Source organism: Stegodyphus dumicola, chromosome 9, assembly GCF_044657685.1.
Source record: "Stegodyphus dumicola isolate Sdum_Otavi_A_Nest chromosome 9, ASM4465768v1".
Lineage (NCBI taxonomy): Eukaryota > Metazoa > Arthropoda > Arachnida > Araneae > Eresidae > Stegodyphus > Stegodyphus dumicola.
The window spans coordinates 183,502,123-183,612,441 of NC_140776.1; the positions used below are offsets into that span (position 1 = coordinate 183,502,123).

A 110,319-nucleotide genomic window follows, 5' to 3' on the forward strand; every position below is an offset into this window, starting at 1 on the left:
AACATTAATATACCTCGTAAAATTAAACATGAAATATGTTTTTATTTTTCTTTTAGAAACAATCTGACAAAACTACGTATATCGCAGAACTAAGTTAACTCTGGCATTTAAAAAAATCATGATGATAAAGATTTTTAGTCAATATTTACAGTTGCGTTATAAATGCTAAAGAAGCTCAATAACTATCCGCGGGAGGGATATTTAAAAATAAGTTACAAAAATTCTTGTTTAATAATATTAACGAATATGCAGTTTCAAAATAAAGCGTGCTGGTAGTTTTTAATGCAGCCTACTGAAATGAAACCAATGCTATTTGTCTTTGAAATGAAAAATGCTGTTTGTTTTGAATACAGACGTAGCAATAATTTTCACACATAATCTTATTCCTTGATAACTTAATTCTTAGGCCAAACATTCTTTTCCATTACATATCATCAATATACAGCAAAGAAATGCATAAACAAAACAAACAGCTGATAATCTCCAAAAGACAGATTTTGTCAGTGAAGGGAAATAAGCTCAGATCTCTAACGGATATATTCACAATTTTTTATATGTGATAATGTGTGCTTTTTATATGTGATAATATATCTTCTTTTTCATGTCTGAGAAAAATTCCTTAAACTTATTAAATCCAGTGTTCGTAAAATATTATTTCAATGTATCCCAGTTTAGCAAGATGAATTAAGAGATTAATAGCATAAAATAATAAATTTTGTTTATTCATATGCAGAATTTATATTTTTTATATTCTCATGAGCATGCAAACATTAATTTGATGAATTGCAATTTATACTTTTGTCTGTAAGTACAAATTTTAATAATAGCTGATAGTTTTAAATTAAAGGAAGAATAGAGAATGCTAACGGAAAATCTCTTCTCATTCGCAGTTTAACCATTTATCTTTCGCTTGTTGCCATTTAGGTACAAAAATATCTACTGTGAACAAAAACCACGTGACTTCCTTGCACGGTCTATTAAATTATATACAATTTTTTCTGCACTTCATTTAAACTTATTTCCTCAAACTTCATTAGAGATATATTTCTCAATTCGCAGCAAGGAAAATACGTAAAAAAATCAAAACATCTTCATTAAAAATTGTAAAATACAGAAAATCCTAAAACACCAAATACAGTTGATAACAGTTAAAAAAAAAATTTTATAATTAAAATTAGAGCTCCTACACAAAAACAAGCAATTTGGCCAAGGGACAGGAAGACAAAACTTTCGGTGCTCAGAATCGAAAGTTCTTTTGCTCCCACTAGGTAAAAAGACACTGAGGTTGGCACACCAACTGGCTTATTTCACTATTTTACTAAGAGTTTGAAATGTAAACAAATGGTGTTGGACCTAAAAAACTGAGCTCAAGGAGCCGGGTACAGAGTGGGAATATCTACATATCTATATATATTGTTACGAAATGGACAGGCGCTTTAAGATAGCTTCCCCGCAAAGCAGTTTTAGGGTTGCCATCAAATGGCAAGGGAAGGCAAAGTTGCCACATTTGGAGAGAAATCGCCAATTTGGCGACATTTGGCGATATACCATGGACGGTTGGAGAACCTTCTGGAACGAATTCTTACCGGTTTAGCCCAGAATGTTCCCGAACACAAGCCGAAAGCTACATAAACCCTGCTGGTCCGCAATCAGTTGGTGTGTCTCTCATCGAGTGTGTGTGTGCCTCGTCTAAAGAGCTGATAGTCAGTCATTGAGCGAATGTCTCGAAGTCTAACGCCAAAGTAGTCGTCGAGTGCATCGAGAGAGTCTTTTAGTGCATCTCAAATTAGTGTATCGTCGAGTTTCGTCATAGACTGTGCTGAGTCGAGAGCTATACTTTTCCGTATCGTCGAGTGCATCGTGGGGAGAGTCTCGAGAGTACGTGGAGTTCCGAGAACAACCAAGTAGAGTTGGAACTGTATTTTAGTGCTTTGCGGTGAAGCTGTCTCCACCGTTATTGCCTGACAGTGTGAAAGCTGTGTCGCTGTTTGTTCCAGCGTATTTATAGTAGATCTTCGACGACTGTAAAAAGTGATTTTGGAGCTGTCCTGAGACTATTGGTAAATAAAGTGTGTTTCGATACTTTATAAAGTGTCGTCGTTATTCACTCCAAATCTACGAACCCCGTACGAACGTGAAAGAATAAAATAACGTAACAATATCTATATCTATGTATATCTATCTTTTACCTTTGCCTATATGAACACGAATTGAGTAACTGAAGAGTTAGGTTTGGGGGCAACTTCCCCTGGATAAGTCTGTCTCCTGCCTGCTCAACACTTATGCAATTTTTAGGAATAATAAATTTATTTTTTTTGGAATAATATATTTTTTCATGGTTTAGATAAGTGCAATTAATTTACATATGCTCTTAGAATTTAAATGATTATGTAAATTAGTTCGCAGCAATTATAATTATTTTTATTTTTATTTCTTTGAAACTAAAATTTCTTGATAAAATTTAAAATTTTAATTTTATATTTGTTTATCCGAATAGAGAATATTTGTATATCTTTATCTATTTATCTCTATATATATTTAGTGCTGCGATTTCTATGAGAAAGAGAGGTGCTCAGTTAAAGTTTATAGAGTTCCATATGCAAAATTTCAATGCTATTCGTTTTTGTTATGCAAGATATATGCTTACGTACATGTATAAACTTCATGAAAAAAAATCTCTTCTGAATTCATCTTAATTCATTTTACAATCCGTTTTGGAGAAAAGTGTTCTTTATTCTGTCCGTAAGTACAGATGTCACGCAAAAACAGGGTTCAAATGGATGAGAAAGTGGTCAAAATGGATATTTTCCTTGAAATATGACATCCGAAGTTTTTCGTTATTACATTACTTCCGTTACTTAGTACCAGGAAGTAAAAAATATCTCTAAATTAGTCGTACTTAGTTTTCATATTTTTCAATGACAACGCAATTATTTCTGTTCCTTCTTCGTGGAATTTTTAAAAAAACTTGCTGTGGCAAAAAATTTCAACATGCGCTTTTGATTTGTGTTAAGTATTTTGAATTGAAGAATTCTCAATGAAATATTGAACTGAATAAACATTCCTGGACTACAAACCAGTCCTCTTAGGGTGCTCTCTTTCAAAACTGGGGATGAAACTGAGCAAAGTCGCACTGTCAACTGCCTGCTGTCCAAGGTTTTTGCCAACGACAGGTTCAATCTTGCCTGTTTTTTGCGATAAGTATCCTAGGCTTGATGCGATGTCAGACAAGCGAGATTAGTCATAACAACAACATTCATACGTACAGACATCACAAAAAATTCCCTTCTGATCGCATTTTAAATCCATTTTACAATTTGGAAAAAAGAGATCTTTATTCTGGCCGTACTTATAGGTGTCTTATAGGTTACGTATAGATGTCTCTTATACGTGCACTTATAGGTTATGAGCTTTAGGTTTAATTTTCAAACATCAAGCACTGATGTAAATCTGAAATGATAACAAAGTTTTCTCAAATAGTCGCATAAGATTCGTTAGTGTTCCGAATATCATTTTAGATTTATTGAAGCTAACTTAGAAACGAAGCTTATTACCATGAAATTCAGACATTTAACTTAAATTGCATTTATCAATGGTAGCTCCGGAGCTTTATGCAGTAAGTGAGGGCTTTATCTGCAAACCAGACTAACAAAATTTACTTTCACTGACCGAATTTTAAAATTGTATGTATATTTGCCAATTTTTAATCACATTGGAGTGATTATCTTATTCCCTCAAAGAATATTTAATATTAATATTATACAAAATAGACTAGAAGAGAAACACGCTAATGTGACAATCAAAATCTTGGGCTAATCTTTGTAATATGGTAACAGGTAGTTTGGCGACATTTTGGTAAGGCGATAAAGGTTAGTAGCTAGGACTTTAGCAATAATCTGAGAAGTACATTCCATCTTGTATCTTGTGTGAAACAGTGTTGCTTAATATTTGGATCCCATGGTCCTCTCTAAAGTAAATTCCAAATTTTTATTGCATGTATGTGATCATCCAAAAAGAGTTGCTTGAATGGTGTATGAGTGTAGGATAAGCGATAAGCAACGGAGGACGTGGGCACTGTCCCTTTACCAAAAGGTTAATCGGTATAGCACCACGTCCACCTATATCTAGAGCCTAAAGAGGAATCACAAGACGCCACGCGCCGGGCGCCCAAACCCAGAGCCAAATTCAACCCGGGGGCAGTCCAACAGACCAAATGCCCACGAAAGACAGTCTCAACAACCGCCCAGGCCCCACATTTATTAAATAAAATAACAAAAGCATGCAGGGCCAAAAAGGGCGAGTTTGTACAATAAGCAAAAATTTTACAAAGGTGTAATACACACAAACATAGAATATACATAAGCTAAAGTACAGTCTGATGTTGGGCAGCCCAATAATATACAATGAATAAAATATAGACAGTAGAATTAGACTTAAGGACAATATAACATAAAAATAGAGAACATAGTGAAATAATGAATGTAAATGATTACCGCAATACACAGAGGATATACCAAAAGAAGTAAAAATAAAAGAATACAATGTAACAGAATGCAATAGCGGTACAATACACTTGATCACGTGGTATTGTGGGAAAAACATGCAATAAGGCTAATTATACGATTATGAGGAATAAAAATAACATATTTAGCCTGCATAAAAGTTAACGAATATAAGATGAGTGTAGGATTAATTGCAGATAAGTATGAGTGTCCAACATGTGGGAATGAAATGAGATTGTGTGAAAGGAAGGATATTACAGATAAGTTTGAATGGCGGTGCAAGAAATCTGGTAAAAATGGACTTTCCGGAAAATTCCGATCGTGATGTTAGCTCATAAGCACTTAGAAACAATTTCGCACGTAATCTTCGTCATGATTAAGCACTTTTGTTCCATAAAAGTTCTAGCATAAGCATAATTCGGCTAGCAGATTGTTGGAAAAAATGTTGAGTAAAAAAAAACATGCCTTTACTTCGTGAAAACAAAATGGCGTCCAAAAAAAAAAAAAAAAACTCGCAGATTGCTGTAGCAGGGTTGGTCGCCAAATTGTCGCCAAAAAATTGCCAAGGTACCATAATCCGAAGATTCACCAAATCTTGAAATAATAATATTTATTACTCCCAGATATATTTCTAAATATTAACTTAATAAATTGTGTGGGGTCAGGGACGAAGATACAAGTTGGCCTCCCAAAGGTGTAGACGTCATCCGCTGCTGTCATACATGACACTTGAACAGAGTTAACTCTTATGGTTAAGGTATTTCTCCCGCCTTCCTAGTGTACCTTCGTGGTGTAGTGGTTCTGCACGCTGGGCCGGTATTCCAGAGGTCCGTGGTTCGATTCCAGGCGAAGTCGTTGCTAATTTTTCAATTTCAATAATCTCTTGCTTCCAAGAATGCCTAATGTCTCTACAAAATATCTAGGATCTGTAAAATTCCAAGAGAAAAAAGACTGAGAATGCAAATCCTTCTTGAAAGCGAATCACATTTAATACTTAATGCTAATTTCTTTTAACATTTCATTTTCTAAACAACGTATACTTCCTCCCTTCCAAAAAAATACAAGCTTGACTGTCATCCAAAGAATCCGAACTGCGTCATAAACTGCGTATCACCTGTGAATCAAAAAAGAACTCTCTGTACCCCCCACACTCGAAGTCTGCCTGGAAGAGGAACCACATCAGGCAGCTTTTGATACGAAGAATAACCCACTGGAACATCTTGAGGAAGAGAAAAATCGGCCAACAGTTCTAAATTTAAACGTTCGCATTCGGAAACACAAGACGACCTTGCGTGGCGGACCACGTGACCTGGACGAAAATGGGTGTTCCTGTGGGAAGACTTTTCTTACGCTCCGTGCCTTCCCGTCTCCCCCTGCGATTCGGAACCGAGTTTGGATTCGCAAACTCGGTCGCAATCGTTAGTTTATCGTCTCTGCCTGGTTTGTGTCTTTGTCCCACACGGAAGACGTTCTAAGCATCCAAAATGGTGAGCTACTGTTTTACGTTTCTTGAAGAATTTTTCAATATAGGTCGCACAGTTTTAGCCATATTTCTAACGAAAATACGCGTTTCATGATATATGAAAGACCAAACGTACAACAAAACGTTTGTAATTAACGAAATTTGCGAAGAAAATTATAAAAAGAATTCATTTAAATTTTATTTTTGCCCAAGTAGGATATTCAAAAGCAAAAAATGGAGAATCATCAGTCCATTTTTTTTTTTTTTCGAATGAAAATATCAATTAGCAGTTAAATTACTCGTTAATGAAAATTAAGGTTAAATTGTATATGAACATTCTAAGTCAGTTTGGGTTGTTTATTTTATTATTAAATGATAAAAATCTTGCTTGTTATTTTTCTTTACTTTTGAAGTTATTTAACGTTATTGTGACGACTAAGCTGTTGGAACGAAATATTAGACAGAAATGCTAATCATTTATATATATATATATATATATACAAGAAGAACAGGCGCAAGGGGATTTTATAATTGCTTGGATACTCCCTGACAGAAAAAGCAATTGTACAAGGTAATTGCCCCTAGCAACTGTACCCAGTTGAACGATTCCAAATGGAGGCAAATTATAATTTACATCATTTTTAAATCAAAAGTCACTGCAAAGACTCTTACGCGTTTTAGATCAAGAAAATTCACCTGTGCCGTCGCCGGGATTCGAAGCATGGATTTTTCAATCACCATTTACACTACAAGAACACGCACGATAGAGGGAAATAATTCCTTACAACATTACTCAAATCTTATGTAGTCTTTCTATTTAAAAATTTAAAATTAAAATTTCTTAGGGTCTTTTAATTTTTTGAAACGTGAAATAAAACTGCAAAATTTTGAATAAACTAATTATTTATATATTTGTTTCGTAATGTAATAACATTGGTAGCAGTTTAATTTATTAATTCGTTATCTAGCAAAATGGAATTGCTAACCTTTTGTCCTTCTACAACAAAGGACATATCTTAATTGCAAGTCGTAAAACACTTTCCGATCTGTAAATAATTTTTATTTTTCAAATATTTGGAGAAAATTAAAACAAATTATGTACTTTCTTTTCATTAAATAGTAATGTAAAAATAAATATCGGCCTTTTAAAGAAAATCTGTCTTTTACAAAATTTTCTTAAGCATGTATTTATAATTAATCTTATAATAACTTTATAATCAATCATATATTTATAATTAATACTTAATTTTACTCCTTAATACTTAATACTTAATAATACTCCTTTAATTGCGTAATTATCTATTTCACCTGTTCGAATAGCTAGACATTAAGTTATACCTTTTTGAATTGATCAAAGATGTATTAACTGAAAGAAGTTATATTTTCGCTCTTCGCATTTTTACAGCCGTCTTGAAATTTTCAACTAATTTGTATTTTATATTTTACATTATATTATATGTATAATTTCTTGATTTCGTACTTCTTAAGAAAAATTAATTTTTAAGTCGCTTAAATGCATTTAAAAATAGTTTATTTATTAATCGAAACTATTTGAACTCGTTTGTAACCTAAGCCAACCAATGGCCGAGCGGCAAAATCGCTGAACATTGGTAGTTCAGCAATTCCTGGGTTCGATTCCGGGAGAACAGGCTGGCAGCATGGGCGTTTTTATGGCTGTCCTATGTGTAACGTATATCCGAGCCGGTTTCCCTTACAAAGTCCTCCACGAAGGCATCCCTCTCGTTAAGAAGTGAAGACTATTCTTTACAATCAGTCTACCAAATTAATATGGAAAATATTTATGTATTTCCTTTTTAGAACTTTATAAAAATTACTTTAAGTTACAGAAAAACACTTTTTTTGTTTTAAAACAGACAAGGTATAAATATTAGCTGCCAGGAAACATACAGCACTTGAGAATATGAGTAAAGATTTGTATGTTATTCACAGGTTATTCTATGTTATTCAGATAGACATTTGTTTTGCTGTAATATAACTTGATAAAAAATATTCTCCCAAGGAAATAAAATTAAAAAATACTAATTCTAAACTTTAAAACATTTCAAATAATAATGCTCAGATACTTTTAAAAAACATATAAAATCCCTGTTCTTATGCTGATTACTTTTGAAAAACATATAAAATCCCTGTTCTTATGTTGATTCACAGGCAATAATTTTTAAAATTGTTTCCTGGAGATTTACTTAATAACAGCAAGGTAAAACAAATGGGAAAAATCACAAGATTAGTAACTATTTATAAAAAATTTTATTATTTTTAAATTCGTCAGTTTTATAAATATATATGTACGTAGTTTCTTTTAATTATACGTATTAACACAACAGTTTCACATGCATAATTATGTTGATCACATTTTTTACAGTTTGTACTATTTACCTTTTCCTGGAGCACTAAAAGTAAAATACATCATGCAAATAACACATTTATGTGATTTTTTTTTCAATTTGTCTTAAAAAAGAACTTTAGTTTTTAAATAAGGCAAACTCAAACTGCCTTATATCATTTCAAAACTGCCTTATAACTAAATTTAGGAACAGATATATGAAAAGAAATAGCTTATTGAAATGTGCATGTTAAAAAATGCAGAATGCTTTGCACTAAGCTTAAAATACTTTAGAAAATAGTTTAAGAAATATATATTCTTTATCATATTTATTCCTTTATTTTATAACTCATAATATAAATAATTATATATAAAGGAATATAACTCATATTCCTTTATTTTATAACTTTCATAAACTGCATATGAGAACTCCAAATATGAATGCATTTCTTTAAAACTCACTTAGAGAATTTCATAACACTGAAATGTATGTCAGTTCAATGATTTAAGTGCATTATTCATTTCCAAAATAAATACATTTCATAAATGTCTTATTAAAAAAACCTTTCTGCTTTTAATTACATTTCATGTAAATTAAAATATCTTTTCTATTCTTCTAGGTTGAGGAACTTAGCAAAGAACAAGTTGAAAGTAAGCATTGACTATCACAACTAATTTTCAAACCTTTTCTATGTTGCGCAATTTAATTAACAATCTTTAATTATGAAATTCATGCATTTAAGAAATACTTCAAGACTTATTCTAAAGGGAAAAAACACGTGTTTTCTCGTCTCCTGTAGAATTAATTCCTTTCAGTAAATGTTTTAATAGGCTACAAAATGAATTTACTTAAAAAGTGCCTTTTTTTCACTTTTCTTTGGCTGTTTCGTAATTTTTTATAAGTTTTATTATTTGAACGATAATTATTAGATAAATACTATAATTTTCTTAATTCAATAACAGTATGTAAAAGGATATTGCTCATGTTAACTAACATTTTAACGTTATTTTTTATTTCAAACGATAAAACTACAAATATGAATTCGAAAAGTCATCATTATTTTTTATAAATGAGGTACATATTCAAATAATTAGTTCCTGAATGAATAAATGATAAATATGTGTGATTACTTTAAACATTAATTTTTTTGCAATGTCTGTGACAGAAACGTAAGTTTAATTTTGATCCTCAAGATAAACACAATTAAACACTAGCGGGAAAATTATAAGCATTAGGAAAAACCTCAAGATACAGAATTAAATTTATCCATTAAAGAAAAACTTTATTCATTTAAAAAACTTTTAAATCAAAAGATATATGCTTCATTCCTCTCAATTAAATTAGTATAGTAAAATACTGCACTATGCTATTCATTTTTTCTCGTGTAAATATTTTCTTTAATTCTTTCTCTAATTTATTCTTTTCATTACTATCTTTCTTTTATCCATATAAAATTTAGAATTACATCACAATATTATTTAATTAAGTTTAAGTGTATGTGTAAATTGATTATTATATTTCTTTTTGGCCCACCTAAGAAAGATATACTCTGGTTCTCCTCATTTACTGTTTCTTTAGAAGTTTCCATTAGTAGTCTAAAATACATCAAAATAATCCAACTTTTAAACTCCTTTTTCATCTGTATAATACTTCTTTCAATAATGCACCAATTCCGATATCTTTATCTTGGAACACGTTGGAGATATTATTAACCCAAAGTGGAAATTTGCACAGAAGGGCTGTTTGGCATTTTGCGTCGTCCACTATAAAGCGGCCCACCAGCGGCCGAGCGGTAAAGTCGCTGAACACTGGTAGTTCGGTCCGAGGTTCGAATCCCGCAAAAGGGCTGGCTGCATGGGCGTTTTCGTGGTTTTCCCCATGTGTGACGTGTATACGAGCCAGTTTCCCTTAGAAAGTCCTCCACGAAGGCATCCCTCCTCTTAGGCAGATAGCCCTCGAGGCTTTGCCATGATCACACGCACCACACCACCACTATAAAGCGGCGTTTCACTTTTCAAATTGTTGCCGCCAAATATTAGAGCCCTGCATTATATTTAAAGAAATTAAATAATGAAGAATCTGCATGTATGTATGTTTCTCGCACTGTGAAAAAATAACAGTATCTAGAAACATCCAATTTTGAATAACGTAATTCTTCCCTCGAATATGGGCATCTGGAAGCCCAAATTTTGAATTTGTTTTATTATCTATTTCTTATTTTCTAAACCTTTAACGAATTTTTGATTAACAAACTCAACGATTTCAAAGCGAGCAATGGCAAAACGGCATGGGGGAGAGGGAATAATTTTTATCTTCAGCGCGCGAGACTGTGTGTCGAAAATTTTAAAGATATGCTGCTTTTAAATTATTTTGTGATATTACTGTTGAATTGAATTTTATGGTTAAGTACGAAGAACATGATATTTAATGTTTAAAAAAAGCTTCTTTGGGTGTAATATAAAATCTGAAAGCTTTCAAATTTTCTTATATGTTTTAAATCACTAGGTAACTTTTTTAATTCCGAAATTTTTAATTTTTTTTACGTTTTTCAAGAGCCGTTTTAGTTATCTTTTTCCAAATGCAAAGATAAAAAAGTGGAAAAAATATGTAATAAATATTCGATTATTATTACAATACAGCAAATCTGAAAATCTAATAATTTATACTGCTTATTTTGACTTTATTTATTTATTTTTGCATCTAAATTTATTTTAATTTAATATTTTACTGTAGGGGTCTACAATATTAAAGTTTAAGTAAGATGATAATTGGCAAACCAAAATTTTGTATAATGAATAGGAAGAATTTGACCATTTTTACCATTTGGAAGAATATTATTTAACAATAGGTTTAGTGTCCTGAGAAAGGTATTTGACAGCAGTACACAAAAAATAATAAATGATTCAAATTTCAGATTTTTTTCCCTCCCACAGATACTCTTTTGGCTGAAATCCAAACTGAAATTTTCGTCACATTTTTATTTGCAAAACCAGACGAAAAATATGGCACAATACCATAAGTTCACTGACCTGATATTCTTCTGCAAAAAATAATCTAATTTTACATTATTATGTGATTTTTTAAGATGGCTTGCAAAACTTTTTTTTTTTTTTTAGTCCAAAGGGGCTTTGTCCCTGAAGGACTATTGTTTTCGTTTTGCGATTTTGCGTCGGACTCCTATAAACGTCGGTTCACTTTTCAAACTGTTGCCACAAAATGTTAGAGTCCCGCATTATATTTGAAGAAATTAAATAATGAAAAATCTGCATAAATGATTGTCTATTTCTCGCATTGTGATAAAACAATGGTACATAGAGCCATCGAATTTTGAATGACGAAATCCTACTGCGAATATGGGCATCTGAAATCCCAAATTTGGAATTTGTTTTATTATAGATTTTATATTTTGTAAAACTTTAACGAATTTTTGATTTACAAACTCAATGCTTTAAAAGCGAGAAATAGCAACGTTATATAGAAAAAAATTACTTTTATCTCCAGCTCGCGAGACTGTGTATATCGGAAATTCTAAAGATATGCTTAATTTAACATTATTTTCTGATATTGCTCTTGAACTGAATTTTATGGTTTAAGTGCAAAGAACATGATATTTAATAAACAAAGGTAACACTCAAAACGTTAAAAAAACGCCCCTTTGGACGTCATTTAAAATCTGAAACACTTCAGATTTTTTTTTTTTTTCTTTTTTTGTCTTTTTATTACTCACGTTTTGTGTGTTAAATTTATTAATGAAATATCATATTCTTCCCACTTACGCCAGATATGTGCCACTTACGCCATGTATTAAACTCAGGATCCATTTTCGGTGGAAGGATATTTATTAAATAAGAAAGAAGAATAGCGAATTATGTTCAGTAATTGTTTCTTTCTCAGTCAAAATTCCAAAATTTTTATTAGAAAATTTTACTGGAAATATTAAGTAAAAATAAATAATATAGTCGTCAGCAATGATTGCAAAATTATAAAATTTAGGTATTGTGTTTAGTTTTAATTAATACTGTTGCGTGCGTACGGGTTCGTTATGAAATGAATGCACAAGTCCGATGAAAAATGAATAAAAAAAAATTTATTATTATCACAACAAAAATGCTTAAATTTTCTCAAATTATCATGCAGTATTACAATATCTCACAGTAGTTATCTTTTAACTACTCAAATGTCCAATAGAACGCAATTAAAAACAGCTAAAGAACGCTAATCCGCGAATTCGCTACAATCAACAAGAGCAGTTTTCTAAACAACAACAAACTAAGCAACTACTACAAACTGAGATGTTTTCCTCCTTTTATAAGATTTTAAAATCACGCGCTAGAATTTTCCAGTACTTTCTCGAAATCAAAAAGAGATATTTATTTATTTAATGCACGCGCTCTTGTAATTTCAATTTTACGGCTTAGCTTTCTTTTAATATTCGTCACGCGCTGCACTGCGCGAGAAATAAAATCATTTAATTTGTAATTGAACTAACATTAGCTTTTTAAATACCAAATTCGTAACACTGCCCCCTTCCCAAGGACTGCACGTCCCGGGCAGTACAATCCCTGGACAGGAAGCTAAACTTACAACTGTGGCATAAATGCATTAATAAGCATTACATTACAATAATAAACAACATGAACAATAAATGCAATACATAAAACAAATCAAATACACATTTAAAAACAAAATGGACCATGGTCTTATACTATTTACAATTATTTACATTATGTACTATGGCCATAGTAATGAGCTAACCTGTCGTAATGAACGACTTTAGGTTTAGAGTTCGAAGACTTACGAATCCGAACCACGACGTCATTCAGCCTGTTTAGGACTGTGTACGGCCCATCCCAAGGTGACTGTAATTTCGGACAAAGTCCTTTCCGTCGAGTCGGATTCCACAACCACACCTTGTCTCCTTCGTGGAATTGATGTTCAGTAGCTCTTGTGTCGTATCGGGTCTTCATCTTCTCCGTCGCCAAGTTGACTCGCTCTCGTGCAAAATTGTGCATCACTTCAAACCGGGCCTGGAGATCTTGAATATATTCCTCAGACGATGAAGGAGCATCCGGAGGGCGGCCAAACAATAGATCACAAGGCAGACGAAGGTCACGACCGAAGAGCATCTGTGATGGAGAATAGCCGGTAGTCTCGTGGACAGCACTGCGATAAGCCAGTAAAAAGAGTGGTAATTTCTTGTCCCAGTCCTGTTGGTTTCTGGAAACCACTAATGAGAGGTTATTAAGGATGGTTCGATTGAACCTCTCTACCATGCCGTCCGACTGGGGATGCAATGGCGTCGTTTGAGTTTTGTCAATGCCAAGTAGTTTGCATAGTTCTTTGATTACTGCCGAGGCAAAATTCCTTCCCTGATCGGAATGTAACTGAAGAGGCACTCCGAACCTGGAAATCCAGTGCTGTATCATTACCTCAGATACTGTGACTGCCTCTTGATCAGGAATAGGATAAGCTTCAGGCCACTTGGTGAAGTAATCAATGACAACGAGTATGTATTTGTTGCCATCAGCAGTTCGTGGCAGAGGTCCCAGGATGTCAAAGGCGATACGTTCAAAAGGCGCACCTACGTTGTAACGTTGCAGTCTGCCTCGGCTGCGTTTCCTCGGTCCTTTCCGACCTGCACAGGCATCGCAAGATCGGCACCACTTTTGCACGTCATTCTTTGCATTATTCCAGTAAAAGCGCTCACGAACTCTCTGTAAGGTCTTCATAACTTCATAATTCCAAAGTGACCTCCTGTAGGGCTGTTATGTAGTTCTTTGAGGACATCAGGAATCCGGGATCTTGGAAGTATCAGTTGCCATCGGAACGTCTTCCCATCATCCGACTCGAATTTCCGGTATAAGACGCCGTTTCGAATGTGAAGTGAATCCCAGAGTGCCCAGTATTATTTTGTTGTAGGACTACAGATAGAAATGTCCTGCCATGTAGGTTTTCTGTTTGATGACTCTATTAAATCAAGTATGGGTTTAATGTCGCGGTCTTCCAGCTGGTCTTTCCTGACTTCATCATCACTCCACGGGTCTCGATCAGCCGATGTTGATGTTGTAATTTGTCTTGCGACCGGAGTCAGCAGTTCGTATTTCGCTTCCACCCTGGAACAATATCGGCAGCTTTCTTGGCAAGGTCTTCTAGACAGGGCGTCGGCGTTTCCGTGTGATGATCCCTTACGATGACGGATAGTGATGTCATATTCTTGGAGTCTCTGTATCCACCTGGCTATTTGACCCTCAGGATTTTTGAAATTTAAAAGCCAGGCCAATGAGGCATGGTCCGTGCGGAGGAGGAATTTTCTCCCGTATAGATAATGATGGAAATGTTCTACAGCTTTGACTATGGCGAGCAACTCTTTCCTTGTGACACAGTAATTCCTCTCCGGTTTAGACAGGCACTTGCTCCAGTAAGCTACTACACGTTCTTGGCCGTCTATTTCTTGGGACAAAACAGCACCGACACTTTCATTGCTCGCGTCGGTGTCGAGAATAAATGGTCTGTCGAGCTGAGGATACGTCAGGATTGGAGCAGATGTTAAAGCTTCCTTTAAGTTGTTAAATGCATCCTCGCATTCCTTTGTCCACAAGAATCTTTGCTTGCTCTCTGTCAGCTTGTGAAGTGGTCTTGCGATGGAAGAAAAGTTCTTCACGAATCTCCTATAGTAGGTGCAAAGCCCTAGGAAGCTTCTCAGCTGATGGACATTTTCGGGACGCGTCCAGGATTTAACCGCTGATACCTTTTCAGGATCCGTGCGCACACCTTCTGCAGAGATGACATGTCCCAGGTAAGTCACTTCCTTTCGAAACAATTTGCATTTAGCGGGAGTCAGCTTCAGATTGGCCTCTTTCAGTTTCTGAAGCACCTTTCTAAGATTTTCTAGATGCTCTTCAAAACTCTTTCCGACGATGATGATATCGTCCAGGTATATCAGACAGGCTTCGTAGGAAAGGCCTTTCAAAACAGTCTCCATAAGACGTTCGAATGTTGCCGGCGCATTACACAGTCCAAACGGCATCACTTTGAACTGCCAAAGTCCTTGTCCCGTAGTAAATGCCGTCTTTTCTCGGTCTTCAGGATGGATTTCTACCTGCCAATACCCACTCTTTAAATCAATTGTTGAGAACCACTTGCTTCCGGAAAGAGTGTCTAGAATGTCATCAATTCTAGGAAGAGGGTAACTGTCTTTCTTCGTAACCTCATTCAACCGGCGATAGTCAACGCAAAATCTTGTTGAGCCGTCTTTCTTTCTGACGAGAACGATGGGAGATGCCCATGGACTCGCTGAAGGCTCGATGACATCGCCTTCTTCCATATCTTTTAACAGTGTTCGCACCTCTTCCTGTTTAGCAAACGGTAGACGTCTTGGATATTGCTTGATTGGGGGATGATCGCCAGTATCTATTCTATGTTGTGTCAAACTAGTTCGACCCACGTCAGAAGACGAGCGGGAGAAAACAACTTGAAGATCTTTAATGACGCGATCGGCAGCATTTTTCTCTTTATCGTTTAATTGTGCATTCTGCAATAACTCCGATGTAATGCTCTCTGAGGACACGGATTCTGGGATGTTACTCTTTCTTTCAACGCTGGTTACTGGAGTACATGTTGCAACCACTTCACCTTTCTTAATAACTCTCGACTTTTCAGTTACATTGGCGACTCTCACCGGGATAACCGTTCTGGATAGGTCGACGAGTGTTGAGGCTACTAGTACTCCTTTTGGGATATTACAGTTATTGGGATATTCTATGATGCCGTAGCGGAAATTTCTATTTTCGGCTATGGATCCAGGAAGTAAAATTTCTGTTCTTGCCGGTATTGTGATATAGTCTTGTGCTATGATTTTATGGACAGATTTAACTTCTTCATCATTAACGAGAAATAACGCTATGTCCTCAGATGTAGAATGCAATTCGTTATTTTTAAAATCCAAGTAAAAATTGTATTTCCTTAGAAAGTCCAATCCGAGTATGCAAGAATCAGTGATCTCTGCTACATATGCCGTGTGATGGTAAGCGGCACTTCCAAACGTGATGTTAACATTTACTTTTCCGTCGATGTCGATCTTCTCACCGGACACAGTCTGGAGGGTAACGCAGGGCGGCGTCCAGATAAGTTTGTTTCCTAGTTGTTGAGCCAAATCTTTTCGGATGATGGTGACGTTGGCTCCTGTATCTATAGTCATATTGCACGGAACTCCATTAATATGTCCTATTATGAAAAGTCCATTACTGCCGCCTCTCACTGCAGAAATCTGAAGCGCTTTAAACGGGGGCTTTTCATTATCTGGCAACCTCCGCCCCGCGAGATGGCCACTAATTAGTTTCCCTGCTGCTTGTTAGAAGCGGTCTTAACATCAGTACCCTGGGGTGTTTTGCAGTTTCGTCGTATGTGTCCTTCAGCACCGCAGTTCCAGCACTTAACGGTCGGTTTCTTCTCACCAATATTCCGTCTCAAGGCGTTCAGTTGTCTAGTTAAATCGTCAAGTCGAGCGGTGACTTGATCCCCTGGCTCCTGGACTTGAGCAGCTCTGACTGGGTGGCGGTCTCGACGAGTGGCTTGCTGGGCTGCCTCAAATTTCATGGCGTACACTAGAGCACTTTTTAAATCTTTTACATCCGCCATTCGTAGAGCTTTCTGTATTTCAGTATCTCGGATGCCGTCGATAAAGTATTGCAAGGACAGGATTTCCCTTGTTTCTGTCGGGCATTCCGAAAAGGCGAGATGGGACAGCCTTTCAACATCCGCGGCGAGCTCCTGAAGTGTTTCGGTAGGCTTCTGTTGACGAGATTTTAATTGGAGCCTGCTGTAGTCTTTTAAACACTTCTCCCCAAAGCGCAACTCCAAGGCGCCGGACAGAGCTTCGAAATCTAACCTTTTGTTTTCGGGAAGAGTCTGAAGGATATCCGCTGCGTCGGCTCTTAGAGAAGCGGCGAGATGACAGGCCTTAGCTTGGGAATCCCATCCATTCGCATCCGCCACGATAGAAAATTGTGTCTTATACACCTGCCAGGAGGTCTTCCCATCATATGTGGATAGCTTCAGAGGTGGACGAGCAGGCATTGGTAAGAATTTAAAATCATCCCTCCTGCTCCCTGCCGACGCTACGAATTTCTTTAAAGTATCCATTTCTTTGGCAACTGCAGAAACTCTCTCATCAATTTGTTGTTCGATTTGGTGTTGGACGGCACAAACTCTTCCTTCAATTCGTTCCTCCACAGCAGAAACTCTCCCTTCTATATGTTCTTTTACAGAAGAAACTTTTTCTTCTATTTCTTCTTTCACCGAAGAAACTCTTTCTTCAATATGATCTTTTACGGAAGAAACCTTTTCTTCAATATGTCCAACTTTATTTTCAACTGCTTCAATTCTGCCTTCCATAGCTTCAAATTTATTTTCTATTATGCAAGTAATTTCTCTTTTCATTTCTTCTTGACCAGCTTGAACGGCTTTCATTTCGTCCTTAACGGATTCCTGGCCCAATTTCATTTCTTCCTTAACGGATTCCTGGCCCAATTTCATTTCCTCTTTAATTTCTTCTTTAAATGAGACAAAGGCTGATATTAACTGCCTTAATTACTCTTCCATCGCTCTTGTTATTGGCATTCAAACCCCACTCCTGACACCAAAAATTGTTGCGTGCGTACGGGTTCGTTATGAAATGAATGCACAAGTCCGATGAAAAATGAACAAAAAAAAATTTATTATTATCACAACAAAAATGCTTAAATTTTCTCAAATTATCATGCAGTATTACAATATCTCACAGTAGTTATCTTTTAACTACTCAAATGTCCAATAGAACGCAATTAAAAACAGCTAAAGAACGCTAATCCGCGAATTCGCTACAATCAACAAGAGCAGTTTTCTAAACAACAACAAACTAAGCAACTACTACAAACTGAGATGTTTTCCTCCTTTTATAAGATTTTAAAATCACGCGCTAGAATTTTCCAGTACTTTCTCGAAATCAAAAAGAGATATTTATTTATTTAATGCACGCGCTCTTGTAATTTCAATTTTACGGCTTAGCTTTCTTTTAATATTCGTCACGCGCTGCACTGCGCGAGAAATAAAATCATTTAATTTGTAATTGAACTAACATTAGCTTTTTAAATACCAAATTCGTAACAATACTATATCTTTGTATTTAGGAAATTCTATTACATTTAATTCTTAAACTCTTCTAATTTAATTCATTAAAAGGTACTGCATTTATTTCATTGTATGTGATAAGTTACTATGAGATCAAAATGAAAAGATCTGTTAACCCAAAAGGGTGTTAGCCCAAATGGGTTATTAGTCTCGAAACGGGATTTGACGACTTATCACTTTAAACATCTGAATCACTTTTCAAATTGTTGCCACTAAATATTATCGCCCTGAATTACTTTTAAAGAAATTAAATAATGAAAAATCTGCATAAATTCATTAAATTTTGAGTAATGTAGTTCTCCACCCGAACATATGCACCCAGAAGCCCGAAATTTTGGCTTTTCCAATTTTATATTTCATATTTTGTAAATTTTTAATGAATTTTTACCAAACTCAAAGATTTGAAAGCGAGCTGTGGCAGCACTGTATGGATTAAAACATTATGTATGGATTAAACATCTTCAGCGTGCGGGACAGTGTAGCGGAATTTTGCTTAATAATAAAGCTGAAAAGACAAAAAGAAATAAACTAGCAGGAGTGAGTGCAACAGCACACTGCACTGCGAGCTCAGCGAGAGCGTAGAAAACCTTAACAAACCCTTTTGAGCTACCGTTAGCATCTAAACCCTTTCATATTTTTTTTTTAGTTTATTTTATTTTACTTCTTCTGCATTCTAATAGCCTTTATAATCTCAAGATTGATCTATCGGCCAATGTATTACTTCCTGTGCTAGGTTGGTCAAACAGCATTCAACAATCAGAAATTTTCACTGGAAACTTATTCGGAATTTAACACCCCTGCGCTCAAGAAAAACTTTGCATAGAATGCGAGTTACCAAACTGAGGATTTTTAAACGAAATTAGCACTCTAATAGTAAAAAATGGTACTAATTACACAATACGTATGGTAGTAATTTTATTTTAGTAAGTGTAATTATTTAATGTCCCTGTGATATTAATTACATTTTAAACGTAATTAGTTCTCAGACTCTCAACTAATCAACCAAAGAGTATGAACGATGTGCAGTTCCAAGAACTTAAAACTTTCATTTACATGTCTATCAAAACAAAGAAACCAATGTGGAATGAAGCACTTTATAGTTGAAATTTCGAATTTTTTCACATTTCGAAAACAATAGCATGACTAAGTGCGTTTTAATAATTCATTATAAATCCATGGGTCTGTGATGCTTCTTTGGCGAAATGAAGCAACTCCAATGATGGAACCAATAACTTTTATTTAACACTCAAAAAAATGGCGACATACAACCCAGAAGATAAAACATATTCTAACATTTAAAAATAAATTACATTCTTCGTGCGAGAGTCGCACGTCGCACTCGAGTCTGGTTTCAAATATTGCCATTTACAAATACCTTAATGTTCATCTATTTAAATTATTTAAACTACAAGATTTTAATACTATTTAAAGCTGTTACAACCTCTCCCCCAACGGAGAGGCTTTTTCCGAAGGGAAAAGTTCTGTAAAATTCGACAGTTTAATAAGCTCGGCTTGCTCATTTGCTTAAGGAGAAAAGGTAACTTCTCTGATAAGTTTCCAAACCTCAGGCCAAAATTTTTAAGTTTTAAACAAATATTTTTACACCACATTTAAACAGGAAGAAAATGGACAGTGTCTTCTTTTTTTTTCTTTTTTTTTTTTTTTTTTTTTTGACGGCGCCAGATCTCTTCCAAGTTGATGTTCTAGATCTCTTCCATGTTGGACCAGTTCCTTGGCTATAATTCACAGCAAAGCCTTTCCTCAGTTGCTCTGTGCCTTTCGGATAATATTCAATTGCCATTTGTTTCGGCAATTGTTTTCTTCGTCTATTAGTAGCGGCTTTGATATTAAATCGAAGGCCGAAAGATGATGATAACGCTGCGTTGCAAAATGATTCTCAATATTAATTTCTTTATCGTTTTTCAAATTTACGTGAAAATCTTCCACGTTTAATTCTGGTGATTTAACTTCTTCTTCAAAGATATCTCTGGATGCTTTATTTTCTTGCTTCATCGGTTCCAACATCTACTCTTCAGCTATTTTTGTTTTCCTTTGAGCTCTAGTAGAAACGGCATTAAAATGGTATCAATAAGTTTACGTTCAAGTGATGAATTAATAAAATAAGGCAATTTAATATCAACAGGAAGTAATAATCTGGTATAACTAATATTACGTTTAGTGATGAACTAATAAAATAAAGCAATTCAATATCAACAGGAAGTTACGTTCAGTGATGAACTAATAAAATAAGGCAATTTAATATCAACAGGAAGTAATAATCTGGTATCACTAATATTACGTTCAGTGATGAACTAATAAAATAAAAATACGCACGATTATTCGATCTTGGTCGGTGCCTCCAAAATAATTAAGACTGTGATGCTTCTTTGGCGAAATGAAGCAACTCCAATGATGGAACACAGCAATAACTTTTATTTAACACTCAAAAAAATGGCGACATACAAACAAGAAGATAAAACATATTCTAACATTTAAAAATAAATTACATTCTTCGTGCCAGAGTCGCACGTCGCACTCGAGTCTGGTTTCAAATATTGCCATTCACAAATACCTTAATGTTCATCTATTTAAATTATTTAAACTACAAGATTTTAATACTATTTAAAGCTGTTACAGGTCCATTTTTAAGATATTAATTTAATAAAGTTAGCTTTCGAACTGGGACATTTTCCTCCACTTGGCTCATTTTATTAAAAATGTACAAGGCGTAAACTTCAGTAAAGTAAGTTAAAATAAAGTTCTAATTAGTAAACTGTTCATTATTACGCTAAAGATCTCTGACTTAAATGACTCTTTAGTATACAAATCGTCGTAATATAATAATAAAATTATATATCTTAAGCCCCTTTTACACAGTAAAAAGAAAACAAAATACATCATGCTGAATCTCTATTAATAGAAACTTTTTAATTTTAGTATTTCTACAAATAAGAATTTCAGATATGTGCTTTCACATTTATGGTTTCCTGTTAATTCCTGTTAAACAGTAACTTAATTCCTGTTAAACAGTAAAAAAAATGCCAAAAAATAGCGTTTAAAAGTATGTTGTCTCATTCTTATATACGCAGATGTCTGTTCAGTATTTGTATACTTTATTAGTAAATATCTCCCAAAATGTAAATTAATATTTCCTCGGGTAAATTTAGTTATATAAGTCAATGGTCTTCAAACTTTGTCTACTCACGGAACCCTTTAGAACCCTTTTAGAACTTTAGAACTACTTTAAAACTACTCACGGTACCTTTAGAACTGCTTTCGGGGAATACAACTGACTGTTAGAAAAATGTACCTTAAAATAATATTTAACGTGAATTAATATGTTGCAGGTATTATGTGTAAAGACAATTAAAGAAAAGTACGTTATCTTTTATTAAAATACAGTAAGACCCCGCTTAACGCTGTTTTGTTTAGCGCTGTTTCGGTTTAGCGCTCTTTTATTTCAACCCAGGGAATCCACGAAATCGCTCGCAGCATACGGGGATTCCCCGAAATATTATGCAGCGATAAGTTTCAAATACATATCCGAAAGAGTGTACTTGTATTTCTTGTTTGGTGCGGTATTGTACAGACATATTTTGAAGGGGTAAATGTGGAAGATGTCGAAGAAATAATTCAAGAAGCAGCGGCTAGTCTTTCTAATGATGAGCTCAAGGAATTAACTGAACAAGAAGAAAACAAAAATGTTGACAGCAGTGATTCAGAAGAAGAGCAAAAAGAACTTTCGATGGCGTTTGTAAAAAGGAGTTTGTCTGCCATAACTGAAATAATGGATCAATTCATTGAAAATGATCCGAATTTTGACAGGAGCTCAAAAGTAAGGCGTGGTGTTAGAGATGCTCTATCCGTTTATGAAGAACTTTTAAGAGAACAACGCAAAAGAAAAAGGCAAACAACATTAGATGCTTTTGTCACAAAAAGGCAGAACACTGAAAACGCGGAAGGCTAACTAAATATGACTGACTGAGAATTTTATTTGTTTTTTTTAAGAATATTCGTTTTGTTATTTATATTTTGTTTTTATTTTTGCAAGAAATAATAATGTGGTATTAATTTGGGCTTTAAGAAATAAATGTTTGGTTTTATTTTTATTAAAAAAAAACATACTTTTTAAATTTAATACCTAACCAATTTCCTAGCCATCTTCCCCTAACCCCAATATTTACATGTAAAGATAGCCTCGTTTAGCGCTGTTTCGCATTACTCTCTACTTTGATGGAACGTATCCCCCGCGTTAAGCGGGGTCTTACTGTATTTTAACAAAAAATAATGTAATTTACTCGTTGATAACATTGTTAATAATATTTGTGCTTCAGGTATCGCCTGCTGTTGTTGTTGCTAATACTCGTGTGTCTGACCTATAGTCAGCCTACGCCCAAGAAATTCCTATTGGCAAGGAGCGCAAGTTTACGAATGTCGTTGGCAACAGCTTTAAACACCTTAAAGGTGATAGTGCGATTTAGCTCACTTCCGCCACCAATTTTGATGGAGAGCACCCCGGGGGGGAGGAACGGGTCCGAGGGTCTCCCGCACCTCTTTTCCTATATATTATATGTGTGTGTGTGTGTGATTATGGGAAAGCCTCGAGGGCTATCTGCCTAAAGGGAGGGATGCCTTCGTGGTGGACTTTCTAAGGGAAACTGGCTCGTACCACGAAAACGCCCATGCAGCCAGCCCTTTTGCGGGATTCGAACCTCGGACCGAACTATTAGTGTTCAAAGACTTTACCGCTCGGTCGCTGGTGGGCACCCTATATATTATATACTATATCCTTATGGCCAATTAGAAGTTTTCTACTTTTATAAACGCTTTGTGAGAAGACTGAAAATATTTTTTTTTTCACATTTGCCTTACTTGGGAAAGAATGTTTACGATTAATGTAGATACGCTAAAATACTGGTATTCAAGCTTTAAGTTTTTAATTTATTAGCTCTCAATGTATATGAGTTGCTTGAAATCCAACTGTTACAGCGGTTTGCTATGCTTTACTCTATAAAGTATTTCTCCCACTTTCCTAGCGTCCTTCGTGGTGTAGGTGGTTCTGCACGCTGGGCCGGTACTCCAGAGGTCCGTGGTTCGATTCCCGGCGAAGGCGGTTGCATATTTTTCATCTTTTCGGCTTCCGATTGACCTAATGACTCTACAGTGGCGCCCAAACTAAAAGGGTTGTGGATGATGATTCTCCACACCCAGGATTTGGCGACTAGGTCCCCTAAAACCCTAGTCACCCTTTAAAAAGGGAAGTATATAAAGTATTTCTCCCACTTTCCTAGCGTCCTTCGTGGTGTAGTGGTTCTGCCCGCTGGGCCGGTATTCCAGAGGTCCGTGGTTCGATTCCCGGCAAAGGCGGTTGCTGTTTTTCCTCTTTCCTGCTTCCAAAAATATGCCTAAGGTTTCTACAACTCACACTGAATGTTTTCAACATTCCTTCGGAAGATAGCCCTCGAGGGCTTTGCCATAATTAAATTTAACCATACCAAACCTTAGTGCTGTAAAAACATTTATTATCTCAGTACGTATAAAGCTTTAATCTATTATGATTCAAGTCAGCTAATTGTACTAATACAGGCAGTCAATAAGCAAAAAAAAAACTTCTTTTATTCTCATAAATTAATCTTAATTTTTTTAAACCAATTTCTTCCAACTCATGGCGGCTCAGCAAAGGCCGAACGTTAAACAACAGTAGTTCTGACTTGGATTCGATTCCAAGCGAACGGTTTGGCTAGCCGTTTTTGTGATTTTCCTCATGTGTAATGTGCATGCGAGCATATTTTCCTTCGAAATTCCTCCACGAAGGCATCCCTCACCTTAGACAGACAGCCCTTGCGTGTATCCATAATTAAATAAACCAAACCAAGCTTCTAATTCATAATATAATTACGGCTCACCAGCGGCCGAGCGGTAAAGACGCTGAGCACTGGTAGTTCGGTCCGAGGTTCGAATCCCGCGAACGGGCTGGCTTCATGGGCGTTTTCGTGGCTTTTCCCTTGTGTAACGTACATACGAGCCAGTTTCCCTTAAAAGTCCTCCACGAAGACATCCCTCCCTTTAGGCCGTTAGCCCTCGTGTGCTTTGCCATAATTGAAAAACCCAGCCCATAACCCATGATATAATTACAGTTCAAGCGAAGAGTTAAATAGCATTTGTAATTTTTGCCTTTAGACTTTTAATCCTCCATTAAGTTTTCTGAAACAAATTAAATTGTTGAGGTATTTTATAGTACCTGGAAAATAGTTCTGGAATGGAATAGTTGAATTTAGTTCTTCCAAAAAATAAGCTGAATAAAAACTTATAATGATAATTATTAGAACAAAATAGTAATTCTAAAATTTTTTAAAACGTTGAATACTCATAATTTATATATATATAAATACAAAACTATCGAGAAAATTTATTTCGCAGGTCTTGAAACTTCGCAGCAAAAATAATGCATATGTGTAGAAATAGGCTTCACGTCGGATATTCGAGGGAATAGAGAAAAATTGCAGTTTAAAATTAACAAACTAAAATTTACAAATTCTCACATACTTTCTTTTATAATGAATTTTAATATTATTTGAAAAATAAATATTTTCATAGAATTTTAAGAGTTATAAGGAACTTTCAGGAAGAAATTGGTTTAAATGATTCATTATAATATAACAAACAGAAAAGCAAACCAACTTGCAACAGTGTTATACATGACGTTCATTCATAAATGTTGCTCTCTTCCATTGGATTTCAATTAAATATCCATTAAGATCCTTTTCATTCGATGTCTGAACTGTTGAATTAAGTATTATCTTATTATCTTTACAGATCAATCTGAAAAATCAATGTCAGATTTGCGAATTATTAAAGATGTTTAGTTGCAAATTCGAAAAAGGTTGAAAAGATTTCTTATTTGCCTATAAGCATCTTCATGGATTTTTTTTTTTTTTTTTTTTTTTTTTTTTTTTTTTTTGTACAATAATTAGGAAATAGGAAAATAAGTACAAGGTAGATATTATTAACTAACTATCAAATTTTCACTTTCATTTTTTTCCTTTACTTATGGATTTAAATTTTAAAAATATATCAATTACAATCAATTAATTATCAGTTACCACTGTGCAAACGTCGATTATCTGAAGGTTCAGTTATCCGAGCTTCAAATAATTTATAGTCTATCTTTGTAATTAGTGAAGTAAGCAGCATTCACTGCTCCTAAAAACATAGCTTCAAAATTAATAACTCACTTACTATATTCTACTCCTTATGAGCACTTGATCCTTTGCACGGCGGATAAAGATTAATATCCGGAGAAATCATAGTGTTGTGGCTTAATATGTCAGTCCTAGTATCGCATTCACTCTTACAGCAGAATATTAATTATCCGAAAATTCGGTTATTCAAACTTATTATTTTGGAAGGAATAGACAAAGGTACGAAACATAAAGCGAAATTATATGTATGTCAAGAGATACTCTTTTAAATCTTCCGATAACTACTTTCATGGTACTTACTAATTTGATCCTTTTACGTAATCCATATTCCTGTAGTCCCTCATCCTATTCTTTCTCCAGCCTTTCTGACTCCAAATTTGTTTCTGCCATTCAGACTGACATAGTATAACGCTTCTGTCTGTAAGAAGATCTTTGAGTGTACTACTCTTGATTATGGTACTTTTATGTAAAAAAATCTGATGTGTACACCACATGACTTCCTTCTACGGAATATTAAATTATACGCATTTTTCTTGCATTTCATTTACACTTATTGGATTGAATTAAATCTACTTTGCCGACAGCGCATAAACCACAATAGAATAAATGCTTCCTTTAAAATTCACTCTATTTGTTTACCATAGCGACACTCTGGCGCTAGATTCACTTAACAGAATTATATTTCGTTCATATCATAACTCAGAATGCACAAAATTTATATCATATTTATATCATTTAAAGAATTATCTAATCGTTGCCACGTGTTCTATTCAAATACTTTAATAAAGCTGAAACGACGTATAAAAGAAAAACAAAACAGAAAAAAAAAAAAAAAAGAAAAAAGAAAAGAAAGAAAAAAGAAACAGTTTTTCACAGACGATTGAGTTTTCCTCATTCAATTAATTCAGTTCTCACTTCGCAACAAGGCAAAAATACATAAAAACTCAAAATATCTGTATTGAAAATTACGAAATAAATCTTAAACACTTATTTCCTCGAAAAAATTCCAGAAAGGATTAAGCATGATTTAATTCGGAATAATAAATGAAGGCGCTATCTTTATTGTTGCGAAGCTAAGTTTCTCTAGATTGGCAACAAATCCACTATTCCGCTGTTTCAAATGTAAACAAGTAATGGCCGCCATCAAAAAATATTAGGTTTAGAGGCACTTAAACAACTCTAAAATTTTTGATAATTCTAAAAATACTGCCTACAGATTTACTAAAGGCATAAAAACCTTAACCGGAGGATAAAAACAACATAATTCAATCATTTTTAAAGCAAAAAATGTACAATTTACAAACATATAACAGTAAAGAAACTGAGATCACTGTGCCGGGTAACAGAGTGGATATATATATAAATATATTTATATACGTGTGGTGCGGCCGATTGCAACCAAAATACGAGGTGCACATCTACATGTTATAGCAGTCCTATATACAAAATTTCAACGTTCTGAGGCTACTCGTTTTTGAGTTATGCGAGATACGTACGTACGTACATACGTTTGTACAGAAGCCACAAAAAATTCTCTTCAGAATTGATTTTAAAGCAGTTTTATAATTTTTTGGGAAGAAAAGAGTCTTTTATTCTTTCCTTACGTACAGATATCACGCAAAAACATCGTTAAATTGCATTCGATAGCGGTGAAAATGGATATTTTCGTTGAAATATGCTGCCTGAAACTTTTCGTGAAACTTTTTACTTCGTACAAGGAAGTAAACAGATTTGCTTTCAATGAAGGCAATTTTTCGTTTTTCCGTTTTTACTGTTCTACGTTGCTTTAAGTGTCAACTCCTAGAACCCTAAAGCCAAACTGACAACTTACATTCCCGTCAAACCTTTCAAACAGCGTAACACAAACACAGAGGAAAAATTAAATTAAACCTGTTTATTAACACCACAATCTAATAGTAATACAAGCTATGTAATAAAAGCATTAAAGCCGCTACTTGCGAAAAATGTACAAGTATTCTAGTTAAATTAAAATATTAAATATAAAGTGATACGAGCCTAAATAAGCTTCGGTTCGGCCATAAATATTACACGCAGCAAGTGCGGCTAGTAAAGCTAAAGCCGATAAATCAATTCAGTAGCAGGAAAGTTCTTTATGAGAATAACTTCTTAAGAAATAGCAAAGCATTTCATTAAAACAATATCATCTTTAGAGCGTTCAATTGAGATACCACGATATTAAATCCCACGTTTACATTTCTTGTTTTTTCGCATCAAAATGGCAAGTTTTGAAATGTTCCTCTAAAATGCATTAAGTGAAACAAACTGAAATAGTTACCTAAAGTATGTTATATAAATGCTCATGTAATAAAAACAAATCTGTTGTTGACGCCACATTGACTTCCTTCCACGGCCTACTAAATTATACGCAATTTTTGCAAGTTAATTTAAACTTATTTCATTACAGCGATATTTCTCATTCAATCAGTTCAATTCTGACTTTGCGGTGAAGCAAAAATACATAGAAACTCAAAACATCTTCAATTTTAAAATACAAAAACATCCAAGTGAGTTTTAGAATTAAAAAGAGTTTAAAACAAACAATTTTTGCAATTAAGATTAGCGATTCGGCACGAAAACAAGCTATTAGCCCAATGGGCAGGAAGACAAAATTTTCGGTGAAGTAAAATTTGAAGTTAACTTTTGATCCCACTGGGCAAAAAGACACTAAAGTTGGTGCACCAACTGACTTGATTAGATCTTATAGCAATCCCATATACAAAATTTTAACGTTGTACGGCTACTTGTTTTTGAGTTATGCGAGATACATACGTATGTCCAGACGTTACGAAAAGATCCTTTCTGAATCCATTTCAAAATCCGTTTCTGAAAAGAGCCTTTTATTCTTTACGTACAGATGTCACAAAAAAATAATCATCCAAATAGAATCGAGAGCGGTCAAAATGGATACTTCCATTGAAACAAGATACCCGAAATTTTTCCGGATTACAATACTTAATGTTCGTACAAGTAAGTAAAAATTAATATTACGTAAATTCAGAAACTTAAATTGCTGGTTATATTAGATTTTTCTGCTAAAAAGAATTACAGTAATAAATTTTTGAAAAATTACTAATAATATTTGTTCGATTGTCTATATGAATAACGGAAGAATTGGGAGATATGCCTAATTCAGATTATATATTTACATAAAGTAGTATTTAAATATTACTGACTCGCTAAACCCCAAAAACTGCAGTATTTGTAAATAGAAAATTACTATTTAAAAGCAATGAAAATATATAATTATTGCGTATATTTTACGTGGGAACATTTTACTCATGGGAACTTACCTACGTTGCATTATTTTACGTTACCATACTATTCAGAATTTAAAAATACCTTTTAATTAATTAATTTGGATGTTTAATTTTATATTCTACATGGCATTCAAAACATCTTTCGAATTTTGATTTTGACCCACCCTAACTTTAATGAATAATTATCAGAAGCTGTTAATCTATTAATGAATAATTAACAGATTAGTGAATAATTAACAGTTTAACTTAAGCCCTAACTTTAATGTTCCCTGGAACATAGTACGACCGACTGGCATAAATTATTAAAACTGGAATATTAAACTTTGATTTAGTTACTCTATAAATAAACTTGGTGTCTCAATGACATGATAGAAACTTCAAAAGTTTTCTGAATTTATTTAAAAATAAATTCTAAATCATATTTCGGAGGTTTATTTTTTTTATTTCCAAGTTCCCATTCTTTTAGTTTTGAGCAATTTAAAATTTAGTATTGTTACTGCCGAAACTAACGTAAGGGAATAACAAATCTTTCACTAACAAAATCTGAGAAAATAATTTAATTTCTTCATATTTACGTATAGCTTAGTAGGTTACTTTAGAAAAAAATAGGTTATCTGTATGTTTCTGAATTCAAAATTTCATGGGAACAAGTTTAAAACGAGTTATTGAAGCCCCTACTCTATATCTGTCTTTAATAAAATTCTTGAATGCATTTTCTTTAAACTTCATTCCTTTATTTATGCTTTTTCAAAGTTCTCCAATCCAAAAGGTTCATAACTCTATTCCCACGAGAAATGTTCCGATTTTTTTATATTTTCTCTGTGCAAAAAAGATAGCAGAGTAAAATTGAAATTCTTGCAATGTCTTTCATACAATACACATTCTGTCGTTACAAAACTTTTCTGTAAATTTTTGTATCTTCTTTATAAAAATTTAAACAAATCTTCGCATTAAGATTTTCTGTATAATAATAAGGATAATTTAGTAATATAAATTAAAATAAATACAGGATCATTAAATCGCACTCGTTTCTCTCTGTTTTTTATATCCTTGTACGAAGTAATGGAAGTAGTAATTCCGAAAAATTTTGGGTATCACATTTCAACGAAAATATCCATTTTGACCTCTCCCGAATCTATATGAACGAATTTTTGCGTAACATGTGTAGGTATGGACGGAAAAATGTGCAAACAAAGAAGTTTCGGTTTCAAATTCTAGTCAGAAACCAGGATATGTATAGCTTGGTATGATCGAAGCGACCAACATTGGTCATAATCTTCATAACAAAGGGGAACTAGTCTTCCTCTAGTCCAACCAGGATATGTGTTTAGTAAATTACAGTAATATTATATGTGTTAAGTAAATTACAGTAAATAGTACTAAAAGCCCTTCTAAATTTTTTATGCATAATCATTACCTTTTTTTCATAAAAGGAAGAGTTTCAAGAAAAGGTAAAATATAATTTTTGGTGTTTCAATTATGACTGAAAACTAAATATTTCTCCTGTATGTGAAATGCCTGCATAAGATTGGGTGTAATATTGAAAGGCTTTTATAACTAGTGTAATAATAACATAATAAACTGGCTTCTGAAAAGCGTCATTCTTTGTTGAATTATAACTGACTTCTGAAAAGTGTCATTCTTTGTTGAATTATAACTGACTTCAAATTTTTATTTGATGTATCTAAACTAGTTTTGACTTACGATGAAAATAATGAAAAATTAACATTTTTCTAAATTTCACCTTTCAACTTTGAACTCAGTCTAAATCGTATTTATTAAATACCTAAATTCTGCAAATTTATTTGTTATCATCGTTCAAATAAAAGAGTTCTGCCGCCCAGTCGGTATAGTGGTCAGGGAAGGTAAACCGCTGAGTTGGCTTCCGACCTGGGTATAGATATATCCATGCAGAATTGGTTACCAACTCGACGGGGAGCCAACCACTAGCTACCAGGCCGCAGCCCTGAGTAGCCCCGGCTGAGCAGACGACATTTATAAAATGCAAAAAAGAGATATACATATGCATACAAGGCACTTGAAGAAGAGTACAACAATGTACAAAGAAATATATACATGTGCATACAAGGCATTTGAAGAAGAGTACAATCAAAATATATGTATATACGTATAAATACAAACTCATATACAGATGCGAAGCTGACTGCGATGCTGGAGGGCCTGGGTTGGAATCCCGGAAAAGGCGTGGTTGTAACTGTCCGTCCCTTCATAGGAAAGGCGATGGTGGCCCACCTGTAAGGTGCCTCCATAACAAAGAGACCACCACATCCGGCCATTGTATAGCTTAATGGACTGAGTTAAATTTGTAATTGTTCACAATCTGCCATTGGGGGAAAAAATTTCTAATAGTGTATATATGTTTTAATTCTTTTAAAATGCCCCCAAATAAATTATCAGTAACTGTTTAATTGAAGTATGTCCGCCTTTAATTAATTTCTAGGTATTTGATAGTTCATTCGCTTCTTCGTTTAATACCACTCACTCCTAATGCTAATACATCCTTTTTTAAACTACAAAGGCTATAATAAGATAGATATCTCTGTTTTCCCAACCATTTTCTTTTAGTCATACATAGAAAGATAAAATGCTTAGTTATTTTCGTGAAAGTAATTTAGGTATCCGATAATTAAATTTCTTTTCTTTTCCTTAGTTATTCAGGCCATACAATATCACCACATCTTTATTATCATAGTTATCCAGTTTCAATGTGTTTCTTCATACAGTATGGCCAATATTCTAACATTTTCAAAAGACATTTCTTCTAGCGGTCTTGCATCGCCTTAATAACTTCGTCTTACTACTCGTTTTTTTCCCTATTCAAAGAAACTTTGAATTTCTGAAAGAACAAACTAGTGTCACCTCAAAACATGTCTAAAACTCAAACTTAGAATAATTTTTCCTTGGAGGCTATAACAAGCTGGATGATCTTAATAACGTGTGTTCCAAACCAGAAGTACATTGAGAAGACATAGCGTAATACGTATATTACAGTAAATATGTCGAAATGCGCTGAGTAATTAAACCTTTAAGGGAGGAATTTAACAAAATTCTGATTTACTTTTTCAAAATTAAAGCAAAGTTTTTGAATTTCTTACGTAATATGAAATTTAATTGCAAATAATGTGCATTCAAATGCTCATTTTTATTTCTGCAGCAAATTAAATCCAGTGTACAGTAATTGTTACGTTAGAACGAACCATTTAATCACCAGTTCAAATTTTAACGTTCTGAAGTAGTTTTAGGAAGCTTTCTATTTGAAGGGAAAGATTCAATAAAAGTGTTACAATCTTCTTCTTTTATGCGCTGATTCAACAATTTATTCAGTAGCAATACTTCAGTATCCGCGATTTATCGAGAACAAATTGGGCATTTGTAAATTAATGGAATAAGCTGTTTGTAAATTAAATCTCATGTCCATTTCTCCCTCAAAAATAACCCTGTTTGTATCTTCAACTACAGCAGCCTAAATTACATTGTGCATTGTCTTTTAACAGCAGTGCTAACTATGAGCACAAATACAATACATGCTGTGTGAGTTTAGTTTTCATTGCTTATGTAAGGATACGAAAATGAAGATTACTTGCTTAAGCAGTTCGTGAAAAATTTGACTGGAAAAAATGATTGATACATAATTATAATTCATTTCAAATGTAAAGAATGTATTTATGGTAATTTGATCTATGAGTACTTACATACATACTTTTGATACAGAAAAATGGGTTTTTTATTACTCTACCTTCTTTTTAAAATTTTACTTGAAATTACAGTACAGTTAAAATATTTTTATTATTCTACAGTGTTGCAATTTTATTATAACATTATAGAATAATAAAAATACTTTAACTGTAGTGTGTAGAATTATATTGGGAACTGTATAGTATAAGCATTATATTTTCTACTATTTAGAATTATATTGTGTATATAGCAGGGTTAAGTTTATTAATAAACCGATTGTTTTATAATAAAACAGGGAGATTATTTTAAGTGAAATTTCCTTGGCTTATTCTAAAATAATCGGTTTTGAAATAATCTCCTATTTTATTATAAAATAATCAGTTTTGAAACAGTTTTATTATAAAATAATCGGCTTGTAATAAAATTACAAACAGCTTTCAAGAAGATTATTTCAGTTAAAATAATCTCCTTGGTTTATTTTAATTGAACAAGATATACGCTGTGTGTTTCAACAAATAAAAACAATTTTATTGTTTAATTTTTTATTGGAAAAACAAGTAACTTATGCTTTGTTTAAATAAAAATAAATATATAAAATGTTTTAATTTTAGCTACGTAGTTTTTGTAGAAATAAAGCACAATAAAGAGAAAATTAAAATTCTTTCATTTGAAGTTACAGTAGATGCCTACTTGGAATTAAGAAAGAGTATAACATAATTATCCGTAATTTTATGAATATCTGGATAGAATTATAAATACCTGAATTGAATTTCGAATATCAGAATGCCAAATTAATACTAATATTTAGAATTATAACTACTATATTTAGCAGGGTTATCCACCATAATTGTTGGAATATTTCCTGCAAAATATTGGCTGACCTTCATAAATCAATTCGTACTGTTCACTAGTTCCATAAATTATTAGATCTGCACCTACATTGAGGTAAAACCCAATATCCGGAAATGTGTATGTACTAAAAATTTGTCTTGGTTTGTCGTCTTGTATCTGAAGAGCCAAAAAAGAAATAATGCATGCATAGAAAACCAAGAGTCTCCTTTGGCATGTGACAGGTAGATGTGCAATTCCCATTCCACGGTTCCGAGGTGCTGTTCCAGCAGTTCTTGGATATAAATAAAAATCTCCGAAATCGTTTGCGCGGCCAAATTTGGCGACGCCTGGAGGAAACGGTTAGAGTTACGAATGGAATCGTAGAAAACTATTTTCAACTTTGCTCTTCAATTGTCTCTTCTACAATAATTGTTGCAACTTGTTTTTTATCTGTGCCAAGTTCTTTTTACGCAGTTTTGAATTTTTTCATTGCCTGCATTGTTTATCGAGAAAATGATTCGAATAGCTTGAATTTAAAATCAGTTATTAATAAAGGAGCGCACTTATTATTGTTTTCATTTGGAGTCGATTAACCGCATCCATTAAGAACAGGATGTTATTTTCAGTTCTCTGTCTATGCTTTATGCATTAGTATAAAATATCGTCAGTTTTAACCTATAAATTAAACCTCCAGTTTTATTAGTATAAACTACCGAGTCAGTTTAAGTGAATATGTAAAGTCCAGTTTTATTAGTGTAAAATATTAAAGTCAATTTAAATGAATATATAAAATAAAACTCCAGTTTTATTAGCGTAAATTACCGATTCAGTTAAGTTAAAGTCAGTTTAAGTTAAAGTTAAGTTAAAGTAAAAGTCCAGTTTTATTAGTGGAAAATCTGAATCAATTTAAGTGAATATATAAGGTAAAGCTCCAGTTTTATTAGTGTAAATCTCCAGTTTTATTAGTGTAAAGCTCCAGTTTTATTAGTGTAAAGCTCCAGTGTTATTAGTGTAAAGCTCCAGTTTTATTAGTGTAAAACTGAGTCAATTTAAATGAATATGTAAGCTAAGTTCGAGGATTATTGCATACATTCCAGTTACATGAACTATTTGTTTTTCTCTACAACATAAGTAAAATTAAATTTTATTAACTTGAGAATTCTAATTATTTTTCTTGATAAAAGATTAAAAAATTAATATGATAATAATTTTAAGAAATTATCAAATTAATTAATATCAATGTCAAAAAATATAAATTGACCTAGAATTTTCTTTAGTGCCACAGTAAAATAGCCTGACTGATTTAATTTTATTTCAGTGAAATTCGTAACATTTGTATAAAATGCAAATGCAAAAGTTTAATGATGTCTGTTTTGTTGCTAATTATATCCTTTTACTGTTAAAAAAAACTAATGCCTTATTTAATTCAAACTGCATAGAAATAAATTATCTTTTTGTATTACAAATAATAATAATAACAATTGCTTTATTTAATTTTAGTAGAGTAAAAAAATATTTCATTTTAGGCGTTTGTGTAAATAAAAAATAATTTCTCTCTATTAGCTTAAATAAAATTAAAAAAAATCTGAAATGTTTCAAATTTTAAATTACGTCCAAAGGGGCGTTTTTTAACATTTTGTGTGTTACCTTTCTTTATTAAATATCATGTTCCTCGCACTTAAACCATAAGATCCAGTGCAACAGCAATATCGCAAAATAGTTTTAAAACGAGCATATCTTTAGAATTTCCGATACAGAGACTCACGCGCTGGAGATAAAAATGTTTTTTCTGCACAACGTTGCCATTGCTCGCTTTGAAATCCTTGAGTTTGTTAATCAAAAATTCGTCAAAGTTTTAAAAAATAGGAAATCGATCATAAAACAAATTTCAAATTTCAAATTTGGTCTTCCACATGCTCATATTCGTTGGAGGATTACGTTATTCAAAATTCGATGACTCTATGTACCGTTATTTTATGACAATGTGAGAAATATACATACATTTACGCAGATTTTCATTATTTAATTTCTTCAAATATAATGCAGGACTCTAACATTTTATGGCAACAGTTTGAAAATTGAACCGACATTTATCCGTCCGACGCAAAATGCCAAAACGAAACTAATAGTCCTTCGGAATTCAAATCCCTTTGGACTAATAAATATGAGTTTTAATTAAGGTAACAAAACAATAATTTTATTGTCTAATTTTGAAGTATAATGCCTTGCATTCTGCTTCGTGGTAAAAAAAAATATTTTATTTTATTTAGCTTTGCAATCTTTGTCAGTTTACAAAATGGTAAGTGTAAAAATGTATAAAATTTCTTCTCTGGCATTGCAGTAAATATTATTAGATTGACAAAAGACAAAGGACAAAGAAAGGACTGTCCAATCATCAAAATTTTCCAAAGATTCCAATTGTTCAAAGATTGGAAGATTTAAAGTTCCATTAAGGGCTAATTCCTGGAATTCTGATAAGTATTACTTTTCAGAAAGCTAAGGCATTTTACTTCAGAATTTTATTTAAATTTATAAAACGCCCACTGAACGAAAATTGTTTCGTTAATCTTCTTTTATATTATGAACTAACTGTTAAAGCATTCTGATAATGTACTAGCTAACTGAATTGCTAACTAACTAACTATATATATGTAATGGAAGCAGTCTTACAAGTAATGAATATTGTAGAGACAATTGTTGACGTAGATGGAGAAATAAGGCATTTCGTTACTTAAATAAAAAAGACGTAGCAATATTGATAGTAATATTGACGTAAATCCATAATGGAGAGTAAACATGGCGAGCCAGATTAAATACTCGTCTTGATTTCAATTGTCGTTACTTACTTTACGAAACAATTCACTAAGCACTTTAATCTTGTCTGTTTCAGATCAATTACATTTTTAAATCTGTTGGGATACGAATAAAAGCATCAAGCGAGAACAAAATTAGAAGCAAAATGCGAAGTTATCAAATATGGAAGTTCACCAAGAGAAGGTTTCGGTTTAAATTACTCATAAAGAGAAAGTTTCCATTTAAGTTTCGAATTAGTTACGTCTACAGCGTTATTAAGTCATATGTATAGACTGATCTAGAATTGAGGGTATTTTGATGCATTGAGGATGTTAGGAAGAGAACATATAAAAATCTAAAGTAAAAATTTAAAAATCTATTGCTAATTAAATTAGTAATTTATTAGAGATTTATTTTATTACTTTATATTATATATATATATATATATACAAAAATACATATAAATACATATACATATATATATATAAATACATATAAATACATATACATATATATATATAAATACATATAAATACATATACATATATATATATAAATACATATAAATACATATATACATATATGAGATTGCAATAAAAAGGGTAGGTGCACAACAAGAACATACAAAATTTCAAGGTTCTACGATTAATCGTTTCGAGTTATGCTACATATATCCATACATACGTACAGACGTCACCAAAAATCCCTTGTTAATTCAGTTTATACAAAAATACATATAAATGCATATATATGAAATAGCAATAAAAAAGGTAGGTGCACAACAAGAACATACAAAATTTCAACGTTCTACGACTACGTTAATTCACTTTATACAAAAATATATATAAATGCATATATACATAGTATATGAGATTGCAATAAACAACAAGAACATACAAAATTTCAACGTTCTACGACTAATCTTTTTGACTTACGTATGTATGGATGTATGTAGCATATCTACATACATCCATACATACGTACGTACGGACAGACGTCACAAAAATATCCCTTTTTAATTCACTTTAAATCCATTTAATAATACATTTTGTAAACAGAAGTCCATTATTCTGTTCTTATGTACTGTAGTCGAGTAAAACAATCAACCAAATGCATTCGGGAACATTCAAAATGGATATTTCAGCTGAAATATGACACCCAAAATGTTTCCCTATTATGATGCTGTCTTTGCTTCGTACAAGAGAGTAAAAATGTATGAAAATGAAAGTGAAACTAAAAGCAGTAAATATTTATAACCATGTTTTTGGTCTGGTTTATTTAATTATGGGAAAACACACTAGAACTAGCTGCCTAAGGGGAGGGATGCCTTCGTGGAGGACTTTCTAAGGGAAACTGGCTCGTATATACGTTACACATGGAGAAAACCACGAAACCACCCATTCAGCCAGCCCGTTTGCGGGATTCGAACCTTGGACCAAACTACCAGTGTTCAGCGACTTTACCGCTCGGCCGCTGATGGGCCTTATAACCATGTGATTAAAAATTAAATATATGGTATGGCATATGTATACGATCTGGCTTTCATACATGTACACACATTCACACACATGCATCCAAAAAATCGTGTTTTTTAAAAAAATTAAAAGGCACTACAAGAGACGCGAAGCCTAAGCTAAGATGTAGTAAACGATAATTATCGCTATCTACGTTTGGCAACTAGGTCTTCTCACTCCTCAGTTCTCTTCAAGTAAATTAATGTATAAAACATTTTCTCCTTCCTTAACGCATGCCTTCGAGAAGTAATTGCTAGGACATCCGGTCAGCTGTCCAAAGATCCTTAGTTTGAATTCCGACGAAGACATGGCTAATTTTTGTGTTTCCTGCTTTAAAAAAATGAATAGACTTTGCAAATTTCACATGCCTATAATCTGACAGACTCCACGCATAACTAGATACTGTTAAATTTTAATCCACAATGAGTTAGTTATAATGCACAGTAAATAATCAGTTAGCATTAAGAAGTAAAAACTAATCCTTAATTAATTGTAGTATACGACGATCTTTGATACGATTGTCTTTAAGGGGGCTCATACACCTTAAACCCCTAATGATCTTCAGATTATATGACTGTTACAAGAATTAGGATATTTTATTTATTTAAAAAGCAATTACTTCCAACATTTTACAGCTGACTACATTGTAGCTACTTTGGAAACTAGTAGCCAGAAAGTTTGTGTTGCCACAAATATTTTTGTATTTTATTCCGCTTTGTGACAAAATGTTTCATCATGTTTCTACCTTGCGCTCATGATATTTTAAAAATGGCTAATGGTACATACTTGAAATTGGATGGAATTCTTTATATGGGCACTATTTTCTAACTGAACCAAAAATCGGATGAATATTTTAATATTAAAAAATTTTATGCCCGAAAACATTACAGATTTTATAATAAAATACATTTTATAAACTCAACTCCGAATAAAGTAAAAATTTAGCATGAAATTCTTAGAATTTTTGCAGAATGTTTTAAACTGTGCGAGCAAGGTGGAAACAATACAAAAAATGTTGTCACAAAGCGGATTAAATTATAAAAATATTTGTGGCAGCACAAACTTTCTGATGACTATTTCAGAAAGCTGCTATATTATGTAGTCAGCTGTAAAAAGTTGGAAGTAATTGCTTTTCAAATAAATAAATTATCCCAAGTCTTGCAACAGTCACATATTCGAAGATCTTATGGGTTTTAAGATCTTATGGATTCGAAGATCTTATGGGTTATCGTATGAGTCCCCTTTTAATACGATTGTTCGAGTCTTTAATACGATTGTATTGTAGTCTTTAATACGTTCCTGTTCTCCTTTTTTGTTATTCTGTATATTCTTTAATAAAAGCACACGGCTCATAATTTACGAAATCATGTGATAGTTTAAATAAAACAAGTATGAAAGTTTCAGATTTTATTGGTCATCTAAAAGGGTTTGTTAAGGTTTGTTTACGCCCACGCAGAGCTCGCATTCTACCAGTTTGCTATTGGAATTACACTATTTTTTTGTCTTTTTTGCTTTATTATTCAGCATCCTTTTCTTCCCACTTACGAAATATACAGTTCAACACAAAATCACTAAAACTTTAAATTCAGCATAGAAGCATTTATTTAAAATTTCCAATGCAGTGTTAAGTGTTGGCATATATTTTTTTTCTATTTTTATGTCTTTTCTCAGTTTGTCATTATGAGTGTTCAATATTCTTAGTTAGATGGCTTAGAAAACTTGTTTGCTTTCTGTTATTAGCGTTTTGAGTATCAAATTTATTTATTAAATACCACGTTCTTCGCAGATATGTCATATAAAATACAATTCAACAGCAAAATCACAAAATATTTAAAAACAACATATCTTTAGAATTTCAGACAGACATTCGCTGGAGATAAAAATGTTTCATTCCGTGCAGTTTTGTCGCTGCCCTCTTTCAGATCGTTGGGGTCGTTAAACAAAAAATTGAGATTTTGCAAAATATGAAATAAATAATAACAAATATTATTATATTTTTACTACTTAAATCAATCCAATTCACAAATTAAAAAAATCTGAAAGGTTTCAGATTTTAAATTACGTCCAAAAAAGCATTTCTTTAATGTTTTGTGTGTTACCTTCATTTATTAAATATCATGTTCTTCGCACTTAAACCAAAAAATTCAGTTCAACACTATCGCAAAATAATTTTAAAATGAGCATATCTTTAGAATTTTCGCGCACTGGAGCTAAAAGGGTCCCCCCCCCGTAGACTGTTACCATTGTTAGCTTTGAAATCATTGAGTTTAATTTAGAAGTCAAACAACAAAAATCAGCGTTATATTTTCAAATTTTACCAGGACTAGTTTCGGTGGTTTTACTGAACCATCATCGTCAGCTGAAAAAGAGCCAATGAACGAAGTAAGATATAATGACAATATAAGATAAGAAAGCCTGGACAGGAAATAGGGTACTGGCGCTATATGTTGATGAAATCAGAACTAAAACATAATTTCTTTAAAGGCAGAAGATGGATTGGAATGATGGATTGGATGGCAAAGATGGATTTTTGTTGTTTGACTTCTAAATTAATATTTGTTCTGCGTGTTATTGGATCTTAATGAGTTTGTTAATCAAAATTTCGTTACAAAATATGAAATAGATAATAAAACGAATTCCAAATTTGGGCTTCCAGATGCCCATATTAGGGTGTAAATGTACGTTATTCAAAACTGGATGGCTCTAGGTACCGTTGTTTTATCACAATGCGAGAAACATACATACATCTATGCAGATTCCTCATCATTTAATTTCTTTAAATATAATACAGGACGATAATATTTGGTGGCAACAATTTGAAAAGTGAATCGGACATTTATAATGAGCCAACGCAAAATGCCAAAACGAAAATAATAGTCCTTCAGGGCTAATTGTCGCTTTGGACTAAAAAACAAACAGTCCTAAGAATTGTGTCTATTTCTCTGAAGTCACTTAGTTTGCTATTGAACAACACGTAGATTCAGTCTGAAAGATAAATACCTTATTTTGCCGAATGGCTACAGACTCGAATGAAAAGTGAAAAGACTCATTTATAATATACTAACAAATTATTAATAGCCCTTTTGAGCTAATAATCAAAAATAATACAATATGTTATGAAATATCATTCATATAATACAATATCTTATCTTACAAACAATATTTTATGAAATATCACTCAGATAAAACAATATGTTATGAAATATCATTCAGATACGGTAGCTGAAACTTTATATCTCGAAACTCTTTATATCTCGAAAAAAAAAAACTAATATTACTCTCTCAGTGCCCTTGTTTTTAAGAAACATCTATAAATTCTTAAATATCGTGTTCTAGTATGTTATGTTAATCTGTAGTAAGTAAAGAAAATCTGTACATCGGGGAAAGAAGTATACGTTTTTTTAATCCCTTTCTAAGTTTATTTACATTATATTTCAGTGTACAATAACTTATTCGATGATTTAGCCTTGCCTTTTAATTTTAAAAAATATTGAAATAGTTCTTGGAATTTGATTATGAAACTTCATCTTAAAATTCCTTCTATAGTTTACATATAACAGAATTTAAATATTTGATCAAATTTGCAATTTCGTTTTCACTGTAAATGTTGTTTTACTGCTGAGTCCTTAATGCAAAGGAGAAACAAACGTTTAGGCGTTTCAAAATTTATTTATTGAAAATATTTTAATATAACGTTTTACACACAAAAATGCAAATTAATAATGCTAATAATTTATTGCATAATTAAATTTTCCTCCAAATGTTATAACTAAATTACTATACTTCAATTAAAGTTTAAATATTAATAATATGTACGATATATTCTTTTCAGGATGGGAGTGTCTAATAAATTCACTTTGTTATTGAAATTGCGTTAAGATAATACAAAGTTAATACCACCAGTGCAAAGCGTTATTAGTGTATAAAATATAAAATTTTATATTCAAAAATCAGGTTTAAGTTAGCGTAAATCTTAAAACTATGAAATAATCAGTTCAGTTACCGAATTAAAACAAAAATCAGTTTAAATGTTTAAATAACTCTGAAACGCTAACAACATGATGATTATTGGTTTTAACGATCTGTGTATTTCACACTTTTCGGTGGTTTGATACAAAACTTATTGTCAAATACTAAGTAATAAATAGAATTGAAAAACTTTCTAACAGCAATTATAATATTTATGAATACGTTCACATTTTCTGGATTGAAATTAAAGCTGGGGAAAAAAGATCTGGATACAACGATAATGTGTAAATCAAGGCTTTGAATGAGATGAAAATTCATCTTACAGAGTTAAAACTGAGTTTTATCCTAAAATTGAAGACTGATATAAAAAAGGAATGTGAAATATTCTATTTATACAGAGGCTGTTCGCACATTTTTTAGACGATTTTGGTAAGCGATAATAAAAAATCGTTTGCTGCAAAAGAAGTAATTGCAATGCACTAAGTTTCTAAAAGTCAAATTATCGTCTGTTTCTTAAAAGTTTTGTTTTTATTCAAAATGGCGAATATAACAAAGCAGTGGTTCGAAGGCTACATTTACCCTCTTTCCGAAGAGAAATATGCATACCCCGTTATCCAAAAAACGATGTGAGAGTCATGGTTTTGTGATATCTAAAGCGTCGATAGGTAATATAATCAACACGAAAGGAAAAAACATCTAATTTGAGCCTCAAGTGGGACAAATATTCCAAACAAGTATCCAAGGAAAAAACGGACATCTTCGACTATTGCAAAGGTACGTTGTTTAATGTTAAAATAAAATCCTTTAGTCAAAGGACAGTTGCAAAATCATTCAAATGCTTGGTGTCCACTGTAAACAAAATGATAAACGTTGATTTAAATCTTAAGAAAGCGAAAAAACGCAATGTGCATCGTCTTCTTCCAAAGCATATCGCTCAACGCAGGACACGCTGCAGAATTCTATATGAGAAACACTTATCCAAAGAAAAATGGAAAACAATTGTCACAATAGATGAAGCATGGGTGTATTTAAATGACTGTAACAAAAAAGAACCATTTATTATCATAAAAGGGGAGAAAAAAATTTAAGTGCATGCTTCAAAGAATCGAAAGGAAGTTTTTCTAAGGGATTCATGATTGTTGCTGGTTTTTCTTATAATGGCAAGTTAAAAATAAAGAGAGTGCAAAAAATGTCAAGATTAACTCCAAATACTATCAGGAACATATTTTATCGCCAATTTTTCTGAATGAAATATCATCGCTTTACCCACAGTGCCATCCATCTGTGAGACTCCATCAGGACAAAGCTAGCAGTCACACATCGAAATCCACTGTAAATTTCCTAAAAGAAATGGAACAAAAACTGGTATCAAGGCCATACCCTTCCCTGATATCCCTACTAAATCTCCCGATGGATGACCTACGGATTTTTGTGCTTTCGGACTTTTAACAACTGCATTATCCAAACGTTGTCCCAAAACCCTAACAGGACTCTGAAAAGCTGTTCGGGAGGAATGGGATAGAATATCACTTCTGCCACTTCAAAAGGCATTATTATCCTGGAAATTGCGGTGTCGAAAGATAGTTCAGAATAAGGGATGTCAAAAATAACATTTAAAACGCAAGAATTTTATGTAATTTAGTTTTGTGAATACAATATACATCGTCTAAAAAATGTGTGAACAACCTCTGTAGATAAGAATATATGGCGTTTATATAAGAAATTTAAATATTGCGTTCATATTTTTAACAAAATCAACATTAAAAACTGTAAAATTTAAGGCTGCTACTCACTAGAAGATACTTAAATGTGTATGTTCACAATTTTGAATAATAAAGGTCTTTTTTTCACTTAATGTCATCATCTGTGCTTGTAAAATATAAATGTGTTAGATGATATTGTTTTATCTGGACATTTTATGTAATTTCCTGACTTAAATATTGCTCCCTACCACTCACAAGAGCACTTAAAAACAACTTAAAATACTTCTAGTGTTGAAGAAGGCCTTCGACATGTTCGACAAAGAAAAGAAGGGATCCATCAACACCTCTATGGTCTCCACCATTCTGAGGACACTAGGACAGACGTTCGTAGAAAGCGAGCTAAAAGAACTAATACAAGAAATAGACGTAGACGGTAAGTATTGATTTTTTACAGCAAGTTTATAAGTAGGATTTTATTAACCAATATTTAATTACTTATATATTATAAATTCGCTACAATGTATATTTATTTTAGTATTTATTCTTTATAAATACTTCATTTTTACACCTAAGTTATATCGAACAATTAGGGAAGTAGATTTTTCAATGTGTATACACTCTACTAATTTTCTTATAGTATGTTAAGGTCTTCAATTTATCCTATATTATTGAAATTTATATAAACACAGTTCATAATAAAATCAGTTCAAAGTTCATTTAGTAAGGCATATATTAGTCTTGTATGGTTTTAAGGGCTGAAGCTGAATATGCATTAATTTTTTTGGCAAATATAGGTATTTTATTAACCTTTATCTCTATACATAAACACATTTTATTAACCTTCATTTCTAGATATAAATAAAGTTCATAATGCATTGTTTAAAATCAGTTCAAAGCTCATTTATTAAGTCTGTATGATTTTAAGGGCTGAAGCTCAAGCTGCATTAAAATTTTTAAAGGGAAATATAGGTATTTTATTGACCTTTATTTTCCTAGATTTAAACATAGTTCATAATACATTGTTTAAAATCAGTTCAAAGCTCATTTATTAAGTCTGTATGATTTTAAGGGCTGGAGCTCAAGTTGCATTAAAATTTTTAAAGGGAAATATAGGTATTTTATTGACCTTTATTTTCCTAGATTTAAACATAGTTCATAATACATTGCTTAAAATCAGTTCAAAGTTCATTTATTAAGTATGTATGATTTTAAAGGCTGAAGGTCAAGCTGCATTAAATGTTTATGTTTTAAAAGGAAATGTAGGTATTTTATGGTATGCAATGTATCAGTTAAACAATAGTTGATAGATGATAGTAGAAGAAAACACCTGTGCTTTACCGTGGGTTCACCAAGTGCTATCCTTTGACTGTAACTTTCTGTAAGTTAGATGTTCATTTAAGGTTTAATACTTCTCTAACATTAATATTTGAACGAAATTGTGAGAACGACTTCATAGCATATGTAAGGCTTTTGTATTTATAATGATACAATTCCTGCTTTAATGAGTTCTTTCATAGAATGTAGCTTATAAGAGGATCTTATATTTGGACGTTAATGACTTAATATGCGTTTTGAGTGCAAAAAGACCTGAAAGAGGAACTGATAATGTAATGGAGTTTTTCTTCAAATGGAAAAATTCTTCGTTAGGGATGACCAAAGTTTGTGCCTGTGTTTGCTACTATATTAAATATTTTATGTTGTTTTTCTGTAATATTCTCTTTTCATAAGGAAGGCTACATATTTGTGATTTATTTGTGGTACGAATGGGGAGATCTTTTATTGTTGGGGATTTGAATAGATAATGCGGACCATCTTCTAATTCGCTGCAGATGCAAGTATCTCTTGGTGAAATGCATCTAGAGTAAACATTGGTAAAAAAATTGACCATGGCCTGATAGAATTCAGTTTTTTTGGGGGGAGTAGTTAGCTATAAATCTATCGATGTCTCAATTTGGAAATATACTGAAAGTCGCCCTTCCCATTCATATGACATCTCATTCCTGCTGTCATGCTGTCACTACTGTTTACTTCAGACTGGAAGTGGCATTAGCAAAAGACTAATTGCATAGATCTTATATGTGCCTCTCCTACAGAAAATGCTATCTTTCAAAAGGGCATTTTAACAATACTTGTTCTGGTGTTTAGCTTATGTACACCATAATCTGGAAAATACTATATGCTTTATCTGAAAATTATGATGGAAGAGTTTTTACAATTCATTTTACACCTACTGTATTGCAATCAACAATGTTAAGATTTGAATTTCTAAATATCCTTGTACTCAATGTTTTCTAATCATTATACTGAAAAACACTGCTTCTAAATTGCATGAGTGGTTTTACATGTGGCACAAAATAACTTCTCATAAACTTTGTTTTCATAAAAATAACAGAAAACTCATTAAGAAAATTGTATGAATTTCACCAATAACGTAAACTTACAATAACTTATAAACTCTGTAAAATAAATATAAATATATAAATATACTAGCAGCTACGCTGCCAGCATTCGTCTGGCTTTGAAATGTACCGGAAAATGCCTGAAGGGAATACCAAACGTTAAATTTAAAAACTGCGCAGAATTTTCCTCTGCAGAACAACTTCATAAAAAAATGTATTACATATAACAGAATTACGATGAAATAAACAATATCCCCTAATACAAATATTAATTATCCTAATAAATAAATTAACCAAATTCTCTTTGCGTTCTCTCGACAAATGTTTAGTACCCGAGAGAAACATTAAATTTAAAAACTGCACTGACTTATCGACCTCATTTTTCCAAGTGGCAACAGTGCTGATTTTCAACAGTCAACAATCCAGTATACAACTGAATGTAAAACTGTTTCCAAAACCACATTTCTATAAGAATGAAACTATTCAAAATGATCGAAAATATAAAGTAAAAAAAACTGGTTCGAATTTTGAAAAACTCGCTCTTGTCTAGATCCCCTATATACCAAATTTTGTAGCCCTGGGTCTATTAGCTTACGCGCAGTACGAACGAAGGCCACACATACTTTTTCTTTTATTATATGTAGAGATTTATCATTTAAGAAGTATTTTAACAGTTAAGAAAATTCTCAAGATTTCTTTAAAAGCATTCTCCCGATTTTATCGTTTGGTATGCTGGTATTTTTAATTACAATAAAATTTCAAGCTTCAAATTCTTAATTATAACTTTGATTGTAAAATAAGTTTCAATTAAATTAGAGTATTTTTATCTTAATCATAATAAATATATAATAACTATATCCCTTAATACAAACATTAATTATCCTAATAAAATATTAACCAACTTTCCGTTGAAGAAAAAAAAAATCATGCAAAACTTTTCAGTATCTTACAAACAGTGAAATAAGGAAAAAATAACATGAAAGAAACTCAAAAAACAAAAAATTCCGCGCAGAATTTTACTCTGCAGAACAATTTTATCCAAAAAATCAATAAAAATGTATTATATATATAAAAAAATGGCATTGAAATATGCCGATCTCTTAAAAACAGTGACGTAAGAAATACAATGAAAAATTGTTGCCAAACCCATATTTCTAAAAGAATGAAACTATTCAAAATGACGCGATTTCATTAAAAATCTATCAACAACAATAAGAAAGGAAAATTGTTGCCAAAATCCCATTTTTAAAGATGTGAGATGTGAGAAGTGTACTCTGAAGCTTAATTTAAAAGAAATTTTTTTAAATACAAAATATTGTCATTTTTCCAAAATTCTTTTTGTAGAAGCAGCCGCAAGGATGGACGTTTAACGTGTCCAAAAATCAAAGAAAAATAAACTGTACATTTTTAAAAATAAACTTTTTTAGAAAAAATCCCATTGAAAAGGTGTTAAGCTCCCTTTGTTAAATAAATTCGTATTAAATCGATTTATTGAAACGCGAAATTTATTTTAAGTTCGTAAAATAGCTAAGTGCCTACGTTTCATGAAGATGTGAAAATGGAGTGCGTAGAGTAAAATCTCGCTTTTCTATAGCCCATTATGTCTCAAAATGACGCGATTTCGTCACAAAACATAAAATTAAAAAAAATCGAATTCGAATTTCGAAAAAAATCGCTTCGAGGTGCATTGGCTCTTGTCTAGATGCACCTATGTACCAAATTTCGTCGCCGTGGGTCTATTAGCTTACGCACAGCGCGAACGAAAGGCACACACAGACTCTTCCTTTTATTATATGTAGAGAAAAAGTAAGAAATTTAGAAATAATATTTCACAAAGACCAGAAATTGAAATTTGTTATTAATAAATTTCATATAATCATATAAATGTAACAAAGAATTTAAAAATGTTAAAACCAAAACATTTCAAACAAGCAACACTCCAAAAATTTATAAAATTTAAAGAAAATTTTTTAAAAAAACAGAAGAGGAATTCAATCAACCTCAATGACATTTCATCGGGGAGAGGAACTTTAAAATTAATAGAAATCTCTCTTCTATTTCGTTTTTAGTTCTTTTAAAAAGGGAGAATTCTCTTTATTTAAGATTATTCTTATTTTACTAATTAGAATTTACTTTGTTTTTTTTTTCCTTGCTTTGGTGAAGGGCCATTATTTTCGGGTGAACTATTATAATTTTAATTAAAATACACTGAAATGGTTCATCGGTTAATTCCAAATACAGAAAAGCAAGAACTTTTGTAGAAGAGAGATTTCAATTTCAAAGTTCCTCCCCCCCTTATGAAGGGACATTGAAGTTGACTAAATTCCTCTTCTGTTTTTGTTCGTCTTCCTTTAAATTTCATAATTTTTTTAAGTGGGATTTTCTTGTTTGAAATGTTTTGGTTTTAACATTTTTTAATTCTTTGTTGCATTTATACGATTATTTGAAATTTATTAATAATGAATTTCAATTGCTGGTCTTTGTGAAATATTAGTTCTAAATTTCTTACTTTATATCTTTAATGATAATTTTCTGCAGCTTAATGCGCGAAAATAACTCGGCATTTTTGTGTTTTGTTTTCAAAAGAATTGTTTTGTAAATATATAAATATAAATATATAAATAATAAATAATAATAATAAATATATAATAGCTTACTAACTTACTTTCATAATTACTTTCATAATTACTTTTCATAATTACTTTCCTAATTACTTTTCATAATTACTTTCATAAGGTTCAAGAGTTTCTTAACTGTAGTTTGTTACAGGTAGCGGTGAGCTAGAGTTTGACGAGTTCTTGGCTCTAACCGCGAGGTTCTTGGTGGAAGAAGACTCGGAAGCCATGCAGGAGGAGTTAAGGGAAGCGTTCCGTATGTACGACAAAGAAGGGAACGGGTATATTCACGTTCGAGACTTACGAGAGATCCTGAGAGCTCTCGATGACAAGCTGACAGAGGATGAGTTGGACGAGATGATTGCAGAAATCGACACTGACGGCTCCGGTACCGTCGATTTCGACGGTAAGTACTTTTAGTTTTTATTTTTAAGGATTTTAAGTTTTACTAACGTTTATTTTCTTTTAAAACTTTATTGTCCCCTCTTAGTTTCCACTTCCGGCCAGAATAGGCTCGGTTAGTTTAGTCGGGGGTCGACGTAGAGAACTCTGCGAAGCTACTGGCTAGGATTTGTACCTCGGCAGTCTCGGCCACGGGGGTATACAATTTATGAACTTGGTGGTTCTGAAGGCCCTGGGAAAGTTCACTTATTGGCCGGCCTCGTGGTCTGGCACATCCTACAGCGGCGTGGCTCTAGTAGCCCGGAGGTAGCGTTCCCGGGTTCGCTGGGTAATGTCCCGCTGCGACGGGCAGCCTGAGCCACTGGCAGGTAGCAAATCAAACGACCAGCGCAGCCTGTCAAAAAGACAGGTGGTGCGCCGCTCTCCTGGAGGGGGCAATAGCGGAGGCTGAACCTCTGCAAATTGTTCTAAAGGGAGGATGGACCTGTAATGTTGTTTAGTCTAACGAGGCAGGGAAGCCGATAATTAGTTAGTTAGTTAGTTATGCAAATTGAGCTTGCAAACTGTTAAGTATTTGAAAGGAAAAAAGATCTTCAGTTAAACTAGTCGCTACACGGTCAGCCTTTGTTTGGCTTTTGAATGTACCGTAAAAATGCCTAAAGGGAACACCAAACATTAAATTTAATAACTACACAGAATTTTACTCTGCAGAACTATCAAAAAAAAGTTTAATAAAAATGTATTCATTAAAAACATTACAATGAAATAAGGAATATCCATTAATACAAATATTAATTATCCTCATAAATAAATTAACCAACTTTGCCAAATCTTAAGAATTCAAATGGTATAAAGGAAGTTAAGAACCTAGTTTTCTACAATAAATTATGCAAAACTTTTTATATAACTAAAATTATATATAATTAAAACATAATGTAAAAAAATACAATGAAATAAAGAATAAATCTCATATTTTTAAGAGAAAACAGTCAGAAGTCCAGTATCCAAAGCAATGAATGAAAAACTGTCGTCAAAAGCATATTTGTAAAAAAATGAAACTGTCACCAGAAAGCAATAACCAATCAAAATTGCGCTTCATGGATGACATAATTCAAAATATACAAAGCTCTTTGCCATTCGTTAACAAAGTGAGAGAGAGGGGGGGAAAAAAAAGAAATTCTTTCTGTTGTGCCTTGCGAGACACATGCGCTCAGAATACGAAGTTTGCGATGTGTGTGTTGCACTTCCAAAAATCAAAAGAAAATAAGCAGCATGAAATAAACATTATCCCTTAATAGTAATATTAATTATCCTAATTAATAAATTAACCAACTTCCCGTTGCAAAAAAAAAAATCATGCTAAACTTTTCAGTATCTTAAAAACAGTTAAATAAGCAATACATATTTTATCTCATATTTTCAACAGTCAGCAGTCCAGTATACAAAGCATTGACTGAAAAACTGTTGCCAAAACCACATTCCTAAAAGAATAAAACTATTCAAAATTATGTGATTTCATCCAAAAAGATAAAATTTAAAAAAAATCTGATTCGAATTTTGAGAAAGTCGCTTCGAGGTGCACTGGCTCTTGTCTAGATGCACCTATGTACCAAATTTCGTAGCCCTGGGTCTATTACGTTAGGCGTATAACGAACGAAAGATACACACACACAGGCAGACTCTTTCTTTTATATGTAGAGATAAAATAAATTTCATTGTGAATTTAATTTGTTTTCGAAAGTTACGCTTTTTATCGTACTTCTTTTTTAATAACAATTAAGAGTTCGTGTGTATTAACTTACCCGTTTATCTTTGCAGAGTTCATGGAAATGATGACTGGTGATTGAAATGTATCATATTCTTTAAATCGTTGGATGTGTGGATCAGAGAATAACCATCAGCAGAGAGCGGATAAATCAACCGACAACAAAGACAGAACATTGTTTGCAGAGAAGAACGATCTAACAAGAAATAAAATACAGAACTTCATAATAACAAAAATCAAAGCTAACTTTGCACCCTTTCATGTTACATGTTTCAATCTATTTATTTTTTTCTCTTCCAAAATTTAAAACTGTTATTTCTTTGAAAGAACATTCTGTTTTTAATAAAAGTAAATAAAAATAAATATTCTGTTTTTTATTCAAGAACAGTGAGTCAGAAAATATTTCTTACTTCTTAGTCAGCATTCTTACATCTACATACCAGTTCTAACTAAAATAAAATAAAATATGTGTATATTTTCTTAAATTATTTTTTTACGAATTATAACATATTCTGCTTCGTAATTATAAGAAGAAATTTTTCAATTAACGTGTTTTAGGAAGTTTCTTATCATTTATGCTATTAGAATAAAAGTAAGTCTATCGAAATATATGCTAAAGGCACTGATAATAAACAACATGAATTGGCGTAACTTAATTAAATTTGCAAAATTATAGTTTCAAAGGTTAAATAGAAAACCTTTTTCTTCAACCGGTGGAAATCAAAAGAACAAAAAAGAAAGATTTGCCTAAGTGAAAACAGCCCATGAGCGGCCGAGTGGTGAACTCAGTAAACACTGGTAGTTCGGTCCGAGGCTGAATCCCAGAGAACAGACTGGCTGCAAGGCTTTTTAATGTTTTCTCCATATGTAACGTGTATACGAGCCACTCTGTCTTAGCAAATCCTTCACGAAGGCATCCATCCCCTTATGGATATAGCTGTTCAGTGCTTTGCCATCATCAAATGAACCAAACCAAACCTAAGTGAAAACAAACAGGAATTTGAAAACGTCTAGCTAAGCGAGATATAAAAAATCCTCCGACGCCATCTAGTGACTGAAAATAGAACGAAACATAACTGAGATGCAGAAAGAGCGATTTGAATTAGAATCATCAACAAAATCGAATGATTTTATGAATATGAAACGGCTCCACAAATCTAATTCAGAAAAGACTTTTTTTTTTTTTTTTTTTTTTTTGTATGTGTTTGGTTTTAGAAAAACGGAAAGAATGACTGACATTTTTACCAGCAATCAAAGGGTAATAAAAAATTTATAGATTTTAGTTGTTTTTATAAATATAAATTTCCCGCTTTTTCAGTGCAAAATTTCGGGGTTTTCCTGGTACTCAAAGGTAAAGGATTTTGATAGAAATAAAAGCTAAACCAGGTGATTAAAACCATTTGTGTAATTATTTAATATAAATCACAATATTTTTCACTTGATTGATCTCAAAATATTGAACTTGAAGACAAGTTTAAAGAAACTGGAATATGACTGAAATATGATCTTCGCTGTTTTGACGGTGTATAGTCAGTCGCCTTTGACAGAAATGAAAACCATACATCTTGATTTCGCAAGAATTTTCCAAACAGTTCAAACAAATTTGCAACCTGTGAACGTTATAGAAGTTATAGAGTCTTCGTGTATTCTTTGGGATCATACACACTTAAAGCCTATGTCGAAGATTAAGTAGCGAATTCTCGCTATGTCTTTAAGAACAAATACTGCAGAAATGAGGTTTAAATAACCTTTTTATTTAAATCTAAATTAAAACAGATGCACGCATTTCTTGCTCACAAATCACCACCACTTGTGGCTACGTAACAGAAAATAAGAATGTAACAGTTCAATTGTAAATTAAGATAATCTAATGACTGGCTCCTTAGCTTAACTAACGCTAAATCGTCTGCACACAGCAAAGCCGAGGAGAGAAATATGAGTATAAACTGAAAAGGTGTCGAACACCGAACTAGAGAGCTAATTTTAAACTCTCAGCATAAACATCAGAACTAAGTCCGCTTTTACTCTATTGAACTCTTGAAACGCAGCTTAAATACTGCTTCTGGAATACATTTAAAATTTACATCTATGTCACACAAAATTTACTTTCCGGCAGGAAACTAAAATTAGAAGAAACAGGAAAGTCAAACTAAAAATAATTGGTTAGAATAAAGTAAAAACTTACAAAGTGATAGCAAGGATCTAAATCAGTATAACTGGTGAGATTAACATAATGGAACCTTACAAATTAAGTTTGTCTCTTGATTAAGCATTTCCTTCTTCAAACAGTTTGAACGTCGAAAGATAAATCAACCATCTTGTTATTTGCAAGATTACAACCTAATTGTTTTAATATGTTTTACCTAAATTACAGCTTCGTTTAAGGAAATAAATATAATGCAGTTTCTTTTGAAAACTCTTTCATGAAGGTATCCCTTCGTTACTAAAATAACTCTCACATGCTTTGGCTTAATTTAATCAATCACCAATCTCAGTGAACTGCCCGATTTACTGCACTTTCTTTGTTCATCACAGTTTTTTTTTTTTTTTTTTTTTTTTTCGCTTCTCTAGACATAAAGCTTTGACATGTATTTCAGTAATGTCTCTCTACCACTCAGCTTCATCTTGAAACTCCTCATTCTTTCATGTCCATGGCGATATTAATAACTTACAATTGATTTAGTTCTGTAGTCTCATTTTACGGCAGGACTAAAGTTTATTACTTGCACTTTCAAGCACTTCGCGATTAATACCATTTTTAAATACTTCTTCATTATATTTTCATCTGGAGTGATCCGTTTCTTTTAGGCCAAAGGAGCAATTTACCCATAAGGGCTATTAATTTCGTTTTGGCATTTTGCGTTGATTCATTATAAACTGCGAATCACTTTCTAAATTGCTGCTACCAATTATTAGATCTCTGTATTGCATTTAAAGAAATTAAATACAGAATAATCTGCATAAATGCATGCATGTTTCTCCCACTGTGATAAAACAACGGTACCTAGAAACATCCAATTTTGAATACCGTAGTCCTCCACTCGAATATGGGTATCTGGTAGACCAAATTTGGAATTGGTCTTATTATCTATCTACTTCATATTTTGTAAAACGTTAACGAATTTTCAATTAACAAGCTCAACGATTTCAAAGCGAGCAATGGAAGCACTGTACGGGGGGGCGGGGGAGTCATACTTTATGACATTGTTGTTGAATTCAATTTTATGGTTTAAATACGAAGAAAGTGGTATTTAATAAATAAAGACAGCACACTAAACTTTAAAAAACCCTTTGGGCGTATTATAGAATGTGAAAGCCTTTCAGGTCTGTTTTTTTAATGTCATCGATTACACCCATCAAAGTAATTTTCCTAATTAGCTCATTTGCATGTTCTGTTGAATCAGTAAATGCCATTATATCAATCATTGTAAGTCTCTGATGAATAAGATATTTTAGAGACTCACAGATTGTGATTTACGAGTTTTGATGAATAATTAATTAGCATTAATGACGTGTTCCATGGCATGGGTAATTTGCTATGGCTTATATCAGCTCAAATTATAAAGTGAAAAATTTACTATATGTAATTATTTAGAATGAGGAATTATTTAGAATTAAAATTGAGGAAATAAGCATGTTACCAATTATACTTTTTAGACAAAACACATTTAATCATTTAGGAATGATTTAACTTTTGTTTTCGCTTAAAAATTCAATTTACTGTTACAGAAAGAACTGGGGATATGAGGTTTTGCATATAACCTTGTTTGTGTTCTCAGGAAGATTAGTCCTTTTCAGAAATGGTCGTCGTGACTGTGTTCATCATAATTCTTTCTCAGACAGTTATACATCATAGTTAAATATAAGGTTTCATTTAGGCTCACCAGCAGCCGAACGTTAAAGTCGCTAGATACTGGTAGTTCGGTCCGAGATTCGAATCCCGAAACGGGCGGGATGCATGGGCTCTTTCGGATTTTCCCCGTGTGTTACGTGTATACGAACCAGTTTCCCTTAGAAAGTCCTGAACGAAGGCATCCTCCCTTAGCAGATAGCCCACGAAGCTTTGTCATAATCAAATACACACACACACACATAGGAGGTAACGGTGGGCGCCTATTAGGTGCCTACACAACAAAATGGCCACCATTTCTGGCCTTAAGAGTGGCCAGTGCCGTTATAGGCAAGTGCCCACCATTCGGAGGGAAAAAAAACCTTTTTTTAATGTATCGCGTAAACTTTAGCTAATAATTCAAATTTGTATTTTAAATTGCTAAAGTACATTTTCTTTTCCTATGTTGAAAATGTTTACCTATTTACAATAAACATCGAAAGTTTTGGAATGTTTCTTAAAATAAAAAATAAAAATTTTTAAAAAAAAGGAAAAAGAAAGAAAACGCGAAAACCATTTTGCACCCAATAAGTAACTTCCAATCTGTAAAATAATAATAATAAAACTAAAGTGGTTGCGTTAATACATAAGTACCTAAAGGTTTTCCTAACGTATAGCAAATATCATTTCCCTCAAATAAGAAATATATCCGTGAATTTGGGACGTTTCCTCTGTAATTCTTTAGAATTCTGGTATAATTATGATACTTACATTTTAATTTTTATTATAATTGTTTTAGATTTAAATAATTCCTTTTTAACTTTCCGTTATAACTTAACAAAAAATACAGCAAAATAATCCTATTCCAAAATCTGCTTAGTTGGTTTGTTTCATTATGGCAAAGCACTCGAGGGCTATCCGTCATAAACCAAACCGAAACCATTTAGTTTCGCTGAGCAATTATTTTGCGTTAATTTGCTTTTCTGGCCGTCTCGTTTCCCCTTTTCTTGCCAGAATGTACATTTCTAGCTCGCGTGAGTTTAAATGAGGTAGAAAAGAGATAGTATTTTAAAAAAGGTTTAGAGGATAGAAGCAGAGCATGTTTCGCCCGCTGAAGGCCACGTTGCTGATTTTTTTTATCTTGAAACCAAACCAAACTATTATTATTATAAACGATCCGTCCACCTCCGTGTTTCTGATGCCGCAGAACATTAGTCGTTTAGTCTCCTGGCAACTAAACGAGATGATTGCATAAGGCTTCGGAGAAAATTTCCATGCATCGGAGAGTAAGAGTTATCTTTCTTTAGAAAGTATGAACGCGTTTCTCGTGGTGCCATGCAGTGGTGTAGTTAGGGTGGGGCAAGAGGGAACATCAGTCCCCAGGGGCAGCATTCAGGGGGCGCCAAATTGATGTTATGAAATTTTAGAATGAAATGTTTCCCATTCTTGGCATGCAGAAAGAGGCGCAAAATCTCCAGTTGTCCCCGGGCGCTGATAACCCTAGCTACGCCTCTGGTGTCATGGTAACCCTACAGTCTTTTGCAGTAAACTAATCCAGTCTAACCTCCTGCTGTAAACACAGAATAATGGCTACTAATAAATGAACACAGATATTTCAAATTTCTGATGGCAATATTCTATATAAAAATGTGTTTTGCTGCAAAATCATAACGTTCTGAAATACTCTTAGAACTTTTCGTCGGGTATTATTGCAAGGCAATTTCATACGGTGGGAGTAATTTATTACAAACTATTAGCGTATTATATTACGAAGCAAAAGAAATTTTCCTCATTTTTACAAAATTCTTTTAAAATTAAAATTCAGTTAAAAGATTTTTATTTGTATGTGTTTAATATGACTGCTTAATTATACGAATGCTAACAATAGCAAAATCGGATAGCTAATATTAAGTGGGTGCGCCACAGTGCTAAATAAGGGAATTGAGTTATTTGTACGAGTTTCCTATTCAGGAGGGGAAAACATACATATTTGGTTGTTAGAATTAACTCAACGGAACAGTGGAGTAGCGAGCATAACTGGCGCCCGGAGCAAAATGCCTTTTTGGCGCCCCCTCCCCCGAAAAAAACACAGTGATATGATGAAAATCTTGTTTGGAGACCATTTGGCGCCCCTCTGCGAGCGGCGCCCGAGGCATCATACAATCCCTTGCCCCTTCGCTACGCCACTGCAACAGAACTGTTGTTACCTCTCACATACAGCGAGGATAAGTCTGGCAACAGCTGCAGGAAGAAAAACTTGGCAGTGCTGGAATGGCAACAGCGGATGATATTCTATAGCTTTTAATATTTTGATTTTGAGTCGATGTTTCCTTTGCGATACTATTGCGTTAAAACATTTGAGTTTTGGGTGAATGAAATGAATCCGCTGTCCCGCTGCGGATATTAGTAAAATATATTTTAGAAAATTAGCTGCGTTGGAAAGGATGAAACCTTGTGTTTGAATTTGCGATATTTTTCCTCCTAAAGTTACGTCGAGTTCAAATTATTATGCCAGGCTTATTCACGCTGGTGCAGATGAGTTCAAATTTTGTTTATTGTGTTTATAGTGTATAACTTGCAAATATATGAATAGAATTCTATTAAATAAACATTTAAAATTCTGGAATGATGTTTTCAAATTTTAGATGTAGAGTATTCCCATTGCTATGTCGGAGCCAGTGGCAGTCAGGTGTAAAGTAAAATTGTTTTTGCTCCACGATATAACAACTATGTTATTTAAATTACGTTAGGTTATTTTATAATAAAAGCGCTCCAAAAGCATTTGTCTGAGAAAAGTGGCTTCGTCAAAAATTTGTCGAGATTAACGATTTTTCTCACTGTGTAAACTACGAAATCTGGCAATCAGCAACATTTCTAAGCTTTTTTTGTCTGGGTAGTTCTCGGAGATTAACTATAAAATGGTATATCATTATTTTGTTATTAATCGCTTCAGAAAGCTGTTTCTAAATTGATAAATGAAGGCCCATACTGCTCGATCCCTAAAGATCCTTCAACTTCGGACATCATGAAAGTAAAAAGTGCTATTAAATCTTCCCACATTCTGCCAACTCAGTTGAAGAAATCACTTATTCCGCCTATTACTAATTGCGCTAGACTTTATGCTCTTCCAAAAGTCCACAAAACCGGTATTCCTTTTCGACCAATTGTTTCCAACATAGGTACTGCTTCATATCCTTTGGCCAAATATTTAGTTTCTAGATTTTCTCCTCTACTTGATAACAATATTCACACTGTAAAAAATTCTGTTGAAGTCATTGATAAACTTAAAAATATTTCCCCACTTCGTTCCATTATGGTTTCATTTGATGTCAAATCATTGTTTACTAATGTTCCGGTCGAAGGAGCACTAAATTGTCTTGAAACTAGGCTTCGGGAATTTCACTTCACACATACTGAAATTAATGAGTTGGTTTCGCTTACTAAAGTTTCTCTAAGTCAAACCCACTTTGTTTTCCAAAATGCATATTTTCGTCAAGTTGAAGGATTGGCTATGGGTAATCCTCTCAGTCCGGTACTTGCTGACATTTATATGCACTATTTTGAGATGAAATTATTTGATAAATTATCTTTTCATCTTTGGATTCGGTATGTTGACGACACTTTCGCACTTTTTGACGGTTATAAAGAGGATTTATCCGAGATTCTATCTATTATGAATTCAATTGATCCAGCCATCCAATTCACTCTTGAAATTGAATCCAACAATTCCCTCCCCTTCCTCGATATTCTTATAATCCGCAATGAAACCGATTTTAGCACCACTGTGTACCGTAAACCCTTTGCAGTTTGTTTACCACCCCATGCCAAGTCATGCCACCCTGTTAAGGAAAAAATGGCTTCTTTTTACTATTATGTTTTCCGCGCGCTAAAAGTTTGTTCCTCTGAATCTTTGCTTACCAATGAACTTAATTATTTGAGAGCAATTGCGATTGACCGTGGATTTTCTCCCGTGATTATTGATAAAGCCGTCAAAAAATTTTCAGATTCCCATCAAAGAAGACATTCTACTGTTAGAAATAATATCAATGACCTTGTCGTGCTTCCATTTTATCCTTCTGTTAGCTATAAAATTGCACGGATTCTCCAGAAATTCAATTTTCAAGTCGGTTTCTCCCCTATTAATAAAATTCACCCTTCGATTCTAAAAGATTGCGTTTCTGTCTTGAATTCTTGGGGAATTTATAGTATATCATGTCAGTGTGGTTTAAGATATATTGGCCAAACAAAAAGAGCGTTGAAGTTTCGTATCAAGGAACATGAATCTTATGTCAAAAAAGGGGAAATTAACAAGTCTTCAATAGCGTATCATAGCTGGACTTTTAACCATAATTTTGATTTTGGGTCTGCAAAAATCATCCAAAAGGCTTCTTCCATAGGCGAATTGGATTTTCTTGAGGCTTTTCACATTCACAAAGATTTAGAAAGTTTAGTTAATGATTTGAAGTCCAATCCAGTCCTTCCTAATGCCTTTAAAATTCTACTGTCTTAATTCAATTATTTTTGCCGATAGATGGCGTTACCTCCTCGCACTTGGTACTACCAGAGGGTATAAAAATCCGTTCAGTGGTTGCTTTCCATTATTTGAGGTTCAGATTTTGAGCGTAATGTGCATTTGCCCCTCGCTCCCTATTTTAACTTCGCTAATATTTCTTTATGCTTGATCAGACAGCCTGGCTCAGTAAAAGTAGGCGGCCAGTGCAACTGTGATTAAAAATCTAGTTATAACCACGTGCAGTGCTGATAAGCACCACGTGTTTCTGTGATTCCTATTTTCTTCTTTCTATGTATTTCTTTCTCCTGATGAGGAGGGACCTTTAGCTGCCCTCGAAATCGATTGAGTGTTTCATTATACCTACGCTAAATATAAGGTTGTTTTTTACGATTTTGAGCTGTTTCTTTGTTTAATTAAATAAAGTAAAATGAACGAGGGTTATCTATTTAAAATTATTATTTTATCTATTTAAAATAGTAATGCTTTCGTGAAGGATTTTCTGAAGTCAAATAGCTCATATGAAGCTCTATATGAAAAACACCAAAGTAAGTATTCATGCAGCCAGGCCGTTCGCTGATGTTCAAAAAATTTCAAATTCTATGAACGAAATTTCTTATGCAGAGCATAAACATCATGAAGAAACATATGTAACATGAAGTAATTTCTGAAAGTGATATCCATTTCGTGGACCCTTGACTCAAAACTGAATTCCTAATTCGTTAACCCGTGGCCTACCCATATGGGATGCCCTCTCACACAAATATTGATTTTTATTTCACCTACTAATTAACAGATGACGCCACCAACAAAAGTCAGCAATTTTGGAGCTGCTTGGGAAAGATGGTTAATAGTCTCATTATTTTTTCCCCTTCGGCGCTGCAGTGTGCACTATTTTTATTAAGATTTCAAAAACCTGTAACAGAATATAAAGAAATAGTACAGGATAACAGCTACCATTCGAGCTAACAGCTTGTTTGGAAAGACAAGTATTCGATTCCATTCCGCATAAACGTAACCGCCAGACATGAGTAGAAACAGAAAGCGCGATGTGAAATAAATTCCAAAATGATATGAAATTAATAATGCTTACATAGAAAGGGATTTTAAATTTTACCAAAAGAAAGAAAAGCTCATTCACTAATGTTATATCTTTAATCAAAACTAGAAAAAAAAAACGTAGATTTGGATTTCGTGCCCAAGCTTTTGAAATTCAGAAAATTTAGATATGAATTCTACATTTATGAAATATTTTCAAAAATTGTGTAGCTACGTTTCAGAAAATTATCAAATACTGATGTTTCATATGTATGCCTTACTGTAGTATAAAACAATAATTAAACAAGCCAATTTATATACTGCAAGAGAAACAAAGAAATCTTCATTTGAAAAAGATATTGGGTTTAAGACAATTTTCTTGAAAACTAAAAAAACTAATTCAGATAAAGAATTCTAAAGAGTAGTATAAATTAAATTATTCCCTTGCTAATGTAATCAATACCATCAGATACATCAGAAAAATTAGAAACCGCATCTTGCTACATCAGAAAAAAAATTTGGAAAATACTCTTGCACTACTTTCATATTAATAACCAAACACATTTCTTTATTTTTTAGGATTGTTTCTTGTTCTGTTTGATTTTTAAAAAAATGTAAAGATTTATAAAGTACTGAACCACACAATCTCTTATAAGAGCATTCAAATTGCATGAAATTCTAACTCAAATGCAGCTGAAATTTTAATTACGGGTAGAGACAAGTAGGCTTTTAGAAAGGTTAGGTCAGGTTATTTAATTACGGCAAAGATCCGAGGGCTATCTGCCTAAGGGGAGGGATGCCTTCGTGGAGGACTTTCTAAGGGAAACTGGCTCATATACACGTTACAAATGGGGAAAACCACAAAAACACACATGCAGCCAACCCGTTCGCCGGATTCGAACCTTGGACCTAACTACCAGTGTTCAGCGACCTTACCGCTCGGCCGCTGGTAGGCCAGACTTTTGGAAAGAGAAAACACGGGAAATCAGCTAAGCCCTCGTCCAAATTCAAATCATGAATCTCCCAGATGCTAGCTGCATTGTCAAACCTATAGGAATAGTCCAATGCTGTGGTGCCCAACCTTTGGCCTATCGCGAACACATTTTGGCCTATCGCAAGCACATTCTGGCCTATCGCGAAAACATTTTGGCCTATCGCGAAAACATTTTGGCCTATCGCGAACACATTTTGGCCTATCGCGAACACATTTTGGCCTATCGCGAACACATTCTGGCCTATCGCGAACACATTTTGGCCAATCGCAAGCACGTTTCCAAAACAACAACATTTTTGTTAAACATATTTCCAATCTTGTGTGATACATCTGAAATATTAATTTCGACAAATGGGTTTGAGATGAATAATAATATTGGTTGAACTTTATGGACATCAGAGAAGTGGAGTTCAAAATTATTTTTCAGTGCATTTAGGTTTTCCGAGCATTTCTTTGTTTCAGTTTCCTTGTGTGGTTATTAATATGGCTTGATAAATTCTGAAAATGGGTGCAATTTTTTTCCTTCATCTGATTTATCCACAAATTTAACTTTATCTGAAAAGCAGTTACAGGGAAAAGAAAAAGGGCTTTTTCTTTTCCCTGGAGATCTTCGTTTAGTTTATTCAGTTTAGCTGTTATATCCCTGAGAAAATATAGATCGATAACCAATTATTATCGTCCAATTCTTTATATTATAAATCAATTATTTTATAAATTATAACGTCAATAATAACGTCAATATAACGTCAATAATAATCAATTATAACGTCTTGCAAGATATCTCTTATGACTATAAATGCCTACCATATTTCAACACTTAAGAAATATAAATGAATGGTTATTTTTAAAATATTTTTTGTTCATAGTACCTAATCGGGCTGGCGAGCACATACAAAACGATTGGCGAGCTCACTTGTGCTCGCGAGCTCAAGGTTGGGCACCGCTGGTCTAATGATTCTATAGGATTATTGATAATGCATTTGCGTTTCAAGCCGAGGTTATTGCACTGTATATGGCATTAAAGCGGCTTAAAGTTATTCGACTTTGCGTTATTTTTTGCCGACATTTTAAATTTTTATGCCGGTTAGAGCTTTGAGCTATTTCCGCTTTAAATTTAATTTTAAGTCTTTGACTACTAATCCACGTTCTGTATTTGAATTTGACTGCTATTTTAGTTACATCGCCTCAAGTAATCGTTGACTTTGCAAGCACAATAAAGTGCATTTATGTCCAAACTTTGATTGTAAATAAAAGGGCTATTTTAAAACCTTCTAAGACTTTATAGCCAATTTCAGACACAGAGATAATTAGCTTTAAGTATGTAGAGACATTAGGTTATTTTGGAAGCAGGCAAGATGAAAAATATGCAACGCCTTCGCCGGGAATCCAACCGCGGACCTCTCAGTTACGCGCCGAGCGTGCAGACCACTACACCACGAAGGCTCGCTAAGAAGGCGGGAGAAATACCTTATAAGTCTGTTAGGAGTCTGAAACTAGTTTATGCTGTTAAAGCAAGTCAAACTCTGTAAGTTAACAGTAATTTTATGTTAGATAAACGATCACATTGGTAACGCTGAAAATGAATTATCTACCTGAAAAAGCTACTACGCTATTGATACTAGAGTTTCTACTCCTTGTAATAGTTTGAAAGCCGTAAATAATAAAAAAGTAAATTTTTGTTGGCAGAATAGCTGAGTGACTGATAATAAAATGAGATATACCTATTGATTCATTCCAAATGTGAATTAGGTAAGATGTTTTGGGCACAAATATATAAATCGAATCTGGAAATCACGGGTGCTCCCAAGCTCTTACAGTCTCTTTAATATTAAAAATTGTGCATCAGAGAAGTCAACCTTCCCTAAATGATTGTTTAAATAGAGGGCCGAATTTAATTGAACTCATACCTGATGTAATTGACAGGTTTAGATTGTATTCTGTTGGTTTATCATTGGACATTGAGAAAGCGTTTCTTCAGCTGAATATTATCCCAGAACACAGAGATTATTTGAGGGTTTTTTCTTCCAACTATTGAAGAACCTATGATTTACAGACACTGCAGAGTGGTGTTCGGGGTTTGTTCGTCTCCTTTCCAACTTTCAGCATCGTAGAGCATCTCTTGGATAATTTCCCTGCCGAGTTTGACGATGTGACCCAAAAATTAAATCATTCGTTTTATGTTGACAATTGTGTCACTGACGTTCACGATGTCAAACAGCAAGAAACTTTTATAGTTAAGGCGAGAGAAGTAATGGCTCGGGGATGTTTTAAACTACGGGGTTGGGAAAGTAATGTTCCAGGTCATTGTATTTCCCGTAGTTCAGGTGTAACTTCTCTTCTTGTAGAATGTAGTAGAATGAGTGAAGCTGATGCAGAGCACATTGTCATTTGTTCTAGTTTGGAAAATAACTTATAATTTATTTACCGAAGTTGAGAAGAACAAAGTATCTTAAGAGATTATTTTTCAAAGTCCAAATCGAGAGAGGACTTCTTAAAATTATAAAAAGTACAACAGAAATTGAAAGCTAATGTTATGTATTGTTACAAATTTTGTATTTAGATAGCTAATTTTAGTAAAATTATAATTAAAATTCTTGCATTTTTCTGTGTAATGTAGCAAGAGACAAATTTTTAGAGAAAGCTATGCCGGAAAAGTAAGAATACAGGGGCACGTGCATTGAGTAAATAAGTATCTCGGTAATTTGTATTTAAACTGAAAAACTGTAATTGACCACTATGTTGGCTGTAACCGTAATTCTGCCCTTGTATTGCTTTCCAGTAATTTCAAGAAGCAGAAAGTACTAGAATATCTCGCGGCCGGTTGAAAACTATTTAAGGCCGAAAAGAGAGCATCTGCTATCAGTAGTTTAGTTAGCTGCTGTTCTTAATGTTATGAGTTCAGGGTGAAATCGGATTAGCTTTCTCTTTAGATACGCTTTCCATTGCCTTGTGTTTTTCGTTCTTAGTAGTTTGAAGTTTAACTACACTTTGTACTTTGTGATAATGTAAACACTTGTACGAATATTTTTGTGGAAAATTCCAGAGTTCTGAAGTATATCTTTCGATTTAAAAAAAATATTAACCTATTATGGGACTTGTGCATTCTATCTATTACGAACCCCTACGCACGTAACAGTATTTTCATGTTATTATCTTATGTGCGACTCAGATTGAACATTATTTAAATTGCCTAATATTATAAATTGTAAATTTCGTTTAATTTACCTCGAATACAAGTGTCTTGTTTATTCTGAGTTTATTTCTGCAAAGCTTACAATTTCTTTATCTAATGTTATTTTTGCTAAGCAGCTAATTGAACGATGAACGAGTTGCTCATTATGTTTCATTTCATTATATATACTCTGAAATGTTTACAGTTATTTTTGTCTTATTATTACTGAGCATCAGATTTTATCTTATCTTTTTCATATCAAGTTGCAAGTATATCGATTATGTTAATTATTAATACATATATTGTTGGTTGTGTTAACTGGTTTTCCAGTCAATAATTAATGACCCCAGTAAGAGAACACTTCAGGCCGACATTGCTGCTCTGTTAATCGATTTTTGAATCCTCCGTATTTATAATATGATATCATATACAGTGAAACTAAGGTACATATAATAAAACTTCACTGTATGATAAAAAAACTCTAAAGGCATGCTTTGATCTCAAACTTCAGGATATCCAAGTCTTTTACGGTGAGTGAAATCGGTACAGAACCATTTAAGAAGTTATTTTATTTGCTTTTCTATGAATGGTAATTTGCCAGACTATTTTTTATGCCATAAGTGTGACAAATAAAGTGTTACCCTATCAATATATATCGATTACAAAATCTTCAGATTTATTTCTTCTGTATATTATTGTCTTCATACGAAATCGAATCGTGAAATTTTACAGAGATGAATGCCGAATAGGTATTTAAGAGAAAATTTAGCGAATTTTTTGACACTGAAGCTCGTTGGCAGTCGTGTTACAGACAAGTTTAAAATGACTTACAAATAATTCGATAAAAAAATTCAAAAATATTAGTAACTTTATTCAAACCTTTCAATATTTGTATCTGTAGAAATATTAGGTTTTTTTTTTTTTTTTTAAAGCAAGAAAAGTGAAAAATGAGCAACGCCCTCGCCGGGAATCGAATCATAGACCTCTGGAATACGCGCCCACCTTGCAAACCACTACACTACAAAGGCATGATAAGATCATGGGAGAAATACCTTATATACGTTTTTAGGGAACGTTTTTGCAACTGCGTCCTAAATCGAAACAAACCATTATACACGGTTTGTCAGGGAGGAGAGAGACAAGTCCTCATTCCCATTTAGTGTTTGATGTTAATTTAAGAAATTTTGAGGGCACGTATGACCATAACTTTGAAGTACTTTCTCAAACAAAATATGTCGATGTGTTCCAAAAGTAGTTCATCCCAATACCCTAAAAGAATTAAGAGAAAGAAATATTACCTTGTCTGGATTGCAAGCTAAAGAATATGAACTGAGTTGCTTTTAGGAGCAGATGCCATTGGGGCATTATTACTGGCAGCTCTCTGAAACTGAACTCTGATGTAACTGTAGTTGATACTAAATTCGGATACACTGTGATTGGTAAACAGCTTATCTAAAGAACCTACTTCAGCTACTATTCCAGCATTACTAAAAAAATAATTTGTACAATAATGTAGTTTCGTTGCATTGTACTAATCTTAGTATAACCGAACTCTTGAATTTTGATGCCTTTGGCATAACAGACTCAACTGAAGATGTTAAACGTAAACTTGATCATTCTGACACCGTTAAGCAATTTAAAGAGAATTTAAGTGTTCTTCTTGGTGGCCGATATGAATTGCCACCACCCTTTAAATCTGAAATTCTGTTACCTAACAACTACCTAGTCTATGACTTTTAAAAAGCATCAAAGAACGTGTCAATGAATTAATGAGGAAAATCAGTTAGATGACTATAAGGTAGTTTTTAAGCAATGGGAAGACCTAAAAGTAATAGAAAAGGCTCCTGAAACTGAAATTGATAATTTGAGTTATTATTTGCTCCTTAGACCTGTTATAAAGCATACTAGCCAGACAATGAAGGTAAGGCCAGTGTTCGACGCTTCAGCCCGATAGAGAAATCAACTGTCCCTAAATGATTGATTGATGTAATCTGGTGGATTAAGAACCGTGGTGATTGGTCAGTTTTTGTTACGAACAGAATAAAAGAAATAAACAGTCTGATTCCTTTTCAGTGTTGGCGCCATCTTCCAGATGATTTAAACCCGGCAGAATATGCTTTCAGGAGGCTGGTGGAAGAGGTTAGTTCAAGTAGTAAAGGAACTGTTGAGAAGGACACTCGATAACGCGGTTCTTACAACCGAGGAGTTGCACACAGTATTGTGCGACTGCGAGTCCTCTTACATATCTGTCCGAAAATCCGGATGATCTAATCCCACTTCCCCCAGCCATATTTCTCATCGAGAATCGTAGCTTAGGAGTTCCCGATGTTGATTTCTGCGATTCGAAAGGTCTCCGAAAACGGACTAGACATCGCCAAAAACTACTTAAGGATTTAAGACATAGATTTAGGAAAGAATATTTAGGCCTTCTGGTCCAAAATAAGAAGGGTCCATCGTCAGAGCTCCAGTTGGGTGAAATTGTCCTAATAGGAGAGGACATCAAAAAACGGATGCACTGGCCTTTAGCTAAGGTCATTTGACAGTGGCGTAGCTAGGGTGAGGCAAAGGGGGTCCTCAAGCGCAGCATCCAGGAGGCCCCAAATTGATGCTACGAAATTTTTTAATGAAATATTTTCCATTCTTGGCACACAGAAAGGGGCACAAATTCTTCAGTTGTCCCCGAATATTGGCTAGTTGGAATATTAGCTAGACCACTGTCATTCGACTAATTTCTGGGAAAGATGACAAGGTGAGAACTGTAGAGCTAAAGGCTCAAGCTGGTACGCCGCTTCGTCCCATTCAGCGAGTCTTTCCATTGGAAGTGCAGTTAACGGACACACCCACTGATCCCATACCCGATAACTCTTTTACTAATCCTATTTCTTCTATTTCTAGTGATGAGCATTCAGATTCTAATGACTCTTCAAATGACTCAAGCAACATCCTGCAAGGTGCTAAAGTGTAAAAATTTGGACGTGTTATCAAGGTGCCTCAGAAATTAATTCTCTTGGACCTGGTATTGTATGTCTTTGAGCCAACATGAAGTCGACTCCAAGAGGAGGAGAATGTGCTGCTCCAGACAGACGATTATGTAACGGCTGTGCGAAGTCGACAGAAGGAGCGCCGCTTTTGATTGGACTATTTTTATTATTCTTATTTTTCCTTTAACTAAGCGGGGAAATTCCCTTTTCACTCAGTTATAGTATGTATATATAACTGAGTTATATATACATACTATATAGTTATAGTTTTCACTCACTTGTTAGATTAATGCACCGTTTCCTGTTTGTGTGAGATATCCATATCTTTATATTAATAATCCCTGCATATAAATAATAACAATTATTTAATTTGTAACCTGCACGTTGTAACCCTGAGAGTTGCAACAGCTTGTATAAAGGCTGTGCTATGAGAAGGAGGAACTCCGGTTGCAACGTACACAACTCCGGTTGAGAAGGAGGAACTCAGGTTACAGATGAAAAAAAAAAGTCACGGCAGAGATTATTCAATATCAAGGTTTTAATATGGATATTTCACACGAGCGAGTACGTTACATTACTTTAACTTATACATACATATTCTGATTAAAAAAAAAAAAAAGGATTTCCTCGTTTTGTTCGCAGTTAAAGAAAAAAGAAAGACAATAATAAAAAATAGTCCAATCACAAGCCGCGCTTCTTTTGTTGAATCTACCCAGCTGTTGCGTAAGCTGAACAAGTTTCGCTAAAATATTTTCTCGAGATTTCACTCGAAGATTTATCAAAACTAATTCAAATACTTATGGTCAGAATTATTTTGGATAAAACAGGAACGTGCGAGATAAACATCAGTTTGGAAATGAGCAACTAGTGTCCTTTACTCAGTCACTGTAAAAATTCTGAGCTTCAATCTGTTAGACCACAGCGACACTGTAATTTGACCTATATTAAATCTCATCGGGTGAAAAGTCTTTCGTAACGTGCACCACAATATTATTATTAGTATAGACAAGCAGTATAAGATCGCGGAAATGTTAAGTTGTTTGCAGTGAAGTTGAGTTTTCCGTGATTATTATCGAGTGAATTTCGTTCCGTAGCGTAGGATCACATTTTTAAAAAATGACCGATAAGCAGGAGACTGCGAATAAAACAACAGATGAGCAGCATAAACGCCAGTCATTGGTTAGTACATATATTTAGCAGTTGTTCGAGTATTAAAATATCTAAATATTTTATCTGTGTTAATGGATGGAATTTATGTCTCACAATGTAATAATTCTATGGCAAGAAGAAAAGAACGAAAATTATCAAAATATTTTTAAATTCTAGATTTTGCTATTTACAGTTTTTCCGAAAATATTTTGTCAAATTGCGCCCAGCTAGATATCCTTACTAGCCTGTACATTTGTTGTAGATACAAAATTTATGTTTATCCCTCATATATGCATCAGCAGCTATAAAAATTATATTAATTTTTGATTTGTATTATATTGGAAATAATTACTTCAAACTGCGGAGTTAAAGAACGTATTTTAACTATTATGTTCTCAGTTGTTTACTGTTGTATAATTGATCCTTTCTGCAGTATAATTAAACTTTTGAAAAACAAATTCTGTCTTGAAAAGTTTTTATTCTTTTATAATTTGTATACTTTAATTTCAGGTGGACGCAGCAGTTATTTTTCTTCTGAATCCTGAAGTGTATTCTAAACCAAATGAAAAAAAAGTAGCCTTCCTGAAAAGCAAAGGTTAACTATATGTGTAAAAATAATTTAATTTTTCAAAATATATTATTGTATATTATTATTATGTGAGCAATTCTTGCATTTCAATCAGTAAGGGGTTTTCTTAAGTTTGTAAAATAAGTATAACTTTTATTATAGAGAACTCTCGTGTATTTTTATTTATAAAAATTTCATATGTAAATACTTCATGAATGGTAAAACAATTACATAAACATCAGTGTACTATAGAGCAGTGATATGGAATATATGCTCATGTAAAAGTTTGGGTTACTGTATATAGTTGTAATTTCAATCTAAATACAAGTTCAAATTATGGCAGTCTGTATAATTTTACAAACAACAGAAGAAAGCTAAATTAAGTAAAATTTAAATTCAGATTGAGCTCAGATTTACATGAAATGTATGTGTATTAAGGATGGCTCAAAAACATCTTTTTCAAGGAGGAGAGATAATTTTCAATTAAGTTGTTCTTTTAATTATATTTATCAAGAAATATTTTGGCTTTCAGAGTTGTACTTGTTAACCTTTCTCAAAGTGCACAGAATTTTTCTGTGTAATTAATTAATTTTTCCATAATATTAGTATTCAGATTAGTAAATTTTTATTTTATACATTAATTTGACATTGTATTTTATCTGTTTATGATTAGGTACACTATAATTATATAATTACCCATAATAGTACCTTATAAATTAATAGCCACTATTTTATCTGAAGCAAAGGCTCTTTATAGTATAATTTGGAGTGTGAGATATATTTTCCAGCATAATTAAACTGATTGCATGGGTAGTTTTTTTTTTTTTTTTTTTTTTTTTTTTCCCTCCTTCTGAGATGAAATATAAGCAATTTTTTGGTGCCATTCCTGTTTTGATCCAATGTCCATCCCAGTAAAATTACCTCCAAAACATAATTAAAACAAGCAATAAAAGTTTACAATTGGGCACTCCTTGTTTTTCTGGCGATTTTTTTTTACGACAAAATCAGCACCAGGAAGGCACAATTTCAAGATGGCTGCTACACAAAACCAAAAGAAGTCGAAGAATTGCACAAACTCGGTGTCTGTGTACACTTCGATCTATCTGCACTTTAAAAAACATCAGAGAATTGCACAAATTTTGCATTGCACACTTACTTGACTTTGTCCATACCATAAATGAAACAACAACTTGGCAGTAAACCAAGGGACACCCTAAAGTATAGGCTAAATTTCTTGTAGGAAAGGGTTTTAAGAAGTTCCCTTCCCATAAAAAATTACTCTGGCTTTCTTTTTTTGTTTTTGTAATTAAATGCTTATCATAAAATATGTGAACTTGAAATCCACTGGCTGTGTTACATTAGCTATCATTTATTAGCTTTATAATTTGCATTGTATACCAAACATGTGTCTTTATCATCACGTCATAACAGCTAAGTATAAAATATGATATTATTCCAGCACACCAGTATATAGTACGTACCTATAACTTCAAACTACATTTTTTTAATGTTTAGGTGTATTTGCCATGTAACATATTTCCTTTTCTTTATGAAGAAACCTGAAAGATGCTTTTCTTTTGAAGTCTTTCATTTTATGATTTTCTTAGCCTTTCAAACAATGGTTTTTGAATTGACAAACTGAAAAGGGAAGCAAAATGTGTGTGGGGGGGAAGGCTTAAGGGAATTAATAATTCTGCAAATTGTTTTTGTTTTTAATGCAGGTGTACACAAAGATATTATTGTAGGGTTTTGAGAAAAGGGGGACATTATTTGAGGTAAGAATGCACTTTCGACCCGAATGAATGTGAGGAATTAGAAGATAGTTTTCTGTCTAGTGAAGTGTAGATAGTTTTCTCTTTCTGTAATCATTTGAAGTGTAGGGTTTGAAGTTTCTGTAATAATTGCAAGTAGATAATAAAAGCATGGAATGAAATTAAACCCAATAAAGTTCAAATGTCATTAAAAAATGTAGTATATCTAACAATCTAGATGGAAAAGATGATGATTTTATATTTATGGATCAGAATGAAGTGGTGAAGATGAAATCGAATTCAGTAATGTGCGGAAGATCTAAGACGAATATGGCAAACTTTTTGTGTTATCAGATAAGGAAATATTTTAATTTCATATGGAATGCATTTCTTTTTAAAAACAGCGTTTAGATACATGTGAAAATATAATTTTTGTATGCTGATCTTTTGATTATTTTTAAATCTGTCATTTTTATTCCAATGTATAACACACACCTGTAAATTTTGATCTTATATTTTGTATTAAAAGTGTACATTATATATTGGAATATTTGGTTATCAAAACTGCAATGTAAATTTTAAGAATTGCATATAAATACATAAAAATAAATAGTGTTTATTGATAATGTATTAACTAGTACCTCCATATTCAAGATTAAGATATTCCAGAATAAATGATAAAATCCACTGAGAATTGACATTTACAACTTTTCCCCTTATTCGCTGACTGAAAAAAATCAGAATAATGTATCTTAATATATTACCTTGATTCTCTATATCTGGTAGAGCACTAATAAAATATTGTATATATACTATGTTGCATGTATTTTCAAGCAATAACAGTACAATACATGTGATGCTTTTGGTCACAGTGCTCTATGAGAAATATAAGTCTTAATAAGTACATATTTGTATTTATGGGCAGTATTGCTGTGAGAAGATGGTAATACTGTACAAAGTCCGAGGTCCGGATGTCCAATATATCTAGAATAATCTAAAATCTAGACCTCAAAGATACTAAAAATTTTTTTATTTATTTATTGTGTATGCTTAATGCATGCACATTTGATCGAGTCTGATTCTTAATTTGACTTTGGCACTAAATAAAATACTTCATTAGTGAAGAAACGATCATTTTAGCATAAATTTGTGTGATCAATAATTTGACTCTATAGATGCATATCTGCTTGGCATACATCTCAAACCGAAACATTCTACATAGATACATCATTGATTTTATACCTACTAATATTTTACATTCCTGATGCCAACCTGGGGGAATCATTATTATATTTTGCTTTCATCACCACTCAAGTTGTTGTGTTTATCAGCATAACAACTTGAGTAATGACTCATGTAGCAATGCCTAAACAATTTTTTTGTGTTAGTAACTGAATAATAAATAAAGAGTATGATAATAACCTTTTATATTGACATTACGCGTGGCAATGATTACAGATTTAAGTTAAATGCGCTAAAAAATTTTGATGAAGAATAATTTTTTAAAAAATTCTTTCCGTTTGTTTGTTTGTTAAAGATACTCATAGGCCAAAAGATTACATTTAGTGCTATTAAAATTAAGAATAACCAATTTGATTAAAAGATTACATTTAGTGCTATATAAATTAAGAATAAATCCAGAACCAGTGCCAGGGCTCATATGGCCGCACTGGGCAGCAGAATTTAGGAAGCGCCTGGCAGAATTTAGGACTCGTAGAGACTACATCAGATAGTAAGATATCTAGCACTGGCCCTCAATAAGATATAAGTATGTGTGGGAATTTATTTATTCAGGACTTAGATAAGGCTTAAGCATATGCAAGGAATAGACATAAGTATAATAAATAACTAATATACACTGAAGTGACAAAAGTCATGGGATAGCAATATGCAAATATACAGATGGCAGTAGTATAGCATAGAAAATGTATAAATGCGAAGTGCTTTGGCAGGGCTTTCATTTGTGTTCAAGTTATTTATGTGAAGAGGTTTTGACGTGATTATGGCCGCACGACGAGAATTAACAGACTTTGAACACGGAATGGTAGTTGGAGCTAGACGCATGGGTCATTCCATTTCGGATATTGTTAGGGAATTCAACATTCCGAGATCCACAGTGTCAAGAGTGTGCCGAAAGTATCTAATTTCAGGCATAACATCCCACCATGGACAGCGCAGTGGCCGACCACCTGCACTTAACAACTGAGACCAGCGATGTCTACATAGAGTTGTCAATGTTCACAGACAAGCAGCACTGCATCAAATAGCCACAGAAATCAATGTGGGACGTACAAGGGACGTGTTCGATAGGACAGTGCGGCAGAAGATCGACTCGAGTGCCTTTACTGACAGCACGACATCGCCTGCAGCGACTCTCGTGGGCTCGTGAGCATATCGGTTGGTCCCTAAATGAATGGAAAACTGTGACTTGGTCAGATGAGTCACGATTTCAGTTGGTAAGAGCTGATGGTAGGGTTCGAGTGTGGCGCAGACCCCACGAAGCCATGGACCCAAGTTGTCAACAAGGCACTGTTAAAGCTGGTGGTAGTTCCATAATGGTCTGGGGATTTTACATGGCATGGACTCAGTCCTCTGGTGCAACTGAACCGATCATTGACTGGAAATGAATACCTTCAGCTACTTGGAGATCATTTACAGCCATTCATGGACTTCACGTACTCAAACAACGGTGGGATTTTTTTGGATGACAATGCGCCATGTCACCAGGCCACAATTGTTTGCGATTGGTTAGAAGAACATTCTGGACACTTCCAGTGAATAATCTGGCCACCTAGGTCGCCCGACCTGAATCCGATCGAACATTTATGGGACATCATCGAGAGGTCAGTTTGGCCCCAAAACCCTGCACCGTCAACACTTTCACAATTATGGACGTGCATACCTGCCAACTTTTGCGAATTTTTCGTAATTTTTACGAAAATGCATTTGTCTTTACGATTTTACGATCGTAATCCATTTTTTACGATTTTTTTCCTTTTTCAAGTGTTTTTAGTGATTTTTGTCAAAATTTTAGAATTTTTCGGCAGTTCAGCGATTTACGCCAATTGCATCGTGTTTTACCGACTACTTCGAATCCAGTAACCTGCGGTTTCTCCCAACTCGCCGCTTAACCAGCCAATCCAATGCGCTGAACTTCTTTCTCCCGCTCTTTTCTTTGTGGGCGCCAGATTTTTTTTCCCGCGTTCGCTTCAGTAGCAAGGGAATGACTCAGCGAGCGTGGATTGTCGCATTCTGTTTTTTTTTTTGTTTGCACGTGCTACGAATTTTCTTAATACATCGTTGTTACGAAATGAGTGAACTACAGAACCAATTTTCTGCTGCACAGTTTGAAGACTTTGCCAGTTCTGGAGAAGATAGACTTGATGTCCTCATTCGTACCTTAAAAAGAATAAAAAGAGATGATGGAACACCAAAATATGATAGACTAGCAAGTGCTATTCTTGTAATTCCACACAGTAATGCTGAGTGCGAGAGAGTCTTCAGTATTGTGAAGAAAAACAAAACTATGTTTCGTTCTTCAATTTCACCAAAAACTCTAGAAAACATTTTAATTGCTAAATGTTATGAGGAAACTAATTGTTATGACAGAAATTTTCCAAAGAATTTTTGGTTAAAGCCAAAAAATGCACTCTAAATTCATTGCAATAATTTTTTTGTATAACATTAAGTTCTTGTTTTATGTTTTCTAATAAAATTTTTAGTTACTACTTAATTGAGATTTACTAATGTAAGTACAATTTTTCTTTTTTCTATTTGTATAAATTGTTATTTTTTTAATATCAAAGCATGATATTAATTCTTCGTGTTCTTCTGAATTTGGGGGAGAAATCTTCTGAATTTTTATCTTTAGAGGTTGGCAGGTATGGACGTGTGTAGAGGCAGCATGGCTCAATTGCTGGGGACTTCCAACGACTTGTTGAGTCCATGCCACGTCGAGTTGCTGCACTTTGCCGGGCAAAAGGAGGACCGACAAAATATTAGGAGGTATCCCATGACTTTTGTCACTTCAGTGTAATTCAGGCTTAATTGTCTTGGTGCATGATAGAAGCAAGGTAAAATTTAGTGGAACAACTTGTCTTTACCACTATCATGATACGCCAAATATATATAATGAACGATAGCTAAATGTTATGATGGTAGCCACAAATTTTAAGTGGTTTTGGATATTGCAAACCAAAGGTGAAAATTTCCAATTAATGGATTTCGTAAAGAAATATGGAGAAGCAGTAATAAATGAAGATGATATAAAAGAAGTTTTTCATTGTGATGATAATTCTTCTCAATTATCAATCAGTTAATGAATTACAAAATCTGTAGTAGGGTGTTAGATCCTGAAAATACACTACTGATAGTGAAGAAAGTGATAGAAAGGTTACTGAAAATGAAAAAATTTTGATTGACAAGTTAGTTGGAATTCTCACCACAGCAATTACAGGACTTCAACAATGTAACTGAAGAAGAAATTATGTCTGTCTGCAGAATTAAAGAGAAAGTATTAGCACAAAAACAAAGCAATTTAAACAACTTGCATTGAAAGAAATGTTTAATAAACTAAACAAATAAATATTAAGCTTTTTGTGTATGTGTGTGTGTAAATTTTGACATCCTTTAGATCATAAATGCTTCATTATTTCATAAATCACAATTTCATATTTTTATTTTATCTAATATCCAGAAAAATTCCAGACACGGAATCGAAGTCCCTACGAGTCGAGATCTCAGACTTTCTACTATATGTGTTTTAACTTTTATAGTTCCCTATATTATGATTCATCTTTCATTGACACACTTTTGAACTTTATCCAGAAGTTTATGTAATATTTATTTTATTATTATACTGTTAATTTTGAGAAGTATTTCAGGCAGGCAATAACTTAATATCATGAAGTAAGTTTTAGTAATTTATTATGAAACATTACACATCGTTAATATTGCGTACCAAAGGGATTTCATAGTTTTTTTTTTTTTTTTTTTTTTTTTTTGTGGGGGGGGTGGGGGTGGGAATGTAGTCGGCTTTTTATTTAGCTGTTAAGTATTTCATTTTAGGTTATGAATGTAAAAAACTACTTTAATTCCAGTATTGGTATTTATCAACATTTTCTACATTTCTTATAGTTTAATTTATGAAACACATTAAGAAATCATCTAAATCAACATAAATGTATATATTTATTTTTCAAGTTTTGTAAAGGAAGGGTTAATGATCTTCTAGCAATGGTGAAAGGGTGCATGGGACAAAAATAACTCAGAACCCCTGGTACATACAAATTAATTTTGTTTTACTTGTACATCACAGTGTGTATATATATTTCATGCATGCATTTCATTGCATCATCTGTCATTTCATTAAATTATCAAGGCCGTCAATCATTTATATTAATTGCAAATTTTTTTTTTGCTAATATTTGATTGAGGGGGGTTTGTACCCATTTTGTGCTCACTCAGTCTCCTTTGGAATTAATATAAAATTATTACAAATAAATCAATACTACAGTACTAAAGGTAATTAATTACATTTTGTGTTACAGAATGGAAACAAATCCATCTAATCTCATATTAATGGTAACAGTGATGTGGTGAAATTAATTATTGGGAGAACAAGTAAATCTCTGCTGTTTGTTATCAAAAGTTAGGCATTTATGGTAAAAAAAATGGTACGTTATGTTTTCTTCAAAGTATTGACCATCTCTAGCCACTACTTTTCCACATCTTTCTGAGAGCATATGGATACCACCTTGGAAGAAGGCTTCATCTTTCAAGGCTATATATAAATCTACCTTATTTTTAGTATCTTCATATAATGTGCTGCTGAAACAGATCATGAGTTATCAATCGAAACAAGTAATAATCAGAAGGAGCAATGTCTGGTGAATGTAGCAGGAGGGGAGAAACTTCTCATTTGACCATTTCCAAGTTAAGGTTTCACTGGTGCTGCAACATGTGGATGAGCAGGAGAAGAATAATATCATGTCTGAAGTCGTAGTGGGCACATTTTGCTATGAATGCTCTGCTCAGTCTCATTAATTGTGTTTGGTAGAGAGCCCCAGTAACACTTTTATTCGATTTGGGTAACTCATAATACATAACATCAAGATTATCCCCCATAATACACAATATGATTTTTTTTCATGAATATTTGGCTTGGCTGTCGATGTTGAAGTGTGGCCAGGTAGTCCCCATGATTTCTTTGGCTTACTGGATCCATTTTTCATCACCACTGACTATATGATACAAAAAAGAAACCTTTTGTTTATGTCTGGCAAGCAGCGTTTCAGGTGTAAAAAATTGCATTCAGTGTTTCTTAACTTCTTTTCCCCTTTCGTTCTAAATCGTACAGAAACTTCAAATTAATTTTACTACATTCAGCCATTCTACCGTCTAAACAATAAAACCAAGACACACCACAAAAGTGCTTACAAAACCAAGACTCAAAATTTCCCAGAATCATGCACCCGATTACATCACAATAGGGTTTCCATAACATTCAACTACTCAGGCTTCCATAAATGAAACAACAAGTTGGTGATAAATGAAACAATAACTTCGCCATAATACGAGGGGTACCTTAAAGTCTACTCTAACCAAATAAACTGCTAATGTAGCCACTTCTAATGTAAGTGCAAGTTCTACTTACATTTGGCATGAATCTTCATCCAGTAATACTTCCAATTCTGCATCTTTGTCCACTCCTTCCATTACATTCTTTGTCTTCAACATCAAATTCACAGTTCTTAAACCACTCATGACAACTTTTCTCACATGAGGCAGCCTTACCATACAAATAATCAATGCACCTCAGCTGTAGATTTCTTCAAATTAAAGAAGTAACTCAAAAGTTTCTGCAAATGACACTCATTTGGCTCAAAACTCGACATTTTCGCACAAAAAAATATATGATGCTGATACAAAATCGCTAATATTTCAAGGTTATGTTGTTAGCAGATGGCCAACCTTATGAAATGAGGTTTTGCATCAGACAGTTTTAACCATAACTAACTGGTGCCACCATGGAGACTTATTTGTATTCCCAATTTAAAAAAAAGTAAATTCAATCTATTTTTAAAAAATACAGCTCTGTGCACAAAACTTATAATCATTGTAGTTTTTTTTAAATATTTTGCTTTATTTAAATGATAAAAATATAAGAAGTTGATATTTTTCTTTCCCTTCAACGATATAAACAAATTAAAGTGTAAAAGATCAAAAATTAATTTCTTATATTTCATGCCAGCATTAACTGAAGTTTCCTTATAATATAATATTTCTCAAAATAATTTTAAAATCTTTTTATATGTGTATTTTAAATATAAAAAAGATGTGGACTTACATTGTTCAATTTCAAAGTATTTCATGAAATGGCAATTATAGGAAATATTGCGAGGAGATAATTAAAAAACTACTTATTTCTGTAAATAGAAAAATGGATCTGAAGAAATGCAGGATCTAAACTATTTACTGATTATAATAATTATTAAAGGACTGCAGTATATCACTTTCTATTCATTTTTGTCAGAAGCGTGTAAAATTATTTAAAGTATTTTAGATTCTTATTTGTTAATCACTAAAAGATAATTTTAATTTCTTGCAGGTATGTCAGATTCTGAAATTGCTTTAGCTTTCGAAAAAGCTGATCGTTATCCACCAGATCATCCTGCCCAAACTGTGAAACGACTTGCTTCGTATAGACCTTTGCCCCCACCTTTGCCTCCAGTACAGACTTATTCTTTTTGGTCACAATTTAATAGAATTAGTACTTCAATCTTAATTTTAGGTGTTGCTTTATTTGGTTTCCATCGATTTTATCAGGTAAGGATTTTAATACGCACATTATCTTTTGTGTGTGTATGTGTGTTTGTGTGCATGTATGTGTTGTTTTTTCACTTGAGAAGTTGGGAAAATTATAACACACTAAATATTTTTGTTGTTTACTTCATTTCTTAAAATGTATTTCTCTATATGTGGTTTTTTTTTTTTTTTTTTTTTTTTTTTTTTTTGTGTGTGTGTGTGTGTGTGTGTGTTATAAAGCATTCTTAAGAGGAAAATGTTTCTTCTCACTTTGTAAAACAGACTAACTTTTCTTAAAATATTCTGTTCATGGAGGCATCCTTTCAAGCATGTTTGAAGAAGAGATCTTGGCAGTAAAAATAATTTGCCTATCTTTTTGCATACATTATACAGTACAAAGTCCGAAATCCGGACGTCCATTATCCAGAATGATCTAAAATCCGGACCTCAAAACCACCGTTTTCTTGTAGGCTTTACGCATGCGCATTTGATTCCTCCCCTCCGCGCATAATAAAACATCTGGAGAGTCTCGATTCTTCGCTTCGACACTAAAAAAAAATACCTTGTTATTGAAGAAACAATCATTTTAGCATTAATTTGTATGATCAGTAATTTGTTTTCGTTGCTGCATAGCTGCTTGGCATACATCTCAAACCAAAACATTCCACATAGAGACATTGGTGATCTGACACCAGCCTGGCGAATCATTATTTATTTTATTTTCCTTTCATCACTGCATGTTTATCAAAACATGACAAATTGAGTAATGACTTATGTAGAGATGCCTAAACATTTTTTTTTTTTTTTTTTTTTTTTATGTTAGTAATTGAATAATAAAGGAGTGTGGTAACCTTTTATGTTGACATTACACTTGGCGATGATTACAGATTTAAGTTAAATGCGCTAAAAAATGTTGCCAAGGAAAAATTTACCAAAAATTTCTTTCCATATGCTAAAACTAGATTTTGTTGATGATATTCATACACCCAAAGATTACATTTAGGGCTATTTGAATTAAGAATAACTGATTTGTTATTCACATAAGCCCAGAACCAGCGCCAGGGCTCAGATGGCCACACCGAGTAGCAGAATTTAGGACCCACAAAGGTATCATCAGACGATAAGATATCTAGCGCTGGCCCTCAATAAGGCTTAAGTATATGGTGAGAATTTATTTATTTAGAACTCTGATAAGCCTTAAGCATGTCAGGGGTGTTTGTGCTCCGGGGATTTTGAACTTCGATACCCGAAAATTCCGGGGATTGTCATTCAAAGGGAAGTAGGAATTATAATGAATTATTTATTTTGATCTGGGTAATTTTGTTTGCTTTGGAAGCAGAAAACTCAAGGTCAGTGTGTGTGGTGAAAACTTTTCCTTTCTTTCTCCAAAGGCAGTGATAATGCGTGAAAAGGGTTGAAAAGCTCTTTTTTGTTCTTTTCTTATTGCGAGTTATGACTCATTCCCCCGGTTCTCGGACATTCTCTTCTGGATTCTCTTCGGCAAGTAGGCGCGGCAGAAAAAAAAGGGAGAGACTTCGTTCGACCAGATGTGCAATCACGTGACTCTGGGTTCAAAGGTCTTATCTCTTCTGCCGTGGTGCCAATAAGTAGAGAAGGGGGATTTTTCGCTGTATTAGCTATTTGTCATTGATCGCTTCTCAACTTTTTTTTCTCCGCTGTGTAAAATTTTCGTTTCATTTATTGATGGACGTGTAAATTTTTCGTTTCGTTTATTGAAATATTTTTTTATTTATGTACGCAAGAGAATTTCACTATAAAATTTCTCGATATAAATAGTGATATTATACAATTAGAAGAAGGTGTCCGGAATGCATTTAGGTGGAATTGGATTGAACGGAGAGATGGTAATGGGGATACCATCGGCACATGGTGCAAGAAAATAAATGTTGCTGGACAAGCATATTGTGTTTTTTGTAACTCACTGCTGAAGTATGGTGGGGAAGGATTCAAGGCTTTCACAAATCATTCTAAAACTGTGACGCACGTAAAATATTCAAAGTGCATTAGACATTCAATGACTTTAAGTAATTATGCTAATTCAAAAAATACTGATGACTTACTGGAGACTGATGCTCGGCCATTGGATATAGTGACAAGAAAAGCACGCCAAGAGGTATCACCTAGAATTCTCTTTCTTTCAATGTAGCTCCCAATTTAATTGAACTCTGCAAACAGTTGAGCCGCGATCAGACGGCACTAAACTCGTTGGAAATGTCCAGGACTACTGCATGTTCTAAGATGAAATATGGGCTCGCAAAAACTATTAAGGAAAATATCATTAAAACTTTAAAGGAGACTCCATTTTCTTTCAATTTAAAATATTTACATAAAATGTAGTAGTTTATATGTTTGAAAATTTATGGATATTAATTTTGCAAAAAAAGTAATTCATTGAACTTTTATAATTAGGTCATTCAATACTTCATAATTGTAATTTTTCATTTCTCTCCCCCCATCCTTCTCGAAACTCCAAAATGTCAGTAGTAAGTCCGTAAAAGTTTCAGGGGATTTTTTGGGGTCTCACAATCACCCCTGGCATGTGCAAGAAATAGACATAAATTTAATAAATAACTAAGCTAATACAATTCAGGCTTAATTGTCTCAATATAAGCAAGATAAAATTTAACGGAACAACTTCTCTTTAGTCGCCAAGCTCATGATGCATAGCCAAATATATATAGTGAAGGATAGTTAAATTTGATGATGATAGTTGCTAATTTTAAAGGTTTTCGGATATTGAAAAACAAAGGTGAAATTTTCCAATTAACAAATTTTGTAAAGAAATGTGGAGAAGTGGTAATAATTGATGATATGAAAGAAGTTTTTCATTGTGATGACAATGCTCCTCAATCATCTATCAATTAATGAATGGCAAAATCTGAAATATGGTTCTAGATCTAGATAATACTGCTACCGATAGTGAAGAAAGGGACAGAGAAATTCACAATTCACTATATCGAGTTTAAGCAAAAGTTTTCCTGCCACTGCAATAATCGTTTTGCGCAAACAGTTTGCATTGCCGTGTTTAATCATATTTTCTCAAATGAATTTTGGCATTTGAAAGAGACTTGTTTTAGAACACTGTGTTGTGAAATTTTTAAAAAAATATTGTTATCATTAAGTACAAGGTGTCTGAAATGGAAGTATTATGCTACCAGATTAGAACCATCATTTACTTCCAGTTCTGTTGCAAAATTTTGGCTACAAAATGTCACCAAATCATGTGTACAGCTTTAGGTACTAATGCTGTATTTTATGACATTGTGAAGGTTTGGTGCTTAAAGTTTAAAAAAAAAAGAACTATGACATACAAGAAGCAGAGCTCTGTGACTGGCCTACTGATATTGATGAAGCCCGCTGTGAGACCTTGTGTAAGATCAGTATGCAACCACTGGAGAGCTTGCTAAGGAGTTAGACGTTAGTGCCATGTCATTAGTTGCGCTATGCATCGCATGAACTTGACATACATGTTCAATCAACGGGTGCCACACAAGTTGGCTCAAGCAGATAAGGACATAAGTTTTGGGGCCTGCTCTAATCTGCTCAAATATGAATGCAAAGACAAAATTCTCCTCCACATAATCACTTGTGATGAAAAGGGGGTTGGTCTGTGCCTGGTGAGCCTGTCGGCAGCATCGCAAAGTGCAATTTGACTAATAAAAGGATCATGCTTTGTATCTGGTGTTATTACTGTATTATCAACAAAGAATATCTGAGAAAAGCTTGATAGTAAGTTGTACAGTGAAGTGCTAGTCCGTCTTGATACTGCTATCAAGGAAAAACATCAAATTGAGTTCCAGCACAAAAAGGTAATGTTCTATCAATGTAATGCAGGACCACATGTGTCTGCATTCAGCGGCTGGACTGGTACGAACTTGAATGGGATCTTTTGCCACAACCAGCATATAGCCCTGACATCGCTCCTTCGAACTCCTACATTTTCTTTCACACCTGCAGTTAAGTCTTGCTGGTACTATCTTCCATTCAGCACAGGACATCCGAAATGAGGTTAATCTGTTTTTGGACTCGCGGCCATCAAGTTTCTAGGTTGAAGGCTTTGGAAAACTACCAAAATGATGGCAGAAAATCATAGATTTTGAAGGTGATTACCACCTGCACTAAAGTTACTTCTTTTATGTCTCTTCCTCCCCCGGCTTTATTAAGAATGTTTCTCAGTGGAAAATTTTCATTACAACCAAATATTACTGAACCCATGAATATGTAACCAGGTCATCAGTATTTTACATTCTAAGAGCTTTGAAATTGTCAGCTAATACCAGTGCAAATGTTGTTGCCATGTAATCAAATAATGAATTTCACCTCAGACAGAAAGCATTATTGGCCTGATCAGTGATGTGGTCTCCGTCAGGAAAATGAAATAGCTGGTAGACTGACTGCACATATGCTATATATGTTGCATTAGTTAAAAGCCTCAATTTACAAAAAGCTTATTTATAATTTATTTACACTTCTCTTTACATACATTGGAGTTTGTTCTCATGGATGCCTTTCTTCTAACAGATAGCATATACTCAGTAACCAGAATCAAATATTACAAAACAAAATTAGCTTAATAAGTGCTGCCATCTCTTGGCAAATTATCAAATTATTCGCAGCTTGCATGAATATATTTGAATATAAGCCCCAGTAGGATTTTAAAATTAGAAAATTGGAAAAAATAAATGCTTGACAGTGAATTTAAATCCATTGCAATTTTAAAATTAAAACAATGATCAAAATGATTTTATAATAGATACCAAAAACTACCTGTTATCATTTTAAGACCTTAATTATTTAAGACTTGATTGAGGAGTGATAGATTAGCAGAAGTAAGTCAAGATATTTGCTTTGAATTTTATATTCTGTTGATTATTAAACCATTTGAATATATTTATATTTCCCTAGTTGTATTATTAAGTTAATGTAAAATTCAAAGGGAATGTAATTTAATTATTAATTCAGCATAAATAAGTTAAATGCTTGTTAATTTGGCTACAAGTCATATCCTAGTTTTGATGATTTAAAAATTTAAATAAAATGTGCAACTTAATTTTAAAAAGCTTTATTATAAAAAATTGGGCATTGCATACATGCATATTATGACATACATATTCTACATGTCAACTGTATATTTTTTCCAAAAGACAATCAATAAACCTAGTTACAATTGAAGTTTTGTTTTTGTTATGGTGGAAAATCAGTTGCAGAAAGAATTGAGAAAGAATTCAAAACATTATTCATTTAGTAATTTCGTGACAAAATAATGTATTTCTGCAGAAATTTCACCTCTTTCTTCTATTATAGGAAAATCCTACAAGCAAAAATTTTAAAATCGAATTTAAGATGAAGAAAAAAATTATGCAAGAGCCATTGGAACTTGGAATACAATAAAAAGGATGCAGAGAAAATGGCAGTGTTGAAAACTTAATGTTTGTCATGTGCATGGTTGCTTGAATAATTGTTATGAACGTGGTTACTAGACTTTGGTTAATTCTGAAGCTTTGATGATTTCTACTAAGGTGGTTGCGATAATATGTTAGCACAGAAAATTTAGTGTTGCGTAAATGCAGAACAAAAAAAAAAAAAAAAAAAGTGATGTAATATCAAAATTCCATTTGATTGAAACTGTTTCTTTGACCATGGGATGACCAACATATTACAAAGACTGTAAACAACTTCTGCTTAAAATCATTATCAAAGAGATTATAAAAAAAAATGCCCATTTAATATTCTTGGTTTATTCTTGTTTTAAAAGGAGTGGGAGATTTTTATAATCTATGAAGATTTTTGAATTATGCGAGAGTCAATAAATAAGTTGTAAGAGCTAACAAAGATGTAATTATCAGAAAAATAGAGCTGTTTTTGAAAAATTGCGAAAAGTCGGTAAATTATATTGGAAATTCAGAACAAACTTTCTTTAAAATAATTTGTACTGCTTTATTTGATGATGCAAACAATGAAATTACAAGTTTGGTTGTTTGTCTAAAAATAGAGAATACATGTGGAAAATCCCCAAAAAAATTGCTTCAACATTACATTTTTAAAAAGACTAGCACATCTTTACTGTCTGCATAGCATGTTTACAAAATTTCATAGGTCTGGGCTTATCCATTTCTGCATTATGCAACAAACTCTAAAACTTGCATGTTCTTTATTTTATGAAAGACATACTGAAGTTTAGAAATGTATCAAATTATGTAAAACGTATGAATTAAATCATCACTATTCAGGAAAGATTGGTTATAATTAATATTCCCTTTAAATCAGACATAAAAGACTATTTAAATTATGTATGAAAGGCTAAATATACTGATCACGTTTCTGCTGTGTGATAAGTTTTTACCCAACCCAATCTTATATTGATTAAAAAAAACTTACTATATCCTGAAAATCTTGTTTGTGTAATGTTTCATTTGTTTTCCCTTGTTTAACCCTTTGACGGGCGGCGGGACACCTCTTTTTTATCAGTTTTTTTCTCCCAGATGAAAGCTGCAAAATTCCATTTAAAATACATACAATTATGCCTTTTAGTTCTCTAAATGTATAACAGATAGCAGCACTAATATTCATTTGTGAAAATAATGTAAAATAAAAATTCTTTGCAGATCTCATTTTCAAGCAGTTTTTTTTTATTTATTTCTGATCCAATTTAAATCCTCTGAACAACAACTTTTTGTGTTAGAATGAATATTTTTATGTGAAAGTTTCCTTTGCTAAAAAAATTATTATTTGAATTCATATATATTAATTAAGAATGGTTGAAATTAAAAGGTGGGACCAAATACGTCCCACCACACATGTAGGAATTGCTGCTACTAGATGGCAGCACCATTCAAATATTTTTAAATTCAAATATCGTGTCCGTTTTATATTTTTATAATGAATTTTTTTTAATAAATTGCAATAATATTAAAACTTGAAAAATATTTAGTATTTTTTCCAAAAGAAATGAAAATATAACTCTGTAACATGAAATGTCATTGAATACTGAATGGATATGTATGTGTGATTCACCATAGAAAAATATCCTAAGCAGAGGAAAGAGAGGTGAAATGTAAATCATGGCGGCCTTCTAAATATCTTCTTTTTCAGACATGCAGCAAATAAAGTACTGAAGTGAAAATCTTCTCCGTTTCAAATCTATTATGAAATCATTAAAAGATATCTAAAAAGTTATACAGAGATAGATTTTTTTTAATTATGTAATTTTTTTAAATATTTTTTATTTTGTGAATATGATCAATATTTTCTAGATAATTATTCAAAAACGTTTTTTATATCTTGCATTTTTATTTGATTGCTTAAACTAGCACTATAAGCATAAACTATTTAACTATAAGCATGTTAGGAGAATTTACGCTGTGGCAAAGGTGCATTTTACTGCTCTAGGGACAAGCGGTATCCCACCATGTCATGAAGTCCTTAAAGGTTTACCTGTTCTTTTTTTTTGCATGAAATAACATTGTATTAGGAGCTAGTTATCTATGTGTAAAGTTATTTTTTCAAAAAAAAAAAAAAAAATTATGCACCGAACCTCAAAGAGTTAAAATTTAGTTTCTTGATTGGTATTTGTAAGTTAGCCTTTAAATGATAATTTATTTGGTGTATTAGATTAAATTTTTGCCATCATTGTGTGTATCATAGTTTTAACTTTATTGATCAATTATCTGAAAATTATTTCTGATTTTGTAATAAAAGTGTGTTTATGAATACTAATGCTGTATTTTTAGCTGTACATTGAACCCTGGCTTTTTGGGAAAGAAACCGAAGCAGATCGATTAATTCGAATGGAAAAGCAACTTACTGAAGTTAACTCTTCTATAGCTCAACTGAGGGAAACTATATCTGTTTTAGAGGGAACTATTAATAACCAGAAAGGGAAAATTGACAAATTTGTTCAAAGTGAGGTTAGTTACATGGAAATCAGGTTTACATAATACAATTTACATACATTTTATTGTCTAAACTTGATTTTTTCCAATATAATTTTGTGTTTCCTTATAAAGCTGACAACTATGGAAACAGAAGAAATTGTAAGTAAGAAGTATAGTATATGCATAATATAATTTTATTTAGAAACTAATATTGTTCAGAGAAACTTTTGCTGTTTGTGCTTGTTCAACTTGGAAAACCTTTCATTACTTTCTGATTATCTGCACTCCCCTCTCGAAAAATGTCCAACTCATTGGTGATTGATTTTTTGCCAAGCGACAGTCATTTTCAAAATGAACCAAATTAAAAATTCCATAAAAGAGCAATCAATCAATAAAATTTTAAAAAGAATACCTGTGATAAAACGTTTAAATTGAATAAATGCAATATGTTTGCATTTCTTAATAGTCTAATATATTAATATACATAAAATTGCTTAATTTGTTTTATTCTTATCAAGAAACTTAATTTGTTTTTATCCTAATACAAATTAAATATTAAATATGTCATGATACATTGAGATTGAACATGGATATAAAATCTATTGAACATACTTAAAATTTGTGCAAAAGGTTAATAATGACAATAATTATTAATTCATTTTTATTTCAAATGCTAATAGAAATTTGTGGCCAGAAATATATTTAATGACTTTTTAACATATGCATATGTAAGATACAATAACATGCCGAACAAGTATTAATTTAGAAGTCAAACAACAAAAATCGGCGTTATATTTTCAACTAGTCCTGTAAAAATTTGAAAATATAATGCTGATTTTTGTTGTTTGATTTCTAAATTAATATGTATATGTATCTGATAAATGTTTATTTGGTTTTAAACATAAATAATTTATCTTTTACTAAATTAAAGTTGATACCTGGATAGAAGCTCACTGATTTGTTCATTAAGTCATGATATTTTCATATTTTAATCATAGCATGTTATTATAGTGCATATAGTATCATGCACACTTTAAATCTTAGTACATATTTTCATAGCATACTTTCAATCATAATATCTATTTTTTAGGTGAATGAGTATTTACCTACACCTTTAGTATTACAAGATCTGAAAGGAGAAATATCAACCATTAAGTCAATTCTTCTTAGCAGGTATCTTATCTTTATAATATTTGCAATTTCATTATATTTCCTTGTGCTACATATAAATTGGTATTTTTTTTCAGAAAAAAATCTGTTAAATGTAGATAAGAAATTCTTATGATATAACATATTAAATAAATAGAATTGTAGAACCATAGTTTAATGAACGTAGTTATTTACTGAAAAAATATCTCATAAAAATATAAATTGTTATTTTTTGTGTAAAATTCTGCAAGTTTAATTTAATTCATGAATAAGTATCTTAGAGATACCTTCCCCCCATGGAATGCATGTGAGAATTTGAGGTACATTCCATGGAGAGAAAATATAGATTTAAATTGTATAGTGATAAATCTGCTTATTTAGCAAAAAATGTGCTCTAAAAGTTTTACATAGTAATAGGCTATGCAGCTGCCTTTGGCAATAACGCATAAGGATATTCATATTGGTATATAAATGGTGAACATCGTTCTGTAAAATTTCTTGCTGGAGGTTCTGTGAATGTTTTGCAAATTCATAGACATTATGAAATAATTGTAATCAAATGCCCCAGTATACCTGATAGAGTTTAATTGGGCGAATGATTGGAAAATCTGAATAGGAAATTGATAATTATGGTACTGCATAAACCAGCCTTGGAGACATTTGCCAAGCATATATAGGCATCATCTTGTGGATTCTGAAAAGTTGTAGGATTCCCCACTAAGTTACAGTTGAATGTGAAGAATCTTAAGAACTGTTATGTGAATAATTGCTTGAGTTCATGAGGTAGAAAACAACAAGTGAGAAGGGTGAAATAACCATTTATTATACCAATTAAACAAAACTCCGTCTTGGAGTTGTACAATAAAGCCGACACTTGGGCTTCAACTTAAGAGACTAAGAAATAAACTAAACTAATCTTAACTAAAAAAAATATAGACTAAGTTATCAAAATTCTAATGGGAGTTGGCCCCCTAATGCTAATTGACTGTGAAGCTATCAAGGGCCTAAAGTACGGCTGAGCATAATAATAGCTTACGAGAGAGTAGCCTAAAAAGGCAGATGCTTGCTAGCCAGAATATCTGTTCTCTCTCGCTCTAAGACAGTAGAACTTCGTGGTTAAATACCACTCTTCCTCATTAGCATTCAGATGTGATTCTAAAACTATGTCCTGGCCAGAAGAGGTAAGTTGAAATTAAGAAGTGATAGGAAAGGAAGTTTAACTCAAAATTTAACTGTTAATAAAATTAACATAATCCTTACAAGGTACAAACAGTTTTAGCAGCATAGTAGGTCATAGAATGTTTGAGGTATTATTGGGCCCTCTAGATTGCTGAAAGATCCATGAATGTGACTTGGTATCACAGGAAATATCCCCACAAAAAATAGCACCAAGTATGATGGATATGTTCTGTGAAATAACTGGAATGAGAATCATATCTATATATGAATTCTGTAGTCTTCAAAGCTGAACCAAAATTATGATTTATTACTGAATCAGTGCAATATTAAGGATATTCATTTCTTGTTTTGTTGATACAATATATACCAGTGCTCTCAGGCAGAGGAGGTAAAGGTACTATGAACTGCAATAATAGTCCATGCTCTGCCAAATTTCTTATCATTGCTAGAAGTAATGATGCACTTTCAGAGTTGCCATCTCTCCCAAAATAGGCGGGAGACTCTCAATTTCTGACCATACTCCTGCCAACCTGATTTGCAAATATTTCTCCCAACTTTTTCTCTTATTCCTAAAATTTTTTATGTAGTTTTGCTTAATAGTTTGTTATTTGCACACAAAAAAGTGACTTATTGTATGGAAGCACTTATCGCTCTAGATACATGTAAAAGAAAACCAAAGTTGTTTCATCAGTAAGATATGGCATGTTTCTGCTTTGTATGTGAGAGTTTGAAACATGTGTCTAAAAACATCATGCTTCAGTTCTCCATTGAGAACCGAGCACCTGTGTGGGTCATTTAGTATATATTAGCCAATGAGTGCAAAGCAAGATATTATTAGATATAGATTGTTATTTCGTTTGTCTCACCACTGAGCAGTGCAAGTTTCATGTGCTTCTCAGAAACAGTTTAAGAAACTGTAATCTTTTGTTTATGTCTGTGAAAAATGTAAAATATTCATAAAAAACCATAATTAACTATTTATCACCAGTGTCTATATAAAAACATTTTATATTAAGGATACCGATGATAAGTTCAAATTTGTTGTCTAGTACTGTTGTCAGTTTGTCTAATGAATATTTATCATTTTGTCTTTAGGCTTTAACAATGCTTTTTGTCTTTTTTCTATGCTTTTCATTGTTTGATGTTCTGAGCACAATTCTACAGGGCAGAATTTCATTAATTCGTGTAATATTCCAATCATCATTATGCTTATGGAACCCCCGTTGAAACCCCATTTAACAGTATTGTCAAGCAATTTGTCAATATGACGTATACATTTTTATAGGGCTAATTGTGTAATAATCAGTAAGCTTTCCCAGTAGTGCTGTTATCAGATATCTCTTCAGGCCAGAGAACTGTGAAGTTCATTGTACATGTACTAATATACTTCATTTATATATGTAACTGAATGTAATATACTGAACATTCAGTTACATATATAAAAGAAGTGTGTCTGCGTTCAGCAGTATTATAAAACTGTTGTATGCTTTTATGAAAAATAGCATTACTTTTGTTTCTTGCGAGATACCCAAAATAAGTAATGCTGGTATTTTTTATTTAATAAGTATGTATTCTGTTTTGGGCAGAGAGGTTTTTAAGTGGTTAGTACTTAAAACTTTGAGAAACATGAATAAAAATTAAGGTGAGATTATTTACTTCAGTGTCATTTTAAATACCTGAATGTAAACTATACATTAATTTGCTCCATTTAATTAGAAGTTGAGCTAATGAAGTAATTCTATATAGGCATCAGTTTCCTGCCGTGCCAAAATTCACCACAAGCATACCAGCTTGGCAACTTCCGAATTCAGAAAAAAATGCTGAAGAAGACCCTGAATCTGAAACAAAAGCGAAGGAAGAAGGGGAATCGCAAGAATCTGCTGCTGAAGACATGGATGACGTCAGTATAATCAATGGCTCACTGTCGAGTGAACATTATACGGATGTTTTGGATTCTCCAGAGAGTGTGAAGACTACATAAGTTTTCATTTTTATACCGTAAGTATTTTATGTAATATCAATAATTTAATATGGCATTCTTTGTAATACATTTAAAAAAATGCCATAATTATTTATTATAAAATATGATAAATTACTGATCTATAGATTAAATTGAATATAAAACATTCATTTTAATGTGACATTGTAATTAAATCAAAATTGTTGCTAAATTAGTTGTTTTAAAGCAGTAGTGGATCCCTCTGCTGACAAATAAATTGACTTCACCATGCTTAATCTAACATCAGTTTTGTAATTTTGAATTTTTTCATGTTGTAATTGTCATTGTTTTTATCTAACTGTCACATAGTCTGCACCTCTTTCTCTTCAGCTGTCTTGCTGCGAAATATGTGTGAAGTACATTTGCGATTACTGTGGGTATGCCTTTAGTGCTGGTTTGGCTATGTAGATTCACTTCAAAAATACGTAACTATATCAGTCAGCTATAACTGCTTCTGCATTTTTATGCACCAGCACCAGTATTATCATCTCATCAGATCCAAAATTTTATATGTATTTTTCCTGAATCCTGCATTTATGTATAAATGAGTGTCTTGCATATGAAAATTATCTCTAGGCAAACATTTTACAAATTCACTGTTTTGCACTTATGAGTGAGATCTTTTGATTTCAGTAGTAAATGTACATTTATCACTGAAATTAAGAAAGAAAAAATTGATGTGTACACCATGACTTTCTTGTACAGAATGTTAAATTATATGCATTTTTTCTTGCATTTCATTTAAACTTATTGAAATAAATCTACTTTGTCGATAGCATATAAACCACTATAGAATAAATGCACTCTTTAAAATTCACTATAATTGTTTACCATAGCGACACTCTGGCGCTAGGTTCACTTAACAGCATTACATTTCATTTACGTTGTAACTCAGAATGCACAAAATTTATATCATCTGAAAAATTATCTAATCGTTGTCACATGTTCTATTCAAATATTATAATAAATCTAAAACGATGTATAAAAGAATTTAAGCAAACAACAACAAAAAAGAAAGAAAGAAACAGTTTATCACAGACGATTTTGGTATTTCTCATTCAATTATTTCAGTTTTCACTTCACAACAAGGCAAAAATACATAACAACTCAAAATATCTGTATTGAAAATTATGAAGTAAATCTTTAACACTTAGTTCCTCAAATAAATTCTAGAATGGATTAAGCATGATTTAATTCACAATAATAAAAGGTGTTATCTTTGTTGCTGCAAACTTTCTCTAGATTGGCAACAAATCTACTATTCTGATGTTTGAAATGTAAACAAACATTGCCGCCATTGCAAAAAGGATTAGGCTTAGCTGCATTTAAGCAACTTTTAAATTGTTAATACTTCTAAAAATATTGCATGCAGATTTGCTAAAGGCATAAAAACCTTAATCGGAAGATAAGAACAACATAATTCAATCATTTTTAAAGCAAAAAATGCACAACTTAATAAAAATGCACAACAAACATATAAGAATAAAGAAACTAAGATCACTGAGCCAAGCAACAGAGTGGATATATATATATATTTATATACTTTTAGTGTGGCCGATTGCAACCAAAGTAAGAGGTGCACATCTACATGTTATAGCATTCCTATATACAAAATTTCAACATTCTGACGCTACTCATTTTTTAGTTATGCGAGATATGTACGTATGCACAGACATCACAAAAATTTCTCTTCAGAATTCATTTTAAATCAATTTTATAATTTTTTTGGGTGGAAAGAGTCTTTTATTCTGTCCTTACGTAAGCGTATCATGCAAAAATATCGTTAAATTGCATTCGATAGCGGTCAAAAGGGATATTTTTGTTGAAATAGGATGCCTGAAGTTTTGTGTGATTACAATGCTTCCTTTTTACTTCATACAAGGAAGTGAAAAGTAAAAAAGAGAGAGAGAGAAAAGTTGATGTAAAGAAGTAGGAGTGACTGATTTTTGGATTTGCTGATTCAGATATTTTCCTTCATTAGGTCAGTAAGTTAGGTTCTGTATTAATTAAAATTCCATTAAGAAGGAACCATGCTTTTTAAAAAAATCATTAGTATAATTTTTGATAATTATTCATTTCTTCAAATTCTGTTTCTTTTCCCATATTTAGTATAAAGGCATATTTAGTATGAAGGCACTTTTTGATTTCGAGAAAGTGCTGGAAAATTCTAGCGCGTGATTTTAAAATCTTATAAAAGGAGGAAAACATCTCAGTTTGTAGTAGTTGTTTAGTTTGTTGTTGTTTAGAAAACTACCGTTGTTGATTGTAGCGAATTCGCGGATTAGCGTCCTTTAGCTGTTTTGAATTACGTTCTATTGGACATTTGAGTAGTTAAAAGATAACTACTGTGAGATATTGTAATACTGCATGATAATTTGAGAAAATTTAAGCATTTTTGTTGTGATAATAATAAATTTTTGTTCATTTTTCATCGGACTTGTGCATTCATTTCATAACGAACCCGTACGCACGCAACAATATCATTTTTCCTTTTGCAGCATAATTTTTGTGACATGAAGAAACATCTGTATGAAGAATTTGGGTACGGTGTCCTTACGTCAAAAATTGAACGAGTAACATTTTTGAATGCCAAGGAGGAAAAAATATGTGTATATTTAAAAGTTTGTATATTATATTCATCTGTTCTTAACTGGCATATTTAATGATAGGCTTTAATATGTGAATATTTTCATTTAAGAATTATTTGCATATATTGGTACTGTTTGATATTAAGTATTTATTTTATATTTTATTTACTGTTTTCTAATGAATTCAAATGTGAAAAAAATTTTTCTTATTGACATTTTTTACTTACCGTAAATTCATATACTCGTAGATAACAATGTGTAAATGATGTTTAGTATGTGAATAAAGGTTATTTTGTTCAATGTTTTTGAGGATATATTTAATTCTGTAATAATGTCTTTAACTAATACATTTAGCTCTGCAACAGTAAGTTATTCTGTGTTTGAAGAAATAAAAAATGAACTGAAAAATTTGAATAGGAAATTTACAAAAAAGTTTAGTGTTTTAACTTAGATTTTAGTATTGTAAAATTGAAAAAAGAGATCCGGTAGTGCTATATACCAAGTGATTCATACATCTGTCTGGAGTTTCAAAAGTGTACAGTACAGTAATTGTAACAATTACAAAGTTACATATTACTACATAAGGAGTCTGTCCAAGTGTGAACTTAGAATAGGTTCTGTTATGCTGATTAAGCTACTAAGGAGAACATTACATTCACTGGTAAACATGAAATTTACTAAATTTTTTTTGTAAATGTGAGTGTTCAGTTATTGACTCTAAAATGCAGTTTTTTACAAAATATCAACAGGCATCAAGTAACCCTAGTAAAATTTCAAGAGAAAACTGGCTGCCTTTGTAATGCTCCGAGAGAACAACTGAGACCAGAAATTAAAATGTTTTACATTAAAATTGGGAGGAATTGGGCAAAATTATGTTGTCACATTTAAGGTACTCATGGTGCCAATGATTAAAGTTCTCTTCCTTTTGGCCACGATGAATTAGTGGACTAGATCTGGAGTATCCTCAGATGCTTAGGAGTAGGAACATTAAAGGCAAACTTTCTGAACAATATCTTCATTAATTTCTGATTTTTCTAAAAGAGTTTTTCATTTGCATAACGTTTTTGGAGGGGTGAGGAATGGAGAAAGTGAGAGGTAAGAGATAAGATTTAAGATGCTATTATTTATGTAAGTAAAAATAAACTTTATACGGAGTTTAATAATGTATTTTATTTCTCCTCTTTCGCGTGCTTTGGAAATTATTTGCCAGTAATATTTCTATAGTTCCTTTCTCTCCCCTTTTTTAAATATATAAGAGCTATGAACTTTGCATGCAGTCCATTGCCAGCCAAAAAATACTACCTGGATGAATAACTGTTACTTACATATTAACGCCACCACAGCAGAAGTTGCCCTGATGCGCCAATAAAGAGCAATCCTGTTGTTCGTACGCAGTTATCTTTTGGATTCCTTTTTGCCTTGTTGTTTGCTGATGTTTGACGCCATTTTTTAGTGCTATGAAAATGCGTCTTTGGGATTTGCCACAGAAGTGCAGTTTTATTTTTTTCAGGAGCAAAATTTGTACAAAAAAAACAAAAATGTACCAATTCGCATGATATGAAACTTTATTTTGATAAACATTCGTTTTGGAAATGTAATTTAAGACAGTGGGACTTAGAAAAGACTTAGGTTTGAAGGAAGCAGAATTCCATTTTATTGAGCTTTGAGATTCATATACTGCTGGTGCAAGGAGTTGACATCGATTAAATTTTGTGGAAAGCAACATGATTTATCAGATAAAACTGTTATAGATTGGAACATTACATGTGTGAATTATGTGTCTTAGATATGGAGAATAAAACAAACAAGAAGGTAGGTGGACCAGACTGCATTGTGGAAGTTGATGAAAGTTTGTTTACTAAGTGTAAAAATAATTGTGGTCGAGTATTACCGGAACTGTAAGTGTTTGGTGGTATATGTAGAGAAGCAAAAACATTTGTTTGTTGTCACTGTTATTAATAGAACTGGCTCTACCTTTCTTAATAAAATTTTTGAAAGCATTGCAGATGGTAGCACAAAAATTTATTCTGACAGTTGGAAAGGTTACCAAACAGAATAGAATAGAAAAAGAAGGATTCTCACATGCTAAAGTTAATCATAAATACAATTTTATTGATTCTGATACAAGAGTTTATACACAAGCAGTTGAGAGAATGTGGGGCAGCGCTAAATGGAGGAGAGGGAGACATAGGGAACAGTGAGACATCATTTAGAATCTTATTTAGCAGAGTTCATATGGCAACAGCATCAGGTCAAAGAAATAGACTGTTTTGAATCTATGTTAAATTCTATATCGGCTCATTTTCCACCGAAATCCAATTGACTACTTTTATTTTAAATAAAGTGTTTTGATTTTTGAAAGTGTTTGATTTTAAATAAAGTGTTTTGATTTTTGAAAGTGTTTGATTTTAAATAAAGTGTTTTAATTTATGATTTGTCACAAAAATTTTAGGTGTAGATTGGTGGTACTTAAAAAAAGCCAAATCTGCAGCTGCGGTGGCGTTAATATGTTAAGTGCTGAATAACTCAAAAGATTAACAGTGATCATTCACCGACATGCTCAAAAGAAACGCTACTGTAGCAAGAACTTGCGTGACTCAATTTTAAAATGCCACAGGGTTGCTTGAAAAAAAAAACTGATTTTGCTACTAAATCAATAGGTTTCTTCAGCAACAAAGACATCGACTTTTAAATTCTTTCTGATGCTTTTGACAGCTCCATGTTAAATTTCATGAATTCAGAGTCTGTGTATATGTAACCTAAGACTGCTTTTGAACTCGCTTCTAAATTTTTCAAAGGCTTAGCAATGTTGAAGATCAGTGCTGTAGTTGTTGCATCAAGTGATGTTTTGGATCTTCTTGCACTCTTGTCATGTCATTTCTTCTGGGAATGGCTACTTTACATCAGTTGACTTCTCAAGTGACTTAATATCTCTACATTTGTCTGATTAAAGATTTATTCTGCCTTTTCAGGCAGCACATTTGTCTTTCATTATTTTTCATACAAAATACTATTAGTACTATCAAATAAGATTGTTGTTGCTGTGACTAATCTCACTTGTCTAATATCAGAATCAGCCCACGACATTCATTGTGAAAGGATGCAGGATTGTACCTGTTATTGGCACCATACAGGTAACGGTATGAATTTGCTCATTTCCGCTCCCAATTTTGAAGGAAAGCACCCCATGGGGACCCATCCCTCTTCCCTTACCGTCAACCTCTCGAGAGAAACTAAACAAGATATCTGGTAATGCCTCTGGAGTTGCAACTAGGTACATAGTAATTAATATGTAATGTAGCACTTAGGATATCATGTGTTCCGCTTGCACGTTACAGTATTTCTAACATTTCTGCTTCTTGTTTAAGAAATTGAACATTTTTTATTAATTTGTAATGAAATTTTAAGATTTTGTTTTACTATCTAGATTGGGGAGAGTGAAAAGCACCTTTGCTATGATATTATAATGGTAATTTATATTAATTAAAAATTCTTTTACAAGCTCTAAAGAAGTGTCTAAACCCAGTAATTTTTTTGTTGCTAATAAAAAAGTCTTTCTTATGTACAGTCAAAAGTCGTTAATTCGGACACCTATAATTCGGAATGATCTATAATCCGGACCTCAAAACTAAAAACTTTCTGCGCATGCGCCGCGTTGACACATGTGCATAAGCGTTTACGCGTGCGCGTAAGACCTTTTACGACTGCACATATGAGTGTGCGCAAGTGCAGAATACGTTTTCGCGTGCGCGTTTTATGTATAATGGACGTATAAGCTAAAATTATCTAATTATCTATTTCAGTTAATGTTGATGATTGCGTTGTTCCTTAATTTTCGAATTGGATCCGGCTTATTATTTTTTGCAGACTGTAAGAGCAATTTTATAAAAGTAAGCTTAAACTTTCGATTATATCAAATAGAATTTCCGATATATATTTGTTAATATGTAAAGGATCTAAAGTGAAAGTATGTTTTGAAATCCGAAATCTGTTTATCAATTTCACGCTGCTGGGCGGGGGGGAACGCTGCAGTGGGCGCGTAATGAATTGGAAGTTGATGAGCACTATCCTTATCTTCAGCGCAGATGTTTTCATTTTATTTGGCTTATAATTCCTTACCAAATGTAGTATTTCATCTCGATATGCTCCATCTTTGATATGATTTAAAACAAGTTCCTCGTCATTATAATTCGCTTCCGATAAGGAAGAAAGTGACAGAGGTTATTGAAAACGAAAAAATTTCGACTGACAAATTAGTCGGGACACAGCAATTATAGGACTTGAACAGCGGAACTTTAAAAGTATTATCACATGAAATGAAGCAAAACTTAAACAACTTACATTGAAAGAAATGTTTAATAAAGTAAACAAATAAATATTAATCTTTTTCTTTTTGCAAATTTTGATACCCTTTAGATCATAATTATTCTTTATTTCATAAATTACGGTTTCATATTTTTAATTTTAGAATTTCTGCATGCCATCTTACGAGATTTAAACTGATGATCTATAATCCGGAAAAATCGATAATCCGGAATCGCCGAAGTCCCGACGAGTCCGGATTAACGACTTTTGACTGTATATGGAATTGTATTACTAGCATACTTACAGTTCTTGTGATCTCAATTCCATATCATGAAAAAAGAATTGCCTTTTTTGTTTGTTTGTTATTTGGGATCTGTTTCAGATAGTGAAAACAATCAATATAATTGTGATGAAGGTATTTTTCTGGTATTAGATTAGAGATATGTTCAGTAATCAAATAATTTTATGGTCTAGACACTAAAGATGTACGATCCGCTTGCCAACTGATTCAAAGAACCGATTCACTTTACTGAGCAAATGAACACTAAAACTGAGCAGTATCTCTTGTACTCTTGTTGGAATTTCAGTTCCCATTTAGAGGAGAAAAGAATGTTTTTCTTCTGAAATAGGAATCGGTTTAATTTTTATAATTTCCTAGTTTTTGAATGTTTTATTCAAGAATTGTTAGTTCTATATAGAAAGGAGGTTTTAGGAAATCTCAAAAGAAATCAGTTTAGGGATTTAATGATTCGATTAAATCGATTTCTCTGATCCCATTCTTCGTTCGATTCATTTAACTGTTCGCTCAATTTTTGCACACCGCTTTTGATTCACACCTTGTTCTTACTTTTTTTCTTTAAGTGTACTGTTAATGAATAGGACAGCTGAGGTAGATTAAATCTTTATTTTATTTTCAGTAACCATGTTGCGGCCACAAACAACTTGGCACGTTATTTGTGCCTACTTCCAGAACATTCATATTGATATTATTGTGTAGCGTGCTGTCTATATAGAGCATAGTGAAGCATCCAAGTAATCACAGAATTTGAAACTAAATATGCGTAGTTATTAAACTAATATGGAAGAGAGCCAAGTGGAAGGTTTAGGTTGAAAAAGTTTCAGTTCTCAAAATCCTGAATTCAAGTTGCCAATTAGCTACGTCATCAGCGTAATGCAACCCATGTATTATAGATTGATCTAGAAATGACGCTTAAGCTGATTTATATATTTTTTATTTTACATATTCACCCCCCTTCAAAGAGAAAAAGGCTTGCTGACAGTGTAAGATGCGCACTCAACGCGTATTCGAGAAGTCTGAGGTTCGAGTTCTGGCGAGAGCATTGCTTTTTTTTTCACGTTTCCTGCTTCAGTAAAAAAAACTAATGTCTCTACAATGGAAAAGCCTTTGAGAAGAAAGCATTAGTGAAACAAGGGAAATACTATTTTGAAAAAAAAAATCATAAAATTTTCATCTGAATTTTTTTAAATAAAAGTCATGTAGATATTTTACAATTTTAACAATAAATGCTAACTGAAAATTCCGTTGAAAATCTGCAAGTTCATTTTTTTAATGACACTAAGGAATGTACAAATTTTTTTTTCAAGAAATAATTGGAAAATATCACAGTTTTGTAAAATCTTTGCTTGAATATCATAATCATAATCATGATATTTTGCAATTCTTAGCTTCAAAGCCTGTCGTAAAAATTAATGTCAATATAAAACCAGAATTTTCTTTTACATATTCATAAAATTTGTATTAATATAAATTATTTAACACTCCTAATTTAAACCACATTTTCTTAATTGTAAAGCAATGTAACGTAAAAAAGAAACAAAACTCATACAATAGTATAAAATAAACTTTAATAAAAAATGAGCAAATCTTCTACAATGTAATGACAAATCAGCATGACAACTTGCTGGTCGCTATGGGATGTTTAAAATACAATAGAACATAAAATCCTCCTTTCCTTAAAAAAGATAACTGGTTTCTAGTATTGTATAATTATCAAAGTGTACATTTATAACTTATGACCATAAAAATTCTTCAAATTAGTTAACTGAAATAAAACAATATACAATAATTAAGGACGTATAACAAAATTCTACATTGCCCTACAATAATAATATGGACCATGTAATTTTGAGAATATAAAATGAGAAAATAAACTCTGTAATTATAACTGTTTAATGAAGGCTTTTAAAACTTTTCGAATGTAAAAATTTAAATACAACTATTAATTATGTTAGAAAATCACAAGGTATTTAAAAATATCATAATGTAATTAATTTTTCATTTGAAACATGAGTTGAAATAATATTACTAAAATTGTGTCGACATTTCTAACTTATTTGTACAAACTGGAAGACCCTCAGCTTTCTCTCAATCCAAATATTTCCATTTATGGGCAAATCCACATTAACGAATTGGTGTATACTTGACCCGCAGTTACTTATAAAGGCTTCCTTGTTTAAAGGCAACAGGCTTTTTTGAACTGTGTTATAACATTCCATAAAAATTTTAACCACACTTCATTATATTAAATAATAATATAATAATTATATGAAAAAAATGGCAGAAGCCTTCAAAGTTTATCAGAACATATAATGATCCGTAAATTTTAAAATAAGTTAACACAATTCCATACTATTTATAAGTATTCAGTTTCTTGAATTTTCTTACTCATATTTTTATATGCTATCACATTATTCTGTATTGAAACGTTTATTATTTTTATAGTAATAATCAAAACACCATTATTTTATCACATTCTATACTAATTTTTCAAAATTGTTTCATTTACTTAAAAAAATTCTTATCAACAATTCAAAATTTTCAAAATAAATTCAAAAATATAATTATTTACTTAATAACTTTCCTTAAAAATATTTTAAAAGATCTTAAAATTCGTTATGCGATTTTATCACACATAATTTTAAAAAGTTAAATCGCATGAATAATAACTTCATATTTTTGCAAAACAGCATAATCAAATTGTAGAAACTTTATGTAAAATTTTAATGCAAAACATATCCGCAGCAAACTTAATACTTCTGCTTCATAGGAAAATGAACTTTAGTTAAGTTCAGACGAAGATAAAAATTTTGAGTTTTCTGATGACAAAATGCTATTTAGGAAAACTGGAAGAGCGAATAATTTTCTGTAGCACATACTTGAAGCACAAACTCAAATCGACGACCTTGAAAATTCAAATCAGACAATTAGGCAGAAATCCTTTTGCACTGTTAGAGCAGCATGTATATGCTGTTGCCAAACTTTCTAGAAATTTAACTCCTAGAATTTGGTTTCTTTTGGAAAGCACGTTTTCTCGAAGCTTCTAGAAGATTTTCACGTTGGCAAGAAATCGAACTGTTGCCAAGGTCGATCAGCAGGGTTCTTTCTATATCCTAGGTTCTAACTGAGCTAGTTTCACAATTTAAATATGTTATTGGATTCAGAACGCTAAAATTTACAATTTTATACAAATAAGCAATAAGTTCTTATATGCAAAATACATGGCCTCAACTTCAATTACACTGAGGTATATCCCAAAATTTGTACCTAAAATGCAACAAATATACAAGTAAATAAATAAAAACAGTACAAAATATTATAACAATGCAATCAAATGGACTCGGATATGTACAGAAAATTATAACGGCACTGATGCTACTTTCAGAAGAAATAATGAGTAACAGAACTGATAAAACAAAATGAATTAAAAAATGAATGTGTTTAGTTATAATTTTAAAAATCATAATCCATTTGTCATCTACAAATTTACGTAATTAAATTATTTAAGGTGTGCCTGATCCCCGGTGCTGCTCAGACAGGAAAGTGGTTATCGACTCTGACTAACAGATGAAAGAGTTCGGGTTCGAATCCCGGAAAAGGCATAATTATTTAGTTCGTCCCTTCATAGGAGGCAACAGTGGCCCACCTGTTACGTACTTCCATAATAAAGAGACCACCCCTTCCCACCTAGTAGTGGAAAAAAGAAAAAAAGCTTGATCTCCGTATGTATGTTGCTCCTTACACAATGCGGTTATTTTTTTTCAATTAAAATTAGTAAAATTATTGTTTTTACTCAACAATAAGCAATTCGGCCAACGGAAATGAAGATAAAATTTTCCACAAAAATGTAAACTTAACTTTTGGTCCCACTGGGAAAAAGATACTAAAGTTAGTACACCAAGTCACTGTTAATTTACTATATGATACTACAAGTTATTTTACTCTACTAATAGGAGTTTCAAGTGTACACAAATAGCCGCCAATTTAGGCCTAGTGCCACTTTAAAACCATTGAGAATTCTGCGACTAAATATTGAAAGTCTATTTATGTTGCACTGTAGAATTTTCAGGGGTTTTAGCTTATAAGGAGACTGTAGATTACTTTTTGAACGGGTTCCTTCCTGTTCATTTGCCTTGAAACTTTGATCATTTGCATGTTCGATCAAGCTGTTTTTGCATACCAAATTTCGCCATGATCGCAAAAGCCCTTCTTGTTGCTTCGATTTTTTTGCAAAAGAGTGTATATGGTATAGCCCTGTTCGAAACCAACTTATAGCCATCGCATATTAGAAGAAGAGCCAATATACATATATATGTCAGCCTGAACTCCGAACGCGTCCCCGATTATTCTGTGCGACGGATCATGCAGTATCATCTGCGGTAGTCAACAAAGTCGTAACGAAGAGTAAATGAGCAGCTTCTGTTGGTCAAAAAGACTGGAAATCCCTTGGGCAAAGTCCAAGGGTAGAAGTCTCTCTTTGCCTGCAGTTCTTAGCTGAGCATAATGGAATGGCCTTCACCCGTGAGTGGCCTTTCCAGGAGATTATTCTTCTGACGTAGTTCGCCCGTTCCACCCAAGTACACCCTTTTGCCGGCTATGAGCACAATATAATTCGATCACTTTTAAAGCAAAAAAATGCACAGTTACCAACATACAAGACTAGAAACACGCAGCTCACCGAGATGGGTGAGAGGGTGGGAATGCATATATGTGTATGAATGTATATATATGTGTAAGTAAAATATAAAATCTAGCGCCAGTGTTGTTGTTGGGTCAAAGACAAACGTCTTAAAGGCCCCTGTGAGCCATAACCTCGCCTCAGACAAGCGCCGTGAGATGGTGGACGGTACCACGGGAAGTATAGACGTGGCTGTAGTGCATTGAATAGTCGACAATGATACAGTTCGAGCCGGCGAGCAATCATCCTATCTTGCCTTGCATTTGTGATCCTTGGCCTTCTAGAGCCTTCACTTCATCGGCAATTTCCTTGTAGCAACCATTGCTGCCAACATCTTTGCACAGCAGTGTCTGTATGCTGCAGGGAGCGGCCTATTGCTCGGTATGATTACCCAGCTTCAAGCAACCCTACAATGCGACCACGTTCCAAGTCAATTAGCTACCTGCAAGATCTTCGATATCGTCGTAATGGCTTCTTTACGTAATTACAATGTCAGCAACAAAAAAAAGATAAATTTTCCGCGTTTGTTACTGGCTTTATACTCTGCGAATTGCGCACTAGAAATGCACGCTATGATCGCAATTCCTGTTCATTTGCCTTGAAACTTTGATCATTTGCATGTTCGATCAAGCTGTTTTTGCATACCAAATTTCGTCACGATCGCAAAAGCCCTTCTTGTTGCTTCGATTTTTTTGCAAAAGAGTGTATATGGTATAGCCCTGTTCGAAACCAACTTATAGCCATCGCATATTAGAAGAAGAGCCAATATATTTAAGGACTTCAATAAAATATAGAACTACGGCCCTCAACATCGTACTTCCTTGTACCTGCATAATTGGCACAATAGTCAAAGACTCAAGAAATGCAGCTCTTTTAGTTTGTCAGAGTCTCAGAAACTGATCTCTCGGGAGGTTGCACCTCTAGATCCTGTATTGATCCCTCAGTGGGTTTACTGAAAGTTTTCTTCCTCTTTGATCTGAAGATCCACTGTAAACAAGTAAACTCCCCATGAAGACCATCTTAGACGGCTGGTTCTGGAAATTATTAGTTACATTCCTAAAGATGCAATGCATTTCTATACTGACGGTACTCGTACAGAAGATCGTACTGGCAGTGGTATTTTTATTAGAAGCTCCCACCTTGAGACCACAATAAAGCAAAGCAACGTTGGCACTTGCCCTGTCTTCAGGAGCGAGAATTGCGATTAATGTAGGGCTTGATGCTATCATGTCTTATGACTGTGATATTGAGAAGCTATGGATTTTATCGGATAGTCGCAGTTCACTATAACATCTTGGCGGCTCTTCCTTCGCAAACGATGAAACCAGCATATATATTCTGCTCAAAGATCTGAAGATCTCTCAGACCCTCAACGTCCATTTACAGATGTCACCATTGGTGGCAATGAGGTTTGTGATAGACTGGCCAAAGAGGGTAGTGAGAATGAAACGGCCACTGGCTCTTCGGTTACTTACCAAAAACTATACTCAAATGAAAGATTTAAATTTAATATGGCGTATTCTATCTACGCATCAGTGGTACACAAGAACATGTTTCAGCCAGACAAGGCTGCCTGCTGGAAATCAAAATGTGACAGAGAATGCAAACAAGGCTGTCTGCTGGAAATCAAAATGTGACAGAGGTTCCCAGACTGCTCTGGCTAGACTAACAAGTGGTCAGCTTAAATATCTTTCCTTTGATAGCGGCAGAAAAATCCACCGCAATTGTACAAAATTCTGTGACCATCCAGCTTCACCGAATAACATTCTGAGCTGCATCGGACTTTCTAAGGGAGATTTAACATTCAGTCCTCTTATTATTATTGATTTTTTGGTGGTCAACAACCTTCTGCAGTTGATCTGGCATATGTCAGATCTTTCGAGGTTACTTATCCTCGAATATATATATGTGTGTGTGTGTGTGTAAGATTAAAAAAAATATGAAAGCAAACTTATCTTATTTTTGTCTATACCTCTTTTATTTCTTATTTAATTTGGGAACTTCCTCTTTCTGTCTTAGAAGTAGCGCCATAAGTCTAAACTGCGTCATTCAAATTAATCATGCGATCTTACGTAAAGCTTAATGCAGATACCTCTTGCCCAATCACCAAATTGTAAACCAAAAATAAAAACTGAAACTTTTGACTCCCTCCCTTCTTTTTATGAACTGATGCTTCACTTTTGCTTGTGCTTTCCTCTTGGCCAGATGCTTTGCTGCGATCATGTATGTGTTACTATATTCGCTTCTATGGCAATAATATCAAAATTGTGATTATTTTGAAAGTGGGCACGATTGGAGTGCCAAGTGAATTGTGGCCACAAAATGTGAATTTAAATAAAAAAAGGAATTTAATCCGGCTTGACAGTTTCTTCTTCAAAATGGTTGGACGCTCTAAGCATTAAGTATCTACGCCATTAGTATTTCTCCGTTTCTCCACGTCGTAGTGTTCCTACATCAATGCTTCCAAATTTGTGCTATCATTACATATATGTTGCCAATTGCAACAAAAAAGGGAGGTGCACAACTAGATGTTAAAGCAGTCCGATATATAAACTTTCAAATTTGTACGGCTATTCGTTTTTGAGTTGTGCGAGATACATGCATACATACATACGTACGTACAGACGTCTCGAAAAATTCCCTTTTGATTCCATTTTAAATGCATTTTACACTCCATTTTGGAGAAAAGAGTGCATTAGTCTATCCATATGTAGAAATGTCACGCAAAGTACAAAAAAAAAGTTCATATGGTTAGGTTATTATTTAATTACGGCAAAGCCTCGAGGGCTATCTGCCTAATGGGAGGGATGCCTTCGTGGAGGACTTTCTAAGGGAAACTGGCTCGTATATACGTTACACATCGGGAAAATCACAAAACACCCATGCAGCCAGCCAGTTCGCGAGATTCGAACCTCGGACCGAACTACCAGTGTTCAGCGACTTTACCGCTCGGCCGCTGGTCGTTCATTTTCATTGAAATATGGTACCCGAAATTTTTCGCGATTACAACACTTCCTTTATTTCGAAAAAGGAAGTAAAAATGCTCATGTTTTAGTTTTCGTAAAAGGGAAATTGATAATGATATGATGACCTAGTTAAAGATAATTATACATTTTGGACTGATTTAAAAGTACATTTTATTCCCACGCTAAAATTTCTTTGCTATGATTCTGAATAATAGAAGATAAGTATACAAACGAAAAATAAAATCTAGGAAAACAGAATCTGTGATAAAATTGCAGATCATTTGCTCAAAGGTAGGAGTACCATTAGATAAGATTACGTTTCTTATTGACTAAAATGACATGTAAATTGAGTTAAAGTAGGTTACCTCTGTTTTAGCTTAATCAAGAAAGTTTATTTCGCTTATATCACATTTAACATGTTGTAAAACTTATAAAACGCTGTAAAACTTAGTTATAACGAATCTCTTACCTTCCTGAATCAAGTAAAATAAAACTTGTATTTAACTTATTTGGATGTTTTTGATATTTTGTTCATTTAAATAACGTAAAAAGTTAGGATTTTGTTTTGACTAATTTTCCTGATCTGAACAAATCCACATATTCAGCTGACCAAGACAAAAGGATTTGCATTTGTCGCTGGCAAAGACCTTGAGCAGCTGATGAATGGCAAGTGTTACGAAGCGAATAACGATACTAATGCGTAGTTCGAAAGGCTAGTAATAACTTGACGATTCTTGTTCGAACGCTAATTTTGTTTCGACGAATATGCATCAGTGGTAAATTTGATCTTGATTTGGATACAAAATATTCATGACGATATCTTTCATTTATATTTAATGAAAACACCAAAATATATCTCAGTAATACACACACATCGCAATGGCGAACCACAGTTACATAATGTTAAAAACACAGAATTCTTTTGGCGCAACAGCGCCCTCTATACTATGAAAAGTTCCAACACACCCCACCTGTGCTCTTTTAAGAGCACATTAAATTTACATATCAATAATATATTTAGATATAATCAAAACCAATATGCACAAATTAATACTGAAAACTACATTGCAAATTAAATACAATACATGAAACAAACATATATATATATAACTTTAAACTTCAAAAGGATAGATTAATTGGACGGGTCTTCGATAAAGTCCTTGAGAAGTACGAATCAAACATGAACGCACATACCCATCCCTACCTTTATAAACTTCTATAATTCCAATAGGCCATAAAAATTTTGATTTCGTCGACCCCTCCAGCAATACAACCTCACCCTTTTTAAGATTCCTTTCGGGAGATGGATTTAGAAAAGTATGCCCAGACCGTAATTCGAGGAGATAATTCTCCTTCCACTTTTTCCAAATTTGTTTCAAAAGATTAGTTTGATACAGTTTTCTCCTAGTCGAAGTCTGCCTGTTCAATGGTTCATTCCTGAAAAGGTCGGCGAAATGTACAGGATAAGAAATATTTTCTTGCCCTGGAAACAAGAAATGGGCAGGTGTAAGCCTTTCATAAAAACCACCCCACCAAGGCGCGTGAGGCGCAATATATTGCCAAGTTATGCCGTTTATTGATATGAAATCTTTTAATTTTGAATCTCTTATAATTTTTGCAAATTCTTTAAGAATTTCATTAGTGGCTCTAAAGCTCTTAGCATTGTCGGAAATGATAACTTTACAATTTCCTCTCCTAGCTAAAAATCTCCTTAATGACAAAATAAAATTTTTTGTTGACATATTTGTGATTAATTCTATGTGCACAGCTCTAGTAACACTGCATGTAAATAATGTTATGTAAGCCTTTTGAGGCGTATCCTTTCCTGATTTTATTAAAACTGGGCCAGTGAAATCTATGCCAGTTACAGTAAAAGGAGGGTTTTCAGTAATTCTACATTTAGGTAGTTGACTAGTTATTTGTTTAGCTGGTTTCAACATATACTTTCGACAAATTAGGCAGTTACCTAATACTCTTTCTATAATTTGTCTACCTCGTGGAATCCAAAATCTAGACCTAATTTTGACTAGCGTAAATGTAACTCCACCATGAAAAATTTTATTATGTTCTCGAATAATAATTAACTCTGTAAATTTAGACTGCTTAGGAAGAAGTATAGGATGAGCTTCATCCTTTGTAAACGCTCCTTGTTCTAACCTTCCTTTTATGCGCAATACACCACAACTGTCGAGAAATGGGGCTAAATTCGAAAGTGGTGAGTTTTTAGGAATCGATTTACCATTTTTAAGGTTCTGCAATTCTAAGTTGAACTCTATGTTTTGCTCATGTTTTATCCAGTCTATTTCAGCATTTTGAAGTTCTTCTGCTGTGAGGGGACCTGCAATCGTTTGTCGTTTTTGAAGTTTATTAACAAACCGTTTAACTAGTGCAGTTACTCTTAGTACCTTTAACAAACAACTATATTTCCTTAAATCTAAAATAAATTTCGAATTTTCTACCAAACAGTTATTTTGCACTGTACCTTCAAATTCTTTTTTTAGCTCTAAGTCTACGTCTGTAGATTTTAAGTTCTCTCTTTCAGTAGGCCAGTATTCAGGTGATTGGCTTAGCCACGGTGGACCGTTCCACCAAAGATGGTTTGTAGCTAAATTTGCTGCAGAAATTCCTCTGGACAAGATATCTGCAGGGTTATCCTTACCAGGACAATGAGCCCAATTATTGGTATCTGATAAAGATTGAATTTCTTCTATTCTATTTTTTACGAAAGTTTTGTATTTACTAGCTTGTCCCTTAATCCAACATAATGTAATCATCGAGTCGGTCCAAAAATAACTAGAAGTATTAAATTTAAGACATTTACTTACTTGATGGACTAATCTTGCGGACAATAAAGCTCCAATTAATTCCAGTCTTGGTAATGTAAGACCTTTCAGAGGAGCTACATGACTTTTAGAACAAATAAAACTGATACTTATCCTCCCATCTTCAGATATAGCTCTTAAATACAATACAGTTCCATAGGCTAAAAGAGATGAATCTGAAAAAGAATGAATTTCAAATGAAATAAATTTACAGTTCAAATTTGAAAAATAACATCTAGGAATCTGGAGATCTTCTAAGTGTTCGATTTCACTGCACCACAACTGCCACTTGTGATCCAGTGACGATGGAAGTTTATCATCCCAGTCTATGTCATGACTCCACAGTTCCTGTAGAATGCACTTCAGCTTTATGATGAAAGGCCCAAGAAATCCGATAGGATCATAAATACGACCCACTACTCGAAGAATAAACCTTTTTGAAGCAGTTCCGTTCTTGACCAATTTTGACAATTCTTTTACGTTAAAAGATATACTGTCCGCATCTGGATCCCAAACTAGACCCAACACCTTGGATGGTGAGTCAAGTCCTGTACTTGAGCTCTTTTCCTCATCGATTTCGAACTCAGCATCTTTCCACAGCTTACGCAGTTCCATGGAATTGGTTTTCCATTTTCGTAATATCATGCCACATCTTTTGAGAATCTCTACACTTTCAGTCGTAATTTTCAAAGCCGCTTGCAAGTCTTCTTCGCCTCCAATCAAATCGTCGACATAAAACCATTCTGACAGTAATTTGCAAGTATCAGGAAATTCTTCTTTACATTTATCAAAATGATATTTCAGAGTTGCAGCTAATAAATATGGACTTGGTTTTAGTCCAAATAAAACTCGACTAAAGTTCATTTCTTGATACGAATTAGAACCAATATCATCAGTCCAGAAGAATCTAGTAAATTTTCTATCACTAGGATCGATCAAAATTTGTAGATACGCTTGCTTTATATCCGCTGTGAAGGCGATTGTATTTTGTCGAAACTTTAAAATCATTTCAAATAGATTTGGATACAAGTTTAGTCCTTTAAATAAACAGTCATTAATTGAAAGTTGTCCTCCTTCATGAGAAGAACCATCAAACACGATTCGAAGTCGACTAGTAGATTTGTCCTCGCGGATGACAGCGTGGTGGGGTAAGTAGAATGACTGCTCAGAATATGACACTTCAGTATCTGACGACGAATTCTTAATGATACCTTCCCTACGATAATCATCAATTACCTTTTTATAATCCTCATAAAAAGCTAAGTTCCCCAAAGATATTATACATTTACAAACATTTATGCTTTCTCCGAGGTCCGAAACCGGGCCCAGCGATAAGGATTATGGAATTGCTCACATCATTCACATGTTACTACGCCAAGAACCCACCTCACGATGACAGCCTCATAGGAGAAATAAAAGGCAATCAAAATATAAGGATTTTTTCGAATAAATAGATACGCTACTTTTAAATTATACTGGCGAGACAAACCATTCGTATTAAAAAATAGCTACAAAGTTTTTAAAACATCTGTAAGTGTTAGCTGTAAAATAAGCAGCGTTCTACAAAAATAAATATGAATTGCTTGTCATAAGAAAAATTGTCATAAAGGAAAAGTCATAAAGAAAAAGAACGGCTCAAGATTACCTGATTCATTTAAGCACAGGTAATTTAGGCTTCCTATACACTGTCTGTGTAGGTGTATATAATATGCGTAACAGTAGAACCTTTTTAAGAAAATCTTCGATGAGTTCCTCAAATAGCATATCCCAATGCAACTAGTTTTGTAATAATTGTTGTTTCTGTATGACAGGGTTTTCTATGAACAACAGACAATTCTTAATATTTCTCAAATCTTGAAATCTTTTCTTAAATTCTTTGGAGAAGGCAGCTAAATGGCCACAAGTTATTATATGGTTTTCTGGAAAAATAAGCTTTGTTTGTGAGGGTATCCGCCAATAACATCGCGGCAAAAACATCGCAAACGAAAACGTCGCGAAG

The 110,319-nt window shown here is 33.0% G+C and overlaps 2 protein-coding genes across 4 annotated transcripts; both read left to right on the top strand.

The window, feature by feature from the left end:
• The first annotated feature begins 5,861 nt into the window (after positions 1-5,861).
• LOC118194834 (troponin C-like) lies at positions 5,862-51,028 on the top strand. The gene is made up of 5 exons (XM_035366036.2): positions 5,862-5,989; positions 8,929-8,959; positions 43,752-43,895; positions 48,631-48,882; positions 50,697-51,028. The coding sequence occupies exons 1-5, from the start codon at positions 5,987-5,989 to the stop codon at positions 50,723-50,725; spliced, it is 459 nt and encodes a 152-aa protein (XP_035221927.1). The 5' UTR covers positions 5,862-5,986; the 3' UTR covers positions 50,726-51,028.
• A 17,115-nt stretch (positions 51,029-68,143) lies between these two features.
• Positions 68,144-93,555, top strand: Pex14 (peroxisomal biogenesis factor 14). Of its 3 annotated transcripts, XM_035372945.2 has the most exons (8): positions 68,144-68,346; positions 68,827-68,911; positions 78,245-78,462; positions 86,193-86,369; positions 86,469-86,495; positions 87,427-87,509; positions 90,411-90,662; positions 93,162-93,555. In XM_035372945.2, the coding sequence occupies exons 1-7, from the start codon at positions 68,284-68,286 to the stop codon at positions 90,643-90,645; spliced, it is 888 nt and encodes a 295-aa protein (XP_035228836.1). In that variant the 5' UTR covers positions 68,144-68,283; the 3' UTR covers positions 90,646-90,662; positions 93,162-93,555. The 3 variants fall into 3 exon arrangements, with proteins under 3 accessions (XP_035228836.1, XP_035228837.1, XP_085680574.1); XM_035372946.2 differs by lacking the exon at positions 86,469-86,495 and having other exon boundaries at positions 68,145-68,346; XM_085824448.1 differs by lacking the exon at positions 68,144-68,346 and having other exon boundaries at positions 68,827-68,924.
• The last annotated feature ends 16,764 nt before the right edge of the window (positions 93,556-110,319 follow it).

What these genes read in the sequence shown, in the direction of transcription:
- LOC118194834 (XM_035366036.2), top strand. An exon ending in TAGCAAAGAACAAGTTGAAA is followed by an intron (nt 8,960 to 43,751) that starts GTAAGCATTGAC and finishes AAATACTTCTAG; the next exon opens with TGTTGAAGAAGGCCTTCGAC. An exon ending in ACAAGAAATAGACGTAGACG is followed by an intron (nt 43,896 to 48,630) that starts GTAAGTATTGAT and finishes AGTTTGTTACAG; the next exon opens with GTAGCGGTGAGCTAGAGTTT.
- Pex14 (XM_035372945.2), top strand. Translation starts at nt 68,284, where the DNA reads ATGACCGATAAGCAGGAGACTGCGAATAAAACAACAGATGAGCAGCAT. An exon ending in AGCATAAACGCCAGTCATTG is followed by an intron (nt 68,347 to 68,826) that starts GTTAGTACATAT and finishes CTTTAATTTCAG; the next exon opens with GTGGACGCAGCAGTTATTTT. An exon ending in AAGTCAATTCTTCTTAGCAG is followed by an intron (nt 87,510 to 90,410) that starts GTATCTTATCTT and finishes AATTCTATATAG; the next exon opens with GCATCAGTTTCCTGCCGTGC.